Genomic DNA, 142,842 nt, shown 5'->3' with positions numbered 1-142,842 from the left:
TGGAATTATTTGGGGGCAGTTCTCTGGCCTGTGTTATACAAGAGGCCAGACAAGATGATCACAATGATCCCTTCTGGCCTTGGAATCTATGAACACTGGGACAATGATGAGTAATTCTGACAATACTCCAGCACAACACTAATTCAGAACCCTGAGGGACATTTAATAGTGCTAGATATCATTCCTTCTTTCCCTTATAAACAGAACGTACACAAAAAAACCCCAAACAAACAAGGAGTCTTCACTGGAGGCAATGAGGCCACTTACATGGATAAAGTTATTCACAGACCTCTTTACTTGCAGGATCAAAGCTCTTAACACAAAGTTGTTTGTTTTTACATAAGTCTCAAGTCTCATTTTGATGATACACAGACATTATGATTTCCGCCCTTCCTCTTTTCTAAAATGGGTTGTTTATAGAAGAAATAAAGAGAAGTTTCACAGCTGGATGCGGCAGTAAATCAGCCACCTTAACTCTTAATATTTTCTTTCCACTTCTTTTTGGTCGTCTTGTGCCATCCTAAAGGAAAAATACAGGGCAGAAATTCCACCCACATGTGCTGTTTTGTGTTAATATTCCATCAGACATGCAGCTGTTCCCTGCTAGAAAATTGGTCTATAACCATAAGATCATATTAATCAAAGTTGTACTTATCCAGCTGCAAAGAAGAGAGAGTCATTTATTATTATAGCACTTAATAATACCCAGCATCTTTCATCAGTAGATCCCTAATCACTTTAAAAAGGAGATCTCTACATTTCATCAAAAAATGTCCAACCAGCTCTATCCAAAATCACTGATCGCTTTGAAAATTCAGGTCACAATTTGATACAGCATCTGCTGTTACCAACATCAAAGGACGTTAAACTAAGACATTTCAGAGGAGAGCACATCTCTTTGGTTTTACCTGCTATCCCAGGGAAGAATTTAGGCAGCCAGTTACTAAATTGGAGAAGTGGATTTCATGTGCTTGACCTAATTTGAAATCGTTCAGGATTGGTCCCCACACCCTAAAACACTTCTGCCAGAATCCATTTGTGTCGAGTAGTTTTTGAAGTCATCTTTGGGAAGAAAAGATGAACGTTACAACAGGAAGCCACTGGTAAAGGCTGTTCCTTCATAGATACATTTTTTTTTTAAGGTTTTGAACCAATAAATTATCAGTTGATCACCCCAAAAGAGGCCAACTGAGGTTGGCTGTCAGCCAAAGGAGGGTGCAAGTGGGTAGATTATCTTCAGTGGGCTTTGAATCAGGCCCTCAGAAAATCCAGAATCAGAGGTAGAGATTCTGAACGTGGCTTATGCTCTTTTAGTTCATTCTGTTATTCTTTCTTTCTCAGTTTAGCATATTTCCCTTCATTTATAGGTGAAAAAATCCTTCCAGTGGGTCATTGTTAATAAAGACAAAGGAAAATTCAGAGCTCTTTCTGACTGATTAGCATTAATGGCCCGTTCCATAATCCCTTTCACCTGAGCTAATACCATTCACTAATCCCGCATTACACATAATTAACAATGTCCATTTTAATACTGTCAGGAATGTGGCGAGAACCTTTGCTTTCTTTTTTTTTTTTTTTTTTTTTTTTAAGGCTTTCACTTAGACAAGAGTAAAGCATTTCAACACTCCTACTGGGCTTAGCCTGATGACCAGCTCCCATGTCAGGTTATCCAAAGGTGCGTGAGCTGTTTTAGCCTGATACCTGAACTGAAAAAGAGATGTCCCTTCGTCAAGACTGGATTAAGGCATCAGCACTATAGGTCCGTGCTTAGGGCCCAGCTTCTGGAGTCACGTGATGAAGTCAGAGGAATCTCACCTTTCCTGTAACGGGCCTGATTATGTGCTGTGTCTCCAGAGCAAAGAAGAAGCAGACCAGAGAAGATGGGGCAAAAGCCAACTTTGTGCCCTCCGAATCCAGGGCTTTACAGGGCCCGTTTGGGACCACTGTGTAAGTCACAACAGCCTCCCCACTGCTGCCCATGTCATGCAGTGCAACCCAGAGTGAATACAGACTGGTATGAAACAATCCGAACTATGGCCCCAGCTCCCTGGCTTCACCCCCAGCACCTCCCGCATGCAGCTGCTCCTGGAGGTTACCTATAGTGGTCCAGCGCAGTGCCTGAGTTGGGGGAATTACCTGTTCACAGCCCCTGTTGGCCATTGGAGCAGGGGTTACAATCCCGTCCTATGTTTCTAGTGCTGGTCTATATTAGAAAACTTGCCCCAGTATAATTACATCGCTTTGTAGTTATTCAACTTGTTTTATTGTTTTATCTGTTCTGGTGCATTTAAATTGAAGTAGCTGAATAACTATTTGAAATCATAAAATGGCGTATTTTTCTTTTAAAGAAATAATGGACTTAATAAAACTTGCACTGTCAAGGAGAGGGCTGGGTCGTACAGGGCATACATTTCTGGGGGGAAATCTAAGACTGGGGGTGTGTTGGGGTCACCCTGCAGAATAACCCAGGCTGGTGAGAGCCAGAGCGTAACCCATGTGTATCTGGCAGGCTCCAGTTACACACAGACACTCAGGGTGTGGCTTGCATGCTGGAAGGGTGTTTGTGAGCAGCGCAGGTGGGAGCTACTTCAGCAAGGCATTGTAAGGCCCCCAAGGTTGCAGGGCAGGGGTGACACAGCCCCCCACTGGTCTGGATTGTAGCCTGGATCTGATTTCTTTGAAATTGTAAAATTCCTAGATTTGGAGACGACAAACAATATGGTGACCCCAACGTTGCAAACCAGGGTAGACAGCATGTCGTAACCCATTCAGCAAAGGATAGTTCTCAACGCAGGGAAGTACCCAGACTAAAGGGAATATACTGGGGTGTAAATTATCAGAGTTCCATTGACAGCTATGGCACTTAACACAACTGAGGGTCTTCCCCAGTATCGGGGTGGGCCGTTAATGAATGTTTAAAGCCGTGATACTCAGAGCGCAGGGGTTCAAGACCCAAAGGAGCCCGTCGTGTGAATTCACTGTTTCATTTTAAATATACTCACAGCAAAATGACTGACCAAGTATTATTATTTGATCGACTACAATTGGTTAATAACGTGGTAAAAGCATCCTGATTGGTTAATAACTAAGACTGGTGAATAATTAAATCACACGGTGATTTAATATCACGTGCTGCAAAGAGCCGCAGGAGACCCATTAAAGGGCCACTTGCGGCTCGCAAGCCTCCGGCTGAGTATCACGGGTTTGAAGGCTAGGAGGACACCATGTAAACAGGAAAGTCAGGGTATATGGGATGAATTTCTCAGGTTCCTGCTCTGCCAATACTGGGCTGCTTCCAGGTTGGCGGGGAGGTAAATTCCTAGGGCAATTCCTGCTCCTCGGGCAATACCTACCCCCTCCCTTCATGGAACTCACATGACATTTGTAGCCCGTCACATTGTTCACTCTGCGTGTCTGTTATACCCCTGGGCATGTCTAGTTATACTGTAAGCCAGGGGTGGCCAACCTGAGCCTGAGAAGGAGCCAGAATTTACCAATGTACATTGCCAAGAGCCACAGTAATATGTCAGCCGCCCCACATCGGCTCCCGCCTCTGCTCCCAGCACCTCCCGCCCACTGGCAGCCCCGCCAATCAGTGCCTCCCCCTCCCTCACCTCCCGATCAGCTGTTTTGTGGCATGCAGGAGGCTCGGGGGGGGGAGGAGGGAGGAGCGAGGGCACGGCAGGCTCAGGGAAGGGGGCGGGAAGGGGTGGAGTGGGGGCAGGGCCTGTGGCAGAGCCAGGGATTGAGCAGTGAGCACCCCCCGGCACATTGGAAAGTAGCTCCAGCCCTGGAGTCGGCGCCTATACAAGGAGCCGCATATTAACTTCTGAAGAGCCGCGTGTGGCTCCGGAGCCACAGGTTGGCCACCCCTGCTGTAAGCTCTTCAGGGCTGGGACTGTCCTTTACTCTGTACGGAGCCTAGTGCAATGTGGGCCCTGATCCCAGTCGGCGTCCCTCCCTGGGCAACTATATAATTATAAATAATAAATCCTGGAGCCGATATCTCACCGAAAGCCACTTTTGAAAATGGGACGTCAGCTCTGAAATCACTTGGGAGCATTTGCAAACTTTCCCTCTGACTCAGGTACTTTTCACCCACCCGAAAGTCACACTTTAAAAAGCGGCCTCTGTCTTTCCTGCTGGTTTCATCCTGACGCACAGGCCAGCCACTGCACTGCAGCCCTTAGTCCATTCCAGTGGATTAGCCAAGGCACCGGAAAGTTCCTTTGCCCCGCTCAGTTCCTTGGGAACTGATTCAAAGCTCTCCCACTGCTTGGGTCAGTGGCTCCACCACAGGACGAAATGGTTCTGACACAGTCAGTGACTCAGTGACCGGCGGTGCCAGACTCAGACGTGAGGTGAGTGTGTGCAAATCCACTGAAGACAAAGCAAGTTCGCCCCCACACTCTGGGTCAGCGTTTGACCCCATCTCCAACCATCACATTTCTTACTCAAACCATCTCCCCAAGTCTCTAGGGGGGAAAATTCCATCCCCGCACCCAGCAATCATGCTGTGGTCTGTGGCTAGATTTCTCCTCTTGGAGCCACAGTGTTAATAACTGGAGGGGAAGGAATGTTCAGACCATTACTGAGTCATTCAATAGCTAAATAGCCAATGGTCCGTTCTGGACTCTGTTTAAAAAATAAAGAATAGCCGGGGGGGGCGGGGGGGGAATATCTGTGCGTAATAGACAACACAACTGACACCCTACATGTCTCTCTAATTCTCTGCAGCTTTGGCCTTGGGTACCATACTTCTGCGAAATTAGAGCTTTTCTTCACTGGGAATCTTTTCACTGACTTCCATGGGCCTTGGATCAGGGCCACGGGAGTCTGTTTTGCCAGACTCCCGAAACAGTGGTGTTCACATAATGCCACCGTTTGAGTAGAAATGTGCAGCTTAAATCTGAACCCTGCATGTCAGCTTTTCTGCGCAGAGCCAGCCAGGGTTTCAACTCTACATCCATGGAATGTCCAACTACAACAGAACCTATCATGTCGTTGCTTCACAGCATGTGCCAATACCCTCTGCCTGAGCCCAGATGCCCAGTTTTCTTCCTGACGCAGATGGATTCCATACTGTATATCTAGGCACCCAACTCCCAGGAATTTCAGTATCCATTCGACTTCTTTAAAAACCCCCGTCTTGAAATGTGTCACATCTGTGTTCTCTCGCCTTGAAACTGAAATCAGCCAAATCTTCTGCTGAGCCAGCAGCCGCCAAACAGCTTGCTCAGCCTAGACTGTGTGTGCGTAGAACATTCGGAACAGATGGTGAAATCCCCCCAATGCTCATCCGCTATAGGCCAAACACTTGGGAAATTAATGCTCCTGTAAAGCTAAAAGGTTGTAAAGCTGTCTAAGGTGACTCTAAAACCAAAGGGACTCAGAGACTGCAGTGATCAGTATAATATAAAAACAGATAGCTAGATGTCTGCTAACGCCACTAAAAATAACCTAAGATAATGCCTAGCTCTCACATAGTGCTGTTCATCAGTAGATCCCAAAGCACTTTATAAAGGTCAGTATCATTATTCCCATTTTACAGATGGAGAAACTAAGGCACAGAGAAGTGCAGTGACTTGCCCCATGTCAGAGGCAGAGCTGGGAACAGAAGGGAAAGTTTCTAGCCCTCACGACTGCAAAGAAAACCTTCCAGATGTGAACCGATTGTCACCAACTCACTGCTATCTTCCTGAGTCTGCAGACAACCTGAAACAAAGACTGTGTGAGCTGTGAACTCCCTCACCTCTTCTCATCCCACTGGGGTGTTAACTATGAAACCTGATGATGGCACTTTGAAATGTCAGCCTTCATTATTTTAATGGATGGGATGGAACGGCAGGACAGGAGTCAAGCCCTTTGGTAGGTGAGGATTGAGGAAATGCAGAGGCAAGAGCAGAAGAGACAGATGGTGGAGAGGGAGAGAAACAGAGAGGGGATGATGGGAAAGGAAGAGACACTAAAGGCAGGATGATGCCAAATGGGACAGCAATAGTCCTGAACGTATATTGATCATAGATAAACATTTAGGCTGGGATTCAAAGGGACCTAGGCATTTAGGGCCAGCATTCACTGAGAGTCAGTCAGTGAGAGCTCAGCATCTAATTCCCTTTGGGTGCTTGAAAAATCCCAGCCTTTGCTATTCCAGGAAAGCTGAATTCCCCCTCTGATACCTGTGCAGTCTCATGGGAATTCCACTGAGGATTGAGCAGGGGATCTTAAATTACACCTTGGTCCATGGATCCTCATTGAAAATGGAATTCAGCCTTCTCTGCAGAATGACTGGACACTGCTGACAGGAACAGGCAGGAAGGGCAGGCTAGTACCTGTGGTGTGTTGAGAGTTGTGTTAAAATTGTAAGCTGTCACTTGAAATGTCCAGGGTTTTCCTGGTCCTGCTTGCAGGCTAGGGGGCTCTGTAGAGAAGCATGAGATCTGGGCACAGCAGCAGTCAGTCTCCAGACAGCAAGCTAGGGTAAGGTGGGTTGATCTGTGCCTCTCTGGTTTTAGGGAGCAGCCTGCTTTGTCTCTCTTCTTTGGGGTTCTTGAGTATTATCATTCTGAATTCTAAGAAATAAAGTCGTGTTACACTGCAGCCTTCCAGCAAGAATATTTATGTGCTTTCTCTGTGCGCATGCTGTGAAACGTTCCAGGGCCATGCTGCACCACGACAGCAGCTGCTCTCCCTTCTAAGAGACATACACTAGTAGCGGGGTTTGGTGGACACTGAGCCCCTAGCTGGGTTGGGGAGTCCCATGAGAGCGATCACATGGCCCCAGGGAGCTGGGAAGGTGATAGTTTAGGACTCAGGAGTGGGGTTAGCACCGACTGCCTGTGCAGGTATTTGTGTGACACTGGTTCCTAATGAGACAAGCACACTAGCTGACGCGCACAGTTACCTTAACAGCACCAGCAAGAGAAGGGGCCAGCCCCTGCTCTCTGGGAGAGAGTCGCAGAGACATTACGGCTGACTCGGCAGGAAATAAGAGGTGGTGCTGTTGTGGCTCATTGTATCCTTTCCCTGTACAGCAGCCTTATCAGTGTTGTTTTTAGTGACAGCTTTATCCCTACCTTGACTCTACAGCCTGTGGTGAGGTGTCCCCCACACAAGCCCTGAGCGGGTTAATGTGGACCAGGGGGGATCAATTAAGATAAAATGCTGCTCTTGGGGGGGAACCAGGGCTTGCTACAGCCCAATGGCAGCTGAAGGCCAGCTGGGAGCAGGGGGACTGGAATAGGATTATAAACCAGGAAGTGAGGGCAGGGAAGGGGTCTGCTGTCACTCTTTAGAGGGAAAGGGAGTTGGGATGAGACAAGGAGTCCAGAGGGAGAGTAAGCCCAGGGGATCCTGTCCTAGCCTAGGGAGTCCAGCAAGAGGCCAAGAAAGGTGAAGTAGCCACAGGGAACAGAGGACGCTCCGAGGATAAACCCAAGGATAGGCAGAGGTAGAGAGGCAGTGTAGGAAGGAGCCTAGGGAAACAGCACCAGGGTCTGAAATTGAGCAGAGCTAGGTTGCTAGCCATAGGGGTCCCAGGCGGGAACCTGGTATTGCAGGTGGGCCCGGGTTCCCCTACCAGCTCCCAGGAAAGTGGCCCAGGACCTGGAGACTTGAACAACTGTCTGAGACAGCATCCAGCTTGTCTGGTGGGACTGTGTTTTCATGGCCTGGGGGGGGGAACTGCAGAGTGACCTGGCCAGAGGACCCAGTCATGCAGAGGGAGCACCTGGAGGCATGAAAAGGGAACACTCGACTCACAGAGTGTGGGGGGGGGGGGGCACAGCACGAGCAATTGCTGCAAGGGGTGCCAGATGGGGCGTGAGGTCATTCCCAGACCCAGCCACAAGGAGGCGCACCTGCGGCGAGTGGACCCCGTGGCATAACCTTTTGGCCGTCCCGGAGCAGAGAACTAAAGGGCTTGCAGCCTATCTGACAGGCAGCAGTTCGGGAAGTGGACACTTCGGGAGTCAACTAGCTGGCCCAGAGCCATGTCTTCACAGCTGTTTTCTCAGATGCTGCCACTGGCTGTTAGAGTGACAGGGTTCTGGCTGGCATGTGTGTGCACCGCTGCCCTGATCTGCTCCGAGCGTTAGGAGCTGTATGCCATTAGGACCTAGCGGCCCTGACTGAGATCAGGGCCCCGCTGTGCTAGGCCCAGTACATACACATAACAAGAGATACTCCGTGGCCCACCGAACTTACAACTGGCAAAACGGAGGAGTGGAAACAGAGGCATGAAAAAAGGGAAGCGATTTGCCCACGTTCTCACAGCAAGTTTGTGTTAGCACTAGGACTCCAACCAACATCTCCCCACTCACAGTTGTGTGCCCTTTCCTCTAGACAATACTGCCACCTGCTGTGCAAACCTACATACTGCTACAAGTAAAGGAACTTCAAATAGTGGGGAAGCCTTTCTTGCTGCAGCCTCAGGACCTCAATTAAATCAGCCCTTTTCATTGCAAAGGACATGCAGCTATTTTGACTAGTTCTGAACTGGATGTGAACACCTGTGAAACCTAGACATACAAGGAAAACCTCTGCCTAGCCGCTGGGAGTCTTCCCAGCAGTTCAAAAATTCCAACAAGTTCTAGTAGCCACTCGTCTCTCTTTGCCCATTGTGACCCTGAGAAATGAGTAACTCTAACCCTTGCTGCGGCTCCTTCTAGGAGTTCTCTCTCATAATACCCACTTTGAAAAGAACCTCGCTGCTTATTCACCAAGTTCCACAACGCCAAGCGAGCAAAATTATGCACCAAGGAAACGAAGAGGCTTTTGCTATTATTTTTTGTAGTGCGGTCGTTTCATGAATACCTACGTGGCTGAAAATGTACCCCTCCCCTTCCAACCAATCACAACAAATTGCTTCTTACAATTTCCACTTGCACCCAGGCCAGGCTAATCTCTGCGTTCTTAGACCCAGGTTAAGTCTGCAGGGAAGAGATACGCTCCAACAGCCCACAAGCGTGATTTATGACATGGACACGCCAGAGTAGTGACAGATCCAGATACCGTATAATAATCACCACATTTGTCGCAATAAAGCGCATGTTTTTCCTGCCCTCTGCCCTCCAAGTTCTAGCAGAGAAGCTGGACGTTTTGCTAGAACTTTTAAATACAGAAGCTGTCACTGGCAGAGCTGGGCAAACTTGGTCACACTAGTAGTTTAATGGCAGCAACCTGGTCATGAGAAGGTATTTGAACTTGGGTCTCCTACCTTGCAGGAGTCTGCCCTAACTAGTGGGATATCTTGGTGTGTGGGGAGATTGTTCATTCTTGCCTGTTGAAGCTTTTATATAAACAGTCATTGGAACAGGGACTTGAAATAGGGGTTCTCACATCCTACGTGGGGCTCTAACTGCGGGGCAAAAGTTATAAGGAAGGGACCCAACTGTTGGATTTAAGCTCCTGTGGACTCTAACAATCTGAGGATGAGCTGAGCAGGGAGAAAAAGGAAAAATCCTATTTAATGTGTGTGTGGCCTGCTTGTCTGCAACGGAAGGGAAACATCACTACTAGTCTGGCGTGTGTCACAGGCCCTGATAGTCCTGAACTTAAAGCAGCTTTGGTCATAGTCTTTATTACAGGTCCATGTATAATAAGTTTTAAAAGGGTTAATCAATGGTTACTATATGTTTTAATAAATCAGTTGTTTAGCGTCCAGTGAGTCAGTCAATTGCTTATAACTCTGGATTACAGCCATCTCTAACACCTCCTACCAATGTGATTATAACCAGCTACAACCCACAGTGCTCATACCTGTAACATGCTCGTAACACCTATTGATCATTTATTAAACTTTTATAAACTGAACCCTAATTAAGGCTGACTGACGCTTCTCCGTTAGCTCATGGTTCGGAAGGATGGGTTCGTGGATGTGGCACTAGACTGGGCTGAAGGACATCTGGGTTTCATTCCTGGTTCTGCCATGGACTTCCTGGGTGGTCTTGGGCAAATCACTTAGGACCTGATCCCATTGAAATTCAATGGGAGAAGGGTACCTAACTCCCTTAGGCTCCTTTGGAAACCCCAGCATTAATCTCTGAATCTTAATTCCCCGTTTTTAAAATGGAGATAATAATATTATCTTCCTCCCACCTTCCGTCTACAGTGTAAGCTCTTTTGTGCAGGGACTGTCTTTCTATGTATATATGCAACGCCTAGCACCATAGGGTCATGAGCTCAGTTGGGTTTTCTACACACTACTGTAATACTAATAATAATGATAAAAGGCTGTGTTATTTGCAGTAGCACTAAAGAAGAGCGCTCTCTTGACATGCCATGAAATTCAAGAGACAGACTCACAACATCAGTGAGCTGAGAGTCAGTGAAGTAAACTAAAGCCAAGTTTAAAGGAAAAGTGCTAGTCTTACTATTAGAGCTGGTTGGGGGATTTCCACAAAAAGTTTCAACAAACCTGGAAAAAAAATGTTTGTCTTTAATTTTTCTCAGGAAAATGCAATTTTTCCAGTGGAAATGCAACTACCAACAAATTTCAGCCCAAACCAGAATATTTTGGCCCCAAAGTGAAATATTTAGATTGAGAAATGCTTCCACGGTGCTCATAGGGGTTGCAGTTCTCGTGCCTCTATAGGCCGGGCTCCCTGGTCAGACTTCATCTCCTCTCCTGGCGAATGGGCACGTGAGACAACTGAACTATACCAGGAGGCTCCCGGGAGGCACCATTTCCAGATCAAAATATGTTGGTTTTGCGGTGTTCTGGTTTTAAAACTGAAATTTTCTGCAGACACTTTTCCTGAAAAACGTAATGTAGTTAAAAACCCAATTTTCCATCAGAAAAAGCGTTTTGACAGAAAATTTGTGACCAGCCTAATAAATCGCGCCAGAGGGACTGAAGGTGAGGGGGAATCTGGGTGTTTCCCTGACGCAATGATCTTTGTTTTCTTTGGGCCAGAGTATGGCCTGCTGTGATGGGGTGAAATCCCCTTGTGGGCTATAAAAGGTTAAAGGCCTGCTTGGTCCCATTCATTTCACCTGGGCGGTGATTGGGTGGTTACTTCTCAGACAGAGAGGGCGGGACTAAAAGGATCAGGTGATAACGCCACAGACACCTGGGCCTTATAAATAGCCTGAGAGAGTTCAGACAGGGGAGAGAAGCCACACAGAGCACACAAGAAGGCTGGCTCCTGTGAAGTGCTGATGCACCAGGGACTCTTAGAGGTATCACGAAGCTGTAGGCTGGGCAGGACAGCACTCGACCCAAGAGCCAGGGAAAGACGTGGAACCCCGGGAATGGGTGTGAGCAAGGGCCTGGAGGATAAATTGAGTCTTTGGACTACACCTGGACATTTTGTTACCCTGGAAGGGTTTTGAAGTAACCGCTTCTCAGCCAGAGGGCTGAATGATGTGCAAAAACAGACGGCGTGCCCGGGCAGTGGAGACAAAAAACGCTGCAGCATTGCCCCTTGACACAAGGGGGCGCCTTGAGGGTGCATGCACGTCATTACACCTGCCTGTGCAGGGGATTAAGGAGGCGCAAGGTGGCCCTAACTCTACTGAGCTTGCTACCTGAATTGTGGGTAGTGGCGCGGGAGGAAAAGCAACCCCCTCAGGGCCACCTGCAGCACGTGGGGGTCAAGTGTGGGCAAAGGTAGGTAATGTCAATAAATTGTAGGGTCAATTGCTTGGCCTTGCTTTGGTATGAAATATATTCGAGAGTCCAAATAACCAATATGAGTCTGGTTTATTGCTAACAGTCAATAATAGTACAGTACACGAAGACAGGGCCAATACGATAAGTTACCGGGAAGCCGTCATGTGCAGCATTGTTAAATACACCTAACACAGAAGATGTGCTCCCAACGTTACCCGCCCCCACCCCCCACCAGCCATCTGCTTATACCCAACCTGTTTACAAGTAATAGGTACTGTTTGCATCATCTGAAACTAGATTGAACCAATCAGCTTTAAGGTACCAGGGTGTACCCCTTATCTCTTTGTTCTGAACACATGCATTCCATGTACCAAGAGGGCGTGAAGGCATCTCCTAGGTTTTGTACCAGGGTAGAACCCTCATATGTCCTCCCTTTTTCTTTTGAGACATTCTAGTACTGGTCTGTGAATGTAACTCTCTACCTGTTGCTATGGTAAAACGCCCATATGTTCTGCTCCTGACAGTTTTCCTATCTACTTAAGCCAAAACTTACTTCAGCTAATGCCAGGTGTTATGGGATACTTAGTGTAAGTGAACAGGATTATAAAAAGGCATGGGCCAATTTAGGCCATATATTGGTATTGTGTGGTGTGAATGATACATATATATGAGCCCAGCATATACTGGTCATCAGCAAGGAGGGGGCTGGCCTCCCCAGCATGCCACCAGCTGCTCTGGCACACCAGGGATGTAATCTGTGCCAGGTATAAGGTTGGCACAGAGTACTCCCCCCATCTCCCTACCCTTGGCGCATGGTGACTCTGACGGGCTCCTGGTCTGTGTGCTGCCCTCACGCTGGGCAAACCTGCAATTTACCCCACTGTGTTTTGGCAGAGGCCTGCAAGATTCACTCTAGCCTCACAGACGAATAGTTTGCTAGATGACAAGCTTATGGAGAAATCAAAAAGCAGGGAAACGCTTCACCATCTCCTTGTATTTTTATTAAAGAAACCAAACATAAAGGGCCCGATTCTTGTTTACACCAAGGCCCTGTCACACTGCTCTGGCAAAGTAAAGGTGCCTTAGAATGGACACAAATGTAATTTATGCAAATTGCAAGCCCCTTTATGGTGCCCAGGGGCCTATGTGTAAATGAGAATCAGGCTCAATATAGACCACAAGGTGAAATATAGCACTGCTGTGAAACATTGCTCTTGGATAGCTCTTGGCATGGGGAAGATGAGGGTATGCTACCCAGCGGCAAGGGCAAGGAGCTCTGGGCAGTCGGGAGAGTGAGCCTGTGAGCTGGTTTGTTTTGGAGTTTGCTGGCTGTATGCTGCATGGAAGGAATGCAAGCAGTGACTTTTGCCAAGTCTGGGTGATCCTGCTTAGACTGGAAGTTCTGAAATAAGCCCCAAAGCCCAGAGATGCAACCAGCACCTCTTGCAAACTGACTGTCCCTAGTCCCGCTCTGGCCCTGTGGGGTGTTGTAAGGATAAACGCTGAGATCTAGTGATGCAAAGCGCTATAGAAGAGTTAGGGATGATGATGATGATTGTGCTAAGCTCCCATCTCGAGCCTGGACCAATGCTGGTTGATGTTCAGCTGCTGGCTAGTAGAGTCAGTGCTGTCTGTGACTTGACAAAGGATGAGGCCCCGGAACTGGCACATGTAATATGGTTCAGTGACCCAGTTGGACTGTAGTTCCCACCCATGGTATATCATTCAGCAGGAGGCACTGGCAGAGGTGGATTGGAGAGGTGATAGAGCTGTGCTCTTTGCCTCCAGCGCAGGAGGTCTCCTAGTCCAAAGCTAGATTGGATTCGGTCCATCCATCATGTGTGTGAGTCCTGAGACAGGGCTGGGGTGAAGGCTGCACACCTCTCTACAATCCTACAAGCTTTAGCTAGCTAGAAGGTTGCTCACGGTGATGGATCGGCTCAGCATTTCATGGCTTCATGACAATCACTCTAGCGGTGGCTTGGAGGCAGTTTATAATGGATTTGTGTCCTCCACTAGCAATAGAGTGACTCTCAAAGCCACCTCTACTGGTTTTGCTCTCACAGATCCCTGTAGTTGGTCATCATGATGTTACAGAATGATCTGCAACAGGTGAACCAAGCAGGGAGCTGGCCAGTGGCAGAAAAGTCTCCGGTTGAGTCAGACCAACTGCAGCACAGAACCTATTCAGAGTCTTCTGTGGGGCTATGCACAATGTGAAGAACTAGTTCCTTTCCCCCATCCTACAGTCCCTGAGCAGCTGTGCAGCAGAATCACTCCAGATGGTGAACAGCTCGGCTATTCTGCATTTTCCCCTCCCCCCCCCCCCCCCCCAGTTACAGTTGAGTGCTTCTCACTGGGTAGAATGTCCCTGTGACTTCGTTGATAAAGTCAGGTAACTTTGCTGGCGCCGTGGAGGCAGAATAGTATTGAGGGGGCCAGTGCCGCTCACAGAGGCCACAACTAATACTTTGGGCCAGATTCTCTGCCCTGTTCTGCTGACACAGTGCAAAGGGAGGAGATGCCACCTTCAAGTCCCCTGCTTGGGATTCCCCCAACATGGGGAAGTCCCCAGTCGATGCAGACCCGGTGTAGCTGGCTCCTATGTCTTCCTATAGTCCCTTGTGCAGGAGGAGGTGGGGATGTCAGGGAAGTAGTTGCAGCATGCTGTGCTCTGTCTATTCCATTTAGCTCTCTAGGGAGACCACTGCCAGCTGGCACAAGTTAGAGCAACTCCCAGGCTGCTCTAACCCAGTGTGGCGCAGAGAAGCAGGGAGCTGTAACTGAGTGTCACCTCTCAGGTTCTCTTCCCCCTCCCCCCACTCCTGAGCTGCGATTGTGTCAGGAAGGAGAGCTATTGATGTGAGATTGAGGGCTGGATAAGGACAAGATGGGTGAGGCTCAGTCTGGGTAAGAAAGAGTTCGGAGGTAGGTTGTAGGAAGCAACTGGAAAAGCAAAAAGTATACAGGCACCCTGATGGAGGGAGTGCAGCCATTAATTTCAGCGCACATGATCAGTTCTACGAGATCCTGCACTGCTCAGGTAGCAGAAGTGGCCACGAGCAACATTGACTTCCGTGGGATTACTCACATCCTTACAGTTAAGCATGTGCTTAGGTGCTTTACTGAACCGGCGCCTAAGATAGGTGCTATAAAGTCAACATGGAAAAAAAAATTACTCACCCATCAGCCAGCCACACAACACAGTCTGATAGAGTATTTCAGCAGAGAGCTAAATCAATTGGGGTTTGGTGCTACCATATTTGCCTGATTACGTTGTGTATCAAATGAATCACTGTATTATCATTACTTACAGTCACGCAAAATACACTACCATTCCTGCCACTAATTCTGCACTGAAGCTGCAAAACACAGCCTATCATGATTGATTTGCACAGTACATTGAACACAGGTAGTGTGAACTCAGGAATGCACTGGGAACTTTAGTGTCCTTAGATGTAATCTTCTTACTAATGGTTTTCATTTTCACCAATATTTCTGTTGCATTATGACTAGTGAATGATCTGAGAGCTCTCTAGTGGCCAAAGCAATACCTCTAAATGCTCAAGGTCTGATTTTCAGAGATCAACCCAGCCTCTGCTGGCTCTGAAAATCAGGTGCTTGATTACTGGCCTTAACTGGAGGCTAGACCCACACAAAACCCCTTTTTCACAAAGGTAGTTAGGCCTAAAAACCAGGCAAGCCCCACTTTACAGAGCTCAAATGCTAGCACATGAACGGCAAAAGCAATGGGATATTTTAAAGGAAGCTGTTCTGGGGATTAAATGGAAGTGGGATATTGAGACAACGGTGCACCTGGAAGGAGGCAATCGGCTGCATTCTGAATCACATGCCACTGACCTGACCATTCTGCAGAGAAAATGAAATCGACCCTGATCAGTGAGGGTTTTGCCATGGATTGCCAGGGGAGCAGCAGCAGGCCTAGAAACTGTGGAATTTGGAACTGAAGGGGAAGATTCTCTTAAGAGTGGACGCCAGCAGAGGATCTGCCCCGGCTAGTACATCCTCATTTCTTCTCTGTCCTGGCTGAGGATTTTTGGCACTAGCTTTTCCTTTCTGGATGGTAGATCAGTCCAGCCGAAGTGCCCATTAGGATCAGACGAGAAGGGAGCTTGAGGAACCAGGGAAAGCAGATCCATTACAAGGTGTCTCCTGATCAGTCCATAATCAAAGTCCTTTCCCCCAAGCTAACAGGAAAGGCCTCCTGTGGGGGCACGGGGGCCCATGCAGCAGCCCCTCTCCTCCAGCCATATGGCTCAGGGGAAAGACCCTGTCTGTGACTGGAGCAGCCGGGAGTGCAGAACACCGATGCTGCCGTCAGAGTGTTCACACTTGGCGCTTATTGGCTGTTGACTCAATCCCTCTGCCCTTGTCTCACAGTCTCTTCACTGCACCTCCCTTCATATCCTGCCCTTCCTGCCCTCCAGCTAGTGTCCCCAGTCCCTGGCTAAGTAACCCTGTCCCCCCCCAAAGAAAAATGGTGATATTAGCATGCCGTCTGCAGCGATCACATTGATCACGCTAGCTGTTAGAGCTCTTTATCCAACCCGGTGTCTGTCTTGTCTGTCTCGACTGTAGCTCTTTGGGGCAGGGACTGGCATCCACTCTGCGTCTGAACAGTGCCTGGCATAACAGGGCCCTATTCTGGATGGATCCCTAGGCATGACCATAATAACATGAGTGATCATTAAAAATAATACCAACACTTTTATGCCAAGCCTGGCCTCTTGTGGCTCCTCATGCTGGAAGCTGGAGACACAAAATACCATGGACCAAGGGTAGGACTTTCAAAGAAGTCCAAGGGAGTTAGATGCCCAAATCCCTTTACACTCCCTTACACTCCTGTGAAAGTCGCAGCCCACAGTCACTCTCAGGGTAAGCGGTTGCAATTCCCGTATGAAGTTGCTGTTGTCCTAGTGCTTTACCTTTAGTAAATAGAATAAAACATGAAACTTCTCCTTGGGTATTTTACTTTCCCTGCATCTCATGAGTCTGGAGAAATCCCTGGCTGCTGCACAATGACCCAGAACAATATTTCACCGAGGCTCAAAGGACAGCTTCAAAAGTGATCCTAGGTATAAAATAAATTAAATGAATTCTGTTGTGGGCAATCATTTCCCTATGGACTGCCTCCTCCCCATCATCTCCCCTTTGAGTCAGCTCCTTCACACCACTCAGGCAGTGCAAAAGAGCTGGAATCCGTTTGGAACTGGCCAGCAGCGAATTTCCCATCCTCACCCCATGTGGTAAGCTCTCACTTGGTGTAAAGCCATGTAGCTAGCTCCTTTGTACACCGCCCCTCCTCACCCCTGTATGGTGAGCATGTCGGAGAGGAAGGGCTGGAAAATGGGGCAGAGGGCACCAAACCTCTGTTGACATATGGCCCTTTAGACACCATACCTAGCTGGTGTAAGTCAGAGCAGCCCCATGGCTGCTCTAACTCATACTAGACCCAGTGCAAATCATGCCATGGAGACAAGGAGCTGTAACCAGCTCTGTACTAATATCTACTTCCTCATACTGGGTGGATCTTGGTACAGGAGAGAATCAGCCCTCAAGAACTGTGAACACAACTGATTTCAGAATGGCAAAACCACGAAATACCCCCATTTTATGTCACAAGATGGTGCTCTGGTCTCAGGAGTCATTAGCCGGAAGTTTGTTGTTCCTACTGCACACACCGAATATTTCAGTTTGAAGGAGTGGCAGATCATCCCTTGAGAATGGAAGAGAAGGCAAGGGGACAAAGGCCTTTGCAACGTTATTAGCTATTCTGCCCTAGATTTGTTTTTACTGACACCATCTTTTTAAGACCATCAGCTAGTTTCAGTCCCATCAATAGTTAAAACAAGTATCCCCTCTGCCTTGGTCCATAACCCTGGCTGGGCAACTAAGAGGTATAGAACATTTCCAGTCCTGTGGGATAAGAGACCTGCACAAGGTGGGTTTTGAAAGAGCCGGGTGGGCTGAGGATATAGAAAAGGAAAGTAAATCAACCATCTGCTTAGAGATGAGAAGCCCATAGGGACTGGTGGGGAATGGCAAGGTGGGAGGGGGGTATCCTTTGGGGTTAGGGGCTTTGTAGGGGGCAGGGATGGTGGAGTGACCTAGTTGTGTATTTTTTGAAGCTGAGGATCTAGGCTGGGATTTTCAAAAGAGCCTGAGGAAGGCACCCAAATCCCATTGGAACTCAGTGGGAGTCAGGAATCGAGTTTTCAACAAGGCAAAAGGTTACATCTGGAGCTTTCTTCTTGGGCTAGTCAGGTAGTCCCTTGGACCTCAGTTTCCCATCTGTATAATAGGGATAATAGCACTGCCCTACCTCACGGGGATGTTGAGAGGATGCATACATTAAAGACTGTGAAGCAATCCAATATTACGGTAATGGGTAGATAAATGCAAGTCTGGAGTTTTAGCATATGAAGCACTAGTTTCCCTTTTCGTGGAGTAAAGAGAATTTCAGATGCAACTCACTCCTGTGCAAAGGAGCCCATGCAGCACGGACGTAAGTCATACTTATGCCCTATTTTGAGGTTTGAAGTGAGACTTAAATTGTGCAGAGGCCTGGAGCTGGCCCTCTGCATTTCACTCGGACTCATTGTGCAAAACCCCCAGAACATTTCACCTAGGTGATGTATCCAAAATGTAATGAACCATACAGGAGAGAAGCAAGAGATGCAAGCCCATGATCAGACATACAGGATGCTGTCCAGCGTGGGCCGCCTTCTAATTCCAGTTCTCTTTTTATCCTTCTAGCCACTAAAAATGTTTCTGTGTATTCAAGGCCCACTACAAACCAAACTCTGGGCCAAAGTCTGACCTCAGTTACACCAGTGTAAATCCAGACTGATTCCACTGAAATCAATGGAGTTACTTTGGATTTACGCCAACGTAACTGAAATCAGATTCTGGCCCAGGAGGTCTTAGCAGTGGGTGTGCAACCTATACTTAAAATGACAAAACTGCAACCTGCACCCACTATGGAAGCCAAGAACAGTTTCAAAGTACACACGGTTCTGGCATTGATCTCTAGCAATTCAGGACAGGCTTTTCTTTACTGTAAAGAATGGTGTCTTTCTAGAGAATAATACATAGCCCTTTTCACCAGTAGATCTCAGAGTGCTTTTAAAGGTCAGTTTCATTAGCTCCGTTTTACAGATGGGGAAAACTGAGGCACAGATCAAGGAAGTGATTTCTCAAGGTCACCCAGCAGGTCAGTGGCAGAGCAGGGAATAGAAACCAGGTCTCCTGAGTTTCGGCCCAGTGCTCTAGCCACTAGGCCAAAAGGAAATGGGATAACTTAGCTCCAATATCAGCACTTTTTGAAACTGAACTTTCAGTTACTTTCCATTTAGAGGTTGATCCCTTTGTAACTTTTGATTTGGGGGATGCTATGACCTCTATCAATGGAGGTTTTATCACTCTCCTTTAGCCTCATACTAGCCACTGGCTCTTCAGTCTTTGTAAGCTTTTACAGCCATTTGTGTACATGTCAAAAATAATCTTCACTGAGACTTTTTACACCCCAAGCAAACTGATGAACCAATATCCCTGGAGTCGGAACAAAACAAACTCCTGTATTCAAGCACCCAAAGTTGTTATAATATTATAATAGAATAGTGCCAGTCAGAAATCAGGGCCCCATTGTGCTAGGTACCATATATACATGTAATGAAAAGATAGCGCCTGCCCCAAAGAACTTACAGTCAGAGGTTCTGATCCTGCAATTCATTGTATGTGGATATGTGCTGACCTCATGTAGAGGCCTTTGAAGTGAACGGGATTCTGTGTGGTCACTGCACTGCAATGAATTTTAGTATCAGGATGTAAAAATATGACAAGAGAACAGGAGGATTTAGCAAAGGGGAGCACAGGGCATCAGTGATTAGCCTAAGAACCAACAGTCACAAGAGCACATTAGCCATTTGCATAGGCGCACGGTCCATGTTTGAAATGCACCTGCAAATCTGAAAGTATTTTAAAAAACGAACAGACAGGATTTCCACGGCACAAAAGCAAGGCACTTTATTGTCAGGTAGGAGTTTGGGTAAGGCATGGAACATGCAGCCCAGAACATTGTGAAATACTTTATAGTGAGAGTCTATAAAAGCAAGGTTTAAAGGGAGGAAATGAGTCAGTGCCTTGGAGGATGGGAGGGAGAGAGTTATACTAGCTAAGGTATATACAGTAAGCAAGCATCCCCACCTGAACTGCAAAAAGACAGGGAAAGGGGTGGAACCCTCCAGAGACATTTAAGTCAATGGGAGTCCTTCTGAAAATAGACTAAGGGGGGATATGATCGAGGTATATAAAATCATGAGTGGTGTGGAGAAAGTGACTAAGGAAAAGTTATTTACTTGTTCCCATAATATAAGAACTAGGGGCCACCAAATGAAATTAATGGGCAGCAGGTTTAAAACAAATAAAAGGAAGTTCTTCTTCACAGAGCGCACAGTCAACTTGTGGAACTCCTTGCCTGAGGAGGTTGTGAAGGCTAGGACTATAACAGGGTTTAAAAGAGAACTAGATAAATTCATGGAGGTTAAGTCCATTAATGGCTATTAGCCAGGATGGGTAAGGAATGGTGTCCTTAGCCTCTGTCTGTCAGAGGATGGAGATGGATGCCAGGAGAGAGATCACTTGATCATTACCTGTTAGGTTCACTCCTTCTGGGGCACCTGGCATTGGCCACTGTCGGTAGACAGGATACTGGGCTGGATGGACCTTTGGTCTGACCCAGTACGGCCATTCTTATGTTCACTGGGCTTTGGAGCAGGTTTTGGCTGACCAGAAAGTCCCAACAGCTGGAATTAAAGCCAAAGTATCATAGAATGGAGTCAAAGTAGTGAGTTCATTGATGTTATAAGCTGCATTTTGACACAAAAGCCTTTTAACTTCCTGAAGAAAGCACCTTTCTGTCTGAAATGTCTAGAGCTCTTTCTCAGATAAGAATGTAAGAATGGTCATATTAGGTCAAACCAATGGTCCATCTAGTACAATATCCTGTCTACTGACAGTGGCCACTGCCATATGCTTCAGAATGAACAGAACAGGGCAATTACTGAATGATCCATCCCCTGTCATCCAGTCCCAGCTTGGGGCAGCAAAAACGGTAGAGCCGGCTCTGCGGCGCAGCAGGGGGTGCGTGCTCAAAATTTTTTACTGATAGGGGTGCGCAATCAAAAGTTTGGAGACCACTGCTCTAGGGGGTTCATGGCCCCTCTGATCAACTCCTCCCCCTCCCTCCCACCACCTCCTGCACACCCAGGGAACAGCTCTTCCGCGGTGTGCAGGACGCACTGGGAGGGAGGGGGAGAAGCGGGGATGGGGCATGCTCAGGGGAGGAAAGACAAGGGGAAGAGGAGGAGCAGGGGTGGAGCGGGGACAGAAAGAGGTGGGGTAGGTGTAGGGCCTTGGGGGAAGGGGTGGAGCGGGGGCGGGGCCTGGAGCTGAGCAGAGGACTGGGGGGGGGGTCCGCGAAAAATTTTAAATCAAAATAGGAGTCCTCGGGTTGCTAAAGTTTGATAACCGGTGGTATATCTCATGCCTTTAGCCACCTGAAAAGCATACCCATTGCCTATTAGGATGCACATACTAGAGTGGTTTATTGCTATTTTGCATTTCATTTTTTAACAAAACATTGACAAAACAGTTTATGGGCTTCTACTAGCATGTAGTGAAAAACAGTCCCTATGAAAAGATAAGCGAAAGTAATAAGGAAGGGTTACGCATACCTTCTCTCTACTGTTTTAACTAGATAGGTTGTTTATTTTTTTTTCAAACCCTTTCTTTTTTTTCAGGTTCCTTGGGTTACTTGGGCCCCTTCTTCCCAAATGCAATACCCCCAGAAGCTCTGTTGCCCCTTCTGCAGCACTTTGTTGCCCAGAAGCCAGCTTCAACTCATTTTCTTTTATAGAAGTTAAGTACAGAATATGGAACCAGCCCTTGTTTGGCTTTTACAGTAGAGAGTGAGATCAAAGGTCTGAAAGAGCCACAAACTGATACCTGGTATTTGATGGGGAGGGGAAGACAGTTTGAAACGATCACTTTTTCTCCTTCCCCACCCCAGCTACCTCACTTCAGCCCCAACCCCAAATGGTGTCTTAATATCTCTGTGCGCCCCTTCCCCCGTAACACAATGGCCATAGTGATTGTCTCGGTCCGATCCAGCATCCATCAAAGTCATTAACTCCTACTGACTTCAATGGGCATGGGATCAGATTCTCTGTGTAGTTCATGAGAAGGTGCCAGCTGTGCACCACTGGCCAATCAGAATGTTTATTTGACCTCTGCCCCATCCAGGCTGGGGTGCTTATTGGGTGCACTAGCACTGGGGAAATGCAGCTTACGTTGCCCGCCAAGCTCTTGCAGGGAAGAAATGGCCTTTAGATCAGCGTTTAAGATGAGTTTAATTTAGGGACCTGAGTAAAAGCTCCCAGTTGAGTTTCTAAAGAATAATAAAGAGGCAAGGAGTGGAGTGGCAGGAGGAATAGGTAGGCAGAAGGAGAAAGAAGGATTTTATTTTGGGAGTCTAGAAAGATAATATGGATTTTTCACTCAAAGAGCAGTCAGGTAAATTGGCAAACCTTCTAAGTCTCACTTGTTTTAGGGCTGTATTTTTGTAAAAGTCGTATGTATGTATCGTTAGTTCTTAACAGAGAAGCTTTCACCATTTTCAAAAGCACTAAAATGATCTTAGGCCTGGTTTACACTTCATTTTGCTGGCATAACTATGTCAGTTAGGAGTTTGAATGAAAAAAATCACCCCCCAACCAATATGCTAGCTAAGGCCCTAACATAGTTGCAGTTATTCTGGCAAAAAAGCCCCTTTGCTGGTATAATTTATTTCATTTGGGGAACTGGTATAAACTATACTGGCTAAAAAGCATTCTTTTGCCAGTAAAAGGTCCATTCACTCAGGGAGGGTTTGCCAATATAGCTGTACTGTATAACTGTGCTGGCAAATCCTTTCTAGTGTAGACAAGGCCTTACACTGGTATACTGCATCTACACTGGGGCTTTTGCCAGCATATCTATGTCGGTAAAAGAATCAGACCCCCTGAATGACATGTAGCTAGGACAGTAATACATTAAGTGTAGCCCAAGCCTTAGCAGTAGGACTTTTCTTACACTACCTGCGGCAAAGAACTGTGAGTTGGCATGATGTATTATCTTAGACCCTGATCCTGCAAACATTTAAGCAGATGCTTAACATTATGCTTGTGAGTAATTACGGGATTCTGCAGGCACAGGGGTCCACCCACGTGTATGATCGCACAGGACTGGGACTCTAAGGGAATGATTTTCCTATTGGTGGTGCTCCTGGATTGAGAGGAGCCTCTGCACTTGGGCCAGAAATATCAGCCATAGTCTTTTGATCCATTAGCAGTATAATATTACAGTATTTTTACAATTTTTTTTTATCATTTTTCAACTAAGCTTGTGCTCGGGTTATAGAAATCCTTCTTTCTTCCTTGCACAGAAACTCTAGGGAAATCAGAGTTTCCTTGAGATTGACGTTTCAGACACATCCTTACCAGCAGCACACTACAGTAAAAAGGGAAAGGCAGTTTCTCTAAGCCTTTTCTCAGAAACACCTTTCTGCCATCTCTCACTTCTCCTGTCTCAAAAACAAACCCCGTGTTGTTTTGGAAACCTGAAACAAAAATGACTCAGACTGAGTCTGACTCATACACAGTGGAGCTACTGCTTCTTCTGCAGCTGCCAAGTCACCTCTGGGAAGAAATACACAGGGTTTCCCTACAGCACACAGCGAATCTGGTGGATTGAACCAATAGGGGGTGGTTTGCTATAATCGCACCAAAGTAGGTAAAAATGAGGGCTCCTTCCCACATCTTTTCACTGATGATCCTCCTCCTCCTCTGCTTCCCCCACCTCTCTCCTCCCCTTCTCTCCTTGCCTCACACTCCCTGCTCGCCTCACTCCGTGCCTGCTTCCACACTGCCTCCCCTACCGCCCCTGCCTCCCCCTTCCCTGCCCTGCCTGCTTCCACCCTGCCTGCTTCCTTCCCTGCCTTCTCCCACCCCTGCCTCCCATCTCTGCTTCCACCGTGCCTCCCCTACCGCCCCTGCCTCCCCCTTCCCTGCCCTGCCTCCCTCCTCTCCTGCCTCCCCTCCCGCCCCTGCCTCCCCTCCCCTGACTGCTTCCACCCTGCCTCCCTCCTCTCCTGCCTCCCCTCCCCTGACTGCTTCCACCCCGCCTCCCATCAGTCCCATCTCTGCTTCCACCCTGCCTCCCCTCACGTCATGCCGCCTCCCCCATCGTCTCTCTCTCTCCTCCCTCCCTGCCGGCCTCTGCCTCACCTGGGGGCACGTAGCCCCCTCCAACGGCCCTGCCATTGGCTGGCGGGCACGTGAGCCCACCTGGCAGCGCCCTGTCTGATTGGCAGCCCGCCGGCCCCTCCTCCCGATATAAGGGCCCCGCCCCAGGGCGGTGGAAATCAGAGCGCGGCGCAGAACAGATCGCGTCCGAGCGCTGCCAGCAGGGCTTTCCCCCCCCCCCCAGCAACCGTTTCCTCCAGGCACGGCGGCGTGACGTCGGCAGCGCTTCCGCCCGGCTCGCGCCTCTCTCTCGCTCCTTCCTGTTCCCGCGCCTCGCCCAGCAGCAGCACCGAGTGAGGCAGCCGCTCCCCGGACTCCGAGCCCCGCCAGCCCCGCCGAGACCATGGTGAGAATGCGGGCAGCGCCCGCCGGGGGACCCGGGGTGTGCACTGGCTACCCACCCTCCTCATGAGCGACAGCACCGGCCGCCGTATCCCGGCCCATTCCATCGCTTCTTCCCCCCTCTCCTCTCCCCCCCCCCCCGCACTCGCCGATGGTACCGCCCGCCACGGAGCCTGGGGCGATGGAGCCTTCCGCTCCCTGGCTCGGCGACCCCCGCCTCAGCCGATGGTACCTCCCTCCCCCCTTTATACGCGCTGGCGCCGGCGCGTCCATCGCGGCCGGCTGGGGGGTGGGGGGCGCGCGCAGCGTCATCTCCCTGCCGCTCCGCGTGGCTCCTCAGGCTTCCATCCTCCCCTCGTCGTAGGGCGTGTCCCCTCCGAGGCGCTGCGGCTGGGCCCAGCCCTTCCCGCCTGGCCGGGAGCTGGCGGGCGCCCCCGGGGGTGAGGCGGAGCGGCGGCCTGGCCCGGCGCACCCCTGCGCCAACCCCCCCGCCCCCCGTTGGTTGTGGCTGGGTACTGGGGAGGGGCAGAGAGGCGGCGGCGGCCTGGGAGAGGAGGGGCGGGGGGAAGAGGGAGCCGGAGGTGTCACTGCCCCCCCGTGTCCTCTCCCCCCCCCACACACACCCCCGCGCGCGCTTCTCCCGGTCCCGCGCGATGGCTGCCCTGTGCGGACGGGACCTGCCCCGGCAGCACGTGGGGGCGCGTCCGGAGCCGTTCCCGGGGTGGGGGGAGGGGAGATGTTCACCCTTCGGTTGGTGGCGGGCTGCGCTGGCCTGGCTGCCCCCCCTCCCGGGGCAGGGTCGGTGTCTGTGCCCCGGGCACCTCGCTGCGGGGACACCGACTCCAGGCTAAGGCGTTGGCACGGGTCGTTTGCGCGTTGACAGCTGGGACGTCTCCAGGCCCTCTCAGACAAGGGCTGACTTGGGAGGAATCCAGGGGCTTATTTGCTTTCAGCCGTCTCCTCCTGTACATGTGAAAACTTGACTTCAGGGTTTGGTTTTCCCGTGAGAGTAACGTTCATTGCCCAATGTTAAACTTATACAACTTAATTTTGAAATTTTAAAACTCTGTAGGCAAAAATCTAATCACCTGTTATGGGGGGGGGGGTTTAATGAATACCCTACTTGTCAGGTTTAAAAAAAAACAAACCCCTTTGCTACCCATGTAATTAGCTATGCAGAATTTAAGAAGGAATTAAACTTTAAAAAGTTTCTAGGCTGTGACTTTCCTAATGCTAGTAGACTCCTACTGAAAAGGCTAGTTGGCAAGATGTTACATGTTGGGATGGTAACTTGTACTGAGGCCTTGATTTGCTGCTTCAGCTGAATATAGGTGGTTTAGTTTACAGTTCACTATGAAACTTGATCTGGTTGAAATCTTTTTTTAAAGAAAACTAGCATCTAGCTACAAAAGGACTTCTTCAGAGGTCATCCAAAAGAATGCTTGCCCGTGTTAAACCAGGCAGTCTCTAGTCTGTAACTTATTAAACCTATTTAAAGAGCATTCTTCCTCAAAGCTGTTTCTGTTCTCATTTGAGATTATAGTGAAGTTAGAAAGCTGTATGTATGTTGTGTTGTCATAGAAATGACTGTCTCAAAACCAGAACTATGACTCACCAGAGAATGTCTTCTCACATCTCTAGCTGACTACTAACACTTCTCTCTATTAATTATTACTGTGTGTTCCAGTATACTGGGTGGGGTGATCAAGCCTCTTTGATTCTAATTAATCAGTTTTGTTGTTTGAAATCAACTTTTAATAGCCAATAGAAGGGTCAGAGGTAAATCAACTTTACTATAGTAAACTCTCAAGCATAACCTCTTTAATGCTGCCCCTCCATTGAAACTCTAAGGCTATTAACTGGTGTACCTACTAGACAAAGATTGTATTGCCATACTTCATTGGTCTGTGTAGTGCAGCTTTACAGTGAAGTGCTGAAAATAAAAATTGAAGTAAATATAGAAATGTGCTGAATAGACACTGACTTGCTGCTTCTCTCCCTGTCCTTAATCTGCTATAGGAATAACTTTCATAAATCAGAAAGGGTTTTCTGTGAGTGGGACAGGGGAGAGTTGGCATTAGCTTTGGGCTTAGTTCAATTTCTGTTAGCTTTGCTATTCACCTTTATGGCTTTGTCTGCAGTAGAGCTTGAGGTGCTACCGGGCCACAAACTAATGAGGTTTACAACTACGTTGTTAGCTACTCTGTTGATAAATGCTACCTTAGGCTGAGCCTAGGATAAACCACAAACACTTGTCCTGGAACAATATTTGAATTGTCTAGATTAGTATTTACAAATGTTAGCTAATTTGAGTCTGTTCCTAATTTACTCTCATTTAAAACAGGGCTACAAAGCATATAATAGTAGCTTTCCAAACACTTCCATCTATATAGCTAATAAAATACTTAACTGCTTTGTGCATGGCCTGTTGGTGGAGTGTACTACTACTGTCCCTTCACTGCCTCCTGTAAAAACAGATTAAAGAGGAAATCTTTGTCTACAACAGCACCTACAAGATAGGATCTTGCTAATGGGAGTACTGTAGGAAGGAACTAAAATTCTGACAGTTACACTCAAACTACTGAATTAAACTTTTCAGTACATTTTAAGAATGTGTAGTTCTCATTTGGACTAAACTTGATATTAAATATTGAGGTTTCCTTAAAGGAGAATTAAAAAGTAAGTGCAAATCTGTTGGCTCTTGTTCGTTGTGGAAAATGCTGAAACTGGCTTGTTCAAGTCTATACCTGTACTGCAGCATGGAAAATCCAGTTTAGAATTACTGTATTTGATGAAGATCTTGATACTTATTGTCGCCGTACAAGCTTAATGTTTGCTTCTAACATAGCAATGTATGATTGAGAGTTGTTATAAGGTCCCAAAATCTTTCATGAGAAACTAGTTTTCATGATGGTTGCCTCCTTGTTGGAGCAAGGTCCAATTTAAAGATGCCTCCAACAAAAGACAAACATGCTTTAAGACTGTAGTGCTCCTATTGTAGAGCACTGGGTTGTCCTCCTGTGTGGATTACTGCCCCTTACAAGATCTGTGTTCTCCGCTCATAAACATTATATGCATTTGACTAATGACCTCTAGAAACTTTCTCACTCTTGAAACAGCCTTCAGAGTACCTTGGTGTATTTTTTGCAAAGGCGTTGGCTAATATTTCTTAAATCCTATAATCCTTATAACTAGGCTTGGCAAGATTAGACTTTTATTAGTAAATGTTGGTAAACATTAATTTTGCCATACATAGAAATGGGCAAAAATACTTCCATTGAGATCTACATATAGGCAAAGTGAGAATTAGGAATATTTATTTTTTTATGTAATTTTTGCGTTAACAGCAATAAAGCCTACTTTCTGAATCTCAACTCGGGTGACCAGATGTCCCGGTTTTATAGGGACAGTCCTGACTTTTTGGGTATTTCTTATATAGGCTCCTATTACCCTGCACCCTGTCCTGATTTTTCACACTTGCTGTCTGGACACCCTAATCTCAACATCTGCCATAATTAATTCTGAGCCCCATGATTTCCCACAACTGTGTTAATAAAAAAAATCAACAATGGCTTTTAAATAAACATAATTCTGCCAAGATTACCTTATAGACTTCGTGGGCTACCTTGTGATGTACTGACATGTGTGATAGGAAGCTTTTGACCAGCTGTGTTTTGGGACTAGGCATGCACTCTGCATGTTCTTGTGTACACTCCAGAGTATCACCATTCTTTGACGAGCTCCCACGGGAAGCTGGGGCTTACTTGAGAGGCAACTGGTAGCCAGAACTTCGCTCCAAGTAGCCCTGGATGTGTCTGATACAGTAGTCTTATCTCTTTCTACAGCTATCACCATGAAAAGGGCATCCTGGTTACAATACTCAGAGATTCAGAGAAATTCAAATAACTGAAAAGGGGAGACCTTTAAAGGACCATATCTTTTATGCCCTTCAGATGAGTTGTTACATGCCCTAAAGGTTTCTAGGGTCACACCAAAATCCCTGGGTATCTATAAATCTGCTACCAAGGCAATCTTTTTAGATACCAGGGACAGTTCAGACAGAACTTCCTCCTCATGAGCAATAGAGGCCTGCTGACTAACCTATGGTGAAGCCTAACGTCTGTAAGAGCCCTAAATCATTCTTCTACCTGCACCCTGCATCCTCTTCCAGAGCAGCATGAGCACTCATGTACTCCAACAGCATTCTTCTCTACACCCCATTTTTGGGTGACACAGTTCTCATTTTTCTCTGGCATGGGCTGGGATTACTTCACACCAGTGGGTACTGAAGATATGCCATACAATCTGACTACCTTCAGGGACTGACCTCATGATCCAGCTGATGGAAGTGGATTCCTTCAGCTAGGAGTGATGGAGTAACTCCAGGAATTCAGAGGGAAGGGTTTCTATTCCAGCTATTTCCTAATCTTCCTCTGCCTTTGTCTAGCTAGTAAGATCTCTTATTGGTAGACAAGGCTGGATGGAGACTTGACTCTGGTTTGGAAAGAGACTAGATTAATACAAAGTGACTTATTCGATAGGCAAATCATGCCAGCCGGGCTAGGATATGATGTACAGAAAAACTTTGTACTTCTTGCTGCTTTATGATTTGTAAATAATGGTCTCTCTCACACTTAACGGCAGTTACCTTAAATGTGATATGCAAACAATCATATCTTAAATACCCTTTTGCAGAAATTTAGACTTCCTGGACTGTGTAGGAATAGTTGTCTGAGGTACAGCTGCCTGTCTGAGGTCCTGCCTATACTACAACGTAGACTAGTTTATAACTAGTTACTTACCATATTGTGTACAGACTTTTGTCACTATTTAATCATGTTCTAACCTGTCAAGGGCCTGGCTTGATGCAAGGTAGTCTTCCCCAAATCAGTTCATCACAGCCTCCATCAGCTTGTTTGTCTCTACTCATTCCTTCTATATTTGGCTAGGCATGCTTGAGGAATGTAGCTTTCAGGCTCTGTGTACAACTGAACTTAAGTAAGAACTGAATCTTTTTTCCAAGAAGCAAATATTTTCACTCAGTTAGGTATATAGGTAGTCCACATTGCTTAGAACACATACATGCAGTTAATGTAGCTCCCAAACAAAGCAAAATCTTACATCAAGACCCAGGTCTCAAGAATAATGTAACCAGTTAAACTGGTTAACCATATGTAAACTTAACACTGATATTATGGCTTTTGGTTCTATACTGCTGGCCTTGGAGGAAGAGAACCTACATGTTATCCATACTGGTCTCTCCCTTCTCTTCTCCTCCTCCTCCTCCCCCCACCCCCCAAAAAAAAAATCATCTTCGTGCAAAACTCCCAAGTAGCTTAAAGGCTTCTTGGCTCCTCTGCAGTTGAGAAGGGGGAAAGATTAAGCTTTTTTATTATTTTTGGCATAAAATATCAAATACTAAAGGAAAACCCTAAGGTTCATAGCCCAGGGTTTTGTTGGGAAGCACTAGCTTCAATACAACTTTGGACACAATGGAATGCAGAATTATGTGCTATAAATCCAGTCTGCCAGATGTCTGGTATGTGTATCCTATCTTGAACTTGTTTTCTGAATGCAAGCTTTCTTCCCAATACTAATATCCTTGCAAAAATGCATAGGTTTTGGTGGCAACTTGCAGGGCCTCTAACTTCAAAACACTGTACTAAAGGAATAACTCTAGTTTAGATTTTGTGCAAGGTTTTAGGGCACTTGCTGAATATAATTAAAGAAAGCAAAATGTGGGAAGCTGACATGGCTGTTGTGTACAACCTTTATCTGCATCCATCAAGATAGGATGTGAGGGACAGGAGGGAGACTTTTTTTAAGGAAAGGTCTCTTGCTTTTAGTACATAGTGGTAGTTAAGGCATTCCTCTAGCACAAGACATCAGAGCATCAGCGTGCAAGGTGTAGGAAAAGTGCTTCCCAGAAAAGAGATGGGAAATGGGCTGCATCACTGTCATGCATTCTTGTTACCTAATGCATCTCTTGTATATTAGCAGACCTCATGTGCCTGCAGTAGTCTAGACAGGTGTACAGGCTGGTGTTGCAAGAATTTGCAAACGTTCATGCCACAGCTACCTCTGGGCTCACCTCTGGAACTCAGTATTCCGGTTGGCTTTGCACAAATGAACTCTCAATTTTAACAGTCTACTTTGAAAACTCTGGGCAGTCAAGCCTGAATTAACTAGTGTATGTGGTGCACTTGAACAGGGCTTAGGAGCACCAGGCCCAAAAAAGGGATGGGCAGCTGGTGGCTTGAGTCGCATTCAGCTTGTCAGATCCCTTTATTTGGTCTGCTACCCTGTGTGCTGGAAGGGAGGTATTCTCTCCCCGCCCCCCTCCAATTTCAGCATGTTGCTCCTGCATCCTCCACTTGTGTGACTGGCTCCTGGCCATAGAAGGCATGCTGCTGTGAGAGTGCTTCTATTGCTCTGGTAGCAGTCAGTGCTGCCTAGCTGGCCAGCTGCTGCTGTGAGTGCTTTGTTGATCCGGTAGCAGCTGGCGCTGCCTCACTGCTGTGAGAGCTGTTTGCTCTGACGCTTTCTTGCATTTTTCCCCTCATCTCATGACACACCACTCCCAACCTGCAGTTTGGGAACTATTGTGCTATTTAATAGTAGCCCATGAGACGTGCTTCCCTTCATGCTTTCCGTTATATAACATCCATGTTGCATGGAAATTAGTATTGCGGATCTATTCCTAACTAATGTAGAACTTTATCCTTTTTAAAGAACTCTGTACTCTTCCTGTGTCGTCTCCTTCTTGCATTTTTACCACCTGGCCCCCTCTCTCCTAGGTTCTTCCACCCTTGTAATGAGAGATGGTTTGTCTTTCCTTTCCTTTCCTCCTTCTATAGGGTTGCTAGTAAGGTGGGGAGGGGGTTTCAAATGCTTTAACAGGCTTGAGGGCTCTTGCAGTGGGCACCTGTAGAAGCAGATCAGGCTGGACTCATGCCTCTGTTCTTTGTTCTGGGAATCAGAGTCAAAATTTGTCTTCGTCTATATGATAAATCAGAATATATTTCAGTGGTGGCTTGGCCTTGCCTCACACAAGTACCAGCAGCTTCACATTTTAAATAAGCAGCCATAAGTCTAGAACTTGGCTAACAATTTTGATGCCCAAGATTGAGTAAAATGGAGGTTTTTTTCACTAGATCTGTGCTAGTCCTGCAGTGTTAACCGTAGCATTGCTCCATTTCGTTTGCATAGTCAAGACCGCATAAATACTGATGTGTGCAATATGCACTCCTCTGACCTGAACACCAGTAGTGAGCAGCTATGGAAGATCAGTGTTCCAAATGCTGGGGAAATTTTTCTCTTCCAAAGAATCCATTGTTCAGGAGACTGGGAAAACTCACTTAACTAAAAGATGTGCAGAAGTCTGGGGCCAAGGAAGTAGTAATCCCCATTGCAATAATCTGCATGTGCTTTCATAGAACTGTAGCTTCCTACTTCAACTAAAACTGTCTGTCTTTAAAGAACACTTACCCAGCCCTGTTGGCTGGTGCAAAGCTTACATCCTCTGGGAGAGAGCCGTTCAACAGCAGTTGTTAAACAATCAACTTGAGTTTCCAAATTTAACCCTCTTAACCCTTTTTGAATCTTCAATAACTTGCCGGATGTGTTGGATTTCTTTGTAAGGAAACTACTTGTTTCCTGGCTCTACGCAATAAACAAGAATCTTCTGCTCTTGGCTGTATTGTTGAGACTCACAGCTCTACTGTAGCTTTTCTCTGGTCTTCTAGGGTTAAGTGTTTTTATCCAAAGTAATAGCAGTAAGATTGCTAGCAGGTCTGGGTTTGGGAAAACAGGTCAGTGTGGGAGCTAGAGCCAAGGTTGAGGGCTCATAAGAGAAGCCATATGGCTCTTGCCACTTACATATGTAATGTAGGGAGTGAAGAGAACTGTCCATTTCAAATTTAATAGGCCACAAGTTCTAAACATTGAAACATTTCCAGTTAAAGTTGCAAGATGCAAGTGCCTACTGTAATGTTTACATAGTAGACTATCCTGAAATAGATTCTGTTGCCCACTTCTAGGTGGTTTATCTCTAAATGCTGCTCTCAGGATGGTACTTCAGATTTCACATGAAGAAATCCTAGCTACAGGGAATGAGCGAGATTTCAGGTGGTATCTACTAGCATGGCAGATGTCTGAACAAGGGAATTAACATGTATTCAGTGAGACTACAGTTTAGTAGCTGAGTAGCTTGAATAAATTCATTTTCTTGCTTGGGGGGAGGGGGAAACAACGAGGGGGTCAAGTTAAATCCTTAAAGGCTCTTTGTCTCACTGAAAAGTAAGGCTTTATTCCCTCTCCATTTCCCTATGATGTGTACTGTCTCTTACTGCTAGCCTTGCAGATTCAACCTGGCATCTGAAAGGCAAGTGTGTTTTTGTTTGTTTGTTTGTTTGTTTGTTTTTATACTTCAGTGCACTAATAAAGATACTGCAGGCTTTATCACCTCTGGGGTCTTCAAATCATGCTCATGGTGACAACCATGCAACTCTGCTTCATCAGTAGGCTTGCACAGTGCATTCTAACAGGTTAGAACTGTGCAAACTCCTTACCTGAGAAGATTGTGAAGGCTAGGACTATAACAGAGTTTAAGAGAACTGGATACATTCATGGTGGTGAAGTCCATTAATGGCTATTAGCCAGGACGGGTAAGGAATGGTGTCCCTAGCCTCCCTCTGTCAGAGGATGGAGATGGTTGGCAGGAGAGTGATCACTTGATCATTGCCTGTTAGGTGCACTCCCTCTGGGGCACCTGGCATTGGCCAATGTCGGTAGACAGGATACTGGGCTAGATGGACCTTTGGTCTGACCCGGTACGGCCGTTATGTTCTTAAACAACTCTTAGTGCAAAGCCACAGACAGCATGGCTTTATTTCTTCCTTTGCAAGAATACCTCATTAAACAAGACTTAAAATACACACCTGAAGCAGATGTGAGTAAGAAGGTGCCGTGTTAGTCATATTAGAGTAACTACCTTAAATGGGTACCAAACTGAAATCCATCTAAGCTGGTACCAGTGACTTTAAACACTGCATCTGGAGTCTCTTAATGACTTCCCTAGTGCTACAATTGAACTATCATGTCTCTTAACAATATTTTTCTCTCCTCTTGCTATGAAAGACCCCTACAAACAAGTGGCAATATTCTAGATAAACAGGGCTGTCAAATGCATCCAAAAGAAACCTTTCTCTAACCTCAGTCCTAAATGTTAATCAACTGCTTTGTAACACTAGCTGCACTTGATTGTTTTGTAACTCTGATTTAGGTGCTCACAACATGGTGTAATATTGCAGCCTACCAAGGGCACTGTAATAATCAAAGGGCGCTCACAGGTGCTGAACTCAGATGTGTGAACCTGTAGTCTCTCAAATCATTACAAGGATGAAGAGGTTTAACACTCAAATATGGCAGGCTCATTACACTGAAACATCTATCATTTTGAATAGATTAGACTGAAGCATGTCTAGCAATCATCTTCTACTGCTCTAGCCTAAATGATATCTGTGGGAATACCTCAGGATGATCCACACTGGCAACTTTCTTGAGAAGTATGCCCTGATGGACAAACTTAGAGCTGTCGGGGCCACACATGCATCTACTGCACAGAGTATGTATATAACAGTAGGGATAACCCCAAACATCCTTCAGTTCTGAAGGAGCAGCAGACTTTTAGTCTATTTTAGATAGTTCCTTTTATTCCCTCTTAATGTCTTTTACCTTTAAATCTTGGTGTCTATATGTGCGAGGCCCCTGATGTGGCTGAGTTTGTGGCATAGATGGGCCATGTAAGAGGATTCTACTATGTAGTCAAAATTCCCTGTTGGATTATTTTAATTTAACTAAGAGCCAGCAGCAAACCAAAGTAGGAAACCTATCAACCAGTTTCCAGAGATCTTCTAACTAACCCTTTAATAAAAATGACATTTTCTTTGAGTAACTTCAACACAGACTTGTCACTCACTCTAGTCAGATCTTGAGCCTAAAATCCAGCATTTTTCATAAACACGTTTTTGCTCTAGTACACCACTTCTAAACCTGAACCCCACATGTGACTATACATGTAGAATCTGATAGCGCCGCTTTACTTTCCTGTAGGCTAGAAATGGCTAGCCAAAATAGTGGCAAGTTAAGACTTGTCAAATAGCTAAAGAATGTTGTCTCAAAATGACTGCCTGGTAAACGCTACTTTTGGTGTTTCCAAAAGATCAGATATAAGCATTCACTTCAAGATTGTCAGTTAAACAGACCTCTGGAGCTACAAGTTCCTGTCCCTCAGTAGAAAGCCTTCAGTGCAAGTAGGCTCTTCCTTCCCCATCGGTCAGGTTTCAAAAACGTAGCTTATGTGCATTAGGAACTTTGTTTTGTAAAAGCTAACTGTAGCCAGAATGGGAGACTTAGTTTAGACCCTGTCTTTCCTGTATAAACTTCTGGAGTTAACTACTTCAGGCTTTCTGTATTTGCCACTCAATACTTTGATACCCTAGGAAGTATTGCTTGTCTTCTAGTCTCATCAGCCTAATGCATTATGGTGAGGTTATGTAGGAGTTGTATTAAGTGCCTAGTCGAGGACTGAAATTGACTTAAAGCATTTTCTGTCATAGGCATCAGGAGTACAAGTGGCTGATGAAGTATGCCGTATCTTTTATGACATGAAAGTTCGGAAGTGCTCCACGCCTGAGGAAATCAAGAAAAGGAAGAAGGCAGTTATCTTCTGTCTCAGTGAAGACAAAAAGTGCATTGTTGTGGAAGAAGGCAAAGAGATCCTGGTGGGAGATATTGGCGTAACAGTTTCTGATCCTTTCAAGCAGTTTGTGCAGATGCTCCCTGAAAAGGATTGCCGTTACGCCTTGTATGATGCAAGCTTTGAAACAAAGGAATCAAAAAAAGAAGAGTTGATGTTCGTCCTGTGGTAAGCTGGAAATGTGGCTTATATGTGTGACTTGGTCTCTTGGCTTACCCAATGTACATACATGCCTGGCCTGTACACAGGGTCTACATTAATGTGTAAGACACTGAAATGTGGTGATACACTCATCTGGTCCAATATATTGCATGCAGTTTAGGTGGGTATCAAATGTTCATAAACTTGTAGGGCCACTGCTTCAGTCACCTGAGTCTGTAGGTCTTAAGATTCTGATATCTGGATATTGAACATCATTGTCTTAACTACTTTCCTCTTGGTATATCCAACTAGGGCACCAGACCAAGCGCCTCTCAAGAGTAAGATGATCTATGCAAGCTCTAAGGATGCAATCAAAAAGAAATTTCAAGGTATGTAATACAGGCAACACTTCCTGACTTGGCCCAATTAAATCTGTCTTGTACCATAGAACTGCTGACACACAGGACTTAACTGTTGCTAATTGACTAGTGTTTATTTAGAAATACCAGTTGACGATGACTACTTAGCAAGTGAAACTACTTGAAACATGATTAAAACACAGCAGAGCAAAAAAGTGTTCAAATTGCATGTGCAGTAGAACTGCATTTTGAAGTGAGCCAAGACCAACATGCCATGTTAGAGCAGATCTTTCAAAATGTGGGGGGGAAATAAGTACAGACACTGTTCTGCTTAGTGTTCAATGGCATAACTTGGGAATGGGGGGTGGGGGTGTGTGTGTGAGAAAAATTTTACTACTAAATTGGATCTTGGCAGCTGTCCATGTGGCTCAGGGTATTTCAATCCTGCATTCAGTGAGATACTGACCCTTCTATAGCAAACCTTACGACATTGCTCTTTAAAGGTGTGCGGTAGCCGAGTAAGCAACCAAGATGCTATCCTGGGTTACTAAGGCATAGTCAGCGACCGTAATCACTAGTGGAGCAGGACTGCATACCCTGATGTTTGTTGTATTATGACCCCTTAATCTTCACCTTCACGCTTCCTAAATTTTTCCACTGATTAATATGTAAACTCACTAACATATTTTTGGCACCTAAGCCTAAACTTGCTCCAGGCTTACACTAGTCTGCAGGGGCAGAACAGGACAAGAATGCAGCAGTGCTGAACAACCAGTTGGGGTTCACAGGTAGCCTGCACAGGCCAAAAAACAAATTGGCATTGGTCAGGGAGTGATCCTGAATGTAGTACATGCAGGAGTAACGCCGCCCTCCATAGGAAGAAGCACATATATTGCCATTTCCAGTGCATTTGTCGTCATCTCCCCAAACTAGCAAGGCCTTGCTGGTACAGAGAGGTGACTTAAGCTTCTCTTCACTACTTCACTGAATTTTTGGTCTGTATCTATTTTGAATTGGCTTTTTTAGCCATTTATTAAAAGCTTGCTTTTGAGATCCCCAGTCCCTAAGCCCTCTCTGTGAGCATGGCTTCCCTGTTACCTAGTCCATGGCTCTTCAACTGCACACATCCAGGATCCTGTGCCACTTCAGTGGGTTTTTTATAATGCTGAAACTCCCAGCTTCACTCCAGCAAAATCTGCAACTGGAAGACCAAACCATACACATCCAGTTCAAGTATCCAATGCCCTAACATGTCCAAATGCCTCGAGTACTTAGTGATGTGCAAGCACTGATACTGAAATTCAATGGCACTTGAGCACCTAAATCCCTTGGGCTCGTATCATTCTAGATGGGACTGTGATGTGCTTGAATTCCTGTAAATTGTTGGACTACCTGCTCAGACACTCTTAGCTACATATACAAGTTTCTAATGAGAATTACTAGCATATGAGAGAACTTGTGAATCACTGAATTTTTTTTGCCTTTCTTCTAGGCATAAAGCACGAATGTCAAGCAAATGGGCCAGAAGACCTTAACCGAGCTTACATTGCCGATAAGCTAGGAGGCTCCCTAATCGTAGCTTTTGAAGGATGTCCTGTGTAGATGCCATACAGTGCCACAACTCCACAAGCATTCCATGTTTTAATATATCAATTATGTAAAGCAAACATTCTAAACCAGGGTTTCACTAATGGTAGGGAAGCGGTCTGTCTTGTAGAATGAAGTAGACTTTGGAGACGTAGTTATGTACAAATGATCCTAAATAAATCAAGTTTAAGGATTTCTCTTGCCTGAGCAGTCTTATCACAAACCAGTTTAATATTGAACTCTGGCTTCAGTACTGCATAGTGAGGGGGGGAGAGGGAGATGATCTAAATTGTAGCAAACATCACAATCTTAAATTTTCTCTGTAGCCATCAGCCAAGTCACAGCTTTTTTTCTTCCTGGCTAGTGTCTTAGAACAAGATTAATACAACTTTATTAAATGTCATATGCTAAAAGGAATGCTGTCTGTCATCTTACCCCTTCAGTGTACTGCTCAAAACTCCTCTTATGTTTAAACACAGCACGCTCTGCTGTACCCTAGCAAATAGCTAAAATCAAAGTACAAAACCACACCCTTTCCTAGGGAAATAATCCTAAACCATTTCTTGTAAACTCATGGTCTTTTATTAGTGTCTGAAAGCTCCCTTGTTGTGCATTCTGATAACTGATTTAGAACAGTTCTGTGTTCATAGTGCAAGCTCTATAGTACTAAATCTCTCTGCTAAATCAAACTTGTACACCAATACTGACAAGTCAACTTAAATGTCAATCAGAAGCTTATTTCATTTGTGCTGCTGCTGATGAGAGGGTTTTGGAGGGGCCATTTTAACTCACCTAAGCAATGTTCTGAACCTCTGATCTGATTCAGGCCAGTGGAATAGGGATGTGTAAACTACTCCATGTTTCTCAAGCTTGGAATTAAGCCATTTTCATTACACTGGTTTGAGCTAAACTGCTGTAGGGACTTGTAGAGGCTTCTCAACCCTGTTTCTGTAGAAATCTGTAGTCAGACTTCAAAGCATATTACTTGCAACTGCCTTTCAATAAATGCAGAGACCATTCCACCCAAATATACCATCAAGCTTCCAAGTTTTACATTTAACCAATCAGCTGTATAAAGGAAGGACTTTTAACCAGTCTCTCAGCCACTGTCACTTGTGCAATTGTATAGGACATATCTATAGCACTTCTCATGCACTAACCTATGTTCTGGGCTGGCAGCCCTAACAATCTCCAGCAGGGAGTCTCTCCACGGGGTTAATAGCAACGCCTGGCATTAGATGTACCTTGGGAGGTGTACAGTAGGGACTGTATTCCAGGGCCGTACAAGCCAAAACCCTGCATGACCTACACGTTTACTCACTTGGTATGAGTGAGGAAGCGCACAGTGCTCTTCTCTTGCTGTACTCATGCAGCTTGGTCCTGGTGCAGCTGCACTGTTGATGTAGGTTTATTTTTCCCTGACTCACTGCATGGACACTCCCAAACCAGGATTAGTGGGGAAGGAGCGTTGGATGGAGCACAGACCACAACATTCAGGGCTATGTGACTTTGTATCAATCACACTTCTTGTACCTCCATTTCTGTACAAGTGAAGGGACTCTGAGTACCAAAGTTTCAACAGTACTATCAACATTTCGTGTCCTCGGTGATCCTTGGAGAGCAAAGTTATATTACTCTACCTAGACAAGCCGTGCTGCCATCTACAGCTACTGTAAGCATGGGGGTGTCACTGCCCTGTTAGTGATGCTCCTGGAGCAGAATGCCAGCCATGATGCAATACATGAGCAGGCTTGTTAATGTTCCCTTGGGCTCTCATCCCAATGCCATTGTTGCTGTGGGACTCGAGTAGCTGGAACTTCTGGCACCACTCTAGTTCCCTATGGCAGGGGACCTGCTCAGGAGAGAAAGCAAGTGCTCAGTTGAAGCAGGGATTTTCTCTTCTTTCCCCAACAGTGGCAGCTGCTGGCCTGCATATCTGCCTCCAGCAACCAATCCAAATGCAGCTGCTTCTGTCCTAAACATCATGTGAACAGCAGGCAGTTTCTCTCAACATGAATACATCTCTTCTTTCAGTACCTTCCAGAGCCAGCCCCAGTTCCTTACCAGCTAGAACTAGGAAGCGGCTGCTGTGTAACTTCCACTATTGTGTTAAAAAGATTGCATGAGGATCTAGTCAGCAGCCCAAAGTGGTCTCCGCTCTTGGCTATCAGATACTTTGCCTCTTCCTCAACTTGAATGCCAGAAACACCACAGTAGAGTTTCTTATAAGCTGAAGCTCTCTCTGCATTCCAGGTTCATGTGGCAGTGAATGGGGTCAGCAGTGGGAGGGTTTGCCCTGTTTAACTGGGAAAATACAATGAAAGTGAAGGTTCCAATAGTGACGCTTGGGTAGTCACAGTGCATAGCTGTGACTGACTAGACCTGTTTTTCTGGTTAAATGTAATTGATCGTTGCATGTTGCATAAACACATTCCCTGCCCTGCATGTTCTCTGTTGCTGTTGAAACCATCACACTTGCATTTTCTGATTAACTGGGCAGCTGCTCATGTGATATCCGCATGCTTCTGCTTTTGTGATTGAAATCTACGAAGATCCATCAGGCATCAGAAATGCTTCCTTAAGTCGAGAAAAGGAAGTAGGCTATGTTAAAAGTATCTCTTTGAGCATTTGTCCCAACTCACTCCTCCGCTAACTGGAGTGAGTAATACCTGCCAGAAGTTTCTGCTTTCTCAGCTGGCTGAAATAAATGTCTGGTTAAAGTCTGTTTTCAGATAAGTGCCGCTCCTAATTCCTTACGCAGACTTTGCTTTAACAAATAAAGACCTCTCGGTTAAGGTGGAGCTACAATCCAGATGAGATGTCAAGCACTAGATCAAAATCTCTAGGGGAAATTCCTGCTTCACTTAAGTCAAGGGGAGTTGGGCGGGCCCCAGATTTCATTCCCTATTTAACAAGATTCATTGCTAAATGGAAGAGGAAAGAAATCAATTGGAATGGCTTAGGCTGGCAGGGGGGGTTGACTGTCCTCTCATCATGAGCACCCTTGTGAGCATAGAGATGAGACCTGGGAGGATAATGCCCAGTTCTCCCAGTTCCAGCTGATGGGAGTGGCTCATGGCTGCCTTCCCCGTCAGCCTTGATGCTGGTGGATTGGATACTGGTGTTTGGAGTAAAATGGTTCTTGGTGCTGGCAATATTCCTTGGCAGGAGACACTGATACTTGCCAGAAGGTATCCAAGGGTTATACTATGCCAGGCTTTCTGCAGGCACTAACCACACCCCACTAGTCCTGGGGTGAGTTACCGAACAAAACTTCTCTTCAACCTTCCCTACAAGGCCTCTGCTTGTATGACCGAGTGTGGCGGGGGGGGGGAAGCTTAGTGTCAAAGAAAGGGATTTCATCACAGGCACCTTTGCGGGGGAGCCTGACCTAGGAGCCACGGACAAAAGGGAAAGAGTCCCCTATGTTTTGCACCAATCTGTCAGCGTTCTCTACTCATAGAACGTTTTCAGCTCTGCGGCATAGATTGCAGTGGGTTTCTTCACAAAGGAGGTTAGGTGTATCATGGCCCTGTCCTCTAGATGGCAACACTGAGCAGAGACATTTAAAAAGCCCAGTGGTTTGAATGTGGTCACTTCAATAGTCTAACTTTCAAAGTTGCTGCGTACCTGCAGTTCCTATGGGCTTTGGTGGCGGTTGGGGCTGCAGCCTTCTGAAAAAAACAGGAGCCTAATTTTAGACTGCCCAGTTTGAAAAGTTTTGCCTAAAACACCTACCCACTGTCTAAGAGTGCGTGTGGGGACAGAAGGTGCCAGGCCTCCTGACTCCTAGAGTTGCACCGTCCTTCTGCTACAACCCATGCTACTGGTGGACTCTCTCTCTCTCTCTCTCCCCCCCCCTCCTATCACCCTCAATGCCCTTTTATGGTAAAATAAGCACATCACAGCGCTGGGCTCTTCCTGGAGGTGGGGAGCACTTGGCACACAGGCTATAGCATTCCCTAAGCAAATCCAGCTGCGGGAGGAGCTGCCCTATCCTCCTGGCCGGGAGAGACATGAAGAAACTGGAACCTGCCTGCCACGCCTTGGCACCCTGCAGAAAGAGGCGTGGTCAGCCTGTGCATCTGTGCAGTGCCCGGCAGAGATGTGCATGTGGCCAGGGGAAGTGCGCCCCTCCTGCAGCCCTGTTCTGGAAGCAGCAGCTGGAGTGACGCCAAGGGCCCTGGGAGGGAGCGAGGTTCTCAGGGTTAACTTTGCCCGTGGCTGGGCGAGGATGGCGCCTGAGGCGTTCCCTGAGTCACACAGCCATCAGGTGCCAGCTGATGATGCAGCCCTGTAGGGTAGCCCAGCAAATCCTACACCTGGTTGAAACCAAGGTTAAACTGCCTGGGTGAGACTCCAGGCTTAGAGCAGTTTATCCTGCTCGCTGTAGGCATTTGGACTGGTATACCAATGGCACTGGCTGAAATCCAGCAAACCTCCACTGTAGATAAGGGGGAAGTGACACGGGGCTAGGGCAGGCCGTTAAACAGAGAGTGTATGTGCTAAAGGGGAAAGAAGCGAAACCAGCGTGACACCCTCAGGGTGTTATACAGTAATACAACTAGAAGAGGGGACATGCGCTGCCAGCATCCCAGACTGCGTGACAGCACTGTGAAGCGAGACTAGGAGGATGGTTGGGGTGGGGGGACCAGCAAAGAGATATTATCAAATGTAGAGGTGCTGCATGGACACCACCAAAGGAAAGTGGATGGGGTGATGCTACCCACACTACCGTCTACAAGTGGGGCGCTGGCTCAGAGTGCTGACCTCTGCTGTCCAAAGGATAAAATTACAGGGCCAGAACCCCTCCCCGCTGCTCCAGTCCAGCTGCCAATACGGGACTCGGGGGCGGGGTGTTTTGTTTGTTCACTTTCAGGAGTGGCTCAGCATTGCTACTCTCTGGGAAGTCTGGCCTGACCCCATTACAATACTGTAGGGCTCTTCTGCCCTCCTGGTCTAAAGTTAACATGCACTCAGCCACCCCACCCCTATACCATAGTTAGCTCCAGCCCCGCTCATCAGCAGCCAATGTGGGTTCTGGGTTATAGCTGCACCCACCTGTGAGCCACTCACGGGTCCAGGGGAGCATAGCCAGGTGTTCAGCTAAAGGGGACTAAAATATGGTCAGGGCCTTAGTCTGTGCCCAGGAGCAGCTGCCTGCAGGGGGTGGTTTGCAAACTTGTACAGCTACCACCAGGGCATGGCCTTTGTGTTCTTGTTCTGCTACTGCATTGCACCCTGGGGAAGGGATAGCCACAGAGAGGCTGCTTGGTGTTCGCATGCAGGGACTCTGCCTCTCACTCCCTGCTCCAGTTGGGTCAGAGGCTGAGACATCTCCACCGGGGCATCTTACCTCCTCCACACCAGGCCTTTTACAGCAAAATGTGAGCCCGCCAAGCTGGGCGGCTATAGCTCTCGGCCCCTTCTCCACGGGGACGTGTTTTGCTGACCCTGCTGCAGGCTTTGCCTCCATTGTCCAGTCCTACCCCTCTTCCTCCAAGAAAATGTGTAAACCATTCCAGGGAAGCTAGTGTGGCCATGACATTAAAGAAGACGAGCCTGTTACCACACAGCAGTGTAGCAGTCCTGTCTGTGAGCCCCTTTCCAATGCTTGTACACATTTAACAATGCCTAGTGTGCAGCACCACCACGGCTCTTTGCTGTGGCCCGCTGGAGCTGTTTCTTGTTATTATCACCGACTGTTTTACATAACAATCTCAATAAAAAAAATTGCAAAAGGTGGGCGGGGCATGAACTGGGTAAAGGGAAGCTGGAGTTTGAATGGTGAAGTGGTGCTGTGAAGGTGGCCTCATGATTGTGCCGGGAAACCTCCCTGCGCAATTCTATGCCCCGTTTCCTGCAGGGAAAGCAGCTGGTGCTGGTACCGTCGCTTGCAAACTCAGGCAAGGAATCACAGCATATGGCAAAGCTGCGGCCTCAAGCGGAGTTATTGCACGCAGGCTGATGGCCACGAAGGGGACGTGAACGAATGGAAGAAGCGCAAATCAGCTCTCATCCCTCGTCTCGCCCCACTTAGCTGAGGATTTCCAGGCCCACTGGCAGAGCTCAGCCTGGGACGTTGCCACATGGCTGCAGGCTACAAGAGTTCAGGTTCCTACTGCACAGATTTAATTACAATCAACGACGCTCAGCCCCTGACACTCAGGGTATGTCTACACCTTCCCTACTCCAGGAGCCATACAGATGCTTGTTCCAACCACACTAGCGTCACTGCAGCAGGAGGGGGTAGCCACCCCACCTTCCAGCCCCTGGGCATATCCCACCGCTTGTGCCACCCTGGCTACAGTGTTCTTAGGGTACTAGCTCCATCAGGGCAAGTGGGAATGGTTTCCCGGAGCTAGGATTCCCCCAGCTCGAAGTGGAGACCTACCCTTACTTAAAGCTACTAGGTGGCAGCTTTGCTGTATCCGATACTAAGGATGGGATTTTCAAAGGGGGTGGAGTTGGAATTCAAGTTCCTAACTCCCTTGGGTTCTTTTGAAAAGCCCAGCCTGCCCTGCCCTCGATCAGGATTTTGGCAAGGGATGACACCACATAGAAAGCGTGGGTGTGGCTGGGGGACTAGGCAACAGCGTTGATCCCGTCTGCCTGGTACCCAGAAGAGCGGGAAGGCCCGGCTGCAGCAGGAGAAACGTACAAAAGGATTGGCCAGAATTAAAAGGGAAGGGTTAGTCAGGAACAGCCGGGCTGGCTCAACCCTAAGCTCCATCCAGCCTCATGGCTCAGACTGGGGCCAGTGCCAGCTACTTCAGAGAAAGGTACAAGACACCCCGCAGCAGGTGGAGGTGGCATAATGTGCCCCGGACATTACATCTCAGCCTGTACTCTGCTAGTTAGAGATTGGCTTAGGCCCTGAAGCATGAGAATGTTAGAACGGGCTCATTTTCAAGAGAGAGACTTAGGCCCAGATCCCTAAAGGTGATGAGGCCCCTGGCTTCCATGGATTGCAGGAGCCTGAATAGCTTTGAGGACCTGGTGCAGAGCTGAGGAATCCCCTTCCCTTCTCCCTGTCTGCTGGATGCAGACAGCTCCAGTACATTAAAGTTAGGTTGCGGGGGAGATTCTCCAAGGCACCACTAGCAGCTACTGCCCAGCGGCTAGTCCATGGAAGGCAGGTGCCTAACCACCCTTTTTGTGACTTTAAAGACCCACCCAACCTTCTATGGAAAGTTCTCTCCATTCGAATTAATTAGCTGCCGTGTTACCCTCCTGCCTTGGGTGGGCCATCGGGGGAGGACTTGGCCTGGGACCCGCTATTCTTCTCACAGGCTGAGAGGCCATATCCCCACCCTAGGAACTGCAGCCCAGTTTTGAGGTATGAGCTGGTTCAGCACAGTCCCTATGCAGCGCGGGCTGCCAGAACCCTCCAGGAGTAAGAGACTAGCCCAGGAGCCACTAGTGACGTTTAGGTGCCGTGTGCCAGTAAATGGAAGGCTGGGCACAGGGCCAGTTGCCAAGGCAGCGACAGACAACCTAGGGTCTAAGTGGTTTCCCTGAAGGCAAGAGGGGTGGATCCTGGGCTTGGAATGAAAAGCTAGCGGCTGGCCCAGCCATGCAGTGACTTTGGCCCATGCTGGCAGCCAGCCAGGAACCGGGCCGGCTGCAAACGCAGCTCACAGCTGCATGTCCATGGTTAGTCAGCAAGTAATAACCACCAGTGAGTCTTCCCCATGCCTGGCCTCTGGGGACTGCTGAGCCTGGACACGGCTGGATTCCTGGAGCTGGACTGCAGGCGGGATGGCACCTCCACGCAGATGTGAATCCTCCCTCCCATTGCTGTTTAAATCAGTGAAATTGTTACTGCTACAGCAACATTCGGCGGATGTGAAGATCAGCCCAGGGAGATAAGCACATCAGGACAGAAACCGAATTCCTCTGAGTGTCAGCGAGTGAACGAGCAGCACAGAACATCCCTTGTCGGGCTCACCTCCAGGAGCAGAAGCAGGGCTCAGCCACCCACAGGTCACTGCAGCCTTTGTCGGTTCCCAAACCGCAAGGTGCAACGAGCGTAAGGCTTTACTCCAGCTCAGCATCGTACGGGATCAGGACTCACGTCCCAAAAGGAAACTAGGGGCATCAGTCTGGTGCAATGGGGGTAGCAAAGGACCTCCCAGCCGGGTACAGCTTCACTAGGCAGCACAACAAAGCACGGCGAGATCCCCATTATCCTGGTTGGCCCAGAAGCACCGGTCAGGTGACTGCTGTATAAATACGTCCCTGGTCTGCCAAGACAGTCCCGGGCGATGCACTCCTGGAACTAGAGTCACTCAGAGGCACTGCACTGCTCAGTCTTCGGGCCCTGTCACTTGGTGGACTTCACAACCCTGCGCTAGGCGCCCAGGGTCCCTCTATCACACCTGGGCAGAGGTAGCGGCCTATGAATGGCATTGACGGAAGGCAGCAGGCTGGGCCGGGAGCTGCCAAAGCAAGCCAATAGGAAATGCTCAGGAGAGGGGTGTGGCCTAGGCCCCGCCCCTCACATGAGTTAGGCCCCTCCCTCCATTTGGGCTGCACAGCCGTGAACCCTCTCCTGTAGTCAGGCCTCTCAGCCTGGGAGGGCTCTTCAACTTGCTACCTTCCCGGCATGCTGCAAATGCCACCAGTTCGAGCAGGCTGAGGCGGCCTCTTTCTCCTCTACTGACAGAGACCCAGACTCTGCCCCGACTAACCCCACAGGGCTCTCACTCCAACCTGGCTTTGAAGGCTCCCTCTGATGCTAAAGCAGCCCGTGCTTTGCACACGGACTCCTGGGACCCCTACAGACACAGGATAGTTCAAGGAACAAAACGAGTGCTTAACCAGCAGGGGGCGCAAAAGGGCTGGTTTAACATAAGCAAGCCCAAGTCGGTTGTACGGACCAGCATGTTCACCAAGCACCAGTTAAAACTGCCCTTAAACAGAGAGGGACTTGGCTCCCTTGGCTACATACACACAAGCCTCCTAACTGATCCCTGCAGGATCAGACCAGCCGCTGTGTTTTCACCTCCTCCAGTTAGGCCACTCTATCGAATATGTACAAGTGACCACCGGGGGGCAGCGCGGGGAAGAGTTAGAACCTTTGAGTAAGACATGGGAAAAATCTCACCCCTGAAAGCACCGAGTGCCGACCCAGCTCAGCTCCTCCCGAACCGAAGTCAACAGGAGTTTTGTCATCAGCTTCAATGGCAGCAGAGATGGGCTCATGGCTCCCTGCGTTCAGAAAAGCTGAAGTCACAGCTTGGCCTGACTTCTCCATACAGCTCTTCCCCTCCTGGACAACTCCAGGTTCGAGGCTCCCGTGGGATGCAGCGAAAATGATGCACGCGACCAGCAGCAGGGAAACTTCCTGGATGCCCAAGATGGACCAGGGCAGTTGGCACTCCCACCATGTCCAACCCGTCTCGCCAGCTCCCATAGCTGTGTTCAGCGCTCCTAGGACAGGACACATTCCCCTGATGCCCCAAGACCATCTCCGTCCCTCGCTCACACCATGGAATGAGGAGTGTTGTACTACTTTGCCCTCCGCTCACATCACTCAGGAAAAAGCAAGAAAAGCGGAGCACCACCTTTCTCTTTGGTCCTGCCGCTGGGGGATGGGGCCTTTGGGACATGGAGGACTCAAGGCTGTTATGATCATAGTGCTTTATACCATCAACAGGAGCAAGCGCCTCAAAATAAGACCAGCACAACCCCTAGTTAGCTACACCATTGGTTTAATTGCATTACCATCCAGAAATTCACAAGGACACTTGCCAACAGCCGCCTGGTACGACGAACAGGGGCGCCGTGTACCTTCCAGGCTTCATTCACTCCAAAAGACAAAAATTGCACTGATCGATGAACACACACAGAGTCTTCCCTTTTTGCACATTCATGGATTCTGTTACTACAGAAGGTAAAGGCTTGGAAGCAGCTGGCTGACCCAGTCAGGGCTTTCCCAAGGGAACTCAGTTTTACAAAAAAACAGTATGAAAATTCCTTTACAGATGTACGTCTGCAGTGTGTACTTGGATCCTTTTAAATCTCAAACTAGGAGGAGGTTTTGGGGGTCACTAATGGCTTGTGTGTCTTTATCGGCAAAGAACTGAGCATATATTTTTAGGAACGTGTAAGGCATTTTGGTAAGTGGAATAGTAAATTCTAGATCTTAGACCCATCAGACCGAAGTTCCTTCCTTTGAACCGTTGTCTTCCCCCTGGAAGTGAGAAAGAGCAGAACAGGTTATAGGATTGTATATAGAACACGTATTAAGTTTTTAGTAGTTGAGTAAGCAGGTATTCCTAGGGACAGGGTTTTATCTAACAATTACGTCAATATCATAATGGCAGAGGCAGGATTCAACATTCGACTCAAAGAACCCCTGATCCAGCGATGTTAACACAAATGCCCTACAGGCCAGATCTGGCCTTCTGGTCATGCAGTCAGATTAACTTTTGTTGGTGAAAGAGACAAGCTTTTGAGCTCCACAGAGCTTTTCCTCAAGTCTGGGAAATGGTGTCACAGCTAAATACAAGGTGGAAGAGATTAAGCATAAGGAGTTAACACATGTTGCAAGAAACCATTCAAAATGAAGGGGGTAATTAACACCTCTACATTCATAGGAAAAGAAAGACATAAAACCAAGGTCTCTATTGAATCCATAATTTTTGGTGTCTAGCAGAGTTATGAATTTAAGTTCCCAAGCTCATCTTTAGAAGGTGCATCAAATGCCTCAACAACTACATGTGTAAAACCAGACAAAACTATACTCTCAAATGAACTCAGAGGAAAACGATAAAAAGACCAAAAAAAAAAAAAAAACCACACTTATTGCCTGTGGGTGAACACTTGCTATAAAGTGATCACTCCATATCTGACCTCTCAATCCTCATACTCAAAGGAAACCTGCACGGCACCTTCAAAAGATGAGCCTGGAAGCTTAAATTCTGTGAGGCTCCGAGTACCTTTCCCAGATCTGAAGAAGAGCTCTGTGGAGCTCATGGGTCCCTTCCACCAGGAGGAGTTGGTCCAATAAGAGAGATTACCTCACCCACCGTGTGTCTCTCATATCCTGGAATCAACATGGCTACACTACCACTGCGAACAACAGTCATACTGTCCAGAATCTGAATTTTTGTTGAAAAAGTTGATAAGGGGAAATGGATTTCTCTACTCTATGTTCTGCCACCACTAAGATCAGCCCGGGCAGTGTATGAGTACTCCTCTTGTAAAGTTCCCATTTTTGTACATTATGCGCGTCTTGAATAGGAAAGATGGTCTAATGGTTAAAACACTGGGCCCAGACTTGGAAGATCTGGATTCTATTGCCAATTGTCGCATTCCCTGCTTCCTCGGGCAAATCACTTCATCTCAGAGTCTCCGTTCCCCACCCTTTGATTCATGTATTTCAACTCTAAGGTCTTCAGGGCAGAGACGGTTCCTTCCTACGTGTCTGTGCAGTGCTTAGCATAACAGGGTCCCAATCTCGGTTGTGGCTTCCTGGTTCTATCTGCACACCGCTACGTTCCATTTGGAGACAGATGCAATACCGTTTCTTGAAGCTGCTCTTTCAATTTCTTCACTGCTTCTCTTTCTTTGGCCAGTTGTCCCTGGGTAATCTTCAATAGCTCTTGGAGTTTGGTAGCGGCTTGTCCCAAGTCCTTCGTTAGCTTCTTCTCCTTCTCAAGTCTTTCCTGCACACAATTGAAGTAAACTATTATTTGCGATAACTAGATCCATCATTTACTGATCACTGGACACAGGGCAGCAGCAGTGTCAGGCCACTCCCACCTCGCAGAGCCCCTGGAGAGGTTTTTGCTATGGGGTTGCACTCTGGCTTTTGTTTGACAGTGGAGAAACATCTGCTCAGCTCCCTCTAGATGTAACTGATGCTCATCCCCACATTTCACAGGTCGGTCACCCTTAGTGAGAGTCTCTGTGCAGAAATGTGATGGGGCCAAAGCAATGGATGGCCCTGTCCAGCACAGTCAGCAGGCCCCATTCCTTCCTGTATGAATCCGACTGGTGTCGGAGGACAACATGGTGGTTGCCAGTCTCTAGCCATCAGAGGCAGAGTCTCAGAGCTGCTCCTTCCCCACTAGTGCCATGGACCAATGGGAATGGGCAGGACGGGGCTCAGATTCACCTAAACTCCCCGCCACACTCGATGCCAGGGTTGAAGGGAGAAGCAGCCCTGGAGTCTTATTTCCTCTCCTCCTCCTCCACCCTACAAGGGCCAGATCCCACAGCCTGAGCCTGGGGAGCCCGAGCCGGCTGCAGCGAGACATCACACGAGGAAGACGAAGCCCCAAACAGTTCAACGCCCTACATGAGAAGTGGCTTCAGGAACCAGCTCTCAGGCCCGAGTCAGGGACCATGGCAAAAGCAGCGAGGGTGCCCCTACTTACCCTGCACATGGCTTCCCTTCCCTGGCTTGGCAAACATACCCCCTTAATGCACAACATAGAATCATAGAATTTTAGGGTTGGCAGGGACCTCAGGAGGTCATCTAGTCCAACCCCCTGCTCAGAGCAGGGCCAATCCCCAGACAGATTTTTGCCCTAGATCCCTAAATGGCCCCCTCAAGGATTGAACTCACAACCCTGGGTTTAGCAGGCCAATGCTCAAACCACTGAGCTATTCTCCCCCCCCCGCCGGTGCTGCTCAGGCCATACTGCTGGGATCGGTTCCGGGCTGCATCAGAGTGCAGGGCTGTATTCTGGGCTGCTATGGGCACCCAGACTTCCCGCTTCGTAGATTACATCTGGCCCGGCGGCTGCCAGCACTGAACGCAGTGACCCTGCCCCCTCACAGGGCTAGGTCCTTAAGCTAGAGAATTCTCCCCCAGCCCGCGGTGGTACCGTTCTGCTACCGGCGCAGCAGACAGAGACTGGAACCAGAATCTGGCCCAGGGTGCCCTTCACCCTCCTGGCCTTGCAGACCCCGTGCTGCGAGGGGTGTGTGTGCAGGGAATTACCTTCAGGTGCTGAACCTCCTCCGTTTCCGAGGACGCTACGTTTGCAGCGGATCTCAGCTTTTCCAGTTCAGCTTGCAAACTGCACACTGAGCTCTGCGCCTGCGGTTTCAGGAAGTGGAGAGGTCAGTCCTACCTTACTAGGATACGTGAGAATCAAACGGGTGGTCAGCAGACAGGACGAACAGGGGCCCAGAAGAGCAGAGGGCAAACTCAGCTGGCTAAGAATCCCAGCACCACACGGCAGTGGGTATAGCGACATTTATCCTTCACCAGCCGCGCAGAGTTAAGTTACACTGCAGTGCGTACACTGCTCTCACTGGCTACATTAAGAAACCATCTCAGGCTAATCTCAGCTTAAATTTTAAAGATTAAACCCTCTTCATGACCACCATGCGCTACATTTTCCCCACTTGTGGCGTCGGTTTGCACGTACCCGTGGCAGGCTGCGAACAGAAACTAGCCGATGCTTTGCAGGCCTTGGTACTGCTTGTGCGTGCAAGATTGCCAGTAAAATGCACATACGTCTTTTCATATCAGGTTCAGGACGTTTTAAAGATCTCCCTACAGCCACGCCCCTCCCAGCAGCCATGATGGTTTGCTCCTTGGAAAGAGGCAGGCCAAGGCAATATTTCAAACAGCCTTCATTTAATGCTAGAATTAATCGGCTAGCAGGTGCGCCCAGAGCAGACCTACGTTCTGCCCTTCCACCACCCCATGAGCAGCTGGGTGGGACCTTGTAGCCTTTTCCCCAGTAGCACTGGGACCAGAAGCAGCCAGCCTGGTCTCCCCACATTTACAGGCCAGGGTCCTATTGATTAAATTCAAGCTGGTTGTCCACATTTTTTGCAGAGCTGCTTAAAAAAAATAAAAAGTTCCAATGACAGCCAACTCGACCCAACAGAAGCAGACTGTGGGAGTCGTTTTCCTGCAGCCCGGAGGCAGACAAGCAGGCTAGGGGAGTCCCAAAGATTTTAGCAAGGAGAAATAGACCAAATGCACGGGGTGAAACAGGCTGACAGAGGTCTGACCGAGGAACCATTTCAGTCCTGCAAGACAGGTAAAGCCTGCTGAGATTTTCAGGAGCGACTAGCTACTCTGGCATCTAATCTGAAACCTTCCAAAGAGATCCCCAAACTGTCAAAGTGCCAAGCCCCTGCCCCTTTAAAATGCCTCAACAAGGGTACCCCCAAATGAAAGCCCTTCAAAAGGCTAGTCACTTGGAGAACACAGGCCTGTAGGTGAAAGAGCCTCTCCAAAATAAACACTCGCGGGTTTGCTACTGCAGCTTTAGACCCTTCCTGTTCGCCAACCAGGAGAATGACCGGTATTTAGGAAGTGGCCCATATAAGCTCTTTGGCATTGACAGTTTCCTTTTAGGATTATGAGGACGCTTGGAAACAGGTAGAGGGATTGGAGATGTGTGTTTGGACCATGTTCTTTTTGCTACAGTTTTAGTCCTGCAGCAGCAAGCCACTGCCTTAAGTTTCAAAAAAAAAAAAAAAAGTGAGCACGGCTAAAAAGGCAAATCCCAAATGGGAGGGGAGGGGGAAAGAGAGAGCACTTCACTGTTTAAAGGGAAACTCATTGGCTTGTTACCAGCATTTTACAACAGGTAAAAGGGGATTAAAGGACCAAAACTTGTTGCTTTCAGTTTTAGGTCTTTGTCAGTAATAGGCATAGATGAAAGGCCAGAAGGGATTTTGACCTTCTGCAATCCCACCCATATTAACAGCTCGGAAGAGCCGGCATCATGAACATTCTGCTATGCTGGTGATCACATACAGCCTTTCAAAAAGGGACTTTCCCTCCTCCATCGGTTTAAACGCAGACCTTCTGTCCGGAGGGAAGCAAAGCCCCCAATCCCTTGTCACAGACAGCAGGCCAGAGAGAGTCCCAGGCGCACGCAGGTTTGAACTTACTTCTTCAAACTCCAGCGCTAGCTTCTGCCTCAGCTCTTGCTCGTTATCCACGTTTGCTTCAGTTTGTTCCAGCTGCGTTTTCAACTGCACAGAAACCAAAGTGAATCAGTCACATCGGAAAGATCGACTGGAGCAGACGGACTCCGAAGCCTGCTACATGTAGATAAATGGAGACGGACTCTAGAGCTTTCCCCAAAGCCCTGAAGGGCAGCTGCCAGGCCCTGCTTCCCATCTCTAATCCCCAAAGGCTTCCAAGATTAAGCCAAAGGAAATCTCTAGCCAGTAGTTTTACACTTCCAGTCTCTGCCCAATTTGGTGCTATATTCCACCCTTGTTCCAGCCCCAGCAACTTGAACTGGAACTGGCTGCAAAGGCCAAGAGCAGACTGACCCCACCCGTCTCATCTGACAGCTCCCCACCACTTGGGCAACACAGCACCTTGGGGAAAACTCCACAATGGAAAGGATTAAGACTCAAAGAGCAGAGAACACAGCTTGTGGGGTCAGTAAGCTAGTGAGGAGAGAAAGGTTAGGCTGAAAGACTCTCAGAGTTAATTCCTGGAACCCAACTCTGGTTAGTGAGATTAGAAATCCAATCCTCCACAAAGTCCTTGCCCCTCTGAATTCTGATCCTTAGCCCAAGAAGTCCTGTAAGACCAGAATTCTCCACCCTCCAGGGCCTCACATGATGACTGCCCACCCCTTCAGTAGACAAGACAGCACCCCATCAAACCAGCCAGAGAGCGTATATGAAGTGCAGTGTAATGGATTCCCTCACTTCAAGGACCCAGTGCATCAACTCTGCAGGACTCCCTGCCCACCCATCTTCCGACCCTGGATCCCCTAAAGCATACCGCTGCCACTAAGCCCAGCGGTCAGCCCACTGTCCTCAACCAAGGAGGTCTCAAAAGCAGAGAGCACTGCTCAAAGCCAGACCTCATTCCTGCTCAGAAAGTGATCAGATGATGGTCTCACTGCTAAGGCACTGAGCTGGGACTCTGGAGATCTGGGCTGGATTGCCAGCTCTGCCCCAGATTTCCTGCATGATCCTGGGCAAGTCACTTCATCTGTAATGCCACTTCCTTCCTCTTACCCTGCATGGTATCTACTTGAACAAAGCGCTCTGGGGCAGGGGCGGTCTGTACAGTAGCTAGTACGATGGGGCCCTGATCTCAGCTGGGGCCCACTAGAACTACGATAAGAAAGTGGGTGTTTTGAATCCTCTCTTTACAAATGGGCCATGGTAAGAATATTTGTTACGTGAAGCTTGTTCCCCTCCCTTATCTAGTTCAGAAAATTAACCACCTCAATAGAAGCCCCACAGAAACAGCACAACACACACATTCTACAGTCAGTGAAGCCATATACAATTATCATGCAGGTGTCGAGCGGGAGACGGGACAAGTGCAGTCGTTAATCAGTGCCTTAGCGTGCAGTGGTCTCACCGCCCTAACCTCGAGGGGCTCGTGCTCGCTTGGGTCAGCCCGCAACCCAGCTGCTTCTCCATCATGCACATGGCTCTTCATCTCCCTCAACTGCTGCCTGACCTGAAACAAGGACCAGCAAGCCTGGCTCAGTGACACACAGTGGCAGCCAAGGTGCGGGCAAAGCTTTGAGATAGGGTGGCCAATGGAAAATGCGCCTCGTGGCCAGCAAAAGTAGGAACGCAGCTGCAGTCAGATTTGTTCTGCTGCCTGAACAAGTCAACAGGAAGTTAGCTGAGCAACGGGGGAAGAGATTCACAGAGCTGCCTAAGGGGATGACACCCAAATCCCACTGTGCTCTGTCGGAAATCCCAGAAGGGATCCATGAAGATCAAACACGGAACGTCCTCCTGAAACCGCCCAAAAGTAACAGCTCAAAGTTTATCAGATCAGACTCAGTGACATGAGAACAGCTGCAACCTCACTGGTATGGATGGGGTTCGCCAGGTACCCCCAGCAGTGAAATTCACCTGTCACGAGTACTCAACCCTATGGAAGAGTTACAAGAACAGACCCTGATCCTGCAGTGGAATCCCCACATTCAGACTTCTGTGTTCACATGTGTTCCTGGGGTTCCTCAGAGACACAAGGATCAGATCCAGGTGAAGCCAACTGGAGGATTGGGGCATTCAGTCCATGGTTTTGGAGTACAGTAGTTAATAAATGGATAGTCGGTAACATTAAAGGGAGAACGTGGGGCTGATAGAGTCAGTCTTGCTTTCCAACAGGTGACATTCACAGTGCAATAGCAACAGAAAGGCAGGGGAAACCGCTTTAATACAACACGCTGCAGGCAGTTAATAGAGTAACAGTGGGACAACTCCTTGGGTAGCAGCTTATCACACAAAAATGACTCAAACATGTTGGGGGGGAGGGAAAAAGAGTGCCCTAAATGGGGTCTTTCTACAACTTTTTTCTAAGCCATGCAGGCAAAAATTTGGGTCTCAGCAGGGACACTGCACCTTCCTTGCATTTGTTTAAGGACATTTATTTTTTAAGTTGTCTCCACTTCCGTTATGAAGAGCAACATTTCCAGTGAGAGCTGCAGAGCCAGCGGCGGCTATCAAGAGAAGCCAGCATCTATTTCTGCTCAGTCCGCCAAGGAGCCCTGCAGTTGCTCAGCCCATCCGCCATGTGGCGCTGCCCTTTACGGAGACGTGGGTTTGAAGGTTAGAAGATTTACAACAGGTCCTGTTCTGGGGAAAGAGATGCTCGATGAAAATACAAAAGTTGCTAAATACCTGCAACCGCTTCCCTGTTTAATTGGCCTAATTACTCTTCAGCAGCAGGTATAGATCTGTGACAACTACCTGAATGATCCAAATGGTTAGACTTACAGTGCAGGGGAGGCGTTCGTTATTCCAAAGAAGCTATAACCAGACACCAGTTGGTGCATTGTGGAGGGAGATTTTGAACTGCCCGGCCCTCGTCCATTTACAAAGTGTAACCAACCCTCAGGCTTTTATCACGAGTCTCCCAATATCAAACTCCAAAGTTCCTGGAGTTACACCACGACGTGAGAAGCACAGTTTTCGTTTAAAGAAATAAAATAAAATAAAGCTTCTAGCCCTCATATTGGGAAAAAAAAGCTTGAGACGTGAGCCGTAAGGTTCCCACCCCAGAAAGCAAATAAGAATCAGCATAAAAGATTCCGGCATTTTTAAGACAAACCTCATGATTTCTTAACCCTTTGGAGTGGCACTCCTGTTAATTTCTTAGCACTTCCCCTTCTTACAGGGTAGTCACATCACATTGATCAAACAGGTTCACAGATTCATAGACTATCAGGGTTGGAAGGGACCTCAGGAGGTCATCTAGTCCAACCTCCTCCTCAAAGCAGGGCCAATACCCAACTAAATCATCCCAGCCAGGGGCTTTGTCAAGCCTGACCTTAAAAAAACTCTAAGGAAGGAGATTCCACCATCTCCCTAGTTAACCCATTCCAGTGCTTCACCACCCTCCTAGTGAAAATGTTTTTCCTAATATCCAACCTAAACCTCCCCCATTTCAGAGACAGACAGGCAACTTTCATAGATTTCTATGGCTAATTCCTACATACAGAAAAGCCAGTTTCAAAAGGAACCCAAAGTAAGATTCCTCCAGCCAACAGATGATCTGTAAGGACATCTGAGGGACCACGGACGCCCTCCCATAAGGGGACCTACTACCAAATCCAATTGCAACCAAAAAAGGAATGTGTGCACATATGTATTAGACAGACACTCTACACTAAAATAATATTAAGGTTGTAGAATCAAGCACTCTGAACATAGGAAATGCCAGAATTAAGGCTACCTTTGCAACCTTGGCCCGTGTTACGCAGGAGGTCAGATTATTGCGTGGTCCCTTCTGGCCTTAAAAATCGATGAAAAGATTACACTGGCATTTCCCAATTTACGTGCTAGACTTCGCAACCCTAACATTCTTCTAATATAGTTGTGTATGGGCGCAAGGTACAGGGAGTGAGTCAATTTGTTATTTGATCCCTGGCCCCATGAGAGCATTGTTCCTGTGCCCAGAGAGTTAGTTCGCATGATAACTCCTTGACATTCTGAAGATGACCCAGTAGCACTTAACTCTTGGCTGGGTTGTATATATTTTACAGCTACTTAGATTCATGCTTCTGCCTGGGAATCATCCGGCATAGCTGGCACCCTGAAAAATCTGGCCTAATCAAGAAAGCAACGATGAGAATCGCAAAGAGTTTCATGGTGTGAAACCCTTCGCCGCCTTCTTCAGCATTTTCAAAACACAAATCCCCTTGGCAGATGGCTCGACGGGCACTTGGAGTTGGACATACTTTAAGTCCGACCCCACGCGGAGTTCTGTGGAGATTTGGGAAATTCATCAGTGTCCCAGAGTTGTACGTCCCTTCCAGCTAACCACAGTTTGCAACAGCTTCCCAGCCTGCCGCTCTCCACCAAAGAGCGCCTCTGTTAGGTCTCATCAACACTAGAAAGTTGTGGAGTTAGAGAGGTACGGGTATAATGAAGTGCTACAATCCCCTCTAGTGTTGGCAGAGTTATGCCAGGATAAGAGTGCTTTACGCCAGTACAGCTATTCCTGAAAACGAAGGGGACTTTATTCCACTTTATAAGTTAATTCAGAACAATTTGGAGCATTCCCATGTAGACAAGCTCTAAAGATACGCAGGTACAAGCACCTTTATATCAGTATAGCTGCGCCACTCTACAAATTGTACCGATCCATCATTAACAATAATCACACCCCTAACCAAAAGAGTCTATAGAGACAACAACTTTTAAGTGTAGACCCGACCTTAGGTTAGATATGAACTAGCAATTAGCCATTACCAGTGCAAGCTCCTGGCTTTGTTTCTGTGCTTCTGCTTTTGCTGCATCCAGCTGTTCTTGGGATTCAGAGAAGAGCTGCCTCAACTGGAAAAAAGAAGAGGGAAGTCAGCAGCTGTGTTAGCGTCTGGAAGAAGCTTGGGTGTTTGGAGTGGCAGGGAGAAGAAACAGCGTATCAGTTACATAAGAACGGACGTGCTGGGTCAGACCAAAGGTCCATTTAACCCAGTATCCTGTCTTCCGACAGCGATAAGTGCCAGATGCTTCAGAGGGAAGGCACAGAACATGGCAATTAGCAGAGGGTCCATCCCCTGTCATCCAATCCCAGCTTCTGCTAGTAAAAAGTTTAGGGACACCCACAGCATGGGGTTGTGTCCCTGCCCATTATGTCTAATGGGCATGAATGGGGCCTATCCCCCGTAAACTTCTCTAATTCTTTTTTAAACCCAGTTATACTTTTGACCTTTACAACATCCCCTGGCAATGAGTTCCACAGGTTGAATGCGAGATGTGTGAGGTCTGCTTTAAACCTGCTGCGTATTCATTTCATTTGGTGACCACATTCGTGTGTTACGTGATGGATAAATAACACTTCCTTACACACTTTCTCAACACCAGTCATGATTTTATAGACCTCTAGCATATCCCACCCAAAGTTGTCTCTTTTCCAAGCTTAACAGTCCCAGACTTTTCACTCTCGCCTCAGACAGAAACTGTTCCATACCCCTAATCATTTTCATTGCCTTTCTCTGTACCTTTTCCAATTCTAATAGATCTTTTTGGAGATGGGATAACCAGAACAGTACACCGTACTTAAGGTGTGGGTGTACCGTGGATTTATATAGTGGCATTAAGATATTTTCTGGTTCTGTTATCTAGCCTTTTCCTTATGGGCCCCTAACAATCTGTTGATATTTTTGACTGCTGCTGCACATTGAGAAGATATTTTCAGAGAACTATCCAGGACGACTCCAAGAGCTTGCTTGAGTGGTAACAGCTAATTTAGAGCCCATCATTTTGTAGAGCTAGTTGGGATTATGTTTTCCAATGTGCATTACTTTGCACTTATCAACTGATCTCCCCGAGTTAGCCCGACCCCCTTGTCAAGGGATCAGAGGATGGGACGCTAGAGCAACCTTTAGTCTCTCCCCACCTCCCCCAAACAGATGACCAACACTTACTGCTTCAACTTCTTTTGTGTAGTTCTGGCGTTCGGAACTGGCCGTCTCCAAGTGATTTTCCAGCTGTGCTTCCAGAAGAGAAGTATATTCCTTCAGCTGATTAAAACAAGGAGAGCACGGTGATTTGATCGGTAATGATGCAGGCATTCATCTGTTTGCATATCTAGCCTCTCTAGACCAGCAAGACCAATTCTCCCAACATTCCCCCGGAGGGGTTGAGAAGAAATTATAATGCCTCTCTCCTGGCAACATTAAAGGGAAGTTCTGGGGGTGCAGCAGAAGTCAGTACCCTTTCCTTTTGGAGTAGGTGAGAATGTCCATACCTGATCTGTGTTCTGGAGCTCTACCCTCAGCTGGTCCACAGCCTCTGCAAGAGATTTCACTTGGACTTGTGACTACACCAAGCGTTGACCCCCCAAAAAATGGAAAATAAAGAAATAAAGTGTTAGTAAGCAGGATTTCCCAGCTTAGACTCTCCTCTATAACGTCTCCTACAAGCGACTAAAAATGGCACAGTGGAGCTTCCCTGTAAACTCTTTGAGGGAAGAGATCATTTGTTGCATTCGTACAGCACCTGGCACAACTGGGCTCCTGATCCAGGACTGGGACCTTTACTAACAGCATCCAAATAAGGATGACGTTACAGTCATCCCTGCAAACCAAGCCAAGGATCTGAGAGTCAAGCTGGGTTCCTCCCTTCCAACAAGTCACCACTGAAGTCAATAGAATGTTTTCTGTTGGCCGCATTTGATGGAAAAAGTGGCGTTTTTTGGGCATTGAAATTTTTGCTGAAGAATCCAAAAAAAATAAAAATTAAAAAAAAAAATTAAAAATCTGAAATTTTTTTTGGTTTTAAACGGAACATTTTTGAAGTTTGGGTTTTTCAATGAAAACCTCAAAGGAAAATTAATACAAAAAACCCCACCGCTCACAATTTTTGTTTTTCAGGAGGAAAAAGTCATTTCCTGACCAACTCTAATCACCAACCATGACAAATCTGTTGGCCATATTATGCTCAGCTACAACCATGCAACCTCACCAACTTCACATTACCCGCACGGGCAAGACAGAACATAATATGGCCAGCAGAATCTTGATTTCATGCACCGCCATCAAAGAAAAGAAGTCAGCTTCTCTCAAAACTCTGGTGGCCACGGGAGTGGGAATTACACACACCCCTTGTAACCAGAGTAAATTTAACATTATCTATTTGCCACAAATACTGAACTCCACAATGCGATACTTTGTCACTTTTCAGTGTAAAATCTTTTTAAAGAGACATTTTAAATTCCTTTATAATGTAGTATGCCCAGGCAGGGTCTCACGAACATCAGCAACACCCCTTCATTCCCACACTCACTAAAGCAGGGGTGGCCAACCTGTGGCGCCGGAGCCACGTGCAGCTCCTGGTATAAGCACCGACTCCGGGGCTGGAGCTACAGGCGCCAACTTTCCAATGTGCCGGGGGGTGCTCACTACTCAACCCTGGCTCTGCCCCCGCTCCACCCCTTCCTGCCCCCTCCCCTGAGCTTGCCGTGCCCTCGCTCCTCCCCCCCCTCTCCCCCCCCCCCCCCCCGAGCCTCCTGCACACCATGAAACAGCTGATCAGGAGGTGCGGGGAGGGAGAGGGAGGTGCTGATCAGCGGGGCTGCCGGTGGGTGGGAGGTGCTAGGAGCGGAGGGGAGGGGGAAGCTGATGCGGGGCTGCTGACGTATCACTGTGGCTCTTTGGCAACGTACATTGGTACATCAACGTTCAGAAGGCTTTCCAGACTCCCCTGGGTGGAGTGCAGGTGCCGGAGTTTGATTCTCAAGCTTGGATGCGAACATTGTAAGGTAAGTAATGGAATACTGTCACCAGCTCAAGAGGCAGAATGTGTGCGTCAGGATCTCAGGGAGGCAGAAGCTTATACGGAGGGCATCTTTCCTTCTTACCTTTCAGCAAGCGCACAGGCAGTATTGCAAAGGGCAAAGGATGTGGTATCGCCCTGTCGTTTATCTTTATTTCAGAATCAATACATTGTTTTTACACCAAGTTCAACCCTAGAGCCTTAAAGATGTGCCCCTCCCTAATGAGGGACCTCTAAAGCCCTCGCCTTTCATAGATTGAGGCCAGACGGGATCATTACGATCCTCTTGTTATTTACAGCGTTAGACATGTCACCAGCCCATTGGTTCCCAGCACCTCTAGGCAGCCAGCACCCCAGGGATTCCTGCTCACACACAGGCGAGAATCTTTAGGATGCACCTTTTGCAGTTCCTCTTCAGACGCTGTTAGCTTTGCTTTCCACACATGCTCCTCCTCCTCCACGCTCTTCTGCAGGTCTTTGAGCATTCTTTCCTGCCAAGGGAGAAGGGACGGGAGCATGAGGCTGGGCAGGCGGAGAGGGGAAGGCTCACTGGGGCAGAGCACTCAAGGCAGGCATTCAAACTGCTGTCAAGGTAGAGAGTTAAGGGCATGGTCCAGCTCCCACTAAAATCAATAGGTCAGCTTGGCTGCTAGGCTCTTTAGAGAAGCAGCCTCCTGCCTGACTCAGCGCTGGACTGTCTCTGCAAAGCTAGGGGAGGAAGGGACCCATACTGCTGGGCGTTTTCTCACATTGTATCGAGCACCTGATTACAGGTGTGTGGGGAACGGAGGCACTGGCGGGGGGAATTGACTTACCCAAGGTCACAGTACGTCAGCATCAGAGTCAGGAAGAGAACCCAGGTCTCCCACCTCTTAGGGCTCATCTTCACATACAGTGCTACAGTGAAGACCCTACTAAGCCAATGGCAGAGCTTCTCCCATCAGCACAGTTAATCCGCCTCCCCGAGAGGCGGTAATGTAGACCCGGCCCTAGGCTAGTACCTTACCCACTACACCATCCTGCCTCTACTTGCTCCAGACCACCCCTTTCACAGGATGTTCTCAGACCATATTGTAGCAGAGCCGTAGAATTTACGAGGGCAGTTCTAGCCTAAACACTAAGAAATAAGAAGGCTAGATGTAACCAGACAGTGACATGGAGAGGAATATTTTTAACCAAGCTCTGCAAAAGCCTCCAAACAAAGGTGGCAAGATTCACATGCATGACATCTGTACAATGTCTTCAGCGACTATAGGCACGGTTTGGCTGTTACAAAAAGTCAGTGGCAAGAAAGGTGGAGTGGTACTTTCAGTAAAGAGGAGAAACGGCCAGAATGGCTTAACCTACCGTCTCAGCAAGAATAGTTCTGTACTGCTCACATTCTGCTTGTAAAGTGCTCTGCGCCTCTTCCGCTTCTTTTAATTGAAGTGCTGAATCCTGAAAAAAAAAGGAGTTTTATAAGGTTCCCCCGTCTCACCGCGCCCCGAATAGCTGCTGCTAGATTTGATGTTTACACCCAATGCTCACAGAAAGCAAATGTTTGGGGAGTGGCTGCCCAGTGCTTAAGAAGTCACTTACAAGAGATTCTGTTTTAGCGGTCTGCTGCTCTAACATTCCCAGACTCTTCTCCTTAAACTCCTGTAGCCACTCCTCGTAAGCCTGATTAAACAAATAAAAACAGAGCGTTAGTTGGTCTATCCCAGTCCTTCACTGGCACAGCAGTCTGATCACCTCCCAAAAGTAGGAGAACGTTAGTGCCTACCTGTTGTGGAGCTACAGTGATCTGTGGGAAGAGAGAAAGCAGCGTCTGCTTTGTTTGCGTCTGAATTGCACTGAGCTGCTGCTCCAAATCTTCCTAAACGAGAGAACGTAGGTTTTCATGAACTAAACTTAAGCCAGCACCTTTCAGCTGAGGACCAATCCCAGCTGTTCTAATTTCACCGAGGTCAACGGCGTGATGCTGATTTATACAAAGCTGAGGGCCTGGCCTTTGTTTTGTAGTCGATACGTCACTGTGGAAGAGGGGAGGGAAAAGAGCCAAAACAACAAAACTTGCACAAATCTCCACGAGGCTAATTACACAAGAACGGAGGAGTCAAGTTCCCATTCTGAGACGCCCGTACGTACATCTGATTACGTCAGCATCCCGGGCAGTGACAGTGCACATCTTTGGAGGAGTCAGAAACGTGGAAATATTGACGAGCCGTTTGCGTCATCTTCCTTGCATCATAACATTTACAGAACGTTACGAGACCGCTACCTTCCCACACCATCACCAGGGACACGCCAACATTAACCACCACAAATATTGAGAGGGGAAAACACCAACAGCTCCATACAAAGTTTGTTTTCAAAGAGTTCAGGGAGGTAAGTTATGGGAGACCACCGTTGAAAAGATCATTTCATGGTAGCGCTCAATAGTCTCCCTGCACTGTTCCTTCGCCACGCGTGGAGGTTGCAGTATCAAGCCCCAAACGTAACCAATTGTGGCAAGCTTTTATTGGACGAGCTCTAAAGGGTCAACACGCACAGAGAGTAATCACAGGTTTTAAACCGAATCTGCAAACGGAGATGCTGAAATTCAGTTTAAAAATGAAGAGGCCCCTAATCGTATAGCTGCTCCCCGGCAGCAGAATCCAGCTCGAAAGAACAGCTCCCCTTTGTTACTGATTGAAGCAAGACTCACCTTTGCTTTTGTGAAAGAAAGCTGCTTTTCTTCCCGCGCTTTCTCGGCCGAGGCCAAAGCGTCCATTGCTTTCCAGTTCTTCTCGCGAAGATCCTGTTGGGACAGACGCACGCAGGAATAAGCCACACGCTGCCATGGAGACCACCACAAGATTTGCTTAGCATGATGTTACTTGCCACTGTTGGAAGTTATGGAGCCACATCACGGGGGTGGGTGAGGTGGGGGGGAAATGTCTGATGATCCCATTTAAGAAACCAGATTTTGCTTCAACTCCTAAATCTTGAGATAGACCTGCAGTGGGCTAATCCCTTAAGATGATCAGGTATGAACCTCATTATTTGCAGTGACAGCCCATCAAGTCTCCTGGCAAGGTGGGAGGAAGGAGGCCCATTCGCCAACTCATCAGTACTCTCATTCCCAGTGGCTGGGAGCATCCCCTAAAGGCCTGTTTAAGATCCAGCTTGGCCTGCTTCAGTGGTTCCCCCACTCCCGCAGTGAACTCCAGCCCTTGTTCCTAACGTTCCTTCATGGGATGAAGACACTAAGCCTACAGCTCGACTAGCTGGAATCCCTTCTCCACCCCCACCCAGCCAGAGGGCTGCCAGGCCCAGATCGCAGCTTCGTTTGTTCCTCTGTCAGACTCCCCCACCAAAGACTTAGCTTTCTGCTACTCGGAAGTCAGCCAGCTTCTCTCTTAGCAAAGGTAACAGTAGCCTAGGTGCCTAGGATAGAGACGAGTGTCCCTCAGGGCGCACAGAAGTTAGGCCTTTGACTTGCCCAATGCTACATTTTAAACTTTATCGGGTAACTTTTAAAACCCAATTGTTGGTCAAGTGCAAATCAGGGGTTTGTTCAGGTTTGCGCTGGTGGAACGAGAGTTCGGCTCGTCCAGTCACTCACGTTGTTTTTCGTTTTCTGCTGCTCAATTATCTCTCTCAGCTCCAGAGCTTCCTTTTCGAGCGAGACCACCTGGTCAGCCTTCGCTTGAAGTCTGCAATGACACAAGAGGGAGTGTTTGGAGCGGTGCTCATCTCCGAGGCCATGCACTCTCAGCAGTCATGATCGAATTCCCCCACACACCCCAGAGTGCTAACAGAACAGCGATGTAGCGCCAGAAGTCCCTGCAGACCCCAGTGGCATGCAGCCAGACTGTGACAGCAGAAACACGGAATCATTGGACTGGAAGGGACCTCGAGAGGTCATCTAGTCCAGTCCCCTGCACTCAAGGCAGGACTAAGTATTACCTAGACCATCCCTGACAGGTGTTTGTCTAACCTACTCTTAAAAATCTCCAATGATGGAGATTCCACCAAATATGCACCAGTGTGTTTTGGGGTCTCTTTATTTTAAAATAAAAACAAAACAAAGATCTTTCCCCAAAGCAAATGGCAGGCAGATTTTTTTGGGAGGACAGAATACCATTGCCCAAGCTAGAACTAGTTTGCTGAGTACAGTTACCTATGTAGATCAATCTCTGATAATTTTCATATGACTTTACATTGTGCCTCTTCATATAACCTTGTGGTGGGTCTACCCACGTGTGACCTCTGTTTTCATGGGACTTTGTATCAAAGCTTCATTTAGAAACTTTGCATTGCCCTTGGTATAATATTATAGCCCCTAAGGATAGAATAAGATAGAAGAAAAATTTCTGTTTGCTAGCAGTAGAACAAGAGCTCTCCCCCCCCGCCCCCACTCTTAATCAATTGCCCTGTTGAATGAATGAGGTGTGAATGAGGAAGACATGGAAGGCAGCACCTCCAGACAGCCTCAACTGTTGGAGAGGGGCTGGGAGCCAGACCCAAGGACAATAAAACGTGTCAAGTGGGCTCATTAAAGACAAGCAGACATACTGACGGCCTCGGGGGTTAGAAGCAAGCACCTTCTTTTGGAAACACCCTCTTTGCAGCATTGGGACAACACTCAAAAGAAAGCAGCACAAAGGACCAATGGACACAAACACAGAGTTTGAAGCTGGTATAGATTTGCATAAGAGGAAAGTTGCTATAAAAGTGAGGTGTCTTGCAGAGGACCCCGGGTCTCGTCTTGTCAACATGGGAGCATTGATCCGGATCGGCAGAAGTCCGGCTCCACCCCCTCCCTCATCTAACTCACCTGGCCAGTGAAGTTAAGGGGAGCAACTAATTGGTAACAACAAGACGGAGTGTGTTTGTGTGTGTGTGTGAGTGTAAGTGCAATGTATTATATGCATATAATACAGTGTTAATGAATACATGTATTACTAATAAATGTGGCGTTTTGTCTTATTCCCCCTGAAAAGATCCTGTGCAGTACTTTAAGTACAACACCTATACCATTTCCCCTGTGTCATCAGAAACTGGCTAGGTGGGTCTTCAAAACGGCACCAGGAAAGAAAAAACAAGCATTCAAAACAAGAGTGCAATTTGTCAAGCCATGAACTTTGTAGGGTGAGACGCAGGACTTGAAACTGCTCTTAACTCACCTCTGTCTGAAATTAAACTAGGCCAAGATTTTTCAAAAATGGCTACTGAGAGTGAAGGGCCCAAATCTTCAGGAATGACTAGTTACTTGGGTGCCACGGTTTCTGTCCATCAGCTCGGTACCTTGAAGGGGGCCTGGTTTTCCCAGCAGCATCGGGCACCCACCTATAGGTCCCTTTTAAGGAGCCACCCAAAAACTGAAGCACTCAAATCACTAGTTACTTCTGGAAGTTTTGAGCCAAGGACCTTAGAGTTGTACGGAGACACTCAGGTAAGCGATTGGTGTGCTAAGTCAGTCAATGGGTGTTTTCAGCCTGGCTTTATGCCCACAAAGTCATGCCTATTTATTTATTTTCAGGAAGTCTGCAATCGGTTTTCTTTTTTTTTTTTTTTTTTTTTTCTTCTTCGACGAGGGTATTGAGAAGTTGCTCTGATTAGCAGGCAAACTTCATTTTGATTGACACAAAATTGGCCTCTACTTCAGCATCTCTCAAAAATGGGAAGCTTTTACAGAACTACTATGCCAGTCAGCTCTAAAAAGGCACCTTAGGTCTTCAGCTGTATGTGCATTTGCGAAAAGCGTCATTGTTATAGGCCAGTGTTCGAATCAACATTTCCATGGTCTACACCTGCCAGAAGTCACCTAGAACACTCAATTTAACTGTGCCTTCTCGTGACAGCAGACCGGAGACTGTGTCCCAGTAACGTCAGCACATGAACAGCTCATGGGAAAGTTGGGGGAAAGGAATCCCGGCCCATACTCCTTTGTTGCAGCCTTTTGGCACACGGACGGAGAGATCGGTACATTCACCAGTCTTACCTTAACTGCAGCTGGCTCACTTCTGCTTGATTAGCTGCCTGAAAATTAGACAGAGGTTGCCTTTACTACACGCATTATAAACACAGTACAGGACAGCCCCCCAGTTAGGATATAGATATTCAGGCCTGTCTGTAAAGGCCTATAGTTTAAGAATTTAGGTATAGGTTTATCATTTAGCTAGTTATAGGGGTATACAGAATCAACATCACTGCCTGCCTGTGTAAGGGCCTTCTCTCACTGTGACAGTCTGAGGCCCTGTTCTTAAGCTAAGGCCTTTGGCTAAACACCAGAGGCAGCCATAAACTGGGAAGCGAACAGTCACGTCCTCACCAGTCACACTGAAATGAGGCAGTTTTGGGCTGTTAAAAACGTGATCCAATCTATCGCCTCCAGAGAAAGGGAAGAGCCTAGATGGTTAAAGAAAACATAGTTTGATAGCATCCTGTCTGGCAAGAACTCACTTCTCAATAGCTGGGGTGTGAAATCCTCATTTCTTTGTTGTTCTATCATCGTAGCCCCCACTTCCCTATTGTTTGTCTTATAATCTCTGTCTGGTTCTGAGATTATACAGCAGACAGAAACAATTAATTTTGTTGGGTGTAAACCAATTAAGGCGGTGGGATATTATTGGTTAGATAATCACATTACAATATGTTAGGATTGGTTAGTTAAATTTCAGTCAAACGATTGGTTAAGGTATAGCTAAGCAGAACTCAAGTTTTACTATATAGTCTGCAATCAATCAGGAAGTAAGGGGGGAATGGGAACAGGGACACAGGCCAGGCTCTGCGGCATCAGAGCTGGGAAGGGGGACACTGAGGAAGGAAACTGGAATCATGCTTGCTGGAAGTTCACCCCAATAAACATCGAATTGTTTGCACCTTCGGACTTCGGGTCTTGTTGCTCTCTGTTCACGCGAGAAAGACCAGGGAAGCGAGCAGGTGAAGAAATAAGCCCTCTAACCCCCCCCCCCCCCATCTCCAGTACGCTTATGGTGTGTGCAATGCTATAAGTCACCCTTCATCCCAGACCTGCTCTCCTCTTCAGATGTAGGGACCACCACCATGGTGCTGGGATGTTAGCAAAGCCTCTGACCTGCAAGTCTGCGTCTTTCTCCACTTCCTTCGCGTGGCCTGCCTCCAGGAGAGCTTCGATGGATTTGATCCTCTCCGTGAGCTGCTCGTTTTCAGAGCTGGCTTCTAGCAGCTTCACTTTCAGGCTGCTCAGCTCCTCCGATTTACTTTTCACCTCTGCTTCATAGGACAGCAGCTTGGCTTCAGACTCTGCCAGAGGATGGTGGGTAGAGGAGAAAGAGACAAGTTAGATGTGCACAAATTCAAAGAGGGAGAGAGATAGCAGGCGGTTATTTGCAGGCTCACCCGGAAGAATGCTCGTGTTTCATTGTAGCGCACACTTCAGTGAAAGAGTGATGGATTTTCGACAAGATGGTTGGCCAAAAAGTACACCCCAAATATCGGCTTTAACCTGCAAGTCCTTGTGCATGATACAGCAGGGAACACAGGCTTGTTGTCCTCTAGTGCAAGGGGGAGTGGAGGATCTACCATGCCAAAAGCACGGCACAGGCTGCGGGTCTACGAGAGGCACGTCTGAGCTCCGGACTTGCATGCAGACCTCAACATGCAGGCAGCCGAGTCACCCGCTTGCCACCCCGAGGCAGGAGTAACTGTGACGGCGCAGCAGCACGTCACAAAGCAGCGACTTCACCAGCGCTTCAGCTTTGGGAGTCAGGCCCTTAGCGCAACACCCTCGGCCAGGCAGGACGGAGCCTCAGAGAGGCTAAAATCGGGAACCTCCCGTCTTCTTGCGTATTCGGCATCGCTAGTGCAGCTGCCCCTCTCTGGACCACCCCACCTGAGCGCCTATGGGCCTTTCCCCACAAGAGCCCGCTTCTCCCCACTCCTGCTCTCAGCGCTTCACCAGCAGCACCCACAGGCCACCAAACGATCACCATTGGATTGTCCCCGCTCCCCCCGGGCCAGCCGCCGAAACTCAGACACAGAGGCCCGCCCTGCTCGGCTTCAGAAAGGAACGCGATAGCATTCGCGAGGCTAAGGCCGCAGTTTAAGGGCACCGTTTGAGCTCCAGGTCAGAGCATGCGCGCACTCCTGGGCGTCCCTGCAGCGTCCTCTCACCAGCAATGCTCTGCTGCTGGTCCTTCGCCTTCTCCGTGTCCGCCAGCAGGTTCTTGTAGCTGGTCTGGGATTTGCGGAGCTCCTCGCTGACTTCATCCAGCCTCTTCTGCAGCGTCGCCTCAGTTTCTTTTTGAGAAGTCTGCAGGAAAGAGAGAAAAATCAAAAAAGAGAGTGCTAGACACTAAGCCAGTCTGGAAAGAGCAGCCCCATGGCATGTCTGCAAGCTGGGGTTTGAAACCCAGTCCTCCCCCAGCATTCTCCAGGCAGGAAGCGTCCACACACACAGTGCTTAGTGGTCTTCAATGGTCTCCTTCCCTCAGCTGACAGCAACATCGTTCTGTGTATAACCCGCCCGCCCATTCCCCAGTCTTGGGCCGTGCTTGTTTCTGTATATTCCTAGGGTGAGATTTTTGAAGCGGGCCTACAATTTCCAACATGGCACAAGACGGATAGCTAGGGATGCCAAAGCATCTAGCCATTCGTGCACAACCATGGAAACTCCACGTGCACATCAGGTGTGCACAGTTTCCACATCTGAAATTTAGGGCTGGTCCAAAATAATAAATAAATAAAATAAAGTCTTATTGAAGAATGTTTCCCGTTGGGAATTCTCATTCCGAAGCAATGCATCTCTCTGGGGGCTTCACTCCTCCAGGCCTTTAAGTTGCCTGGGGGTGATGAACCACTGTGGTGAGCCACCTTTAAAGTCAACCCCAAAACCCCAGCTGGCACAGGACACAGCTGCTTACCCAGCCAGCGGGGTAGGGAGCATGGTCCGTGCTGAAATCTCCGTCCTGCATTCCTGTGCTGGGAACAATTCGAGGGGCTGGCGAGAGCCTTCCTAGCTTAAGATCCGTCTATTTCGGTACTAACGTCTCATGCTTTACCCCATCCCCTCAGTTACTGTGTTCTTGCTGCCCCTTCTCACCCCTTCAGGGGGCAGGGTTCCCAGGGGAAGGGCATTTGCTCCCCATGGCAAGAAGGTCCTGCTTATTTTGCTTGCCAATGGCACACGCTAGATGTGTAGCTGAAGCAGCTATAGAATTCAGCCGGCTAGGAACAGAGGGACTCGATACGTTATTACGGTTAAGTGTGTTCGGCTCAGTGGAATTTTCTGTGTGGTTTGGGCGGAGTACAATCCTTCCACATCAAGAAGTGGCAAGAGAACCTCCCCCTCCCAGCCGGCCCTTCATGGAGGCACAAGAGCAAAGAATGTGATGATCACGCTAAAAGAGAAACTCTTCATTTCTCCTCTCCTACCCCCTTTCCGACAAGAACCCCCGGTGAGGATAAAGTTATGGCGATCTGTGGCCAACACTTCCTCCCATCTGTCCCATTCCTACAGCTGCCAGCAGGGAGGATATCTGAAACTGAAAGCTTTTCAGAGGGATGACAACATTGTGCAACCGCACAAACTTAGCTCAGATATTGGGCAACATTTAAAAGTTCCGAAGTCACTTAAGAGCCTAAGTCACTTGAGACTGACTCAGTCTCCAAGATAAGATCTACATACACACAAATATCTACATACCAGCCATGGTCACAACTAGCTCTCTTTCCCTATAAAGATACCCTAATTTAAGGTGACATGGTGATACAGAGATTATTCACTTGGAAATATTTCAGTCAGGTGCCCATTATTTCGTTAACATTAAAGGATGCAGCAGGTAGGCAGAGTTGTAGATCATGCAGAGAGGCCAGTGTTACGGGTCAAGAGGCCTGCATTTGTCTGGTAGCCACGTGGCCCTCAAGCTTGCATGCCTGAGCCCCTGTGGCCACTTCAAAGGAGGTCCCTCCTGAGACGTGACCCATTCCCCGGTTCCATTCAATCTTACTGCAGCCAGGTAAGCGCACAGTTCAACAGAAGTGCGCATGCTTTGTACATGTACTAATGCGTATTGGGAAGAGCCTATTCTGAATTGGGAGCTATCAGAGGCATCAAACCACATCTCAGTAGAGAAGAGGGAGTTTACAGCAAAGCAATATTAAGGTTTCTGTGAGAGCTGTAACGGGATATCGTTCTCCGCTACTATGAAGCTGGGATTTCCTGCTGTTGCTGAATGCATGCCAACATCATTTCAGGAGATAGTGGCAGCCAGCCACCTCTTTAGGCTGCATGGCCCAACTTCCTTGCATGTCATCTGTGTGTGTGAGGAAGAAGCAATACCGCAAGTCTCCCCTTTAATCAAACTACAGCCGGAGGATCAATATTTTTTGCTATGAGGCACTGTAGGTTACTCGGTCCATACGCTGCGCGCCATGTATCCACTGCTCTTATATGGACACCCAGCGCTGTAGTGTTTAAGCGCCTCCCAAGTGGTAACAAAACAAGCCACCAAAAACTAAAAATCGAGCCAACAGAAAAAAAACATTCCCCCATCAGTAATGCAAATCCAGTTTTCTCACCTATCTGCAGGTAAACAAGGTCTGACAGAGCAGAGGTTGAGAGAGACAGAGTGCAAGGTACATTTCATATCATGAACCCCCTCACACGAGACACACTGCTGGTAAATTCCAGAGTGGAACTATTTTTATGATGCTCCTGTTATCAAGCAGATGGCAATCATTGTTCTAGAGTGCCTGAGTCACGTGTCACTTTGACCTGCTCCATGCTGCAGCCGCACTTGGCAGCGGCACAGTTGGGTTGGACATTTATATGGCTGAGAATATGCAGTTATTTTAAAAACCAAATAAGAGCTTAGGCAGGGTTGTAAACCCTCATGCTCCAGGGTGAGCGCCAGCCTCTGGAGTGCTGGGGGTCAGGAGGGAATTTTCCTTGGGGGCAGATTATCTCCCAATTGCTTATGCAGGGCTTCTTCAATCTTCCCCTGAGGCATCTGGTGCCTGCCCCTGTCTGAGGTGGGATTCAGGAATAGGAGAATCACTGGTATGGCAGTTTTATGTGAGGACAGCACTAATGTGCCAGACAACTTCTGACCAGTGTCCAGTATCTTCAGCAGCACTCAGTGTTAAAGCCCCATTACACTAATAGTGTTTTTAGTTTGTTTTACCTCATGTGAGGCTAGGCTCATCTTTCTGGTGGCAGCTGACACTCTCTGGGACAGGGAAGAGGCTACGGGGGTGAAGGCGGCCAATGGTCAGTTTCTTGACCACCAGTTTCCATCAGAATAGAAACGGGCCTGGCGAAGTGGTGCTAAGGCTGAACAGATCAACCCCAGGTTTATCATCAACTGCATTTTTGGTGTCCAGAGGAATTTCTTTTTAAATGGAGATTTCCGCTCCCCTGCCCCCCCATCTCAGGCTTAGTACCACCCTTTGAGCGTCTGTCAGTGATGCAATATGCCCACCTTGTAAGTCTATGGTGTACAGGCTAACATGGGGGGGAAGGGAAGGGATGTGAAGAGGTTGATTTTTCAGCAAGAAATAGGCCCGAGACAATACTCTTCCTTATGAAGAAGTCTTTACCAATTCATAGTCTAAATATTCCATGTTATTAGCTACTCGTTTGGCCATTACTGCTGGGCAAGAAACTGTTCCCTGTCCCGCACAAACCTGCGGTAAGGAAAAAAAATGTTTCGGTCCAGAACTGACCAGGAAAAAAAAAAAGTTACCAATTTTCATGAGCTGAAAATCCAGACTCATCATTTCATAGAAGTATTTTTGTTTTGCTTTTGGCCAATTTTTTTTTTTAACCAATTAGCGTAAAATTTCAAACCCGCTGTTTTGAACCAGAAATGTTTCATTTCTAAAAGGTGGAAATGGAACAACGTTTGGACTGTCTCGTCTCCCCCCCACCCCACCTCAGTGGAAAAAATTCATCGAGCCCAACACCCTTTCCCGCAAAGCTTCCATTTTGGCTAATCAGTATTTTGACAGAAAGACATTTCATCCATAAACTCTCCCCCAGCTCTAACTGGAATAGCACCCACTGCTCCACAACTTAATTAGGACCCTGTTGTGCCGCACGCTGCACAGACAGCAAGAAACAGCTTTGGTTCGAAACAGACGCCATCGTTCGCCTACGTTTTATCCCCATTTTACAGAGGGGAAACTGAGGCACCGAGCTTTACATGACTTGCTCAACCAAACAGCGAGATCTCCAGCGTCCCAGTCCGATACCTAACCACAAGACCATCCTTCCTCTGTGTGAGCAGCAGCTACAATAAAGGTAGATACTTCAGAGAAGAAAGCCACATGACTAGCAGAAAAAACCAACCAGTGGTTTGTTGGCACAGTGCTGACCTGGAGCTGGTTGATTTGTTTTTCATATGCAGCAGCCTTTATCTCCAAGTTCTTCTTCTGTTGCTCCTCCTGGTGAAGCGTCTCCGATTTTTCAGACAGTTCTTTCATTAGTTTACTGCACTCTTGCCGCAGCTTGGCTAGTTCCGCATTTTGCCTGGACAGACAGACAGACCAGTTACATTTCTGTATAGACTCATACTATTCCAGCTCAGTGGGACTGGAGCTATCTCATCAGCCTCAATCCTACACTTGCATAGGTGCTGGAAGGAGGGGTGCTGCCGCACCCCCTGGCTTGAAGTGGTTTCCATTCTAGACAGGGTTTGGCTCTCTGCACCCCCACTATTCAAATTGTTCCAGTGCCCCTGTACACTGGAAACATATTTTTACCGCGTTACTTAAGATGTAAATATTTAGAGACGGGTCATTTTCCTGCTTCCCCAAATGTCTAATTTCCTTTATGGGAGAGAACCTCTTTAGCAAGAAAAGTCACAATGAAGTTAAATCACCTTTTCAAAAGATGGAGTTTCATTCTTAGGACGTAAAAATCTGAGGATTTATGCTTCCGGACATAAAAAGGAAGTTCTCTAAGCATTTGGAGTTGAGTCAACAATTACTTTAAAGCTTTTATATAAAAACTAAATTGTTAATGATCTCTTATTTTAAAGAGATTTGTTTAATATGCACTGGCTAGTTCTTGTTTCTCTATTGTTACTCTTCCTTTTCTCTTATTCTACAGCCAAAAAAAAAATGGAGTTTTTTTAAATCCAATTAGGAAGTACAAGATTTTCCATCAATCACATATGCAATGTTATTTTAAATCAGGGTGGATAATTAACTAGGGTAGTTTAGATCTAGGTTAGACAGACACTGAAGAGCAAAGAGTGAAACTGAACAGTATAATTTACCTGCTCTAAACAAGACACCTATGGTTTTACTATATAGTCTGCAATCAATCAGGAAGTAAGGGGGGAATGGGAACAGGGACAATCTAGTGGTCCCTTCTGGACTTGAACTCTATGAAACTATAAAGCTAGAAAAATGACCCAAGTTCAATCACCAAATATTCTGAACCTCTCAAGCACAAAGAGCCCCATCACAATGCATGAGCCAGGAGTCTGTTAGTCTTCACAGATGGCAGCTAAACTGAATTTTATTTCAGAAAATGATATTTGAGTGCTGAGTGTTATGGAGTTGGGCTCAATTCAAGCCCTGGTTAGGTCAGGCAAAGGAGTTCTATCATTTACATCACAATTTAACTGCCCCATAATTCAGTGTGAATTAGCAGTCTGCTCCAGAACTAGATGGATGGGGTGTGGGAAGGCAAGCATTTTGCAATACATTGGTAATAATGCTGGGTGGAAAATAAGTTCCCACCCTCAGAAGACTGAAGGGGTTTAATTAATTAAAAAATAAAAGCTACCCTGGTGCCTCCTGGGAGTTGTAGTTTGGGTACCTCATGCTCGCATTGTCCTCTATTGGCCATGCTCCAGACTACATCGCCTGTGGTGTCAATTTCACTTCCTATCAAGGGAAGGCAGTGCATGAATAGGGGCACCTGAACTACAACTCCCATGAAGCACCACAGTGACCATGTGCTTTTCCAGCTGAAAACATTGACTTAACATGCCCCAAGCGCCCCCACCCCAAAAAAAACCCACCACGTTTTCTGCAGAGAACGCAGACATTTTTCTCAAGAAAACTGAGTCATCCAAAAAACAAAAAACTGATTTCAAAAGACAAATGATTCAACAGAAAGCTTGCAACCAGCTCTAACTGGCAGAGAGACGGGGAAGCTTGGAGCGTGCCTTACTTTCATGGGCACTGGATGTGCCCTGTGGTGGTTGGCAGGTTGGACTTTTGGAAGGGAGGAAGACCGTGTAGTAAAGCTACCCTACAGGACCCACGTCTGCGGCTCACGTCCATGTATTCACCAAAACACATTTTCTTACTTGCTCTCCGTCTGGCTCGTGGCTTGGTTCAGAGCATCCCGCAGGATCGAATTCTCCTGCTGCAAGCGAGCTAGCTGCGTGCTGGGGCCGTTCTCAAGCTGTTCTTGAAGAGTCCGAATCTGGAAGAGCAAGGACGTCAGTACGCAGGGACGCCTCCCATGGCGCGCTGGGCCCAAGACTACAGCAACAATTTTCCTTTATTTAAAGTCACCCACAGAAACCCTGATTTCCCCTCTCCCCCCACTTGGGCACTGTAGCAAAAGCCTGGCTTTCTACAGACATGCCCCTCCGCCCCCAAACCCCTTGCCCTCCCTTTTTATTACATCTTTTACCATATTGGTTATAATCAAATGCAGAGCTCAAGATAAAGCATGTGAGAAAGGGGAAGGACATTCCTCCCCACACCCAGAAGCCACTGAGTAGGGGGAAATTCTGTGACAAGATCTAAATCTTAGACAGTTCCTGTGAGATCCTTTCACCTCTCCTCCTCCCCTAACCCTACCCCAAGTAAGTAAGTTTGGAAAGGTATTTTTGGAGGGGGAGGGGAGGGGAAATGGAATGACACTTTCTCCAGCTTCAGAAGTGTTTATAAAGTTACTTTGGTCCATTCCGGCCTTAAGATCCATTAATCCTAAACTCCAAAAGGGAACTCCAGCTGTGGGAAGTACTCAGATGTTAAAGCCAGTGGTCACAGCTTCAGCCATGCCAAAGCAGGTGGAGTTGGGGGTCCCTTTGGGGTTTTGAATGCAGTTTACCTTATATCTCCAAGGAAACAAAGCCCTGCAAACCCATGTCTGCTCCCAGTGCTGCCAGAGCGCAGATTAAGTCTAGTAGGCGTCTGTGTTTTTAAGCATAAATGCGTCTCCTACCTTTCCTTGCAACTGCTGGGTTTCGTTCACATGATCCTGGTAACTAGCCTGCATGCGAGCTTGCACGGCAGTAATATCTTGTTCACGTGCCAACAGCTGCTCTTTCAACTTGGTTTCGACAGCGACGGTCTTGGCCTTCTCAGCTGCAAGCTCCTTCAAGGAGAGGAGATGCTTTTAATTCTCAGCAACTTTTCTTTAAAAAAAGAGACACCTCACAATCTAAAACATTTAAGCGTTCAGCAATTTTATAGCCAGAGGACATCCATCTAATTCCATGCTAACACAGCATTAGCCAGCACCGTTGATCTGAATTATTCAACTCCAACAAAACCTTATGTTTGTTGCTGAATGCTGTTTTGAGTGCTGTAGCCACTACAGTTCAACATGAGGTCAGCTAAGGGAGAGGAGTAAGACATCCTAGAGTTTCACCAGATCAATAACCTTTCTATTACACACACGTGTCCAACCGGGAAAGCCACGCCACAAGGCGGCACCACTGTTCTTTAGTTGTTTCGCGGTCCCATTGCACTATTCTGCTCCATTAACTCACACGGGTCACAAGCAGATTTGTGACACCAGCTAGGACAAGATTAGAGAATATTTGCAGAATGGGTGGCTAATTTCCAGAGTCTCACACACACACCACTTATTAAATCAGGTCCAGATCATGGCTTGGCCTGAACAGAGGGTGTAAGGGCTTCCTTATTGGCTTTCAGCTTTAATTAGAGCAGGAGTTGAAGTTTGGTTCCAGAGTGCAAGGCGGTAGAGAGGCTAGTGTGTCGTCAGAGGGATACCCATCCCTGGCTCCAATGAAGACAATACACTGAAATTTTCACATTCACTATTTGCAAGAAGAGGAGAAGAATCTCTATGATTAGGGTGGATCTAGACGAGTTTGGTTCTTTCCACCCTTCTCCCCCTTACGGCCAATAACCCACCTTGCTATTACATAGCGATTCTGGGAGCCTAGGAGAGGTGACTAGTTTTGACCTGTTCTGGCCCCCATTGACTGCACAGCCTCAGAAAATATTTGCATTAAAAGTCAACACTAGGATTTTAGATCTCGGCTGGATTCTGGAGGGAGGCTTCCATACCAGCTCAGAAACAGAATCTGTGTGGTTACACTGTACAACTCATTTGGATTTAGAAAGCATCCTCCTTCCCGTGAAGGATAGCAAGGACGTGAACATGCATGAAGCTGCCTAGGATCCATTGAACTGTGCAGAATTCTCCCCCAAACAAAGAAAGCAAAACGTTTGTTGGAATTTTGCAGAAGGCGTTTTTCTGGATAGCCACAGCCCTGTGAGCGTGCGACACAGACTTCTGTGGGTGAGCTCTGTTAGACAGGGACTGTCTTTTTCTTCTCTGTTTGTACAACACCTAGTACAATGAGATCCCTAGGTGCTACCACAGTTCAGATCGTAAACGTGCCTGGTATAGAATCAGCGTCACACCAGAAATGAGCTCTCTGAAGAATTTTACATGCCAGACAGCTAGATTGGAGAGCCCACTGAGAAACACTGGCAGCAGGGGAGCATGTCAGATAGACACTTTCTCCATCTTCCTTCATCATGCAGGCTAAAGCCAACGTGAGCGGTCCAGGCTACAGGGAATGGAGGAGACCACGCTGGCCTCACCTTAGTGAGCTCCCTCAGTTTGTTTTTGGCAGCAGATGCATCCTCTTGTTCAGTGGCAAGTTGCTTTTCTTTCTCTTCCAACTGACGTTTCAGAGTAGTAACCGGGTCCCCTTTCTGAGTCGCCTGCAAAGCAGAGACCACATGTTATTTGTGCAATCCAAAAGATTAGCAGGAATTTGTGCCTAAACTGCCCAGTGCATCAGCGGGGAAGCAGACTCAGTAAGAATGCAAACACTTGGGTGGACAGAGCATGCGGAAGGTGGTTTCTAGCCAACCCTCGCTTAATCTCGTCACGTGGGGGAAGGGCGTTTCCCACTGCAAAGGGCAACAAATTGAGTGCCTGGCATGGGATTGAAAGCTAGTATGCCAACACAGCATGTCCCTACCTTCCAGAAGGCTAGTCATTTGGACAGCCACACCGAAGAGTCAAGCAACAACAAAACTACACAGCCAGATCCTCGGCTCGCAGAACTCCGCTGACGTCACCAGCGGATAAGAGATCTAGACAGCCCTCCGCACGCACTGTATTTTAAGGGGATGCACCACGGAAGGACTTTAGAATTGCTGGCACCAAGACACTGCAAGGCAAGCGTTAATAAAACCTAGCACTGATGTAGCACTTTTCACCAGTAGATCTCAAGGCACTTTACAAAGGAGGTCAATAGCATTATCCCCATTTTGCAGATGGGGACACAGAGAGAGGAAGTGACTTGCCCAGCATCACCCAGCAAAGCAGTTGTAGAGCTGGGAAGAGAGTCCAGGACTGCTGAATCCCAGTCCAGTGTCCTGTCCGCTAAGCTGCACTGCCTCCCCTCGCTCAGCATTCTCCCCCCAGCTCACCTCGAACCGATGGAGTTTTCCTTTAATCGCTACATGCAATGCTGGGATTCGCTCTCGGTGGAGTGGCAGGGTCTAGAGAGATTAGTATTCTACCTACGAGGACAGTCTGGTGCCACAGTGTGCCAAGGAACAAAATCCTGTCGTCTCAGTCCCGTGAGGTATATGTGCCAATGCAGGAGTCCTCACAAGGCTTCTGACGCCCGAGGCATAACAAGCAGGCCGTGGCACTATATAACCCTGGAAGTCAGAGCTTCCCTAATTACGTTTATGGAACGGATGGGTGCTTTGAGCAGCCAACTATGGCCACTGCTGAGAAACGCTCTCTTCTGACTTTAAGGACGTTACAGAAAGGGAGAGTTCTGCAAAACTGATTTACACTCATGCAAGGCAAGTACGTTATCGCTGAAGAGCAGGGGCCAGATCCTCAATGGGTGTAAGTCACCACAGCTCCATTCCTTACACCAGGAGCGGATGTGGCGCCCGCCATCTTCTGGTGGCATTCTACAATGCATCTGAATTTAACATGTAAGGTAGAGACGAACGACACCATGCCGTTACTGTTGGTTCTCCCTTCGTTATTCAGAAATCAGCTTTTTGTAACTAGCGTTACAGTACCGTATGCCAGGTGTCCTGAACGCCTGCTTTATCGGTCAGAATCTCGATGAGCTGCTGAGCCTCTCCCTCGCTGAAAACCATGCTGCTAAGGGTGGAAACCAGGGTCTTGTATGGGAGGTAGAGGGGGCCATCAGCATCTGTAGGAACTAGAGAAGGAAAAGTAAGAGATTCGCATAAATCATTGAATTATCCACGGCCGGACACTAGGGGGTTCTCACATGCATATTTGTACTGATTTAGTTGAACTGGTGCAAGTCCCTGTGCAGACACACTTGTTTTGGTTTAAGAGCCTCTTATTTCACTAGCTGAAACTGTTCCTAAACTGACTTAAGCTAAACCAAAATAAGTCCGTCTTAAATTCAGTCAGTATCCACACAGCAGCCTTTTGCACGGGTTTAATTAAAAAAAAAAAAAAAAAATCACTTGAGGTTGTAGTGCAAAATGAGGAACAAGGAAGACTGACAGCACATGCAGTTCTCAACATACAACATACATACTGGTTCATGAGACTATTCATACACCACATATGTTATCTTATAGCGCCAAGCGTAATAAAGCCATCTTTGGTGTATTGTCTTCTTTCTTACTAACACATTTCCCTAGTTCCGGGGTTCTCAAACTGTGGGTCGTAACCCTGTTTTAATGGGGTCGCCAGGGCTGGTGTTAGACTTGCTGGGGCCCAGGGCCAAAGTTGAAGTCCAAGTTGGGTGGCGAGGCTCAGGTTAAAGGCCCCCTTCCTAAGGCTGATGCCTTTGGGCTTCGGCTTTTGTCCCCCCTCCACCTCCCGGAGTGGCGGGGCTCAGGTGGGCTCAGGCTTCGGTCATGTAGTAATTTTTGTTGTCAGAAGGGCAATGGAGTTTGAGAACCGCTGACCTAGTTAAAACCTCACAGACCACAACTTTATAAAGTGACCTTTAATAGACTAGAGTGGAATGAATTTTGGACACACCCAATCTAGGTTAGTTTTAGTTCCATATTCCAGCTCTGGGATTCTAATACAGCCTAATCATTTAGAAACCTTCAGGAAATCAGCATCTTCAGCTAGTCTGCACATAGTGAGTGGTGAGGCCACAGCGTGTGGGCGGTTTGCAGCTATAGTCTGATTTTCCAGAGTGCTGGAAGTTCACAAAAATGCGATCGTCTCCAGTAACTACTGGTGCAAGATTCTTCAGACATAGCATAGATGGAGGAGAACTCCATAGTTGTGAAAAAATGCCAGTTCTCAAGATTCATCTTCTGGAGTGGCATCATTTCCAGAGCCAGCAGTTTCTGTAGTACTGCAACAAGTTGTATAATACTGGTGACACAGAGATCTATGGTTAGTTTAGCAGTGGTTCTCAACCAGGGGTATGCATAGCCCTGGGGGTACGCAGAGGTCTTCCAGGGGGTACAGCAACTCATTGAGAGATTTGCCTAATTTTTCAACAGGCTACAGAAAAAGCACTAGACAAACTAAAATTTCATACAGCCAATGACTTGTTCACACTGCTCTATATACTATACACTGAAATGTAAGTACAATATTTATATTCCAGTCCGTTTTTTTATATAATTATATGGTAAAAATGACAAATTGAGCACTTTTTCAGTAATAGTGTGCTGTGACACTTTTGTATTTTTATGCCTGATTTTGTAAGCAAGTAGTTTTTACATTAGGTGAAACGTGGGGTACGCAAGACAAATCAGCTTCCTGAAAGGGGTACAGAAGTCTGGAAAGGTTGAGAACTACTGGTTCAGGGGGTGGAGGAAATCGTAGTTTATAGATTTGGACTCTAGACAAATTAAGATAACCAGTTATTGCCAGGGCCTCTTGTATTCTGCAGAAATCTAGATCTAAAGTCCCGCAGCAATTTCATACAAATTTTAGGAATGGAGGTTTTCAGTGGATTAACTAGGATAATGAATAATACAGTCAGCGTTGGATCCACACGGTTAGAGCTCAGATTTTATGTTGCCCCCGTAGTTCCAGTGTGTACTTCACAGATTTTGTCTATACATGGGAAATTATTCAAAAATAAGGTAGGGTATAAACGTAAAGCACCATAGCTATTATGGAATAGACATTCTTATTCTGGAATAGCTGTTCCACTCAGCTCCCCCATGCGAATGAACCTCAGCCTGTCGCTTTATGTTTCAGAACCATTAAGATGGGACAGTTCATATCTTGCATCACCGCACAGGTTTAGACTCCATTCACATTTCCCAAGTTCAATACAACCAGGATTAGATTCTGGAGTGCATGTCACGGCCACCAGGGGAAATATGGCTGCAGTTCATCCACACAGCGGCTGTTTCCCATTAAAATGGTGGTGTCTCAGACTGCTTCCAATTAACTGCATTGGTCCTTCAGTTTTAGTTCCTGGGTTCAAGTCACACTGCTGACTCAAGCAGGGTTAGTGCCCCAAGAAGCACCATAGACTACATGAGGCCCTGTTTATTGCTTCAATTTGCTGGTACAGTACTGCACACCCACCACACACACACACACCCAGATAAAGAGTTGACTTGTTGAACTTTGTCTGCACTCACTTCATTCTGCAAGCGCAAGCATCGAACACATCTGGCAAGCAAAGCCGACTCTGACCTTAAGCTTTAGCAGACAGACCAAAGAGTTTTTGGCTTGATATTTTATCAAACTAAGTGCTTTCTCTAAGCATTAGAATAACACCACTAGCCTTGCTGGAAAAGGATTTGAGACTGTTTCTTTATACAGGAGCACGGCAGCAAACAGCTTGGGATCGAAGTGTTAAATAGCAGCAAAATTATGTCACAGCCCAGAAGCCTTTTATAAGGGAGGGACTGCAGAACTACAGTAACTGCATGCCAATAGCTTCGGGGTTTTTTAAAAAAGAAATTCTGGAGAGCACTAGCCAAAGGGTGAGCCTCATGCCAGACACAATCTCCTCTCAAGCCTACAGAGAAGGTGAACAGTGGCTGTTTGAAGTCATGCAAACACGGTGTCTCGTCATCTAAATCAACCGGGCACCTGACACAAAAGGTCAAAGTTAGCTTCAGCCACATATCTGCCAGGCCAGAATAAAGCACATGCAGTTACAATGCTCTGGGACTGAGAGGTAAGCAGTTGTGAGGGCAACAGGATTTCTGTGAGCACGCCAGTAGGAACGCTAGTTGGTACAACAGGGACACGTGTTCATGGGACGAGGCCAACTACCCATTTCACTGAGGTCACTTAGACACCAGGCACAGATCCCCAGTGGCAGCCTAGACGCAAGAGGCTCCAAACTTTACTACCTTCCCTGCCTTTCTTGGTGTTTTAAAGCCGGAGGACAAGTTCGCCTCGGGGGACACCGTTTCTCCTGGCGGGGGAGGGGGAGGAGAAGCTGGGTGGCTCATTAGGCCCCCCAGGAGACCCTGCAGCCCAGCAAGGACTTGAGAAGATGGGAGAGCAAAAAGCAGGGAGCCCGCCCGCCCCCCTCTGCCCAGCAGCGAGGGTGGGAGAGGGAGGAACAAGAAAGCTAGTGTTGGTCTGGGAGCAGGCCCTACAACCCACCAAGACCCCCAAATCAGCCCCAGCCAGTCCAGGAGACCCCCTGCCCCAGGGAGTCCCAGCCCAGATCAGTGTATGGGGGGAGGAGCTTTCTTCCCCCACCCCCCACGAAAAAGTGGTGTTGGGCCCAGATGGGTAATGGGGGGGGGGGGAAAAGAGGCGGGAGGGCAAAGCAGGCCACAGAGCTGCCTGCAGGGTAGGGCTGCCACTGGGCTCGTCCCTTTTCTGAGGCCACTGTCCTGGGAAATCTCCATCTCAGAAGGGACCATCATGATCTGACCTCCTGCACCTCAAAGGCCTCACACCCTCAGATCTGCCCGGTGCTCAGTACATGCTACCAGCTGTCTCACTTTAGGGGCCCGGGATCATGCCCCTGGTTTTGTACTTCAGAGGTGGCAACCCTACCACAGGGGCAGGGTTAAACAGATCGGGATGTGGGGGGGGGAAAAAGAGATCAGTCAATGGGGGGAGAATTTGAGCAGGAGGGGACAAGTGTTGACAATGGTGGGGAGAGAGAGGATGGGAAGCAGCCAGAGAACAGGCAATACCCAGGCCAGCCTGGCCCGGCCATTCCCTGTGCTCCTCTCCTCTTGCTCCTGAAGCGTGAGCTGCCCAAGCACTGGCAGGAGCAGGTCTTCTCCATCCTGGTCACGCTCTTTCCCCGTGAGCCCTCCTGTCGGAGTTCAGTGCAGCTGGGGCAAGAGGGCCGTGCTGGCAAGAAGCAGGGCTGCTTCAGAGATCACCCCTCGGGGCAGAGAGCAGTGCTCAGGAGAACCCAGCCCCACCAGGAGCAAAGAAATAAACAGGCCACCCACCTTAGGAGAGCTGCAGCGAGACCAGGCTTAAGTGATTTGCCCAAGGTTACACAAGAACCCTGTGGCAGAGCAGGGATTTGAACCCAAGTCTTAAAACTTAGGCTAGTGCACTACCACTGGGCCATCCTCCTTCCATTTCCCCATCTCAGCTACTTGAGTTTATCTAAAAATAATCAAAAATTCGCCTGGCTCGGACTGGGGGGCTAGATGCAGATGGGGGGAGGGATAGCTCAGTGGTTTGAGCATTGGCCTGCTAAATCCAGGGTTGTGAGTTCAATCCTTGAGGGGGCCACTTAGGGATCTGGGGCAAAAATCAGTACTTGGTCCTGCTAGTGAAGGCAGGGGGCTGGACTCAAGGGTCCCTTCCAGTTCTATGAGATAGGTATATCTCCATATATTAAAAATAGCCATCCAAAGCCTGTAACGCCTGGTCTTCCCATTGCACCGAGAGAAGCGAAAGATGTGGCAGTTCTTGATCCTCCCTACTTTGCTTCACAGCCAACGAGGCAGCAGTCAGTGAACCTCTGGCCACTTCCAACTCTTTCGCGGTCTGTGTCATGTCTAGTTGGCACCGGGCAGAATTCTTCTTCAACAAGGCATGGGGAAGAAAGGTGTCCATCTCCTCTCGGTGTGGATCCGCTTACTAGCTGCTACTACTTCTAGCAAGCATCCGGAGCTTAAAATAGTGGTTTTGTTCCATTTTCAGTTTTAAGGCAGGGGACAAGCACACTCCAAAATCTGCATTTTCTTGGGGCATGGGGAGAACAAGGATGGACAGTCACTGGTAGTCCCCCCACCCAAAGAAATGGATTCTAGCTATTTGCTTTTAGGTAGGGGCCCTGACATTATGGAGAGCTGTGGCGGGGTTTCAAAATAGCCAGACATTCTTCTGCCAGAGTTAGGGAAATGTTACAGCCCTCCAAAAATGACTAAGCTTAATACCAGATGAACTGTGTTTTTGTTTAGGCATTAAATACTTAACATTAAGAAGCCAAGAACTTTTCAAACCCCGGTGGGCATTCAGCGGCACTACCACACAGGAACGCTGATCCGGGTTTGAAACTTGGGAGTTTGTGGATCCTCCAGGATAACAGGGCTAGCTTTAAACCTACCCCCTGCGTCTGACATTTGCAGGTGCAGAGGCACACTGCACCTTCCGTTGTCTCACTGTTCTAATGATAAAGGATCTAGATGCATGGTAACGTGCTCAGGTTTTGTTGGAACTCATGGGTAAGGAAGAAGGGGGCAGAAATGCACTACACACAAGGGGTGAAAACATGGCCCTAGTTCAAGTCCATGGCAAGACTCCCATTGAGTTAACGGAGACAGCAATTCACTGGGTCTTTGTCCACAGTTAAAGAGATCAAAGGGATGGTAGTACAAAAGCTAGTGCACTTCCTGCTTCCGAACACCGAGGTCCTGATCCGTCACGTGACAGTTTTGCTATCTCTTCCCTAAAGGAGGTAGATCCACAACATACACCTTGAAGGTTACTCAGTGCCTCTTAGTCCAGATATGGGCCGCTCAGTGCAGGTACTTACGCCAAGTAAAAACACCCAACTGCTAACCGTAGCCAAAGCACCATTCTCAGCTTTGACATGAGGTCATGAAACGGCTGCTCCTTCTATACCGAGAGGTCACTATATGGCGCACCAACCGCAGGGCTGCTAGGTTTAGGAGGCAGTTTTGCAAGTCATTGGGAGTCTTCCCCCTCGACGTCAGTGGACTTTGGATCAGGTCCCATATTTACTGTGGGTCAGACAAGCTACATTCTGTTCTCCAAAAATGGGACCTCTTAGCAGGCACCCGCTTTGCAGTAACCACACACTTCTCACATGGAACCAGCTTTCAGGAGCATTGGTCTTTGCAGACGAACGCCTCCATGCCTCAGCTGTACCTGGCATTCTGGGGTGGAAATATGCTTTGGGCAAAATCCATTTCACAGGAAGATTTTTGGGGAGTGGAAGAGGAGGAGACTGGGAAGATGTTTTTCAAGTAGTCGAGCCTTACCGCATCTGTACATAATAGGGTTACAGCAAAAGCTAGCTGAAGAAATTATGCTTGGCAAGACAGTCCAGTGGACCAGGAAGGAGATGAATTCGAGTACTGGAGTAGGAGGTGAAGGTCACATTTGAGTTTGCTCAGTGGACATCTGCCAAGGTTTTGAGCTATAGTTGAGTGACAACATGTGTGTTACTGGTGCGTACTTTCTGCCCAGTGAGGTTGCCCCTCCCAGCCGCAGACGTCCACGTAGTTTATATGCAGGAGATTTAAGCACCTGACACGCTGCTACTTTGTTGGGGTAGGAAAACAACATGGACACTAGGTCACAAATCTTGCGGTCACCGCCGCCATCTGCAATATCCCGGGCTTCCATTTAAAGAGAGCGCTTCGGTGTTTCCATTTGCACAAGGCACAGATGTAGCCATTAGAAACGGAGGCTTCTGTGGGTTAGCCTGTTAGCCCACCTTGGGGAAACAGTCTCTGCTGAGAAATTTGTCCCCTACTGTGTTGCCGCAAGAGAGGAAAAAGCCTACATAAGCCAGGAAAGTTAACTGATTGCACAGGAATAAAGGGACACTAACTTGTGTCAAGGCGCCCAGTGTAAGAAAGAGAGATGCCTTTGTAATAGTATTAAAATTTTCAAAAAAAACCCACTGCTCAAACACAAAGTGCTTTTCGCCCTCCCAGTGGATTTACAGATAAGCCTACGACTAGCAGACGTTTCAGAATGAAGTGTCATTCTTAGGTTTTAAGAGGAAGTTGGGAAGCGTGAACGTTAAGATTCCAACAGCAAAACTGTTATGCTGTGCATGTGCCGTATCCTCCATTCTCTCAGTGGACATCAAAATAATCTGAAGGCAAAGAAGCCAGCCAATAAGAATTTAAAGAAGTTCTAAATTCCTGCCTCTCCAAAGCATACTCATGCTTTGGTTCCCTCTAGTTACAGTTTAATTGGAGGAGGAGTTCCTGCGGTGCACTGTAGCAGTTTCTGAACAGTTATCAAATGCAAAACATTAGTCCTCCAAGACTAAACCCAATCAGCTTGTTTTCTGGATACAGAAGGATAAGGTGTTCCTTCTTTAGCTATGTATAGCAGTCTGCTAGCAGTTCTCAGCCTTTGCATGGGCAGGCCCACCTTAGTAGGATTGCTTTCATGACAGAGTTTGACAACCAACCAGCCCGATCACCTTCAAGATAAAAATTCAACAGCCACCCGTCCCTTATGAGGATTAGTAAGAAGCAATCCATGCGTGCTCTCTACGTTCATGCTTGCTTCTTCCAAGATGGCACAATGTCTAAGCAGGGATCTCCCCCTTTCCTGGGACAGGTAGAAGAGAGAATACAAATCTACCCCTCAACCGCTCGTTCTGCATTCGTGCAGTTTTGCAAGGTGTTCAGGTACCTGTGATGAGCATATTACAAATATCTACATGACTTAAGCGGTCAGACTCAGGTATTCAGAACCAAGGAAATAGACTCATAGACTTTAAGGCCAGAAGGGACCATCGTGATCATCTAGTCTGACCTCCTGCACACTACAGGCTGCAAAACCTCACCTGTCCAAATAAATGGGGGGGGGGGGGGGGGGATACCCCAGCCCCAAGCACAAAAAAACACCCAGCAAAAAATCCTAAATTTAAAAAAAAAAAAAAAAAAAAAAGGCACTGAATCAAGAAATTAAGGCTGTGGTCAAGTTTCACAGAGAGGAACCCAAGCCACTGAGGCTTTCCCAGTCTAACAAGAGCCACACACACGTAATCAGCCCTTCAATAACAGCCTCCTGGCAAGTTAACTGCAGAGAAAGGGAGCGTTCCCCCTCTGCTCCTCACATGACATACCAATGCTCAGTTTCCCCACCACATAGCACCTCTGGTGACATACCGTAAGGAGGCTTGCAGGAGTCAAATACTTACTCAGCTCACTCTTCTTCTTGGCCACAGCCTTCTTCCTGGCAGCTCCGTCATGCTTTGGCTCTTCTTGGGTTACCAGAGCTTCTGCTTTTTTGACAGCAACAGAATTAACTACAGGAGCACTTTGTAGCGCGCCGACCGGTGGGACTGCCACAATAGGCACTTCTTTGGCAGCTACCTCCAAGACTGGAGAAGCTTTTGAGACAGCGACTGACGGAGAAGTAACAAGGGGGGGAGCTGGCTCAACCTTGGCCACCTTCTTTTCCTTCTTCTTCTTGTCCTTAGGTGACGGGGCAGGTTTCTCTTTCTCCTGAGGGGGAGCCGAAACCGCCAGAATAGGAGACTCAATGATCACTGGCTCGGACACCGCAACAGGTTCAGGGTCTACTTCCTTGGGAGCGTCAGTCACGTCTGGAACCAGCTCCTGCTCAGGTATTTTCCCATTCGGTTTCTCCTCTTTTTTCTTGGCCTTTCCTTTCTTCTCCACAGGTTTCTCTTTCTTTTTCTTCTCCACTTTGTGCTGCTGGGTTCTCTCGAGCTCCTTGCGTTGCTTAGCCAGGGCTTCCTCGTAAGAGGTCTCCTTCATGGAGAAGGTGGACACCAGGAAGATCCCAATAGCTGAAATCACCATGAAACCACCAAAGACCATAACACCCAGCGTCTGAGGATCGTACAAATCCATCCTGGCTTATTTCTCTCTGCCTGCAAGACACAAGGACAAGAGTTAGTGCTAAGATACAGCTTCCCAGCACCAGATCTGTTGCGGTGGAGGTGGGGAGGGGGGTACACGTGTGCGTAAGTAACACTTGTTTTTGTTGCATAGCCACCAAAGGGTGAGGCCCCGTTATTCTAAGCACTGTACAAAATGCAGAAGAAAATCCATGTCCCAGCAAGCTACAAAACTAAGTGTGTGTCAGACTGGAAAAGATGTGGTGAAGAACAGCTTAAACGAGTTGATTTCTTAGGCTAAAGTCAGCCAACGGATCTAGAGGTTTTAAAGAAGTTCATTCATTACACAATGTCCAAGTGCACATATAGTAGGATAAAACCAGGACATGAGCCATCAAGAGTCTTGTATTCCTTCCCTTCCAGGACTAGTGAACCCAGAAACATGTTCAGCATTTTAGATGCTAAAGGGAAATACCCATTTGCAATGAGGTAAAGTTTTTCGCACCATCCTTTAGCAATAGAATGCTACCTTATTGGTATACAGAATCACAGAAGTGTAGGGCTAGAGGGGACTTCAGGAGGCCATCTAACCCATTCCACCACACACCCCTGCTGAGGCATTACCAACTATACCCAGGTTATCCCTGACAGGTGTTTGTCCAGCCTATTTCTTAAAAAACTTCCAAAGATGCAGATTCCACAACCTCCCTTAGAAACCTGGTCCATAGCTTAACTATCCTTATAGTGAAGGAAAATTTATTATCTAATCTCAATCTCCCTTGCTTAAATTTAAACCATTTTCTTCCTGTCCTACCTTCAGGGGACATGGAGAACAATTGATCACTGTCCTCTTTGTTATAGCCCTTAACACATGTACGTTACAAGAGAACAAGCCAATGTCGAGACTTCTTCGCATGTTCCCTGTTACAGCCGAGTGGGTATTAATAACCTACAACAAGAATTATTCTCTGCAGCAGTATGTAATCCTCACTATACACATTAGAGCCAGGCCTTTAATTATGATCTGATGCTCGAGACCTGTATTAGACACAAAATAAAAGTGCAAGTCCCAGTTATTCGAGCCCATGTTTTCTGTGTGGGTACACAGCCAGTCTCCAGGCATGAAACTGCATGAAGATAATTACATACATTTGACTGCTAAACTAACCAAATCTAGCAGTGCAAAGCAGAGACCCCAGCCTGTATTCTTGATTTTATTAAAGTTAAAGTTAAGAAGGAAGGTACTGTACATCTGGGGTCAGGCTCAAATTATGAGAAGTTACAAGTATTGGTTACAAGGTTCACGAGATAGATGCATATCACATAACCAGCACAGACCCAGATTGGGGTGCAGGAGTTTTTAAAGCGTCAGTGGATAAGTGGGCTCGGGTACAACACCCACTGAATGTATTAAGAGTCCAAGTCAGTATCAGTGTAGCGAGTAAGTACATAATTACACCTCTCCCCAGCCCAATCTTTTTTTTTTTTTTTAAATAAGGGACGCATCAACACCCCTTGCCCCAGCGTGCTAGTTTATTCAATGTCTCTAGCACTTATTCCAATAGCAGCAGGTCGGCGTTTCAGTTACTGGGGCTATAAACACAAGTTAGAGAGGCTGTCTATGCAGCATGCAGGACTGCTTCCCGCCTACTCCAGGAGTTGCAGCCTCCTGGCCGACTCCCTCCGCTGTAATCCATCGGGCTACAACATTCGAAAGCAGAAGCCAGGGCCAGTTCACGCAAAGCTGCCAATCCTGTCTCTGCAGATGCCCCCTAGGCTGTGGGGGATTCCCCCCCCACACACACACACACACACTAGATCCCGGGGGGAGGGAGAGCATGCTGTTCACAGCTGCATGGTGTGGAGCCTGCACTACATTGTGTTGCCTGAGCACAGTGGCAATTACACAGACACACTTAGAAGCAAGGTTGCTCAAGTGTATTTCTCGAGATATAAGCCCTGAAAGGCAATAAATGGTAAGTTAAGGCAACGGTCACACGTGACACCAGTGAGCCCACAGCCAGCACAACTCTCACCCCACACTCGCTGTCAATTCAGCCGTGCCCTCAGCGTACAGCAAGAGCCAAGACACACACTGCAACTCACAACTAAAGCCAGAAGGGACCATTCGGATCATCTACTCAGACCTCCCTGCAAAGCACAGGTCACCTAACCTCACCCAGCGGTTCTTGCAGCCAGCCCACACTTCCGATTAGCCGACAGCACGTATATCAGAACGATTACCAGCTTTGATTTAAAGACTGCAAGCGATGGAGAATCCATCCTTCACCCATACTTCATCCATCGCTGCCCACCCTTCAAGATTGGCCTAGGAATTAAAGATGAATCTTTAAAGGAGTGGTCCCCAAACTGGAGGAACATTTGGGGGGTGGTGCGGCAGAGCTCAGGCCAGCCCCCAGAGGGGGGCGGGAAGGGAGCACCACCTAGCCCCGCTCTGCCCCCAGCTTCAACCCCAGCCCACATTCCCTCTCCACCCCCAGGCCAGCTCCACCTTCAGTCCCAGTTCCTCCCGCATCCCCAGTTCTGCCCAAGCTCCTCTGCTGAACCAACTGTACAGTAATGCAGGGATAGAGGGGGCGCGCTGACAGATTCCATTACTGGTATGGGGGGAGGGGGTCACGACAGGAAAAGTTTGGGCACCACTGCTTTAAAGATTATGTCATGTGATGAAACCTCCAGGAAATATGTCCAGCCAAAACTGGCAACCCTACCTAAGTAAGTTGTTCCGACGGTTAATTACCTTCACTGTTAAAAATGTGCAACTTAAATTCAGGTTAGAAATGTCTAGCTTCAGTTTCCAGCCACTGCATCTCACTGCGCCTTTTTCTGGTAGGTTACAGAGCCCTCTGTTATCAAAAATATCTTTCCCCTCCCTCCCCCAGTACTTGTAGGCCACGGGCAAGTCACCTCTTAACGCTCTCTGGAATCAGCTACAGATAATGGAGCTTCTGAAGTCTCATAAAAAGTCATGTTTTCCAGACCACGAGTCATTCTTGCAGCTCTTTTCAAGATCCTTTCTGAAGCGCTGACATCAGAACTGGCCACAGTTTTCCAGTCCCTGAATCACTTTCAGTTTGATTCACTATATAGCATTACCAACGTGTCTACAGGCTACACTGATTAGGGTGGCCACTGCCACAACCCCAGAATAACGGACATTCCAGTACATCTGGGAACAGCATGGGCCCACTCCTGACTGCATGCCCCTGTAAACTTCACACGCACAGTCCATGTGAGGTCCCACCGCACGGAGAACCTGCTGCTCTGCCTGCACCTGCATGATCTTGTCCACACAGCATATGTAAGGTCACGCCAGAGGGAGAGAAAAGGACGTTCCCCATGCAGTGTGACAATGATACCGGACAAGAGATCTTTTGCATAAAGCATATTCCAGTTACATCATATTCACACTCATAAGCATATTTCCATAAAACATTATAGAGTGCAACGTCACAATGAGATCTACTAAAATTCTAAAAAACCCTGAAGGACACGAATTTTCAAAAAAGTATTCAGGCACCTAATGATGCAAAAAGGAGCTTCTGAAACCACTCCTAAAGCATCTGTCTGCATCTTTAGGTGCCCAAATAACAGAAAAATCTGGCTCATGCGCCAAAAAAAAATCCAATCAATTCACTAACCACAGCTAATATTTCCTGTATTTAATAAGCCAGTTTTAAATGCAAAATATGTTTTGATACACTCATTTTCTTCATATGTACCCAGCACATTTAAGGTCGTTTTTATTTAACTAATAAAAACAAATTTTAAAATGTTTTGGTACATTTTTAATTCAATTCCAATTCCCATTCAAGTACAGCTTGACCCAAACCAAATAAACTAGTAAAAGAGTGCACCATCCACCAATATCTAACCAAAAAATCTGAGTATGTTAAACTGCTTAAATAAACGTGCATGGAAATAGTGTATCACACATGTAGCAAACAGTAGCAACAAATTTAGTGTAAAGGATATATCTGGTTGTGAATAGACCAAATATTTATCAAACAAACCAATGAGAATGAAAATAACTAAAAAGGGCAAAACAAGATTAAAATCAATTATTTCAGTCAAGGTTTCCTCCTTGCTGGTTTAAAATCAATCCACCCTATTGTTTAGTACTGTGTTGCATAGATAATATGGTTACTAGATATTTACATTATGATTTTAAAAAATACTTAATTTTAATTTATTTAGTCAACTTGGCAGTCTTTTCCCATCCAGTGAATTGGTCAGGTCTCATGTGGTCGGCTGGTTACCGTAGAGGCTATCGAATGCATTATGCATCTCCAAGATGTTCTGTCCTGAACCAAAACTGGCATGTTACAAAAAGTCAGAGGTCTGTGAGGGACAGTTGTCTATTGACACCATACAGCCATTGTGTTTTAGGTCTTTTGGGGGCAGGGGAGGAGTTCTTTTCCATCCAGTTTTAATTTGGTCAAAGCAGAAGATGATTCTCCCAGGGAAGTTGGTAGGCAAGCACTGGATGACTGAAAGAGCAGGATCTGTTTACTTAGAAAATGGAGCTCTTCATTTCACTTGAATTTGTACCATTTGATGTTTCCAATCATTTGGAGATGCTTTATCTGAATAGTGTCCAACTTTTTAGACCCATAGGTCAGAATATTGACCACCAAAGCATTAAGTGTCTTCAGCTTCATCTCTTTACTCATCGTTTGCAAGAGACGTTCTTAATGGAAGTGCCCCATTACTGCCGACACTTTTGAAGCGCAGGCTTCAAGTTATTTCTTGATGCTGCCCAACCAAGCTGATGTAGGTGAAATCACCGACAATCTCGACTGGGTGGTCGCCCACTATGATGCTAGAACCTGCAGCATATTCAAATTCCACAGCCGGACAAGTTACGGCTTTACCACAATTAATATTCAGGCCAACTTTTGTTGCTGAGCTCTCCAAGAGCCGCAACTAGGTCATCCACTGAGGTGACAACTAGTGCTACGGCATCAGTAAAATGGACATCGGCGAGTTTCTTATCATCAAGGCGTATTCCTAAAAATGCATTTACGTAGCGTTTAGTCAAGCACGCAGCCTGCGACTGCGCTGAAAAGCTCTCGGGTGGCAACTCATCTTTGTCAAACACCAACGTAGGGTATGATTTAAATGTTACTATTCCAAGTGATCATTACATGAAGCAGCATTGCGTGTGTTGTGGCATGATTTTCAGTTCTTTGTCTTCCCTCAGGACACACAGCACTGTTGAACCAACTGTGTTAGACAGAATGGCAATGTTGCAGCTATGATTTTCCCTGCTTTTCCAGTATGTGTGTTAAGAAAGCACACCTGAACCACCATAAACCCAGGCCTGGTTGTTGTTGGTTTTTTTAAGATACACCTCTACCCCGATATAACGCAACCCGATATAACACGAATTCAGATATAATGCGATAAAGCAGCACTCTGGGGGGCGGGGCTGCTTTACCGCGTTATATCCGGCAGCGGGGCTCGGGAGGAGATTTAAAAGGGCCCTGGGCTCCTGACAGCGGCCGGAGCCCGGGGCTCTTTAAATGACCGCTGGAGCCCTGCCGCCGCTACCCCAGGGCTCAGGCAGCACTTTAAAGGGCTCGGAGCTCTGGCCACTGCAGGGAGCCCTGGGCCCTTTAAATCACAATCATAGCCCTGCCGCCGCTACCCCGATATAATGCGGTTTCACCTATAATGCCATAAGATTTTTTGGCTCGCAAGAACCATGTTATATCGGGGTAGAGGTGTATGTGCAGATATGGAGGCAGAGGATCCAAGGCTGGAGAGAGGGATTAGATCAGTGTTTCTCAAACTGGGGTCTCCGCTTGTGTAGGGAAAGCCCCTGGCGGGCGGGGCCAGTTTGTTTACCTGCCCCGTCCACAGGTTTGGCCGATCGCGGCTCCCACTGGCTGCGGTTCGCTGCTCGGGGCCAATGGGAGCTGCTGGAAGCGGCGCGGGCCGAGGGACGTCCTGGCCGCCCTTCCCGCAGCTCCCATTGGCCTGGAGCGGCGAACCACGGCCAGCAGGAGCCGCGATCGGCCGGACCTGCGGACGGGGCAGGTAAACAAACCATCCCAGCCCGCCAAGGGCTTTCCCTACACAAGCGGCGACCCCAGTTTGAGAAACACTGGATTAAATGATATGGGGGCAGAAGGGGGGCTACAGAATCAGAGTTCAGAGCTCCTTCTAGAGAGGTACAGATGCCCAGAGGAGAAAGCTTTAAACCAATATTCCAGCTTCCTCTGCCTGGTTCTCAGAAAATCTCACGTGAAGCTGGACGAGCCCAAAGACCTTAGAGTACCAGCTGGAGGAATTCCCGTCTGGGAACATCAGTCTAGGTTGCAGCAAGGTCCACGGTACAGATTATTTAAGGTTATTTATTGGGAGAGTTGTGAAATTAAACACTACAAGTCACGTCTAACTTCAGCACAATTGGCACCGCCACTTCATCAGCATCTATAATTTGTTGGCTAATGAATACTCTGAAATCAGTATGAAGCTGTATTTCTAACCTTCGTGGCTGAGAAGAAAACAGGATCTCTTCTCTCACCCATAAGGGCTAGGAACGTTGGGTTCTTAAGAGTAGGTCACCAATCCATTCCCACATCTATCAGCCACCAGTGATAGATTTAGATTTGCCAGTGACAAGTTTAGGAGTAATGACACTGCCTCCAACACAGGGTTGATAAGGCTCTGCCCTGAGACTCTGAAGACCCAGATTCCTTCCCCAGTTCTGCTAGTGACCTGCTGGGTGACCCCAGGCAAGTCACTTCCACATCCCGTGACTCAGTTTCCTCTCCCACCCTTTGTCTTTTCTATTTAGGTTGTAAACTCTTGAGGGCAAGAACATCTTACTGCCAGGGCCGGTGCTACCATTAAGGCAAACTAGGCAGTTGCCTAGGGCGCCAAGATTTGGCAGCACCAAAAAGCGGTGCCCCCAATTTTTTTTTTGTTTTGTTTTACAGCGTTCCTACGCCCACTCCCCAAGCACGCGGTCGCCGTTCCACTTTGCCTGCCTCCCAGGCTTGCAGTGCCAATCAGCTGTTTGGCGCCGCAAGCCTAGGAGGTGGGAGAAGTGGAGCAGCGACGGCGTGCTCAGGGAGGGGGCGTAGCAGAGGTGAGCTGGGGTGGGGAGCCCTGCGGCAGCTACCCTGCCTGCCTTGAGACACCTCCCACCCCTCTGCAGCAGCTCCCCACTCCCCCCGGCCCGGGGAGCCGTGCAAACAGCTGATTGGCGCCGCATGCCTGGGAGGCGGGAGAAGTGGAGCGGCAATCATGCGCTTGGGGAGGGGCGTAGCAGAGGTGAGCTGGGCCGGGGAGCTGTCGTGGGGGGGGTGCCTCAGGGCAGGGGGCGGGAGAGCTGCCACAGGGTGCCCCCAAATCTTGGCACCCTAGGCAACCACCTAGTTTGCCTTAATGATAGCACAGGCCCTGCTGACAACAAATATTACTACACAACTCCTAGAGCGGGGACCAAAGCCCAAACCCACCCCAGCCCTGCCACCCTGGGGGCGACAGCTGAAGCCCAAGGGCTTCTGCCCTGGGCAGGAGACACATAACCTTAGGCCCCCTTCCCAGGGGCTTTGGCCTGGGGCTCGGTCTTTGGCTTCAGCCTCGGCCCTAGGCCCCAGCAAGTCTAACACCAGCCTTGGCCACCCCGGTTTGAGAACCCCTGCTATAGCGCTTAAGGGGAAAAAAAATACATTTTACTCCTGCTTCCAGCTAATCATAGGCAACCTTAATTAGGAAGCTGCTACTCACTAGCTCAACAACAACATATATGACAACTACACTCGTCTAGCTGAGCTACACAGAGAGCCTCATTCCCTCAATCGTACTCAAAGGAGGGCAGACCAGTTTCTTGAGAAGACAGAAATAAGGCATTTTTAATAATCACTAGGCAACAGCCAGCCTTAAGGTTTGTCCTCTCCAGCACACTAACTCAAAGGGCCTAAGTCCTGCAGAGAGTTCAGCATGGACTTAAACGCAACTCAAATGCACGTCTACACTGTATTAAATACAGCCGGACCAGGTCAGCGGACTCTGGTTCATGCTGTGGGACTGTAAAGTTATCCTGTAGACGCTCAGGCTTGGACAAGGAAGGAGAGTCTGGGAGCCCAGGCTCCAGGCTGAGTCCAAACGCCTACACTGCCATTTTACAGCCCCACAGCCAGACCCACATGAGCCCGAGTCAGTTGGCCCAGGCTCCGAGACTCGTTGCCACAGGGTTTTTATTGCAAGTGTAGACATAACCGTGTAGGATAATTTGGGTAAGACTTTGCAAGACCTGGCCCTGAGTCAGTACAGATATACTGCATTATTATGACCATTAAAGTTGATGTTACATCTGCAGCTAAACAAAACTGCATGATATCGTAGTGTATTTGAGTAGTTAGGATGAGAATGCATAATTAAGACTATATTGCAATGCATAAACAAGTGGCACAGTTAAAATCGTGGGTACTATGTTATTTCCTGACTTGTGCTTAGTCAGGCAACCTTAAGATTCTCTCAAACAGCATAAACTTAAAGTTTTTCTTTCACATAACAATTTGAGCCATAAAGGGGACTTCTAAGCTCCTTAAGAGACATGTTTACTTTGTTTAATATTAAAGTATTTGTCTGGAGAAGAGGGAGAACGTATGTCACCAAGGTAGTTTAGTTGGGCAGATCCGATGGTGGATTTTTAAGGGGTTAGTTTCACATTCACCACACAAAATTACAGCTACATATAACTTTTTCCCAAAATGCTTATAAATTCAGCCCAAGATCACGGCCACACAAAGAGAGAATTTCACATATAGATTTTCTTCTTGGGAAGGTTTTTTTTGTGTGTGTATTGTCTCGTATACCCACAAAAATTGTTCTGTTTTAGTGCAAAGAAAAGCTTTGCCTGAACGAGAACAAGACTAGCAGGTACGATTTTTAGTTATGAAAAAGGAGATGATTTTAATATAAAAGGAGTTAGTGTTAAACATGTGCACTACGCCCTTAAGAGTTTCTGAAAGAAGGAGGACTCCATGTAATTTAGTGAAGGAATCCTGCCATCCCTAGTGAACCATCAAGTTTTTAGGACATAAGGAAAGGCACCAGAAGTTTACTCTAAGCAACCTGACTACAGTGACTTCATGTGCTTAACCTAAGAACTGTGCATAATTATTTGGAAGAGTTGTCTTTGCCTTTCCAAAGATACCTACAGCAATGTGGTCATCATTAAAAACTCAGGCTCGATGGCTCCTTAATACCGAATGATGTAGGTTTCCAGGAGTAACTGACTTTCATAAGGGATCACCAACTACCTCAGAGCAGTATCTGTGATATTGCAGCTATTTCCTGTAGTTAGAGTGTGAGTGGATGCAGTATCTGGTATCACAGCATGGTAACCTTGGATTAATGCAACAATGCCAGAGATGAAGGAGCCGTTTTGTAATATCAAAGATGGCGCCATAATTCACAAACAGTTCTAGTGACACCAGAAAGTGAAAGACACAAAAGGAATCCCAGGAGGAGTCTCCCAAGCTGATTTACTGCGGTGTTTAGCAGCATGACAATCAGGGATGATTTTAGCAGAACAGAAGGCAAAGTTTAAAAATCAAGAAGTAAATTCCAATAGAATGGCAAACTAAGACCCGATCCTGCAGAACTTTACTCACACTGGTAGTTGTTAATTATGAGTAGTTCAATTAACACCTGTGGAGAATAGGTGCATAAAAAGTTAGTTTGAAATAGCAGGACAACAGTTATTAAGAAAGCCAACAACTCCGGGACAAGAAAACAGCTACACTTGATGTAGAAGTTAAAAGTGCTACTGAACTCCAACGCCACTCTAATGGGGAGCCCCCCTCCACCCACTAGTTTTTAAAATGGAAGCCCCTAACCTTGTCAATTAAAAACCCCCACATTTAAAAGCTTGCACAATGGGTGGAGGGAGGGTATTTATTGCAGAGAAAGTCACGTCTCACTGATCACACCCTCCATACTTCGTTTTATTCTCACCATCAGTTGCCAGAGAAGGCCCCCCTCTCTTCCCCCAAAGGCTTTTGAAGTTAAAGTACACAAGGAGAAAAAAGAAGTTACACTTGAGCTACCAAGTGAACTGGAGTCACTCTCTGTCCAGCTCCACAGCCATGCATGACTGCAGGCAACAGAGCCGCCTTTGGCTGACGGAGCCACCTCAAACAGGTTAAAAAGCGTATTTCACACACATCCATGGAGGTGGATGCTGACAGACCATCCAAACCTTACACTGAGCGTGCTGCTTCTTTGGTATCCTAAAAGACTGTCTCATCCTTCCAAACAGGAGGCAATAATATGGTTTAAAAAACTCAAACCTGGAGTATTCAAAAGGGCAGTTACTCTAGCACTAGTCTTTACTCTCATTAACATCACTGGGCCTCTGCAAAGAGAGCGTGAACCTGATCCTGCAAACAGAAACTTTCAAGGGATTCTGGCAACATCATAAGCCAGAAAGGGACGCTGGAGGGGTTTGTTAATGCACAGCTGATACCTCTGACAGAGCCTTACCCCACTGCACACACTTCTGGAAGGAAGATGCTGCCATGGCTTAAGGAGGAGAGAAGTATACACCTCTCTCGGATCCGCTCCATTTTTACATATTAACACTCCAAAGAGGCATTTAATATTGTTCAGTATTGGCAATAAGATGCAGTGACCTTTCACACAAGAGACCCCACCCACGTATTACAGTTATAAGTTACTTAAGCTTGTGTAGGCACTTTTAACGAGCCACCGCAAAAGCGAGGCAACTGCAGCTGTGTAGTGGTAGTTTTACACTTTATTTTTCCCCCCCGGTATATTTTTGCAGCTTTTACTAAAAGGAGTCTAACAGGCCCCTGTTAGGGTCTTAAAATGTTGCCTATTTTTAGCACATTTTTAGCGTCCTTGAAATTTTATCCCACACCCCCAAAAAAGGTAGCGTTTCAATGTCAGACCTCAGAAGCAGCCCCTCCGCTCTCATAAGTAAATGATTTTTGGCAAGGAAACAGTCTGGAATTCAATTTCCAAAGGGTTATTTTTGTAAAAAAGAGATGATCGCTCCCTTCATTCTCTTCACTGCGTTTGCTCCAGCAAGATGTACTCGTGTTATTTTCTAGATGTTACAATGACCGTAGCTTTTCCTGATCGTTCTCTTTAAAGAGCTACGGTCTTTGTAAAGCTAATATCAATACAAATCATGTTACTAAGTAAGTTTAGACTTAGGATAACTATGGAAGTTGAGGTTCACAAAGAGAATTAGATCTCTAGACTCCTCTCTGTCAAGGCAGGATACTTCCCCTACGACACATTTGGCAGTGCCGTGCATGGTCTTGTGCAGTGGTTTTCCACCTTTTTTCATTTGCAGGTCCCTAAAACATTTTGAATGGAGGTGCGGAGCACTTTGGAAATCTTAGGCATAGTCTGCAGATTCTCAGGGATCCACAAGTTGAAAAACACTATTCTAGTGTTAAGGATACCGAACAGTGGAACTGTCACATCTTCCCTTGGAAGGAATCCTCCAGCAGCTATTGTTAAAAAGTTTGCGATAGTCTGCTGAAGTCTTCCAATATACATCTCCCTTCTTAATGGCTAGGGCCTTCAAGCATTTGTAGCTTCAGGTGACTACAGAGTATTTCAAGTAAGAAGGTGTTATGAAAGATTTATGCTACCTTTGTGTCTCTTCTACCTGTCTTATTTATTTTGTTGTTCTGATGTGATCGGAGATCAGTTCTGGCCACTTTATTCAAGAACAATGCCATACTCCAGAGGCAGTCCCATCAGAGCTACTTGGCACAAGACTATTATTCTGTTTCTACATTATGTATACCCAACCCAAAAAGACCTCTCACTGCAAGCTCATGGGTACCTTCCTATACTCACTCTTTCTCTCTCAAGGCCATCATTAGAGCTTTGTTCCTTCCTGTAGATATCTGGTTCTTCTTCTACACAACTCCAGATGCATTGGTTGCATCTAATACCTAGCTTTTCTATTGCACTTTTCTCAAAGCACTTTACAAAGGAAGTCAGTATCAGTATCCCCATTTTACAGATGGGGAAACTGAGGCAGAAAAGTGACACAGCTTGCCCAAGGTCACCCAGCAGGCCAGGAGTTTAGAGCAGGAACAGAACACAGATCTGAGTCTCAGTCCAGTGCTCTGTCCTCTAGGTCCCAATCATTCAACTGACAACATGCAGGCAAGCTTGACTGGTCATACAGTCAATTACAGAATCACTCTGTAGAATTTCTCTGTTCTTACTGGTTTTCACATCTCTAGTACCCTCTCTGTGCTGTATTGCTATCATTTAATTCTGCACCAGTCAATGGCTCGTTTTATGGGTTAACACAGCTGAAAGCCTTTGTTCCCTTAAAAAAAAAATCCTGTCATGGTTGTGACCTCTTGTAACTGTATTTAATCAGATTACAGGATTTCACCAGATCAGCTCCTACTATGGTCAAAGGAATTTGTTTCAAATATTTGCAGCAGATGGGATTGTTAAAAGTTTGCCATGACTGTTTCAGTGGGGAGAGAAAGTTAGCTCGGAGGACAAGCTATTTCAGAGACAGCCTCCCAGCTACCACAGCTCTGTGTCCAGGGGTGACTCCTTCTTGGGTACGCCAGATAGGGTGACCAGAGAGCAAGTGTGAAAAATCGGGACAGAGGGTGGGGTAATAAGAGCCTATATAAGAAAAAGACCCAAAAATCAGGACTGTCTCTATAAAATCGGGACATCTGGTCACCCTAAGCCAGATAAAGAGAAAACTTTTACCGCTCCAGGATTTCATAAGACCAGCTACAACAGAGGCTACACAGAAGTACAATCCACATCTGTAGCTAACCCGTTTGTTAAGCAAATATTACTTTTATCCCCCCCTCCGTTAAGCTTCTGGCGGAGGGAAATGCAGACGTTCCTCAGTTTCCCCGAAGGGAACACTTCGGTCTTTATTTGGTGCAGCCTTGTGCTTGCACCAAGGGAGAGCAGCGGCCAGAGCTCGGCCACTAATCCATCCGGAAGCCGGCAGCAGCTTCCACGAGCGATCGTGGAAGGGGTTGCCAGCGGCTGCAGGCGAGGGACACGCGGGGGCGGCGATCGGGGAGTCCCCGAGCACTTTCAGGGAGCGGGCCGAGCTCATGGCTAGCCGCCCCCGCCCCGCTTCGCAAGCGCTGAAGCGAAGGGACTGGGGACGTGGGCTCTGAACAGCAGAGGAGGAAACAGGCACTGGCGATGGAGCGGGCTCCGTCCGCTGTGCCCTGGGTCCGGGGCAGTGGTAAGCGCCCCTCCTCCCCGATTGAACACGTCGTCACTCCGCACCGCCTCTGGCACAGCGCGGTCCCATTCATCCGGAAGGGACACCCCCCCCCCGCGAGCTAGCTGCAAACCGATCCGCTTATGAAAGCGGAGTGAGCGGCGGCTCGGCAGACAGGGCACGGATCGCCCCGGGGAGGCGAAAACTCCGCCTTAAATTGTTCTGCAAACTCCCCCGCCACGTTTTAATCCCCTTCTCCCCCTGCAGCCTGCCCCCCGGCGCCCCAGGCCAGGGAGAGGCGTACACACGGAGTTGGGGCACGAAGCCGCAGTTCGTGACGTCCCTGCAAAGCCTGAAGCCGCCCCAGTGCCCACCTTTCTAGCCACCTCCTCCAAAAGGATCGCAGTCCAGGGGCCGCCTCGCAGCGGATCTCACGCCAAACCGGTCCCTGGCTCCACGCAATTATCCAGCCCTGGCTTAAGGCTTCCAGGAGGCATTTAAATCCCCTGGAGACTTCCAGTCAAGCAACGTCAGCTGTGTGCGCTCCTGCCATGTAACCCTTTCCTGCTCCAGCTGTGAACGTGGCCGGAGCCACACAACTTCACCCGGCGCTTCCCAGGGGAAACGGAGCACTCGCTACCGGGGGGAGAGGGATGCTGCTGGGTAGGCGCGTAGTGTGAGCCGGGGAGGGGTTCCCCCATTAGATCTAGGATTTCCAAGAGGTATCGCTACCCTCTGCGCCACCACACACACACCCCACCAGTTTTGATTCTGTCCCACTTCGCTGTAGCCGCCGCTGTGGGGTGTCCCGGCCCGGCGTTCTTTGGAACGCTGACGAGGAACTCTTTGGAACGCTGGGGGACCCCATGGAACGCTGACCCGGGTTCCATGGAACGCGGAGCGCCCCCGAGTTCGGAAGGCTGGCGCTGGCAGGCTGAGATCCCGGGCTCTCAAGCCCTTACCGCTGCAAGCAGGGGTGAAGGGGAGGATGGCTTTGGGGGTTCGAGTTTCCTACCTGACTTGGAGCCTCAGACTTCGCTCTCTCGCCCCGGTGCAACGAGACGCCCCCTTCCAAGCTCTGCAGCTGCCAATGCAACGCCCAGGCTGGAGGAGACAGCGCCTCTGGCTGTGTGATGCGCCCTGCTGCCCTCGCCCCGTCCGATGCCCAAAGCCCCCCAACACCCCTCCGCCGCTCGCCGCCTCTGTGGAGTCGTGGCACTTTTTCCTCTACGCTGGCACGGAGCCTTTCCCAAGGCTTCCCTCCACCCCGCCCCCGCCGCTCAAGCATGGGCCTGCTGCGGTTGGTGCCAGCCCCGCCAGTCAAGCCTGCGGCGGCCCAGTGAGAGAGAAGACAGCTGGAGGGAGGGCTCCAGGACTCTTGCGAGTGGATGAGCAGGGAGACCAATGGGGCAGCTGAAGGCGAGTGGAATTATGGGAGTTGTAGTTTGCCAGCTGCAGGCTTTGACCTGGAGAATAGCACCAAGGAAGGGCATTCCCTGTTACACCTACTAGTTACACACGGTTTACTAGGGCATCCTGGAGTCTCCTCTGCTCTGCACTCGGCCTCTTCTCTGTCAACTGTGCGGGTGGCAGGAGTGAAAATAATTAAATAAAAGATTGTCAGCACTTGGGGGCAGGGATTGTCTCTCACTATGCAATTGTACAGCACCTGACACAATGGGGCCTCGATCCTGGCTGGAGTGCCCTAGGCACTACAAATATTATCTGGTTATGGCTGATGATTGCAAAATCAGTTACTTGTTAGGGCACCTAAGGGCTTTTTGTACTGGGGTTGTTAAGTGCTATTCCACTCGAAAGAAATGAAATGAGTATATAATTCATAATCTGGAGTGATTACAGGATTCAGCCATCCTAACTCAGGCAAAACTCTCCTTAACTTCAAAGTGAGGGGAGGGGGCTATTACCTAAGGCCTTGTTCCTTCAAATATTTAAATACGTGATTTTCTTTACTTGTACAAATAATCCCATTGACATAAATGGACCTAATCCTGAGTTAAATTAATAATCTCTAGCTCTTATATACTATATTTCATCAGTAAATATCAAAGTGCTTTACAAAGAAGGTCGGTATCATTAATGCCATTTTACAGAGGAGGAAATTGAGGCACAGTGGGACCGTGACTTGCCCAGAGCTGGGAATAGAAACCAGGTTTCCTTAGTCCTAGTCTATTACTCTGTCCAGTAGACCATGCTGTGTCCAAGTGCTTAAGAAAGATAAGCATGTGCTTAAATGATGGCAGAACTGGGATCTTAGAAAGGACTGAAGGTTTGGGATCACAGGCATTACTTTGTGGCATGTTCAATTTGGTCAAATACTGGAACATTATTTGATAAGCGCCTTTAGGTCCTGTTTGGGGATCACTTTTGTACGAGGCACGGTGCACACATTATCATAAAAAGATAGGCCTTGCCTCTAAGTGTTTACAGTCTTGTATATACCAAGAGAGCAGGTGGATAAAACAAACAAAAGGAGGGAGAGCAAGGTAAATAGTGAAACATTCCTGATTAGTTTAATAAGTAGACTTGTCAGACCTGCCCACAAGTTATATCTATTCACAAGGAGATTGCTTCACGTAGGATCAATTTTAAGGGCTTTCTGGTTAGCCCCAGCTGATCTGAAAGATCAGGCCCTGGTGTCCCAAGTCGGTCACCCAAAATTATTGGACACTTTAAAATTTGGCCTTGGCCTTTCTGCTTTAATTTCCCTTTCTGTAAAAATGGGGATACACTTCCCAACCCCCCAACTCGCCCCTTCCCAGGAGTTGTCACAATTAATTAATGTTTGCAAAACACTGTGTAAGTGTTAAAATTCCCCCATAGCCCTCCAGCTGTTGTGATTTCGAATACAGTGAGACCTTCCACTACTAACCCTGTAAAGCCCTTGACTCTGCATAAGCTTTGAGATCGGGGCGCATGGGCCTGATTTAGCAAGGCACTTGAGCACTTGTGTATCTTTAAGCACATAAGTTTTTCTACAGAAGCCAATGGGACTCCTCACGTGTTTAAAGTTAGGCATATGCTTAAGAACCTTGCTGAATCAGGGCCAAAGGGAGGGAGATGCCTACATACCTTTTGAGGCTCTGCGCCTAAGTACCAACCATCACGCTAGTGGCTTGTGCGGACAGCTGTCCCTAACACAACTTTTGGAAATGTAGGCAGCTGTGCAAGAACACCAGCACACATGTAGTGCTGCCTCATAGAGCAGGAACCTGGTGGTGACATTCAGACCTCTGGCTATCCCATCCCCTTCTTATCTAAAATGAGCCGGTTAACTGTCCTATAGAATAACCTTGCTGGCCCTCCACGGTGTCTTCAGCTCAGTCCTGTGTGATCACTTTCTGGGAGTGGGAGGGTGAAAATTTCTTTGGCAGGTACCACCTAAAACTCTAAGGCTGGTGTAGGATTTTTGTGTGTCTGCTTCAATGAGACACATAAAAGTCATTCGTTATTTTTCAAAATCTTCCCCATTCGAGTTACCGTCGCAACTTTAGAGCTTCTTTGGAAGGGGATCTTTCAAGGCTTAAATTACTGCCTGCACAAAAAGGTCTGGAAGCCTAATTCTAACTAAGAAATAAAAGACCCTAAGTCATTATTTAATATATATAGCATTCTCAGTGCTGGTGAAACGCTGCAGACCTGCTCCTTGTCACATTCCCTGGGAAGAAAGACTCCTTTATTGGACTTAATTTCAAGTGGGATATGGTGAGAGATAGTAGAGCATTAGCCTTAGAATTAGGGCCAGGGGCTGATTTAACACAATGGATAAATCTAGCTTCAACACTATGCAATCCAAATTGTGAGGGTTTCTATGGTGCATCCAGGAGGCTGGATGTATTTATTTTTCATATACATCGTCTCTAATTAGTATAATCCTATAAACTGGGAGTGGGCGGGAAATGGTTTTGCTGTCCCAGGAGAATTCTGAGATTTTGAAAAAATTTCCCATCATACAACAGGACGAAAAGTTGAAATCTCAAAATGTTCACAAAGGCGACAAACCAAACCAAATTTCAGTTCCGGTCTTGTGACGTGTTTGGTTTTGATCATTTTGAAACCTTTCAATACAAATCTGACCCTTTTTTACTTTCTTTTCTTTTTTAAACCAATTTCTTGGTATAAATTCAGTGCACATTCTAAACGAAAAGTTGCTTTGAACCAAACCCCCCGTGCCTTTTCATTTTGACAATGTCAAAGGAGGACATCTTGGCAATTTGGAAACTTTTTTCCAACGTTTTTTGAGTCAGGAAAGGTGTGGAAAAGGGGTCTTTGCCGCAAACAGTTTCAGTTTTGATGAATCAGCTTTTTTCAGGGGAAAAAATGTTTTGTTAAAAAATTCCCAACCAGCTCTTCTATAAGACTGGACAGTCCTCTGCCGGGGGGAGGGAAGGTGTGAGGGTGCGGGGGACTACAAATAGACAGGAAACTCAGCGAGTTTCCACTGCATTAATCCATCAGATGGTGGGAGTTTCCCCTTCCTCTCTCCCACCATAGGGCTGAGCCCTCTCGGATACCCTGGGATCTGCATGTATCCCAAGAGCTCCTTGGAGTCCAACACCCTTTATTCAGAGCCAGGGAAGTCCACACGGCTCAGGGGACAGTGTGTATGGTAATACGGACCAAAGCAGCATTATCTGATTTAGGGATTCTTCATGGGTTTGGTGTCCTGATGCCATGGAAAGTGGCTGCTGGTGCTCCTGCCCCATCCCTCATGCACACGCACGTGTACATGTCAGTTCCTCTAGAGCAGTGTTTCTCAACGACCGGTGCAGGGACTGGCGCCGGTCCTGGAGATCTCACTGACACAGTTTGGGAAGACAGCAAGCTGGTCCCTGATATCACAAAGCTTGAGAGGCTCCACAGACACGCTGCTGTTGGCCGAGGTGAAGACGGGTAATGCCCAAAAGTCAGAGTTCCCCACGTGTCGCACCCCACCAGCAGATCCCTGATATCTGGGTCCCTTCCTCGGACGGAATCAGAGTGGACTCTCTGGCCCATAAGCTTTAATATCTAGGAGGAGCGAAATGTCAGCCTGAGTAAGGGTCCATGGACGTCAATGGGACGATGTCCATCCATTGATTTCGGTGGGTGTTTAATCAGGAGTGTCGAAGACTGCTTACATCCCCAATGGGGCCTAGTGGCAAAGCCATGGTGGGGAGGAGCTGGCTAGCAGTGGCACTGATTATTGTCCTAGGGCCAAAGGCCCTGTACAACAGGAGAACTGTGCCGGACAAATAACAGGTTCCCTGCCCTAGCGGACTGGCATTTTAAGAGCACGGGTACAAAACAAGCCGAGCAGTACAGTGCAGTAATGGAAGGGCATGGGGTTACTGTAGCTGGATCGCATCACTGCCCCGGCAGCCTGTTCACACAGGGGGCAGAGACAGGGGAAGCAGAGACGCCAAGTGGCAAAACTGAATTTGCTGAAGGTTTTGAATCCCCAGCCTGGCACGGGAGATTGCTCTTCTCCTGCAGCTCTCCAGCCCCGCTCTCCCTGTGGACATGCTCAGCTGGACACAAAACCTCCTGCAGTGCGAGAGAGCTCCTGGTCTCAACTCCGCACTGCTCTTCCGCTCCCTGAGGGACAGCAGGTGCTGCCCACAGCTGTGCTGCATATGTGGCTTGCACCCCGCCGTGCACATCCGGAAAGTTAGCGCCCCTCCTGCAACAGCTGTGTGGATGCAGTGGGATACCTCAGGAAATTCCTTTGCAACAGCCATTCTCCAGTTTGGCCAGGCTGTGTGGAGCACGGCATAAAAGGCCCCACTTCCTTTCCTGCCCACCATTCACGGTGCCAATGGCTTTGTGGCCCACTGGTGGTCTATGGGCTTATCTAGGAAGCACTGCCATTGTTTGATTCCCAGCAGCACACTGTGTTTTTCATTATTTGACTGAAAGTGATGTAAATGAACCATGCTCAAAGCAGAAGGCAAAGCATCTACTAGATGAAATTGGCAGACAGAGGCAGGCGCTCCCCTAAACAATTCTGGTAATGCGATTGACTTGGCGTGGAGTGTGCCCTGGGCTGCACTGGAAGGCTAGAAAAGGCATTTTCCCCATAAGGGAACAATCCCATGCAGTGCCCAAAAGGAACATTAGGCTAGGGGACCCAGCTTACATGCCGGTTTGTGGGCTGACGCCCTGAGGGGTCCTTCATGACATTCAGTCTCCCAGCGCTTCAGTGTGGGACAACAAATGATGGTGAGCCCCGAAATGATTGTTTTCACCATTGTACCCTCCTTTGCCCCCGCAATGTTCCCCACTTTCCCACTCCCTGCCCATCCCCCCCAGTAGCCCATGTCCTCTGTTACCCTTTCTCCTTCCATTGTCTGCTAATCTTCTCTCAGGCTACATCTACCCTCGAGCTGGAGCTCCAGTAGACATATGCATGCTAGCTGGGCTCACGCTAGCTGCTATAAATAGCAGCGTACGCCGTGGCGTCGGCAGCAGGATGGGTTAGTCACCCTGAGCACAATCGCAGCCTGGACCCTAGACATTAACTCAGCAGCTACCCTCCTGCCACTCACACCTCATGGCTACACTGCTACATTTTAGTTCACTAACTCAATGCGAGTTAGCATGTATACATCCGCCTAGGCTGCAATTCACCCCTCCAGCACCAGGAGAGATGTACTCTTCAATGTTTCTGGTGGGAGGGCATTTCTAGCCACACGTGGCCAGAATTTGATCGATTCATTTCTTTTATCATTTTGATGGATAATATCAATGTTTATTTTTAAGCTTCCCTCCCTCCCCCCCGTTTTTATCAATTTACATTTTCACAATTGCGCAAACTTATGCTGGGTTAGATGATGGGGCGGGGGGGGGGTGGCTGTCGGGCAATAATTATTTAACGACAGTAGACGCTGGGATTCCAAAAGTTATAGCTTTATAACCGTTCAAACACAGATGATTATTCTGGCATGTGACGTTGACAAAGTAAATATCCTTAAATCAAATTCCAATACGTTCGCAAACAACAGTTTTCTTACTTTTACCTGTCCATACATTTTGATTATTATAGAGGGAAATATTGTTTCATTGGTTTATGTGTGTACGGTGAACTTGACGTTCATCGACATTTACCGATAAAAATCTAATCTTTCCAAGTCTATTTATATCTCTTCCAAAACGTCCTTATTTTTTCCCTATTTCCTGTGATAACTCTGAATATTCCTGTTACCCATGTCCTATCCCTTTCTGAATCCTGCTAAACTCTTGGACTCCATGATATCTTGGGGCAATGAGTTCCACAGACTAATTGTGCATTGTGTGAAAAGAATTGCCTTTGATCAGTTTCAAATTTGCATTATTTCCATTTCTTCAAGTGTCCTTTTTCTCTTGCATTTTGTCCTGTTAAATAGCTTACTAGACTTTTTTATTTAGATGTTTCCAACTGCTGTACAGTTTTTCTGGTTGAAATCGCACCTTGCAACTAGGCTGCAGATTTGAAAGGGTCCAACTCTTCTCCTTTCCCTTCCTCCCCCTGCCTTTTCATGAGAAATTCACTCCTGATCTCATCCCAGACCTAAACCACTTTTTCTCTTCTGGTCCCGAGCAGATGCTGTCAATCACATCGTATTCTGATGCGGTTTTTATATGTAGACAACTAGAAAGTGGGATGAGACCATCAACACTATTTCAGTTCTGGCCAGAAGTAATTGTTTGAACTGGTGCAAAGCTGCAGCAATTGGCCATGAAAAGTGAGTCTGATGTCACCATACACTTTTAAATAATACCTCCAACTTGGCATGTGCAGTTTTAATTCTCTGCGTGGGTGCTGGTGATAGTCAGAAACAACTAGGGTCACTCTTATGGTTTTTACATTTCACAGACAGTCCTCAGCAGGGTCATAGCCCTGTTATTTACAATTACTGCACGTACTGATAAGCCTTTGTGCAAATATATACCACTTATGAGTACCAATTAAATGTGCGATTGAGGATACCTGTGGTAACTACATAGATCATTCCTATAAGGACCACACACCCATTCAGACTATTTATATGCTAGAAGCACCTAGAGGGCTCATCCAAGATCAGAACCCCTCCAAACACAGAGGAAGAGAGCCCCTACCCCAGAGAACTCCCCATCTGAAAAGATGAGGCAAACAGTTTATAGAATATCAGGGTTGGAAAGGACCTCAGGAGATCATCTAGTTCAACCCCCTGCTCAAAGCAGGACCAATCCCCAGACAGATTTTTGCCCCAAATTGCCCCCTCAAGGGTTGAACTCATAACCCTGGATTTAGCAGGCTAATGCTCAAACCACTGAGCTATCGAACAAATGGGGAGAGGGAGGCAGCTGGCCCAGTATCACACCCCAGGTCAGTGGTAGAGCTGGTGATAGAACCTCCATCCGTCTCCTGATTCTCAGGCTACGTCTTCACTAGAAACACTGCAGCTGCTCGCGGGAGGCGGGGAGTTACTCCACCTCCAGGAGAGGCAGCTCTAGGGCAATGGGAGAATTCTCCGCTGGGGGTTGGGTCGGTTTAACTACATCGCTCGGGGGTGGATTTTTCACCCCCCTGAGCGACGTAGCTGGGTCGGCCTAACTGTCTTGCATAGACCTGGCATGAATCAGATGCCCTCCGAGGTCCTGCCTTCCAAAGACGTGGTGCCATCACAAAGTCAGCATCTCCTGCCAGCCCAAGCTCCATTCACGGATGGGCATGATTCCCTGAAGCAACGGCAGATTGCAATACGACCAAGGTGATGAGGAGCACCCAAAGGTGCTGCCAAAGTGAGAGGAGCACCCAAATATCTGAGCGTCGTCAGGAGCACTGGCCGCAGACCGTCAAGCCAGTGTGATTCTTCTCTGCTTTTCTCTAGGTCACCTCTTAAGGGACTACAAGTCCGTCCCTGCTACCCCTAAGTCTTTTCCCATACTGGGGTAGCCCCTAACCTTTGCCCCAGGAGCGGATTCCAGTCTAGCACTGCTGAGGGTCACATTACCCCTCATCACTTGTTCCACATGTGATGTTAATGACGCCCCCTCCCTTCGTAATCCTTTCTCTCGGACTCTACCCCTGTGTTCAAAGCCAGTAATGTGCAGTGAGCCCGTTGCAGAAGGGAGTTTGTAAGCATGGCACCCTGCTGGAGGGGTCTGGGAATATCTTCCCTTGAGAAACACCCTCCCTCTGGTGCTTCCCAATTGGCAAAGAACATTGTCCCTTCAGAAGCAGCGTTATCAGCTAGGGATAAAGCCACCACTAGTGAGGCTGATTTCAAGGTGTGGGGGCCAGAAGGGGTATGTTTGGGGTGAAAGTATCTAGGATTTCACTGCCCTACTTCCTACTAAAAACATTTGTACAAATGTGATTTGCTGGGCTGAGTCCCGAGCCCCACGCCAGCCCCTTTGCGCTGCCGCGAAAGGCAGTGGAAGGCAGGCAGATCCAGCCAGCTGGGATTCCCTTGGTGCGTGACTGCAGTCCTGGCATAGCTGGCTCCTATGCCACCCCGACTGCAGGACGGGAACAACTAGCAACTACTGAGTTAGGGCCTAATCCAAAGCCCACTGAAGCCAGTAGGTGACTCCAATAGGCATTCATAGATTCACAGATTCCAAGGCCAGAAGGGACCATTGTGATCCTAGTCTGACCTCCTGTATAGCACAGGCCAGAGAACTGCGTTCCTAGAACAGATCATGTAGAAGAACATCCAATCCTGATTTTAAAATGATCAGTGATGGAGAATCCACCACGACCCTTGGTAAATTGTTCCAATGGTTAATTACCCTGACTATTAAAACTTTGTGTCTTATTTCCAGTCTGAATTTGTCTAGCTTCAGCTTCCAGCCATTAGATCGTGTTAGATCTTTCGCTGCTTGACTGAAGAGCCCATTATATATATATATCTGTTCCCCATGTAGATACTTACAGGCTGTGATCAAGTCACCCCTGAACCTTCTCTTTGTTAAGCTAGATTGAGCTCCTGGAGTCTATCCCTATACGGCAGGTTTTCTAATCCTTTAATCATTCCGTAGCTCTTCTCTGAACCCTCTCCAATTTATCAACACCCTTCTTGAATTGTGGGCGCCAGAACTGGGCACAATACTCCAGCAGCAGTAGCACCAGGGCATTGGATCAAGTACTTAGAGAGTGACGGGACTGAAAAACTGCACTTCTGACTAAATGTTCGGTTAAACCTTCAGGCAGGAACCAGACTGGTCTAAGGACCGTGACACACATCTCCAATCAATGCTGTCGCATCTTACTAGTGTAAGGTCAGAGACAGAACTGTTAGCGTACAGTCTCGTAACTGGATTCGCTCCCGAGGGCATTTACTGTCTGAGATCAAAGAGAGGAAAAGCAATTTTGATAAGGAAGGAAGAAGAGGAAAATACGTAGCTGAAGGCTACGTCCATAAATGTCCTATTGCTATCATTTGTTTTACAGGAGCAATTAGAGGTGCAGTAGGTGCTGTTCAGACACAGCGTGAGAGACTGTCCCTGTCCCAGTGAGATTAAAATTCAATATTTTCGTGGAATCAACGTCAAGATGGCAGGGAAGCGCGTGGGGAAGCAAAATAATTTTAAAATGTTGTTGAATTTTTGGGGCTAAATCCTCAGTTGATGTAAATCCTCAGTGGACTTACGCTGATTTACACCCACTGAGGATCTGGCCAGACGTCTTTCCCCTGGTGCACAGAAAACAAGCCCTGCTATTGAAGAGGGGCTGTCAAAGGTCAATGGGTCTCGTTGATCGCCTGGTACATCTCGCCCCGGCGGAGATGAGAATGAGTGACTGTTTTGCGCTAACAGATGTGATGAAAGAAGTGAAAAAAATATGCTAATCAAGAGCACTTTCTGCTTATTATGGTAATGCTACTTCTGCATGGCATCCCAAAATAGTCGCTCTATTCTCAGCGCCTGCGAGAGACTCCAGGGCTTTCACGTTTTTCCTGGATACTCAGCCAGGCGTGGTGCCAGGGTCATATAGGACTGGGGTGCTCTCCCCTCCTTCCTCCCCCACCCCCCCGCCACTCCCCACCAACACACAAAAAGGGCACTGGTCTAAACACACTGATTAAATGAATCAACTAAAAGGCACTCCAAGTGCATCATGTGAACAGGCTGTAATCATAAAGAAAGAAGGTGGAGAGAAAGGCAGGTCTTATGTTTAGCCCATTGGATTGGAATGAAAGTGGGCTGGATTCAATTTCTGCTTCTTAAAATTCCTGTGTGATCTTGGGCAAGTCACTTAACCTGCGTGTCCCTCACTTCCCGCCCTGTGAGGCGGGCATGGTACTTCGGGTCAGACTGTAAGCTCTTGGGAGTATGGGCTGCCTCTTATTTTGTACGGTGTCTAGTACCCCTAGGGGCTCCGATAATGCAAATATTAATAAAACTCATCACAACACACATCCAGTACAGTGTCAAGTGATTTAACTGCATGTCTCCCATTAATGTTAGTGGATTGTAAATAGTTAAATCCTTCTGCCCTGAATATTCCCCCAGTTTTGCAAAGTAATAATAATGGGTGAATTTATTAGAGTTGCCACCTTTCTAATTGTTGGTAACTGGACCCACAAGGCCCCACCCCACTCCGCCTCTTCCCCCGCTTTGCCTCTTCCCTTGGGGCCCCACCCCCTTCTCTGTCTCTTCTCCCAAGCCCCGCCCCCTTCACCATCTCTTCCCCCAGATCAAAAAAACTGGACATCAGGACTGGTCAAATGGTACCCAGACATACAAGCTGAAACCCAGACTGTCCAGGTGAAAACTGGACGGGTGGCAACCCTAGAATTTACCTAGTGCCCTTCATCTACAGAAATTGCTGTACAAATTGATTTCCAAACCGTGGGTCACATTCTAAGCCCAACTACACCTGTGCAGCCCATTGATATCACAGATGTAAGGGGATCTCTATGCATAAGCATCTCTTCACTCAATACTGCAAAGCAACCTCCCCTTAAGTACCAAGCAGCAACACTGTATGACTGTGCACAGTAGAAAGTAAAGAATACCTTGGTCAGCTGGCCCCAGAGGAGGCGCTGTACCTAGGTAGCGTATACTCCCCTAGCATTCTGCCAGGACACCTCCTGATTTTGCATAACAAAAATGCCCCGGGGATCTGTATTAGCAAGAAGTTGTCAAGGCCTCTGATTTCCACCTCATCTATAAAACAACACTCACAGCATGGCAGGGCTGGAGTTCTCCACTGAACCACCCCTCAATCCGCTTCTTGCAGTGGCTTGGGCAGAAGGTTTCCCATTGTCACATGGCTTTTGATCTGTGGCAGGCCGGAGATAGTCCATACCCCAGTTCCAGTACAGAAAGCTCCCACAGTGGGATTGTTTTTACATTGTTACATTTAACATTTCCCTGGTTTTGTCTAGCCCAGGGGTCTCAAACACGCGGCCCGCGGCCGCATTCGGCCCGCAGGGTTGTTTTCTGCGATCCGCAAGCTCCTCGCGCCCCCCCCACCCACCCAACGGCTCCATCCCAACGCACACCGGGGGAAGGGCAGGTTCCCTGCCTGCCCTGCCCCCTGCCACTCCGGGAAGCTGCCGGAACGTGGGGAAGGGGGGGCACAGGGCTCTGTGTGTTGCTCTTGCTTCAGGCAGTGCCCCCAGCAGCTCCCATTGGCCGCAGTTCCCCATTCCCAGCCAATGGGAGCTGCTGGGGGCGGTGCCTGAAGCAACAGCAACACACAGACCCCTGTACCCCTCCTCCCCCAGGTTCCGGCCACTTCCCGGAACGGTGCGGGGACAGGCAGGCAGGTGGCCTGTCCTGCCCCCGGTGCGTGTCAGGCCGGAGCCCGCCCCCCACACCTCTCCTGCAGCCCAAACCCCTGCTGTACCCCACATCTCTCCTACACCCCACACCCCAACTCCCTGCCCTGAGCCCCACACCCCTCCTGCTCTCCCTGGGGGCAGGAAGGGAGCAGAGTTGGGGTGGGGATTTCAGGGAAGGGGTTGGAATGGGGGCAGGGCCTCATGGAAGGGGTGGAGTGGGAGTGGGGCCAAGGGTGGCGGGGGGAGGTGTCAGTAATGCGGCCCTCGGCCAATGTACTAGTCCTCATGTGGCCCTCGTGGTCATTTGAGTTTGAGACCCCTGGTCTAGCCCCATATTGCTTCTTATCTCCGTTTCCTTTCTTCTTCAGGGTCTTTATCTCCTGGGGTATTCTGGGAAATCACATCCTAAGCCTCTGGCTGCCCCTGTCAATTACATTTCCCTGCTCTCAGAGCACAGCACTCTTGCTTGATTGTGCTAATTGTCTTTGGCACATTAGTTCCTATTAGCTTGCACATTATTTGTCTAGAAGCCAGACTCTCAATGATCTGCCCTGAATCTCTGCTGCCACTGATTGATTGCAACAGCCACAGAACTGTTGCAATCAGGGCTGTTCCAAAGCTGGCCTCATGGAGACCTGGCAAGTCCTCAGCTGGGGTAAATCAGGGTAGCGCCGGTGGAGCATCAAGGGACTAGCTGATTTATACCAGCGGGGAGGATCAGGCCCATTGCCTCGAGGACACTGCAGAGAAAGCTGCATCTTGTGGAAGACTCCCACCACTGGATGCTGTCCCTTTAAGAAATGCCTTTACTGGAGGGTCACAAGGTGAGATTGATTTTCTCCCTTTGTGGTTCACAACTAGTTCATCCCACATAACATCCTCTCAACCTCAGGAATTCCCAGGTTTAATTTAATGCCCATGCCCCTGGCCACAAGTTTAACTGAGCCCACCTGCTAGGCCTGCAGGAACCTTTCCCCTGCTCTCTTGGCACTTGTGACCTATACATCCCATCAGCCACCCCAGGATGGTAACTTGTATGAACTGAATTTTCATTTGATTTTTTACTTTCTTTATTGGTTTGGACAAATACATCCTACCAAGTGTTTCTCGTCACTCTCTGTTATCAGACTAGTCACCCATAACAGTGATAACATTTTCCCAACAGTGGGCAGTGACAGCAAACATTGATTGGTGCCAGAAGGAAATACTTTTTCACACGATGCACAACATTGCCACAAGATATCATTGAAACCAAGAGCATAGTAGGGGACAGAAAAGGAATTGGAGAGACAGTGTTGACTAGTGGATAGAGCACTGGACTGAGACTCAGAAGAGCTGGGTTCTGTTTCCAGCTCTAACATTGGCCTTCTAGGTGACCTTAGGCAAGTCACATCCCCTCCCCGTGCCTCAGTTTCCCCATCTGTAAAATAGTGAGAATGTTACTGACCTCTTTCATGAAACACTTTGAGATCTGTGGATGAAAAGCACTTGATAAGCTATATTAATTATTATTATTATTTGATTACAAAGAATATCTAGGGTTATAATAATACATAACCAAAAAAACTCAAGAGTTTTGGAAGGACTATAAACCCACATGCTTCAGGGCTTAAACCAACCTCTAACTAATGGGAGTCAGGAGGAAACTTTCTTTGGGGGCAGATTATCCCATTACTATTTCCTGCAGGATTTCTTGTACCTTCCTTGAAGCAATTTGTAGTAGATGGCCCCCTGGTCTGATACTGTGAGGCAGTTATTAATGATTATTATTATTGTTATTCATTTGTATTGTGGTAGCACCTGGGAGCCCCAGTCATGAACCAAGACCCCATTGTGCTGTGCAAACACAGAACAAAAAGATGGTCCCTATCCCAAGCAGCTTAAGTAGAAAACCTTTTGAGGGTGTAGGGAGAGGGGGAAGATTCTCTTTATATGGCTCTATCTCCAGTGACACTCCTGTTAACTACCCCCAGAGTTAGATTTAACTGGGACAAGCTGGACCAGGGCGCGCACTACAAACTTTGGTGCTCCAAGCTAGAGAGGTGGAGGGGGTATCTGTGCCTCACCAGCCTTCCTGCTGCTGGGGTAAACTGATGGTTTACCCTCTCTGATCCAGCCAGAGGAGGAAATCCAATCAATTGTGAATCTGTGCTGGCTCCAAGGAGTCAGGCCAGATCCTCCCATCAAAACCAAGGTGCCTATATCCCTGTGAGGATCTGGGCCTGAGGGGCCCACACTGTTTAAGGCTGGCTCTGCTGCCAACCTGCTGCCAACCTGCAATGTTTGTTCCTGTCCTCGTGTAGCCAAGAAAGCAACGTTGAGTGAAGAGAATTCAGCGCTGTGCCTGTGAAAACAGACCTAGCCGACCGGAGAACGGCCCTGATCTGTGAAGTCATGCAGCGCCGAAGCTTAATCAAACGAGGAGAGCGAAAGGGAAGTGTATTGGAAATATTTCTCCGTGGTAAAAGCAGTGCTGAAAGTTCACAGCCAGACCCCTGAAAGAGTGGGCACATGTACCAACCCTGGTACGTAACCAAGCAACTGTTCGATGCCATGTCGCAGCGACCCGGCGACAGCTGCCCAAGGTGATGGCACGAAGGGAAGGTTTGCTGCATCTGAGGGTGAAATGAAAGGATTCAGAGCTGGGCGCACCTTGTTAATTAGGAAACGTGGAGGGTAGAAATAAACCTTCTTGCAGGGATGTCAGATCCAATCATTAGAACCAGTGCACCTGAGCCGGCGGCATCAGACGGTGCGTGAGAAGACAACGAAAGGTTAAGGCCCATTAGTGCAAGCAGATCCCTGCACCTGTGTGGACCCTGGGGCCTATGCACTGGATCATGGCAGGATCGTGGCCAGCAATCCTGCTATGCCTCCATCAGTGGTGGCTCTGCCCACAGGGCTCCAGGGACACTGACCCACTGAGCCCAGCTTTCTTTCCATCTCAGTCCTATGGGCCGTTTGTAGTTGTCCTTTGAACAGATAAGCGGATCCATCTTGCAGATGAAGGATCCATACAGAATGCGGCTGCAACTCCCACTGCTGCCCCCAACTGTCTGATACTGCGGCAGAGGGGAAGGGTGGCTACGCTCCCTGGAATGCTGCACTACATGGGGGGATTTCTGGAGTCCCCTTAATTAATGAGCAAGCGAGCAGCTAAAAGTTCACCCTATAACTTTGATCCAGATGTAATTCAGGAAGACACACCAGGGAATGAACTCCCCCCCCTCGCCCCTGACATACACCAGAGATTATTCCATCAGCATAGCATAGTCATCAACCACACAATTCCACCTCTATGCTCAAAGCGGCCCCTGTTGACTGATCAACATCTGCATTGGAGGCGGCTGTTACTCTGTGTTTCCAACCAAGCCACCCCGCTGGGGAGGGAAGGAAGAAGGAATAGAATCAGGTGAGTAAATAAATAAAGCTTTGTACAATGACGAGGTTAAAACAGGATAAGTTATTTTATAGCCTCAAGTCTCTGGCTGCTAGCTAGGGAGGCTTTGGCAAGCCCTGTTGCTTAGTGCTGGTGCATTTCCAGATCTCTCCACTTGATTTATTAGTTTACTTAAAATCATGCACGTCTCAGTGAGGTACTTTTAGGCCTGCGCTTGCAATGAGCAAGGCTCCATGGGGATGCAGGGTTTTTGCTCATGTAGATTTCGTTGTGGGATAAGGGCCACGGTCCCCAGGCCACGCCCCACATTAGTCACACCCAAAGCAGCATTCCCCTCCAATTTAGCCGCTCGGCATTTCTTTTCTAACATTGGAGCATGTCTTACAAGCCTTGTGTTTTGCTATGGGAAAAATCTCTAGGGGCATTCATGGAATAAAGGTTTTAGAGTGTGACCTGTTTGGGGCATGGGATCTTTCGGTGGGATTGTATAGCACTGACCATGATTTGGCTGCTATAGAAATACACAAATAAAATACATAATCATTAATAAAACTTAGCAGAAATTTTAATACAAGCAACTCTTGTAGGATTTGGCTCTATTTTAGTCAGAGAAAGACAGATACGTTACCTAGGAGGCTATATAATGCTATAGGCACAATGCACAAGGAGTTGAGAGGTATAGCTTAGTGCACTTCCCTAGTTTGTCCCTTTTGAGCTCCTGTAGCCAGCCACCTCCCCTACCCCTTATAAAAGCAGGAGCCTTGGCTTTTTGCTATTTCCTTGCTTGCTGGCTGTTCCTTCTGCTCTCTGGCTCCTGATGTGTTTTGCAAGTGGTTTGTGCTTTTTGGTTGAAGAAGTGAGTGGTTTATAAGGGCAGTGGAAACTTCTACCGGTTGCAGTTGTGTGGTATAGGGTGTTGTGATGGTAGATTAGGAGGGGTATCAGATAACTGGCTCCTTGTGTCTACTCATGCTGGTGGGTGGTGCACCTATCCAGGGTTTTTAGGACTATGGGTTTAATTATAACCTTGAATGTCTATGTGGCTTCCATCTTTAGAAACTGCACCATGTCTTGCATCTGAAGAAGTGAGGTTCTTACCCACGAAAGCTTATGCTCCCAGTACTTCTGTTAGTCTCAAAGGTGCCACAGGACCCTCTGTTGCACCATGTCTGTTGTGCTGAAACTGTGCCAGACAACAGTCATAGGGCAGATCATGTCCTCCTATGGCACAATCTGGAGAGAAAACCCTGCGAATTCTCCCTTGTAAATCTTCCTCTGACTCTGTGTCTGGAGGGGGCTGCCTTGCTCAGTGTGGAACCAACTGTGGTCTGGAGATGTCTCTGCTCCCCCAACTCCCTGCCAGTGTGACTGTAGCATAGACATGAAGACAGACCCCTCCATGCAGTGGGGAAAGGGTTTCAGTGAGTAGAGGGCTAATACAGCTGGGGCCTCCTCTGTTGTCTTTGCAACAGATTTCCTGCTGAGGGCTGTGAACAGATCATGCCGGGGTCCCTTCCCACACAGGCTGTCTTAGATGGAAGGAGATGCCACCTCCATACTATCATCACCCCCTGTCCACAAGTCCCTCCAGATCCTCTCCACCCCATGCCTGGGACAGTCCAACACCCTTCTCTTTGCCTTCCCGCGAGTACCCGCCACTCCACGCGAGTCCTTGAGCTTCCACCTCCCGGCACTGAAATCAAGAAGGTGGCGGAGAAGCCCAAGGGTAGGGTGCTCGTCTGAGAAAAGGAGACATGGCAACCTTCTTTCTCCCTTATTCCCCACCCCTCGCTGCCACGTGCCCCATCAATCCTATGGCAGGTGGTGTTTGGGCCTGGCCTTGCATGTGAGGTCAATGGGAGTGACTAAGTGCAGGCGAGCCCTTGCCTCTGCAGAGCTCAAGCTCCCACTGCTCGGAAGAGAGGGTGGCGTGGCACTGGGAGCGGAGCACTCTGAGCACTGATTGTTGAGAGGTTGCCAGTTAGGCACCTCAATCACACTGTCCAATATTTATAACTGCAGGAGTGTTCCTAGCCGACGAGCGCTCGCCCTGGGGCCCGCAGCCACTTTTCCTGCCCAACGCCCATCGGCTGCGATCAGGACTCTCTCAATGGAGAAACTGCAGGCAGCTAAAACCCGGGCCGAGCAACGGGCCTCTTCCCGGGGTAGGGGGCAGTGATGTCATAGGGACAGGGGTTCCAGAAGCCTGTGGCAGTTGAAGTCTGCCAGGGCGTCTCCAGCCCAGGCCATGGTGGGGAGGGAGGTATAGTCACAAACCTGAAGTTTGGGCCTGGGAAGCACCCGCTGCTGCTTCTCCATCAAGGCCTCTAAAGCTCAAGGTCTGTGAGACGGTAGAGAAGTGGCCCCAGCCTATTTGGCTTGTTTTTGCCTCCGTCCCCTTTCTGCAGATGGCGTCTCTCCATCAGACCAGCTGGGCAGGCGAAGGGACTGACAGGCAGGGACGCTGGTGCTACGCTGGAATTGGCAGCAGGAACTAGCTAACCAGTTGAGCCATGGGTTCTGCCCTGTGGTGCAGGATGGCCCAGGACTCTGCTACTCTTCTCTGTGGGGTCACGCAGCTTGTTAGACGCTGAGCTCGCCTGCACACGGGGGAACTCAGTACCCGCTTTATCAGCAGCGCTGCAGCTCCGCTGATGCTACCAGCCTCTGAGCAGCTTGTCACGACGGGGCGGTATAAATGCATAAGCCCCGTCTACGCTGTGGGTGGCAACAATGCAACTGCAGCGTGGCTGGAAAACGTGCGCTGGTTTTCCCAGTGTAGATTGAAGCAAAAAGTCTCAAAAGTGGCCCCTGATTTTGGATGCCTTGATGCTCAGGTGTCAGCCTGACTTTTCAGAAGTGCCGCGGAGCTGGAAGCAGCAGCAATACGTTATTACAAGTTAGATATCAAGTTAGGGGTAAACTAGAGTCTTTTTTTTTTAAATGAGATAGAAAATGAAGTTTATACAGGACAAAAATTGCTCAGTCAACAGGAAGCAAGGGCCTTATCTGGGAGCTGTTTGAGGCATTCCTTGTGCACTGCTGCTGCCAAAATGCAGGGTGCTAAAGGACCCAAATGAGGGAAACGCCAACTATTCATGCAGGAACCTTGAAACAATGCACCTTTAGTATCCAACTCTCTAACCTCAGGTTCATGGTTATTTACTTCTGGCGTTAATAAGCTTCAACCATCAGAGCAGGGAGGTAGGGGAAGTCGGATTTGTATGGAACGTGGATAACTACTTTGGGATTAAAACAAGGGAGGGATGCTTAGGGGAACGCTTGTGCTGTGGGAGTGTTGGTCTTCCAGGATGACTCTGATAGGTGTGATATCAGCATTGGCCTTTGATTGTTCTTTGCCTCCTTCCCACCCTCCCGCTGTTGCAGATCATGGCGACCAGAACCCAGAAGTTCAAAGCGTTTGTGTCTGAGCCGATGGGCGATAAGGACGTTACAGCAGTGGATGGCATTAATGACGAGCTTGGACTAAAATTAGCTGCAAAGGGTTTTGACAAGGTAACCATATTTTCCTCCCACTCCTTCCCAACCTCTGTTCTATTTATGGAGTGGGTACTGTGAAAGGACTTGATTTTAAGAAGACTGTTCTTGTGATTTTGCTCGTGACAGTTTCTCCTGCTATTATGGTCTTAAAGGCACTTCATTACCATCACTTGATCTAAACTCTGGAGGGTAGTTATGCTGAATTATTCAAAGAAGCAAGACTGAATGTTATTCAGAGGGGCAAGCTCAAATCTCTTCAATCTTAAACTGAATGCATCGTGACAGTTCTTTACAGTCCAACCGGAAATATTCAAACCATGCCTTTGATTTTTTTTTTTTAAACCCATTTTTTTTCCCTGTTGCAGAATTTGTTTGTAAGAAAGTCACAAGGACTTCCCATGGGAGGGTGGGAGTACGGCATTAAAAATATATATGTCAGGCATTCGTTATGGTAAGTCTGGCAGCAGCTAAGCTAAAGAAAGTTGCGCTATTAAGTTTCTAGTGCTGGCTTGGGAAATTCCGTCACTGGAGAAACCGATGCCTCTGCTTTCTTCCTACCTTCCTTGAATGCTGGTTAGCCATCTCCCCCATAGGGAAATTTTTTTTTCCACTTCTAGGCCAGTTAACCTTTTGTGCGTGTCGGTTGAAAGGAAGTGAATAGAAGGGGTGTGGGAAGATCTCTGGGTAGATTTCAAGAAGAGCAAACCCTGCTCCACCTGTCTGTGTTGGGGATCAGTTTTGTGTAGCTACTGGATCCAGTCTGCACCCGTAGCATTGCTACGAAGTCAAGTAGTTAGGGCAGAACAGCCAGCAATAGGCACTGCGTGCGAGGCCTTCTCTCCTCCTAGTACACGTGCATCACCTTGGTTACCATGGGATGCTTGGGAAGCAAGTCAGACAGCAACAGATATATGATGTCACCTTATTTGGTTAAACTGAAGTAACCAGGTGACTGCAGGGTTTGAGTTGTGCTGCTGATCGGGTAATGGGCACCTCCTACTGCTTGGTCCATTTTCTGCTGGAGTACTAATGGGCCAACTGCAGAATCCGTGAGCTAACTCCTTTAGCAGACCGTGACTGTCAAGGCAGGTCAATGTTTAGGCCCAACAACCCTGAGCCTGTCCTTGTCTTTTACAATAGCTAACATTTCAGGTTGCAATCAAAATGGGTCAGAGTGGATTGAAGTGGGGACCAGTTCCTGGCGGATTCACCCCCGGCACAAAAGTTAGGACAGACCCTGTTCCAGTGGTTATGGGGTGGAGTTAACCTTAGGCTGACCAGATAGCAAGTGTGAGAAATCAGGACAGGGGGTGGGGGATAATAGGAGCCTATATAAGAAAAAGCCCCAAATATCGGGACTGTCCCTATAAAATCGGGACATCTGGTCACCCTAGTTAACCTGCAACAGCCTCGCATCATGAAAACAGCTCCTTTCGAGGGAGCCGGTCAGACAGGGCCCTAGGCTGCACTACACACGCTAGTAGCGCTGATACTACCCCGGAGCAAGGAAATGAAAGACAGGCTCATAGCATCATTAAAAGAGGAGCCTGTCACCCACTTGTCAGAGCAAACCTGGCCTCCCTCTCGTTCTGGAGAGCTGAGCACCAGGCTAAAAATGGGCAAAGTGCCTTATCCTGGTAGAGCGCCGCTAATGAAGTAACCACAGGAAGAGAAGCAGTTACTTGTCTGGCAAAGCTTAGACTATAAAGTGGCCCAGAGTTTCAAATTAAGCAGCTCCTCCAGGGTATGAAGTCAAATGGGTGGGCGGGGGAAACTCGTTAGCAGTGCTAACTCGTTCTGTTCCTCCCCCTAGGCATACATCCTTCTGGGCCAATTCCTCCTGTTAAAAAAGGACCATGCGGTTTTCCAAAGGTGGCTGAAAGGGGCGTATGGAGCCAGTCCGAGCCAGGCTCAGCGGTGCGCCTCCTGTCTAACGGACTGGTGCTACGCTTTCCTCTAGGGAGCTCAGCCCTCCTCGCATGTTCTGTGGCCTGCAATAAAGTCTCTCCTGCCTTGAACTGTCCAGCCTCAATGTCTTCTTCTTAGATGAACAGAGTCTCTATTGCCTCCAATACAAACTGTTGTATGTTCTTGTGTGGGGTGATTAAGTGGGCCAAATTCTGTCCTTCGTTATTCCTGTCCTACCCTACTAGAGTCACTGAGAGTCCGGCCCAACAACCCCCTGCCCACGGGGAAACCTGGAACTTCTCACTCTTAGCCAAGCTGTTAACTCGGACCCAGGTTCAGCAAGATAGAAAAGCACCTGCTCCAACGCTGACCCCAGGAGTGGCCCAAGTGACGTCACTTCCTGTAGACTTGAAGGTTAGCCAGGGGTTTAAGTGCCTTGCCGAGTCAGAGCCTAAGAGGGGAAAGCAGGTCTTGTGGTTAAGGCCCCAGGAGATCTGGGTTCCATTTCCAGCCTCCCCTATGTGACCTGGGCCCACTCGCTCAGGGCGACGCTTTCAAAATCAGCCCTTGACTCTGCATGTCACACTGAGCATGTGATGCTGAGAATTCGCTGCTCCCACTGGCTTCTGTGGGAGCTCTGGAAAGGGGCCCTAACTCCTTCCTGCTCTGTAAAAGCAGGTAACCCACTTCCCGCCCTCTAAGGGAGGCTGTGTTCATACAGACATTTGCAAAGCGAGGTGAGATTGTCACATAAACACAGTGGAAGTACGCACAGAGCACTCTGCTGGAATGGCATAAAGACGGTGGATTTCCTTGGCACAACAATGACCCTACGCTGCTCCAGGTCTAGGCCTGCCAGGGGCATGGGTCTACTAGGCTGAGCATGCTGTCCCAGCTAGCCCCGGCTGGCAGAGCTGCGGCTAGGGAAGCTGCTTGAATTGAGAGCAGCTCTGATTGACACTAGATGCACCCAGAATTTGGAAGGTGTCTTAAAGCCGCCTTTGTCTGCTAGGCTGTGCCACCTCTGAGTAAAGGGGAGGGAAGAAGAGTTCCATGGGCCCTCTTCCCCCTTTTGGCCTTTCAGATGCGTATCCCCACTGCAGTGGCACTGGAACGTTTTTTACAGTGGGGGTGCTGAAAGCCAGTGGTCCCCACCCCAAAGTTTACCTCACCCCCCCTTACTCCAGTCCATGCCATCCCACACCTGGGGCCAGGAGCAGTGCCATGGCTCGGTAGGGGGAGGAACATGGACAAGGATAAGGGGGCCAAGGCTAGGACCCCACGTGTGGGGCTGGGAAAAGAGCCTTGGGCATGGATCCTGCAGCATCTGGGACTCTACATGTGGGGCCGAGACCAGAGCCCCGTGTGCAGGTCAGGCTGCTGAGAAGTGGGACACCAGATGCTGGGCAGGACCTTGGGCGGGGGACCCCACACAAAAACTGGGGGTGCTACAGCACCCCCGCACCCCTAGTTCCTGCACCTATGCCCCACTGCTATAATCTGAGGTGCTCTGCCTCTCCCTACTGACCTTCCCCATGCTGGTTTGCTTGGCTTCTGCTCCAGGAGTCTTCTGTTGTTTCACTTCCTGGTGCAAAGTTTTGCTTGCGCTGGAGTAGCTCCATAAAAAAAAGCTAGTGAAGTTCCATGTTTGTAGTGCCCATGAGTGCAGTTCAAAGGTGCTCGTTTTACCTATAAAAGGATGGGCTGGGTTTTTCCAGCCCTGCAAACTCAGCCAGGGCTCCCAGCTGAGCAGGGTTATTTCCTGCTCGTGGTGATGGGCGAGAACAGAGTCTGTGACACTTGTGGGCTAGCACAGGTGTCCTAGATTAGAAACTAACAACCAGTTCTGATGAGGATGCACAAGAAGCAACAGACTCCAGGTTCCTTTCCTGGAAGATGAATGCACTTGACCTAGCTCACAGGAGAAAAAAGCAGTGAAAATATGATTTGTGTCATTGAAGTCAGCAGATGGGACTCTGACTAGATGCAAGGAGCAGATTAGCTGAGAATGAAGGTGCTATTTGTATGTAGGTGTCAGACTTCCAGGGTCATATTCCAGTTAAAGTGTCAGGCTGAATTCCAATTCTGCATCTCCAGTGTTGCAATGGGGGTGAAATCCGACAAGGTCCATCTTCCCTTCCTCAGAAAACCCTCTGCCCCGCACAGAGGCCAGGCTCTTTCTTCTGTGTATCTCCCTAGGCCGCTGAAGACAGAGACACTCTTGGCTTAATATCAGATGTCAATTTGTTCAAACCTAGAGGATAATAATCTGATAAGTAACAGCCAAAGTGGATTTGTCAAGAACAAATCAGGGCAAATCAACCTTACTTTCTTCTTTGCCAGGGTAACCGGCCTAATGGATGCAGGAGGAGCAGTAGATGTGATGCATCTGCACGTAGAATCATAGGACTGGAAGGGATCTCGAGAGGTCATCTAGTCCAGTCCCCTGCACCTGTGGCAGGACTAAGTATTATCTAGACCATCCCTGACAGGTGTTTGTCCAACCTGCTCTTAAAAATCCCCAATGAGGGAGATGCCACAACCTCCCTAGGCAATTTATTCCAGTGCTTAACCACCCTGACAGTTAGGAACTTTTTCCTAATGTCCAACCTAAATCTCCCTTGCTGCAATTTAATGCATTAATAAGGCTTGTGACATAGTCCCACGTGACATTTTCATACACAACAAAAAAAATGTGGTCTCGATGAAATTACTGTAAGGTGGATGCACAACCGGTCGTAAGACCATTCTCAAAGAATACTTCTCGAGTGTTGGCTGTCCAAATGGTTTGCTGGGAGGATGTATCTGGTGGGGTCCTGCAGTGGCCTGTTTTGGGTCTAGCATTTCATTAAGGACTTGGATAACAGAGCGGAGAGGATGCTTATAAAACCTGCAGCGGACACCAGCTGGGAGGGGTTTCAAGCCCTTTGGAGGACAGGATTAGAATTCAAAAATGTGAAAAATTGGAGAACTGGTCTGAAATCAACAAGATGAAATTCCGCACAGACACGTGCAAAGTACTACACTTGGGAAGGAAAAAATCAAACGCACTGTGATGGGCTGGACCCCCTGGGGTGTTGGGCCACTACTGAGTCAGACTTTTCTGCCAGCCTGGGCCCCCTTTTACCTGGTCTTGCTAGGCCAGGCTCCCCAGATTTTTCCAGCCAAGCACAGAGGCATGGGCACACCCAGCTGCACAGAGAGACAGAGATCTGCCCTGGGAAGGCTCAGCTTATGGGGCTTGCCACAGCACCCGGATATCCACCCCCCTTTGGAGTACAAACCCCAAATTATATGAAATTCACCTCTTCCCTCAATGTGGAGGAGGGTGTACACAACTTCTCGCTCCCCCAGGTAGAAATCACATAAACGGGGTTATATTATAAACCAGAAATAAATGTATTAACTACACCTCTACCCCAATATAACGCTGTCCTTGGGAGCCAAAAAATCTTACCGCGTTATAGGTGAAACCGCGTTATATCGAATTTACTTTGATCCGCCAGAGTGCGCAGCCCCGCCTGCTCGGAGCACTGCTTTACCACGTTATATCTGAATTCGTGTTATATCGGGTCGCGTTATATCAGGGTAGAGGTGTATAACAGGTGTATTTTAAGTAGTTAAGGAGGTAGCAGACAGAACAAGGCAGATTACTAAGAAAATAAAACAGCACGCAAACGAAGCTTAATACACTAAAGAAACTGGTTGCATGTAAGTTCTCACCCTAAATGTGGTTCTAATAATCTTCTTCACAGGCTAGACACCCTCCCAGCCTGGGTCCGGTTCTTTCCCCGAGTTCAGTCTTAGTTGTTTCCAGCCGTCATCTTGGGTGGGGTAGCCGGGGAGAACTGACAGTCGGGATTACCTCACTCCCCATTCTTAAATAGGATTTGTGTAAGGCGGGAGTCCTTTGTTCCTTTGTTTGACACACATCCCCCAGCATGGAAAAGTACAGAATTCAAGATGGGTTCCACTATCACGTGACATGGTCACCTGCCTCTGTAGGGCCCCTGCAGCCATTCTTCACAGGCTGACCCACACGTTCACAGGAAGACTAAGCTCTTTTGCACTCCATTGGCTCTTGCTGATGGGCCATCCGCCCTGTTCGGCTTTTTTGTTGTTGTACCTGAAGTGTTGGCCAGTGGGGTAGGAGGGGGTCACCCATAGTAGCATAGTTGAAATACAGATACATAGTCAATATTCCTAACTTCGGATACAGACGTAACACAGACATCCGAGTTGCATAATCGCATTCAGTAAGTCATAACCTTTCCAATGATATCTCACATGAGCCATCTTGCATAAAGTATATCTCAGTTATGTAATTTTCACATCATAAGCACATTTTCATCAAGACCATGGAGTGCAACGTCACACGCACAACTACAAAATGGGGAATAACTGGCTCGGCAGCCCTATGGCAGAAAAAGATTGGGGGTTATAGGGGATCGCAAGCTGAAAAGGAGTCAGCCAGGCTAGGGCGAGTAAGGCAAATGTCATCCTGGATGTCTGAACGGGAGTGTTGTAAGAAAAACACAGGAGGTAATTGTCCTGCTCTGCTCAGCACTGGTGAGGCCTCACCTGGAGTATTGTGTCCAGTTTTGTGCACTGCGCTTTAAGAAAGATGTGAGCAAATTGGAGAGAGTCCAGAGAAGAGCCACAATGGTAAAAGTTTTAGAAAACCTGATCTGTGAGGAAATGCTGAAAGAATTTTAGTGCAGGAGGAGAAGGCTGGGGCGGGCGTACCTGATTACAGTCTTCAAATATATTAAGGGCTGTTATAGAGAGGCTGAAGATGAATTGTTCTCCATGTCCTCTGAAGGGCGGACAAGAAGCAATTGGCTTTATCAGCAGCAGGGGAGATTTAGGTTAGATATTAGGCCAGGGGTAGGCAACCTATGGCACGCGTGCCGAAGGCGGCACGTGAGCTGATTTTCAGTGGCACTCACACTGCCCGGGTCCTGGCCACTGGTCCGGGGGCTCTGCTTTTTAATTTAATTTTAAAAGAAGCTTCTTAAACATTTTAAAAACCTTATTTACTTTACATACAATAGTTTAGTTCTATATTATAGACTTATAGAAAGAGACCTTCTAAAAACATTAAAATGTATGACTGGCACGTGAAACTTTAAATTAGAGTAAATAAATGAAGAGTCAGCACAGCACTTCTGAAAGGTTGCTGACCCCTGTATTAGGAGAAACTTTCTAACCATACGGAGAGAGAAGGTCTGGAATAGGTTACTAAGGGAGGTTGTGGAATCCCCATCCTTAGAAGTTTTTAAGGACAGGTTAGACACAGGGCCGGCTTTAGGCCAATTTCACCAATTCCCCCGAATCGGGCCCCGCGCCTAAGAGGGCCCCGCGCCCAGTGGCAGGGCCGCCGGAGGGGAGGGGAGAAAGAAGTAGCCGAGAATCCCTTCCCTGGCTAGAGGCTCCTTTTTCATTTTTACTCACCCGGTGGCGCTCTAGGTCTTCGGCGGCACTTCGGCAGCGGGTCCTTCACTCGCTCCGGGTCTTCGGCAGCACTTCGGCAGCAGGTCCTTCAGTGCCGCCGAAGACCCGGAGCGAGTGAAGGACCCACCGCCGAAGACTAGGAGCGCCGCCCGGTGAGTACAAGCCCCACATGTTTTTTTATGTGTTTTTTTTTTTTTTAGTCATCCCTGCCGGGGCCCCATCGAACCTGTTCGAATCGGGCCCCGCACTTCCTAAAGCCGGCCCTGGTTAGACAAACACCCATCAGGGATGGGGTCTAAAGTATACTAAATCCTGCCTCCGCGTGGTGGGGGTGGACTAGATGACTTCTCAAGGTCCCTTCCAACCCTACATTTTTATGGGTCTAATATGGATGTAGCTCTAAACATCCTGTACTAAAAAGCAGATTTCCTTGTCAGCTGTCTCAGGCACTGACATGGGCTGTGCCGATTATATGAATAAAAAACATGATTCTCACTCTGTCCCAAGAAACTTTATACTCCGGCAGTGTCTGGGAGAAAGAAAATAGCCAGGAATCACTGGGATTCGGCCACAGCACTTTCCCCTTTTGAAAAGTATCTCCTTTTCATGCGTTGGTACAGCATGTCCTCCTAACAACTACTCTGCACTTCCCCTTTGAAAACTCTGCAACCAAAGAGCTGAGGACGATTTGAAAGATGCCCCTCAGCCAGGAGCAGCGTAAGCCCCCTAAAAGTGGGGGGCCACCGGTGCCCGAACTGTGGCCCTGCCCCTGTGCCATCCCGCCCCTTCCCCCAAGGCCCCGCCCGTGTACCACCCCTTCTCCCAGAGCCCCCGCTCTCGCACCGCTCCTTCCCCCGAGGCCCCGTCCCTACACTACCTCTCCCACAAGATCCCATCCCCACGTTTAAAAGTGATGGATGGGGCCATGGTCCTCTGTCCGCCCCCGCCTTGTTCCAGGGCCCCTGCCCTCCACAAAATCATTGTTCTTTGTAACTTACACCGCCTGTTGCTGCCGGTTGTCATTGCCACACCTGCGAGGGGCAGACAGGGTAGGGGACAGAGTGTCACTAAATAAGCGTAAGGCATTATGATTCATTTTTATTATTCCATAGGAACTGAATTGCAGATTTTAAAGATGCAAATAGTCAAATGTTTCATTAGGACAATATTTGCCTGCAATCTGGGGGGCGGACGATCTCCCCGTGGACAGGCTGTGAAGATTGGAGGGACTGCGACTAAATTTCTGGGACAAGATCCAGAAAGGGAAGGGAAAGATTTGAAGGAGGATTTTCTCTGTTTGTACAATGAAAGCAAAGGGGGAAAGCCAGACTCAGTAGCTGCAAACAGAGATAATGTCTCACTGCGAGACACTAGGAATCAGGAAGTCTAATTTGTTTTTAGATATTTAGTTATAACCATTAATCAAACCCAGCACACTGCAATTATCATCTGAGAGTCTCTCCTGCCGCAGGCTATCCTTAGCGAGGAGAAGTTGGAAGAGCAAACAACATGCTTCTAAAGAAATCATTCTAGGCCTGCTCAGTTATCAGTAGGTGACACAGCACTTTATTATTATCCCCATTTTACAACTGGGGAAACTGAGGTATGGGGCGAGGAAGTGACTTGCCCCAGGGCAGATCCAGGACTAGAACTCAGATCTCCTGAGTCCCAGTCCTCTAGCCACTAGGCCACCCTGCTTTGGGGAGGGGGATGGTCCTGCTTTAACTATTCCAATCCACTTACAGTGCTACAGCTTTACAACTTTGGCACGCAGACCAGTCCTTACAACCCTAGGGTTTCTGACAATATTTTGGTACTTCGGCCTGTGGTCCTGGCCAAAACATGCAAATGCAGAAGTGGCCAGAAATGAAAAATAATGACAGAAAAATGGTTTTTTGAACCTCTGAGCATTTAGGTTTTTATTGGGTGAGCTGGGGGGTGTTGTTTTTTTAACAGAGAAGAGGAAAGTGGTCTCCCTTTATTTGAACTGTCGGCCCCACTTCCCCATTAATCAGTTGTGTTTCATTTTATATTCCATGGGCCAGAGTCTCAGCTGATGATGGATATTGGTAGCGCTCCATTAAGGAGAATGGAGCTAGGCCAATTTACATCAGTTGAGGATCTGGCCCAGTCTTTTTAAAGGCAGCAGAAAACAGGAAGACAATACAGCAGGCACAAGTTCAAATCAGGCACTAGTGAAATTACTCCAAGGCAAAATTCGCCATACTCACTTCTCAGCCATAGGGACTAATGGATTGAAACAAAAAACAGGCAAACAAAAATTCATGGCACTAACATACAGGAGTGGCGCCAGGGTTTTTGCCGCCCTAGGCGGCAGCGCTCCTCCTCTGAGCATTCGGCGGCGGGGGTCCTTCCGCTCCGCGTCTTCGGGGCACTTCGGCGGCGGGTCCCAGAGCGAGTGAAGGACCCGGTGCTGAATTTCTGCCGAAGACCCGGAGCGGAAGGACCTCCCCGCTGCCCAATTTCCGCCGAGGATGGCAAAATGCCGCCCCCCAAATCCTGCCACCCTAGGCGACCACCTAGGGTCGCCTAGTGGAAGTGCCAGCCCTGCTAACATGATACCTGCAAACCATTACTTTGCTTGTGTGCTACCGCACCCCATGTCTCTCTTGTCTAGTTAGATTGTAGCCTCTTCAGGGCAGGGGCTGCCTCTTAGTATGTATTTGTACAGGACCTAGCGCAATCAGGGCCACCAAGAGTGGGTCAGGCCCCGGTGAAAAAATTTTTTCGGGCCCCCCAGCAAGGGCGGACCGGCTAAACAGGGCCGACGAGGGGGGGGTGGGAAATGGGGCCCCAGGCCTCCTTCCAGACTGCCGGGCCACAGTAAAGCGACGAGGGGGGGGGAACCCGGGCCCTGGGCCCCCTTCCGGACCGCTGGGCCACGGTAATTTGTACCGGCTTCCCCCCCGCCCTCTCATTGGCTCTGAGCACAATGGGGCCCTGATCTCAGCTGGCTCTGGCGGCTACCTTAATAAACACAGTAATAGCTAAGATTGGACATCCTTCTGAACTAAGACAGATAACATGGGTTTTATTTGACCTGCTAAATGCCTTCATGCAATGCAATATGCTCACAAGCAGGACCGTTGATAAGTGCCCTGCCTGGGATCTCGACACAATCACTCACCTTCTGAGAACACTGGCTTTCAGGACGAAGAGCTGAAAGGTTTTGAAAGTATGTCTCTGTAATTCCGATCCAAGATGACTTGTGGTGTATGATCGCCCTGGCAAAAGGGAACATTTTTTGGCATATGACAAATTCTTTAAAAATCACAGCAGATTGAATAAGCGAAGGGCGGGGGGGGGGAAACAAGGTCATCTTGACATCTCTCATGAATAGTTCGTGGGCAGGGGCCTTTTACGCTTACATACTCCCTGGAAACAAAGAGCCAATAATCTAATAAAGGCAAACAATGGTGACTGACAAAACTCCAGCAGACCTGGTTGTGTGCCAGCAGGGCTGAGGTCCTGGTGGGAGGGCTAATAAATCCAAATGCAAAAGGAAAACCATTTCTCAGTGAAATGCAGGTTGCTGTCTGTTATTGTTTCCCACACAATGACCTGCAGAAACAATATTTGAGAGTGACCGGCAGACAGGCCTGCAACTTATGTTGTAAGATATCACCCGCCTGTGTGTACAGCACCTCATTTTAAGCTCTGATCTGACAATAACATGATTACAGTAGCACGCAATTGAGAGAGAGCTGCATGAACGTCTAGGGCCAAATTCTATGTTAGTGTAAACTGGTACAGCTCCATTAAAGTCAGTGGGGCCTCTACTGGTTACATCACCTGAGCATTAGAACTTCAGTATAAAACATAGGCTTGAAGGGATTAGATTTTTATCAATCAATGTCAATTTCACCATACACACATAAACCGATGGGAAAATATCTCCATTGATTATAATCGAAATTAACAAATAGGCAAAGAAAATGTTGCTTGAGAACTTAGTAGAGTTTGAATTAAAGCGATGTACTTTTTATATTTTGACTATAAAGCTTTAACTTTTTGAATTTGTGTCTATTTCCATTCAATAATCAGTGTCTGCCCCCCTCCCCATTCTCTGCCCCCCCCCCCAATTCCTGCAACTGCAAAAATTTAAATAGGTAAACATTGAAAAAAATGCTTACAAATAATCAATATTATCATCAAAATTATTTAAAAAATGAAAATCTGCCAAGCCTATTTATATCACATATAATTAACCTCAGCCATTCCCAGTCTCTATTCAAGCCTAAATTGATGGTGTCTAATTTGCATATTAATTCAAGTTCAACAGTTTCTCATTAGAGTCTGTTTTTGAAACTTTTCTGTTGCAAAATTGCCACCTTTAAGTCTGTTATTGAGTGGCCAGAGAAGTTGAAGTGTTCTCCTGCTGGTTTTTGAATGTTATGATTCCTGATGTCAGATTTGTGTCCATTAATTCTTGTGCGTAGAGACTGTCCGCTTTGGCCAATGTACATGGCAGAGGGACATTGCTGGCACATGATGGCATATATCACATTGGAGACTCTAGCAATCCTATTTATTCTCTACTCATGAGAATATCAGACAACTGAGACCCTTAAGTAAAACACTAACCCAACTTGACCCCAGCCTTCTAGGGACCCATCTACATATGGAAATTGCACCCTGCAATCTAACCAGGCAAATTTGCTACAGCAAAACTCCCTGCTACTTGGACCAATTGGTGAGTAACAAATGTACTTTGACTCTCTGGACCTGAGTGAAATATTTACCTGGATAGGGCCATATATATCTGCTTGCATAGCTTCCTGCATGCCTAATGGTAGACCTGCCCATGGAACCCTTTGATATACAAATAAACTGGTTTAAAAATAAATAAGCCCTAAATTAGACTCCAGTGCAGGATATAAAGGCACTCAGTGGGCAGACATTGCCACACGAACACCTACCATCTGCTATCTGCTTAGCACTGGCTCTGAATGTTCCTGTTGTGCACAGCAAACGCCTATCACTGCCTTAACTCCCAGTCCAGGAGAGGATCTTAAAGAGATAATGTCCTAAAGAGCCGCTAGTGCTATCCCACATTATGCACTTGTACGTACAGAAAAATTGTGTGCGCAAATCATACGTTTACACACACAAAATGTGTAATTAATTTCACATATCTACCGTAGCTATGCACCTTCACCTAGGCACCTATGCCCTCATGTTCACCAATGGAAGCGATGTATGTGCAATTAGAGCTGCATAACATTTTTAGGATAAAATATTTTTTTTAGGATGAAACAAAAAAACATGCACTGTCACGTCGAACGAAATATTTCCTAGATTCGTCTCAAAACTGTTTGAAAAAGACAAAATGTTTCCTTTCAACCTTGCGATTCAAAATGACTTTTTGTTTTGAGTTTTACTGCAATTTTTTTTAAAGCTTAAAAAAAAAAAAAAGCCTCAAAAATGAAAGGAAACATTTCATTTCAGGTTGAATGAACTGTTTTGTCTGACTCAAAACTACTTTTTTTAAACTTTTCCAGTTTCCTGAAAATGTTGGAAATTTTTCATTTTGGGTTAACCAGAAACAATGGATTTTTCTGATTTTTGCGGTTTGCCCATTGAACCAGAAAACAGTCTTTTTGCACAGGTCTGGGTGCAATCATCTTTTTGCCCACAAGCGTGTACATATTTTGCAGGAACTACTTAACTGTGATTGAAAATCTGACTTCTTATGCAGTATGGGGGAGGGATAACTCAGTGGTTTGAGCATTGGCCTGCTAAACCCAGGCTTGTGAGCTCAATCCTTGAGGGGGCCACTTAGGGATCTGGGGAAAATCAGTACTTGGTCCTGCTAGTGAAGGTAGGGGGCTGGACTCAATGACCTTTCGGGGTCCCTTCCAGTTCTAGGAGATAGGATATCTCCATATATATTTATGTGGGATTTTCCATGGGGAAGCAAAGGACTGGATCTCAGGGTTAAGTTAACTGCCCTAAACATAACAGGACAATCTCTCCTGCTTGTCTGAGAAGCTAGAATGTGAGGCTAGAAACTAAACTCTAGTCTTTTCCCACATGGCAGTGAGTTTATGTCTTTCCTAGATGGTATTAGCCCTCTAATATGGGAATAAAGAGCTTCCACCAATAGGATAATCTGAGCCAGACTGACTGGAAAAGCAAACTGGATATCAATTAGGAGATTCACTGTAAATAATAGATAAGGACTTCAGGAGTCCTTCCCAGTCGAAAGCTAGTTTGCAGATGATTCAGGCAGGATTCATAAAGCTGTATTCAGTAATCAATACCTGCATTCCAGGCTGAGAAAATCAAAGGACTTGATACAACAGGCTGCCTCGGGGGAAGGACAATTAGGGATTGTACAATCCATCTCACTACAGCTGGCAGTCACACAGAGTTGCCAAGGAGGGATAGAGAAACATGGCTGTTTCCTGGGCCTTGTCTTACTGAACAGGCGCCAGATCGTACATTTTCAAAATATAAATATGGCTTTTTACAACACGCTTACATTTTATAACCAAGCAGAAGATCTGACCTATGCTTTCAGGAAGCCTAGAAGTCAAAATATCCAGACACATGGCGAGAGCTGTATCATTTACTGTCAGGCTGTTTGCAGGCTGACGAGCAAAGCGGCAGCGTTTCAGTAAAACAGAATGTGAATCCCAGACGCCAAATAAACAGACCACTTTCCCAGACTGCACTTGCTAGACTTGCTGCACTTGCCAAACAGGTATTTCCATTTCAGCCTGCTATCTGTACCCGCTCCTCCCTTCACTAGCTGCTTTGTTAAAGTCCCAACATCACTCTGCTCGCTCGCTCTCCAGAGAACGGGAGTTGGTCTCTCAAGGAGAAACTTTGGAAGTTGTTTGTCTCTAGGTCAAGGCCTATATTTTCAAAAGTGGCTTGTGATTTTTGGATGCCTCAATTTTTAGGTTCCCAACTCAGGTCACCTTCCCGGGGCCTGATTTTCAGAAAGTGCTCAGCACCCGTCCTAAGAAAGCCACCTCCCTTTAAGGTGTCACAAACGGGCAGCAAAAAAATCACTAATTATTTTTAAGAATTGTTAGGTAAAAAAGCAAGTCCTCACTCACCTCTCCAGCACCCGAGTTCATGCAGAGTTGGTATGGGGCTCACAATCTGTCAGAGACCAGACACCAATTCGTTGATCAACGGGCTCACACTATCCTTAGCTTGAAAGGCTTCAGAGTAAGTGTGGCAAGTTTATTAGGGGTGAGCATCAATATTTATACACAGAAGTAAACAATGTGATTAATAGATCATAATGGTCATGTATAATCAATCAAGATTCTACAGGATAAAACAGGTTAAAATGTAAATTCAGAAAGAGAAAAGGGGAGATGGCTACTTAAGGGGGGAGGGGGGTGTCATGAGTAGTTCGCAGGTCAGAGCTTTGATTAAAAGTTCAGACAGAGATATCAAGTCTGGGTTAAGTTTAAGCTCATCAAAAGTTCAGACTCAACAGTATTATTAATTATTTGTATTATATTAGTGCCTAAAAAGGAATGGGATCGTGCTATGCTATGCAATGTGCAAACGTAGAGTAAGAGACCGTATCTGTGCCAAAGAGTTTACAGTCTAAATACATGAAGGATGGATTGCGATCCCCATGTCATAGATTGGAAACTGAGGCCCCAAGCTGCATACAAGCTTACACAGGGACAGAGCTGAGAACTGACCCAAAATCTTCTGAGTCCTAGGTCACTGGCTTAACCAACCGTCCCCATTTGCTAATGTGTCTTCTCCAGTCACTTTTGTAAATTTAGGCCCAGATGATTAAACTGGTGCTTAAACAAACAGTACAAAATTTATTTTCCAGACAGACAACTCATATGGTGCTTTTTACAGCTGGGTGAATACTGCAGAAAGATTGTCAGTATTTGCTCAGATTTATTTTCACTTCCTGCAAAACGCTGAGCAACTAAGCCAGGGGTGGGCAAACTTTTTGGACCAAGGGCCATATCTGGGTATGGAAATTGTATGGCAAGCCATGAATGCTCACGAAATTGGGGGTTGGGGTGCGGGAGGGGGTGAGGGCTGTGGGAGGGGATAAGGGCTCTGGGGTAGAGACAGAAATGAGGGGTTCAGGGTGCAGGAGGGGGTTCTGGGCTGGGGCATAGGGTTGGAGTGTGGGGGTGGGGTGAGGGCTCTGGCTGGGGGTATTGGCTCTGGGGTGGGGGTGGGGATGAGGGATTTGGGTGCAGGAGAGGGCTATGGAGATGAGGGATTTGAGGTACAGGAGGGGGCTCCAGGCTAGGGCTGAGAGGTTTGGAGTGTGGGAGGGGGATCAGGGCTGGGGCAGGGGTTTGGGGTGCAGGAGGTGGTGAGGGGTGCAGGCTCCGGGCAGCGCTTACCTCAGGTGGCTCCCGGAAGCAGCAGCACTTTCCCACCCTCCAGCTCCTACGCGGAGGCGCAACCAGGCGGCTCTGCGCGCTGCCCCGTCCACAGGTGCCGCCCCCGCAGCTCCCATTGGCCATGGTTGCTGGCCAATGGGAGCTGCGGAGCCGGCGCTTGGGGCGGGGTCAGCGCGCAGAGCCCCAGCCTGGCTGCCCCTATGCCTAGGAGCTGGAGGGGGCACATGCCACTGCTTCCAAGAGCTGCACAGAGCCACGGCAGGCACGGAGCCTGCCTTAGCCCTGCTGTGCCACCGACTGGACTTTTAATGGCCCAGACAGCAGTGCTGACCGAGCCGCCAGGGTCCCTTTTGGACCAGGTGTTCTGGCAACCCTACTCATGTAGAACCCTAATGCCAGATCTATGTCAGCAAGGGAGGCCTCTGTGCTGGCAGTATTCTCAGGGGGTAGTTTCCAGAGCAGCTGTAACTGAGTCACATATATCTGCAGCACCTAAAGGGTTAAGTTCTTAGGGCTAAATTCCTTCTGACCTCATTCTTTTTGCCCTGGGAAAGGACCATTTTAATAAAGCCACCCCCCACTAACTCATTTCCCAGAATCACTGGGTGGATGTTCCTTTAACACTTCTTGGTCAAGGTGTAATTCCTTACGGTTTCTTAGCATTCTGAATGAACAATTCAGGCCTGAATCTGCGCCCGACATTCTAAACATATGCAGGAGTTTTTTTCTGGCTCGGAAGCGAGCTGCGGGAAGTCTTACTTGGATTCTTTTTGTGCTTCGCTTTCTCCCCGGCACACAAAGTACAGTAATTCTGTGTGTTTGTTTTGGAAAAGCCCAATGTGCAAACATCTCTCTGCTAGGCCAGTGGCTTTCCGCATCCTGTTTGCAAAGGCAGATTGTGCACAAGACAGCCGAGCTCGGAGTACTGATTGCACTCGGTTATTTTTGTCTTTTGCTTCCAAATTGCCAAGGAAATAAATAGACAAAACCCCTTGAGCGTACACTGGGCCAGATCCTCATCTGGTGGAAAGTAGCATAAATACACTGACTGCCCCAATGCTAGAGACAGACGTGGGTGCGAGAAAAAATGCAAGAGCAGGAAATTGCAATATAGCCAGCAGTCAAGCATCTAATAGTTTAGGAAAGAGAGGTTTGAATCTCCTCTCTGTAGAACAAGGCCTTGTCTACATGGACAAATTGACCAGCATAGCTATTCTGTAATATCTTATTTTAAGTACTTATATGGCCCCATCACCATAGTATCTATCTGAACACCTTATGATCTTTAATACACTGATCCTCATGCTGCACCATCCTTCCTCTCTTTGGAAACAGAGTAATTATTCTGGAATAAAATCACTTCTATTCCAGAACAGAGAGGCTACACAGGGGAGTTATTCCAGAATAGTGGAATAGTTATCCTAGAATAGTCAGGCTGGTCAATTTCCCCTATGAAGAGAAAGCCTAAAACTTATTCTACTGCATGAGATAAGGGAGGGGCAGTGTCCTCCTTTTTTAAAAAAAACTTGTACATTTGTGAGCTGGTTGAAAATGAGGGCTGCATTTATAATTTGAGCACAGTGGTGGAAAACTGCATGCCCCCGTCATGCATCCCCTTCTGCAACCAACCTAGCAGATGAAGGCATCGTTTTCCAGGTCCAGTCTTTCGGGGATTATCTTTTCAGGAACTGTCGGCTCAGTGATGCTGAAGCCAACCTTGTGGAGTTTGTCACGCTGTCCTTTTGCAGGCAAAGGAAGAGCTGGCAGGGGCAGCTGCTCAGGATGTTTCCCAAAGACAAACATTCAATCAGAGATGTCCCCTTATCTGCTGGATATGTAGCCGCTTCCTGGACTGCCCATTATAATGTCGTATTTTCCCCTCTCTTGACAAGTACTCCACTTATTTAAAATGAAGATCATTGGAAGAGCCAAAGAGGGGAGAAAACCCATCATAACTCTTCGTTTTAAAAAACAAATGGCTTACGTTTCCCAGAGCAACTAGTGATTTGGGGTGTCTCAATTTTGGGGTGTCTAGTTTGAAGCACCTTAAAGGGGCCTGATTATCAGGAATGTCAGTGCTCAGCATTTCTCACAAACAGGTCCCTTTAAGATCTTCTAGGTTGTGCACTCGGAAAGGGAGACACCCAAAATCACGAGTCGCTTTTGAAAACGCAGGTCCTAGCAGATCCAGTGCCAGATTGGCGGCCCTGGGAAAAGAAGCCTCCCATTCACAGAACTGGTGCAGGACAACTGGCCTGCCTCACCAAATGTGCCTCAACCCTGACTAGGAGCACCCATCTCTAGGACTGACGGGTTAGTTTAGTTATAATATATGGAAATATACCTACCTCATAGAGCTGGAAGGGACCTTAAAAGGTCATCAAGTCCAGTCCCCTGCCTTCACTAGCCGGACCAATTTTTTTGCCCCAGATCCCTAAGTGGCCCCCTCAAGGATTGAACTCACAACCGTGGGTTTAGCAGGCCAATGCTCAAACCACTGAGCTATCCCTCCTTTTGCTGCCCTTTGTCTTCTCCAGCACATCTGCCAACCATGGTGGCCACAGCCCGGTTCTTAGTGGCCAAATGTCTTTCTTTAATTTTACACGGGCCACCGCACTGCTATGGAAGGTAACGATTTTCAATCACTGGGCCAGATTCCAAGTTAGAGGTGCTCAGAATGCCAAATCTAATAAATTGTGTTATCCCTTTCATTACAGCTGGTCCAAGAAAAACAATCAGGACGGATGAGGTGCCTGGTGAAATCTCTCTGGGGCTGGATTTCCAGAGCAGCGCTCCAGGCTTGTATCAAGGTGTCATTGTCTGCTTTCTAACTGCTCCAGCATCACTATACTGCCAATAGCACAGTCAGTATTCAGTAATTCATTGCAATAAGTCGGCAATTCCATGATGGCATGCTTGCTCATGTTATGGATGAGGGTGAGTCATCTGAACCATTCCCAGTCACCAATGGAGTCGAGCAAGGCTGTGTATTGGCCCCAACCTTCTTCAGTATGATGTTTTTCTGCCATGCTTACAGATGCCTTTAATGACTGTGACACCGGGATTGGCATCAGACACCGGACTGATGGCAAACTTCAATCTGAGGAGACTACAGGCGAAGCTAAAGGTACAGGAAGTGATTGTTCGTGATCTTCTGTTTGCTGATGACTGTTCCCTGAATGGCACATCCGAGTCTGACATGCAGCGGCATACGAACCATTTCTCTTCAGCTTGTGACAATTTTGGTCTCACAATCAACATCTAGAAGACAGAAGTGATGCACCAGGAAAGACCTGTGTAGAGCCTGCTAGGACAGTAAATGGCCAAATCCTCCAGCCTGTGGAGAAGTTCACCTACCTCGGCAGTACACGGTCACGTGCCGTTCACAGCGACGATGAAACCAATGCCAGAATTGCCAAAGCAAGTGTGGCCTTTGGCAGGCTACGTGCAAATGTGTGGGAGCGCAGAGGCACTAGTCAATAGAAAAAACTGAAGGTCTACAAAGCCACCACATTGCCAACTCTGATGTGTGCATGCGAAACCTGGACAGTGTACTGGAAGGGCGGCCAGCACATCCCTCGGCCCGCGCCGCTTCCTGCAGCCCCCATTGGCCTGGAGCGGCGAACCGCGGCCAATGGAGCTGCGATCGGCCGAACCTGCGGACGCAACAAGTAAACAAACCGGCCCGGCCCGCCAGGGGCTTTCCCTGAACAAGCAGCGGCCCTAGTTTGAGAACCACTGGTCTAGCTCATGAAAGCTCATGCCCAAATAAATTTGTTAGTCTCTAAGGTGCCACAAGGACTCCTTGTTTTTTTTTGCTGATACAGACTAACACGGCTACCACTGAAAACTGTTAATCAAGTCACCCATAGCAGCATCTCTTGCTCACTCCAATCGGCCTCACATGTTCACAGAAACCAAACCAATCAGTGATGTCGTGGTCATCTTCCAATTCGAAGGACGAACGACAACATTCAGTTATCAAAACACAGCTAGTTGTACTTCCCACCAAGCTGTCAAGGTGACCCAGTACTAAGACACTGAGCATGGCATGTACCTAGGCAGAGCGCGCCAGCTATATGTCTTGCTGTGGGTCAGATGTACATAGACAGAACGCCGCAAGTTCAAGAAGACACTGCAATCTTTATCCTAAAAGCAAAAAGGTCAATGCAGTACAACAGCCCTGGGATGAAATGGGCTGGTTTCAAATTGCAGGCGGAATGAGGAAAAAGCCATTTACCCTACGGAACTAGAAATCAGAATGCAGCCACTTGAGAATGCAAGCCTGTCTTGAACTGTCCAAAAACTAAAAGGACTCTTAGGTAGCCTAGAGGAATGATCTCAGTTTGTGTCTGGATACATGTGAATCGGGGACAACTGGCAAGAAACCCCACCTCTTTTTAAAAAAAACCACAAACTACTTTCTTTCCCCCGTATAAGGATTACGTATACGATTTATATGGAACTGGCATATTTATATTGTTTATATAAAAGAAACCAAGCCAGTCATAGGAGGCTTGATCGAAAGACCATTTAAATCAATGGCTAGTTGCTCACTGATTTCAATGGGCTCTGAATCAGGCCCTAAAAATGCAAGACAGCCCATCCCTGTGTTATTCCCATAAGCAATTCTACAGTAAAATATCCTAGAAATCCAAGGAAGGTAGCCAAGAAGCCAGGGGCGACACCTAGAAAAATGCATTCCAGATTTCTGCATCTGGGCTCAGCCGCTATGTTAGAGCTCTGGGGCTTGTCTACAATGGGAAATTGACTGGCATAGTTATAGCAAAGTAACTGTAGACCAGCCCTTCCTGTGACCGGTCCGTCCTACATCTGCTGCAGGGTAGAGCAGATCAATGTTTTTCCAAAAGACTTTTCATTTAAAAAAAAATCATTTTCCTAAAATGATTTTTAATGAAAAATTGCTGACAGTTTTACATGTTTTTGGTAAAAAATTCCATACCTTTATTATTTCCCACACACACACACCAACACAATTTTTATCAGAACATTATCCAAATGCTTAGAGTCATTTTCTATTTACCAGCAAAACAGAGGTTTGGGCAAATTTCCAAAAAAAACTTGGTTGTTGGTAAACAAAAGGTTTTGATAATGTTTTCTGATAAAAATGTGGGGGTGGGGTGGGAGGAGAGTACTGTTTTGTTGTTAAGATCACAAAAAAATCAAGAAATTGAAAAACAGTTCCATCTGGAACCCTTCAAAATGAAAACAAGTTCAAACTCTTGACATTGTTCTCAAAACTACTTCTGAATTTTCATTTATTAATTAATTATTATTATTAGCTCTGTGTGAGAGCCAGTCCTAGAAGCTCGGGATGGGGCTACCTTTGGAAGACAATTATATACCAACAAGTAGGGGCAAGGAGACAAACTCAGAATGAAACACCGGTTAGATGGCGTGGGGCACAGTGCTGTCTAGAAAAGACGAGATTGTGCTTTGGGATCTGGGCTTGTGCTATCAATGTTTGCAACTGGGGCAGGGAAATAAGGGCCAGATTACGATAACCTCTACTCATGTGGTGCAGCACTTTACCTTACAAGTAGCCCTTGTCATGGAGTGCAGGGAGTTAACAGGTGAGCCTGTACTCTGCTCATTCTGACACCAATTAGTTCCTGGGGAGAAGGCTGATTGGGGTGATTGAAGTTAAATTCTGTGCGTGCAGAATTTCCTTTCCCCACAGAAGTGGGCTGCAGTGCTGCTGGCTGCCTCTAGGAGCCGCTGGACCCAGCAGAGCCCAGCTCGCAAATAGAAGACAAGGCCGGAGGGAGGGGAAAGGAACTGGAGGGTTCCTGACAGCTGCAGTTCCCAGAATGTCCTGAGGGAAGGAGACTGCGGCAGGCTGGGTTCTGGGGGTGAGGGGGACAGATATCTGGGCCGGGGGGGCCCCGCGGTTGGGCTCTGGGGAGGAGGGGGTTTGGGTGTATTGGCTGGAGGGAGATCCTGCAGGTGGGCTCTGAGGGGGAGAGGGGTTGTGGGTGTCCGACCCCCCCCCCAGTTGGGGAAGGGGCACAGAAACAGGAAGTAGGTTGTCATAGGGGTTTCTTTAACTCTCTACTCCTGGGGGAATTTTTGTGTGTCTATATTGTTGCAGACATACTTGCTAACAGGTATTTTGAGATAAATTAACAAAATAATTGAAACTAGCGTAGTTATGTAGTGTTATTTTGACCAATAAAGTGTGCAGAATTTTAAAATATTGTGTGCAGAATTTTTAAATTTTTTGGCGCAGAATTCCCCCAAGAGTAACTAATAAGAAGGGCACAGGAAGGAAGCAAAGGAGAGAGGACTGGGACTCCTCATCAATGGACAAAACTGATCAGTGAGTCAGACCATCTTAAGAACCTAGCTGGAGATCGATCGGATGGGCTCGATATCCAATGAGGCTGCGTCCCCTTGGGATTCGCCTTGAAGACGATAAATAAATTCTTAACATTTACGGAATTCTCCCTTCTGGTGACGGTGCATGGTGGTGAAGAATCCGGCTTTCCAGGTCGACCCACTCCAAGACTTCTTGCCCACTGTGGGAAAGGTCTATCACTCCCTAGCGCAGTGTGCTGCAGCGAACCAGCCCTGGGAGCTATTACAAAGGTGACACGGGAACATCCCCTTGCTGTTCTTGCCCATGGACTCAGTCATGATGTCTTACAAAAGAAAACCACCGCAAAGGTTAGGCCAATACCCACACTTTCACCGTGGTCTGTGTGTCATAGGTGCATGAGCATCTTCTGATTACACACGTTACTCAGCACGGAAACCACCACACATCAGATGGGAGCCAAAGGCCAACGGTGTCCGTCATTCCATTCTGAAAGGTTTCTGAATGGCAGATGTGGTCTGAGGTGTACATTAAGGGATTAACCATTTCTATCAGGATATGGGCATACCTCCCCCAGTTAGCTTTGTGAAGTTTTTGGCTGGGCTACTACATCTCAGTGAGGTATCCCAGTTACAATATGGAGTTAAGAGGCAATGGGCTTGGTGAATACAGCTTTGGCTTCAGAAGACCTGGGTTCTACACCTGGCTCTGCCATTGGCCTGGTGGGTGACCTTGGACAAGTGGCTTCATCTCTTTAAACCTCAGGTTTCCCATCTGTTAAATGGGGCTAAAGAGATCTACTGATGAAAAGTGCTATGAAGAGCTAGGTATTATTATCTGATACCATCAGTGCTTCTCTTTCTTTCTCCC

General features: G+C 47.7%; 3 protein-coding genes across 5 annotated transcripts; 2 read left to right on the top strand and 1 right to left on the bottom strand.

Moving 5' to 3' along the window:
* The first annotated feature begins 24,148 nt into the window (after nt 1-24,148).
* DSTN (destrin, actin depolymerizing factor) lies at nt 24,149-38,194 on the top strand. Its single transcript, XM_034764071.1, has 4 exons — nt 24,149-24,322; nt 34,938-35,245; nt 35,531-35,607; nt 37,070-38,194. Exons 1-4 carry the CDS (start codon nt 24,320-24,322, stop codon nt 37,177-37,179), a joined length of 498 nt encoding a protein of 165 aa, XP_034619962.1. The 5' UTR covers nt 24,149-24,319; the 3' UTR covers nt 37,180-38,194.
* An 8,669-nt stretch (nt 38,195-46,863) lies between these two features.
* RRBP1 (ribosome binding protein 1) lies at nt 46,864-101,475 on the bottom strand. Of its 2 annotated transcripts, XM_034764069.1 has the most exons (24): nt 101,267-101,474; nt 86,340-87,038; nt 78,100-78,245; nt 76,645-76,767; nt 75,008-75,160; nt 74,139-74,257; nt 72,190-72,343; nt 67,987-68,125; nt 66,929-67,116; nt 65,834-65,871; nt 63,452-63,542; nt 62,552-62,644; nt 61,628-61,720; nt 61,444-61,524; nt 61,213-61,302; nt 60,264-60,356; nt 58,340-58,411; nt 58,017-58,112; nt 56,839-56,922; nt 53,495-53,587; nt 52,042-52,125; nt 50,123-50,221; nt 48,696-48,839; nt 46,864-47,362 (listed from the first exon to the last, which is right to left on the bottom strand). In XM_034764069.1, exons 2-24 carry the CDS (start codon nt 87,016-87,018, stop codon nt 47,324-47,326), a joined length of 2,991 nt encoding a protein of 996 aa, XP_034619960.1. In that variant the 5' UTR covers nt 87,019-87,038; nt 101,267-101,474; the 3' UTR covers nt 46,864-47,323. The 2 variants fall into 2 exon arrangements, with proteins under 2 accessions (XP_034619960.1, XP_034619961.1); XM_034764070.1 differs by lacking the exon at nt 53,495-53,587 and having other exon boundaries at nt 101,267-101,475.
* Nucleotides 101,476-116,305: 14,830 nt separating this feature from the next.
* On the top strand, nt 116,306-121,922 carry BANF2 (BANF family member 2). Of its 2 annotated transcripts, none has more exons than XM_034766943.1 (3): nt 116,306-116,415; nt 119,791-119,919; nt 121,718-121,922. In XM_034766943.1, the coding sequence occupies exons 2-3, from the start codon at nt 119,794-119,796 to the stop codon at nt 121,862-121,864; spliced, it is 273 nt and encodes a 90-aa protein (XP_034622834.1). In that variant the 5' UTR covers nt 116,306-116,415; nt 119,791-119,793; the 3' UTR covers nt 121,865-121,922. The 2 variants fall into 2 exon arrangements, with proteins under 2 accessions (XP_034622834.1, XP_034622833.1); XM_034766942.1 differs by lacking the exon at nt 116,306-116,415 and adding an exon at nt 117,117-117,259.
* The last annotated feature ends 20,920 nt before the right edge of the window (nt 121,923-142,842 follow it).

Source organism: Trachemys scripta, chromosome 3 (genome assembly GCF_013100865.1).
Source record: "Trachemys scripta elegans isolate TJP31775 chromosome 3, CAS_Tse_1.0, whole genome shotgun sequence".
In the NCBI taxonomy this organism is placed as follows: domain Eukaryota; kingdom Metazoa; phylum Chordata; order Testudines; family Emydidae; genus Trachemys; species Trachemys scripta.
This window is presented reverse-complemented; position numbering and strand designations above follow the sequence as displayed.

Excerpts from the sequence above, each read along its gene's own strand:
- DSTN (XM_034764071.1), top strand. Across the intron at positions 35,246-35,530 it reads GAGTTGATGTTCGTCCTGTG|GGCACCAGACCAAGCGCCTC; the intron begins GTAAGCTGGAAA and ends ATATCCAACTAG. Across the intron at positions 35,608-37,069 it reads AATCAAAAAGAAATTTCAAG|GCATAAAGCACGAATGTCAA; the intron begins GTATGTAATACA and ends CCTTTCTTCTAG.
- RRBP1 (XM_034764069.1), bottom strand. The coding sequence starts at position 87,018 with ATGGATTTGTACGATCCTCAGACGCTGGGTGTTATGGTCTTTGGTGGT. Across the intron at positions 78,246-86,339 it reads CAAGAAGAAGAGTGAGCTGA|TTCCTACAGATGCTGATGGC; the intron begins GTAAGTATTTGA and ends TTCCTTCTCTAG. Across the intron at positions 74,258-75,007 it reads CCCAGCAGTTGCAAGGAAAG|ATTCGGACTCTTCAAGAACA; the intron begins GTAGGAGACGCA and ends TTGCTCTTCCAG.
- BANF2 (XM_034766942.1), top strand. The coding sequence starts at position 117,221 with ATGTGTTTTGCAAGTGGTTTGTGCTTTTTGGTTGAAGAA. Across the intron at positions 117,260-119,790 it reads TGTGCTTTTTGGTTGAAGAA|ATCATGGCGACCAGAACCCA; the intron begins GTGAGTGGTTTA and ends CCGCTGTTGCAG. Across the intron at positions 119,920-121,717 it reads CTGCAAAGGGTTTTGACAAG|GCATACATCCTTCTGGGCCA; the intron begins GTAACCATATTT and ends TCCTCCCCCTAG.